This window comes from Melospiza georgiana, chromosome 6, assembly GCF_028018845.1.
Source record: "Melospiza georgiana isolate bMelGeo1 chromosome 6, bMelGeo1.pri, whole genome shotgun sequence".
NCBI classification, from domain to species: domain Eukaryota; kingdom Metazoa; phylum Chordata; class Aves; order Passeriformes; family Passerellidae; genus Melospiza; species Melospiza georgiana.
In genome coordinates, this window is record NC_080435.1 from 42,446,012 (window position 1) to 42,590,190 (window position 144,179).

The 144,179-nt window shown below is 41.2% G+C and overlaps 4 protein-coding genes across 5 annotated transcripts; 1 reads left to right on the forward strand and 3 right to left on the reverse strand.

Moving 5' to 3' along the window:
- Positions 1 to 6,788: 6,788 nt before the first annotated feature.
- Positions 6,789 to 79,041, reverse strand: SPTLC2 (serine palmitoyltransferase long chain base subunit 2). Of its 2 annotated transcripts, none has more exons than XM_058026459.1 (12): positions 78,952 to 79,041; positions 67,766 to 67,960; positions 60,821 to 60,975; positions 59,611 to 59,759; positions 59,154 to 59,278; positions 54,001 to 54,094; positions 51,251 to 51,356; positions 50,205 to 50,424; positions 48,237 to 48,363; positions 14,529 to 14,664; positions 12,561 to 12,690; positions 6,789 to 7,520 (listed from the first exon to the last, which is right to left on the reverse strand). In XM_058026459.1, exons 1-12 carry the CDS (start codon positions 79,039 to 79,041, stop codon positions 7,401 to 7,403), a joined length of 1,647 nt encoding a protein of 548 aa, XP_057882442.1. In that variant the 3' UTR covers positions 6,789 to 7,400. The 2 variants fall into 2 exon arrangements, with proteins under 2 accessions (XP_057882442.1, XP_057882443.1); XM_058026460.1 differs by lacking the exon at positions 78,952 to 79,041 and adding an exon at positions 70,100 to 70,118.
- A 16,677-nt stretch (positions 79,042 to 95,718) lies between these two features.
- On the reverse strand, positions 95,719 to 111,578 carry ALKBH1 (alkB homolog 1, histone H2A dioxygenase). The gene is made up of 6 exons (XM_058027323.1): positions 111,453 to 111,578; positions 108,631 to 108,739; positions 104,354 to 104,516; positions 100,733 to 100,823; positions 99,459 to 99,652; positions 95,719 to 98,941 (listed from the first exon to the last, which is right to left on the reverse strand). The coding sequence occupies exons 1-6, from the start codon at positions 111,576 to 111,578 to the stop codon at positions 98,521 to 98,523; spliced, it is 1,104 nt and encodes a 367-aa protein (XP_057883306.1). The 3' UTR covers positions 95,719 to 98,520.
- Positions 111,579 to 111,644: 66 nt separating this feature from the next.
- Positions 111,645 to 115,646, forward strand: SLIRP (SRA stem-loop interacting RNA binding protein). Its single transcript, XM_058027324.1, has 4 exons — positions 111,645 to 111,738; positions 111,892 to 111,950; positions 113,636 to 113,743; positions 115,522 to 115,646. Exons 1-4 carry the CDS (start codon positions 111,645 to 111,647, stop codon positions 115,579 to 115,581), a joined length of 321 nt encoding a protein of 106 aa, XP_057883307.1. The 3' UTR covers positions 115,582 to 115,646.
- On the reverse strand, positions 115,583 to 138,803 carry SNW1 (SNW domain containing 1). Its single transcript, XM_058027322.1, has 14 exons — positions 138,713 to 138,803; positions 137,543 to 137,696; positions 134,979 to 135,140; positions 124,321 to 124,416; positions 124,125 to 124,231; positions 123,192 to 123,296; positions 123,023 to 123,092; positions 122,172 to 122,237; positions 120,803 to 120,919; positions 120,317 to 120,458; positions 118,551 to 118,647; positions 117,597 to 117,714; positions 116,417 to 116,580; positions 115,583 to 116,340 (listed from the first exon to the last, which is right to left on the reverse strand). The coding sequence occupies exons 1-14, from the start codon at positions 138,793 to 138,795 to the stop codon at positions 116,136 to 116,138; spliced, it is 1,686 nt and encodes a 561-aa protein (XP_057883305.1). The 5' UTR covers positions 138,796 to 138,803; the 3' UTR covers positions 115,583 to 116,135.
- Between the last annotated feature and the right edge of the window lie 5,376 nt (positions 138,804 to 144,179).

Here is a 144,179-nt window from a genome sequence, read left to right on the forward strand (position 1 = left end):
GTGCCCGCGGCGCGCTGCCCCCGCGGCGGGCCCGGCCGGCCCGGGGCTCTTTGTTCCGCGCCTCGGCGGCGCCGGCCTCGCGCGAGCCCCGCGGCACCGGGCGCTTCCCGCGGGGCAGCCCCGCCGCCGCTGCGCCCTCCCGGCGGGGCGGGGCGGCCGCGGGCCCGGCGGCTCCGGCCCGGCCGCACGAGGCGGGGAGGATGGAGCGCCCGGCACCGCGGGGCGGGAGCGGGACGCGGCCGGGCAGGGGGCTCGGAGCCTCCCGCCGCGCCCCCGGGGGAACGGGCTTGCAAAAGCCGCCCCTTTTCCCCCTTCTCCGAGCGCCAGGGCTGGGGCCGCTCTGCGGGAAGGGGGGACGGCCCCCCCCTGCTCCGGAGCCGGCCCCTGACGGGAGAAACCGGCTCTGTGCTCCCCCGTGAAAGCCTCGGCTGTTCCCGAATTGCGGGAGAAAGTTTCTACCACTCCAAAGAAGTCTTTCTTTCATGATCTGCTGTCTTCTGTGCCGGCAGCATCCTATCCTGCCCTCAAAACCTGTTGGAAACATGGAGTGGCTGTTTATTTGGGGTGTAAAAAGTGTCTTTTCCAGCATTTCCACAGGCGTTCATAAGCCTATGAAGGAAATTAGGGAAAGGACTACGAAAAAATTATTAGGGAATCACACTGAAAGGAGGTTTTGCAGCCTACTGAGGAGAAGTGCCAGTGTTGGCACGGTCCCAGAAAGGGAGACCTAGAAGGGAAAACCCAACATTTCTACAGCAGTCTAAGCACAAAGCTGCAAATCACCTGGGCCCATTTGTGTACCCACAGCTAAAATCAGGACCTGCACCTCCTTTTCAAATACTGACATCTGGTTTATGCAGATTCAGGGCTGAGATGAATGGAAGGAAATGTTTAAAACAAGACACAAACTGCAAGACAGATGTGAGGTCAAGAATCCCATGCGAGATGGATCAAGAAGCCCTTTGAAACATCTCATTAGCAGCACAGCAGCTGAGAGCAGCCTGACACTCTTAACAGCACCCAAGGGTAGCAGCCTAGCTTTCAAGCACAGCAGCTTTTTAGGGCCAGCACCGAGCTAGAGCAGGCACTCATCGTGGGAGTGCTGCACATCGGGAACAGCAGCTACGACTGCAGGCGTCTTTCCACAACAGAAGCGGCTTTTCTAGACTGCACATCAAAGCTCCTGCTGTACGATGGACCAGAGACTGCCAAAAACCAGCTAAGCACCCATCTCTCATGCAAGGTTTCCTGGCTCTAGAGTACAAGGCTAGAGGGGAACAACGATCTGAGTCCTTAACAGGCAATGGTGTTACACAGTCATTCCAGTATAAAACTCACGTGTTGAATTTTTTTGAGGTTTTTATTTTGGTGGTGGGTGGGAAAAGGACTGGGAAAGAAGAGAGAGTTCAGTCCCTTTAATAGGGAAAAGCCTCATTAAGGAAAAAAGTGCCAAAATCATGATATAGTGTTTTTAAAAGTCTTTATTATGTAGAACATAGAATATATTTGAATGATTTTTTTCCCCAAGCATTTTTTTCTCCAGTGTTTTTTTTTTTAAACATGCATTGTTACCTTTTTAAAGCCAATGTACCATCCATTTATCTTTTTCCCTGCCCACAAAGCATCCATATTCATGTTAATCACAAGTGTAAAAAAAATTAGACATCTGGCATAAAATATTTTTGGGGGGGGGGCCCATTTAAAAATTTTATCTAAAATGTCTTATCTACAAAAAAATCCAATATATATGTACATTATAGCAACACAGAGGCATAAGAATACAGTGCAATTTAAGATGAAGTGCTGTGACTTGGTAATTCTGCCCAGGGCTTGTGGAAATGTGGGCCACCATTGGCTTTGGGGCTGCTTGCCTAAAGCCTCAGGCTCCAGCATTCCTCAGTTCTCTCTCAAGTGGGTCTGAGGTTAATATTCGGAGGCTAGAGATGCATTAAGCTTAATAAACCATTAGGGGGTAGCAGAAATACTGCCTGAATAGGATGAGCTTTGGCAAAAAAAATAAAAAAGAATGTTTACAAAGGTCAGATGGCTTGGTGCATGTTTCACCTCACTGGGGGTATTTCTGGAATGGCACCAAGCCTTGGAATATTCACTTGAGACCTGTTCACCTACTGCTGAGGAGATGAATTTGCTAGCTGCCACTGGTTCTGAAGTCCCTGACTGTCTCAGTAAGTCTCCCACTTTGAGCAGCCCAGGAACAAGTTCCTGATGGGAGCACACAGAACTATGTAAGCTGCACAGGAACATCAGTGCAGAGAACTGCATTGCTTTGGCTCCCATGTACAGACATCCCCTTAAACAGCTGCTAGCCAGGATCACACACAAACTGAGTTTTGAACCCCTCCCTCCCGAGAAAACAGCAGTACACACTGCTTAACTAAGAGCACCAAGTATTCTTCCGTGGGGTAAAATCCACTGCACTCTTCAAAGTCAGGCTTAATTTTAATTCTTCATACCAAGAATCACAGTTTAAGGCCTTTAACACACACCACAGTCATCATCTGCTTCACCCAGCCCCATTTGGGGATATAAACACAACAGCTCCAATGTCTGCAACAAATGTTTCTTTTTTCGGTGAAAGGTAAAGCACAATACTTCACACAAACACTTGATGTTTGTGCTCTAATATTACGTCTGAATCCTTGAACAGGTGAACAACTGCAAGGCTGGGAATGTTTACAGGAATACAAAGCCATCAGAATGGCATTGGAGATTTTTTTCTTCTTTTAAAACCATGTTCAGGTTATGCAGGTCAAATGACTTGCTTTTCCCAGACAGTGGTCCAGTGCCACCTGGGTGTCAGGTCCAGCACCAAAGCCACCAATGCACCTGCCAGGGGGTCATACTAAGCACTCCTGAACAGCTCTGCACTTCACTAGTGCTAAAATAGAACAGACTGCAGGTGCCTCAAATCTCCATGCAGAAGGTGCCATTCACACAGATCCCAGCATGCTTGACACTTTCATAGGCTGAATATAAAGTGTAAAAATAATATATTTAAACTGCATACATTCTGACTGAGCATTGGATATTGGGATACATTTCCACAAGTTTCCTTCTCTGTGATGCAGCAAGGGGGCTCATGCATAGTGATCCAGAGCTGCAAGGTGTTCTTTTAGATGAAATGAAGAGTCATGTTCATGCTTTCTTCCAACCTCTCCTATGACCTCCCTGAATAGATAACACGGCTTCTGAACAAGCAAACAGCTGTAGGTCAATGCTTTTCAGAGGAAAACGAATCAAAATTTCCACAGAAGGAGAAGAAGTACTTACTTGGTGTGGAAAAGTTTTAGAGAAGTGTCCATTCAGGCACTGAAAACTGCACTCCTGATTTAGGGATACTTGTTCAAGTACACATGAAAGATCCCTGTACAGCTGAAAATAAGCAATGATTGGCTATCCCTTTTCTCCATCTGTGCAGTATCAGTCCTTCATCCACACAGCACAGAATTGCTGATTTTATGGGCACATTTCCCTTGCCTACTCTTTGTGAAGGTGCAGCTCCAATAGTGAGTATCACATCTGCACTCTTAGAGGAAACAGCAAGAGGAGGATGGGTAATGCAATCCCTTCAGATGTTTGGTCAACTCGCTCCTGAGTCTTTGCCTAAAGCAGAAGCATACTGCTACACCCATAACTCAAGAACCAGAACTGTTCATTAAGGATGCTACTTAGAAGGGAAAAGATAGAGCAACTAGAGAGTTAAATAAACCATATATGTACTATACAAAAATTTGTGTCATGTAAAAAACAAAAGTGAAGGCCCTGAATATTCTGAGACACAAAAAAATGGTTTCTTCTCTGCCAAGGAACTAAAGGAAAACTATGAATCAGGTTCCTTAAGACAAAGATCTACTTGGGAAAGCCAGTTTCTAACAAGAAGCAGATCTCCCACTCTTTGCTGATGCTCGGTAATAGGAGCTTCTCAATTTTCTTACGAGTGAAAGAATATGGCCATTAGCCTTAAAAACAGTAATGGTTCTAAACTCTTCACTCTGCTCAAGAGAGGCAAAAACTTGCTTGCTTAGTTCTTCAGAGAGGTACTGGGAAGGTAACTATTGTATATTTATGAGTAAGTTTAGCCAATATACAGTACTGAGCAAAATCCTTTGTTCAAAAGCAGCCTTCATTTTCTTTTCAATTTTGCATCTCTTAAGAAATACCAGGAGTCATTTTCAATTAGAATGTCTCTGAAAAGTTGGCAGGGACTGAAGTTTTATTTCTTAAGCAGCTTTTCTTCCTTTGTGATCTCTCAAGATTGGTTCTTTCATTCATTTCTACTGCCAGGAGAAAAAGGAGACAGATTTCTGGTCAGTACATAAATATCAAAGCAGCAATCCATCCTACACATACTGTGACAGCATACATGCTGTAGGTTTGCCTAACACAAACCCTTATTGGAGCTTTTTCAGTAGATGCAAAAAGGTTTCTTGGCTTTCAAGCTCAGTGAATTACTGAATTAAAAGTGTGAAATCTTGGGCTTAACTCCTACTTTTTCAGAAGCAGTTTCAAGAGGTTTCATAGTTTTTACCAAACTTTGGCAAAACAGCTTCTCTTGAACAAAAGGCCTCAGAGAGGTGTGGGGGGGTTTGCTTTCCAAAAAGGATATGGCAAGGCTGAAATGTAACCAAGTACTTTGCAAATGCTAACTGCCAGAATTATTTCTGAAGTGCCTTTGGAACTCAAAATTCAAAGTTATATGCAGACAGCGTGACACAGCAGACAGATACTAAAAGGCAGAAGCTTGAACATAATTTCCTCAACAAGCGCAACTAGAAACCAAATGGACACTAGTAATTTTTGAACACTATTTCAGAAGTATTACACAGGATTTATCTATATTGTGAAGATTTTTCCAGATACTTTTCTCCCTTCCAAAGAAAAGCTGCTCTAAAACTGATTCAGAGACAAGGTTGAGATTCAACACTTGTAGAATCTATGATAACCCACTTCTAAATTAATACATCCCAGTTTCTAAACTGAGTCGGCTACGCAGCAGACAAACACACTCTGCATTTGTGAATGTTTAAAACCAGCTACCTACTGATCCAAGCCTTTAAATTGATCAGTTTGTCTGCTCTTAAACTATTTCATGATCAAGTTAATAGGATCAGGGCTCATGTCAGGGCTTCCTGTACTAACTAAGCTCCTCTTGTTCCCTAGTACAATCCAGAGAGAAAAAAAAAATCTGTAAAGCTTCTTGAAGTCAGAAAGCAGGTAATCTGCTGGAATGTTAGAGCTAGTCCTGGGCAGAGCATGGGTGAGAAAGTAAGCTCAGCTAACTGCTGTTTATTAACTCTGCCTGAACACATGAGACTATTTCATAGCTATCCAAGCTGCACATACAGACTTCTCAGATTCTGCACTCAGCTCCAGAAGAAGAGCCAACCAACATTAATGGACTAAGAAACAGTTAACTGGACCTATTTTCAAACAGTCAATTTCAGTTCTTCTCATATAAATAAATTTCTGAAATTCAATGGTAAAAAAATGAACCAGTGTTTTGAAGTTCCATTACATTAAAATGTAACAAGATCTATAAATGCATGAAGTTAGATAGTCTATAAAATAGAAACCAATTCTGCTTTAACTCATCACAAGTATTTGCAGAACTGCTTGGTTCTAGTGGCCAAAACACTCTCTCCCTGTTAGTTGCAGAGTGAACATTAAAGAACTTCAAAAGAATTTTTTTTTCAGCACCACACAAAGAGCTTTGAGTTGCTCTCTGCTTCAGTATTACGATGATCAGTCTGTTTCTAAAACCCTAGTAACCTGCAAAAAGTATTTTGCCAACCCAAACTGAAGAGCTGGCCCAACCCAACTGACAGAATGTTAACATTTTACTATATTTGCAGAAATCATGTATGTCTAAATATAAAATACAGAAACAAACTATACTGCAATTGACTAATTTAAAACTTTTGGTACCTTTTTGTTGATCCATTCTGTTCACTGAAAGAATTCAAGATGTAAAGACTAAGTAGCAGACCAGTTCTAAGGTGTGTTAGAGCAAAGGCATCTATTTGAAACAGAGGGACAGTATGAAACTTGCAAATAAAGACTCCAAACAGCAACTGGCTCAGAGAACACTCATTTGAGCAGTGTTGATCAGAAAGTAACAGAAGTATGAAAGAATAAAGATATCAAACTAAATGCAATTGTGAGGACATTCTCTCTCTTCAGGGAAGACCTACAGATATGCAGCAGCTGCCAATGGGGACTTTGCTGGCCAGCCAAAATGTAATGTATGACTGCAAGATTCAAGCTATCCATATGCATAACAGGGCCAGTGAAGAACACCTCACAGATGAAAAGAAACAGAGAGCTAGCACAGCAAAGGCCAGCAGTCTTTCACAATCTGCATGAAATAGATGGTTCTCCTACTCATCACCCCTTGTATAGGCCTGCTTATCGAGGGGGCTTCGTCTTAAGACTAACCATGAGACTTGCTCTAGTTTGTTTAACCCCAAAGGCTCCCTTCTAGAGCTTAGTGACTTGTTCGTGACTTTATGATAATTCCAAAGCAAGAGAAACTAACCTGAAGATGAGAAAGCAACATATAAAACCCATATTTTTTCTTTTTTTTAAACAGAAGTATTAAAAACAAACCAAAACGAACCCCTCTCCATCACTTACCCTCTATCAAAAGGACAATTAGTGTCAAAACCAGGATACAATCTGGTATCCATACTGGGAAGGAAAAGAGGCTACAGTTCCAGAAGTCCTTCTGCCTGTGGCTTACAAAACTAAATAATGTTTGGGAACAATGGTCCTGTCAGCGACATGTCAACAACACATTTATTTTAAAAAGGCTAAATTCAAGTTTTAAACATAAGTAACTGCAAATGAAAAAAAAAACAACTTTGGTTGATTATCCATCTTGTTAAATATGTCAAAGTTAGCAATCAACAGTTTCTCTGGGAAGTCTCCAGAAACAGACAGGTCAGCTCATTCCTAATTGGGAAGATCAGACACCTAGCAGTGACACTGAAAATGCTGCCATGCCAGCGTCACACATGCTCACAACATCTCAGCCAGCATTTGGGAGGCTAATGGTGCATACAAAGTCTGAACTAATCAGCCACAGCCAACTTAGGTTGCTGTGAACTCATTGAGACAAATAAATAAAAAAAAAGCAACAAGAAAAAAATAAAGCCAAGCACCTCTAGGGCCAGACCCTGAAGACACAGAAATCAAAGAATTTTTTTCTCCTCTCCCTATTTACAAAATGCCATTTAGAGCTGATGTGGCCACTTCAGTATTGTGAGGAAACGTCTCTTATACTAAGCAGTCATAAGTGTGTTGTTCACAGATGCTGTGGCCTGTGTGCCACGGAGTGTCCCCTGGTGTGTGTCCCTCCCTCTGAGGCACGTGGAGGGAGCTCAGTCTTCTGTTTCTTCATATGTGGTCTCGTCAAACGGCCGGTCCAGGAGCGGTACCAAACGGCGACGGGAATATTTCAGTTGCAAAAGGTCCCCAACTTCGTTGATTTCTTTTAAAGCCTGACAAAGAGATCACAGTAGATCAGCAGAGGAGACAGATGCAAGTTATCCACACATGTTCCTTTATGCATGCCTGCAGACTACTCTGACAGCCATTTTACTTGAGATGTTACTCTGCTAGAAGCTGGTACCTTCAGAGGTGCATAGGATTTTTTTTTTCATTTTAGAATTCGGAAATTTTGAGACCACATGAACAGCACTGGGTCACTTAACTGAGAGTGCCTGTGTATCCACCTGACTAGTCCAGCTCCAGAACAGGATTATAATATCCAGCAAACCCCATGACTACTCGTAGATAGAAAAACAGAATAATGTTCTTCCCTTCCTGGAGGTAATGAAGCTAAAATAGAAAAAAAATGTACATTTTGTTTGAGGTTTGACTCCTCCTTGTGTATCATTCAATTTGAAACCAAAGCTGATCTGTATTTTTTAAATTGCAAAACAGCAAAGACAAACTATAATAGTGAGCTAACAAGTTCTATAGATGCATTTGTTATATCTACATTTGGTTAATTTGCATTGTCCACACATACTGCAGATGAAAGCCGTGTGTCATAAACAACATGGCACAGCAGATTTTTGCCAGACAATCCAAGGAAATAAAAATAAAAAGTTATTCTGGGCAGGACCCTAAGCATTTTCTCCTTGGAAAGCAAGTCCCACTGAGGTTGCCACAAATCCTGCATTCAAGCAACTGATGGCGCAGAACATTCTACTGAATTAGCACAGCCTTTCACCATTTTGACCTGAACTCAAATATTATGAAGTTTACCAGAGATCAAACATCTGATTGCGTAAGAAATGAGGGAAGTCCCAACTCAGTTAATCGTACTTCCATTATGTTGCAATCTCTGATAAGACATCTGTCCACACACAATAGGGTCTGTTAAAAGCCAAATCCTAAACTTCATTTCTCTACAGAACACTCCTAGAGCAAACTACAAAATAAATCAGTTGCTGCAGACAAATCTGTGATAGCATGTGATGCTAGTTATTTTATATAGGCAAGTGACAAAAATTAATTCGGAAGATCACTTTCAAGTCCAATATGATTTTTTTTTAATTCAAAGGTTGGCATTCTTTGCTGCCTTGAATTGTAAATTTATTGAGATAGGTACATTCAGCATTGCTTCAGAATGTCACTAATTCAACACTGATGCTCCAATCTGCATCAAATGCTTGTTTCTTGAGGACAGTTGGAAGATGGGGGTTAATAGCTCTACATGTTTTTTCTCCTTAGATGGATAGTTCAAGTTTTTGTTTCTTTAAACAATGGCCCTTCATGCTTGTTATATCTGGCAGCAAAAACCTCTGCACTCTAAAATCTGGGGGAACGACAAACCCAGAAGTTGGACCTCAGTAAAAACAAAACAAAACAAAACAAAGTGTGGGCACAGTCTGCCAGAGCCTTAAGTAAAGATCCCATATGGAAGCAATTTAAAGCTGAATTTCTGTTGAAAGAGTATGTTAACTGTTATTCTTGAATGCAGATTTAGGATTTTATTAATTTAAAACAAAAAGGACCATGTGACTAGCAAAGACTACAAAGGAAATGGCATTGGTGTACTCTGACTTTAGGAGAGTGTAATATATTTTTCATCACTGAAAAGAAAGCACAGCCCACAGCGATGCAGGTTATGAGGGACTCCACTCTGATCCTAAGCCAAATATTTTTAGGCAAGGAAGTTTTATTTACATAAAACAGTTAAAATTTTAACTAAGTACTGTTCCTCATTGTGTGGGTGTATTTAATAAGAACAAGGAAGCATTACAAATATTATTATTTGCAAGAGAAGTCTCTCTTCCCTATGCTTCAAACCTGGTTAAGTTTTGTTTAAAAAAATACCACAAGAGCCCTAGTTAGCATCCATGAATACACAGATGGGATACCAAGTTGTCTCCTCTGTTGGTGACTTGAAGAAGCTGTCTGCCAGCTCTCCCCAAGTCCATTCATTTTAGTTCTTCCTCCTCCTGGATATTGCTGCCACAGTTAGCAAGAGGGATTAGACTTGAGGTCTGCCTTAATGATTAGCTGCCTGAAATCAATCCCTTTTCACTGCATCACAAGAAAACACTGCACAAAGTCACTGACACAAAGACTTGCTCCTTATTAACTCTTCTTGCCAATGTTCTGGCTTTTGAGCATGCAGCTATTTTGAACCATAAAGGGGGTTACACTAACTTGGAAAAAAGCCTCCACATACTGAGCTAAATCAGGATTTCTTCATTCACTTCAAAATTCACACCTCATTTTGTTCTGGATTAATTTTCTTAGCAGACAAGCTTTAATATATTGAGCTAGCATTTCCTCAATTTAGTACATTTAACACTTACAGAGGTACTCTAGCAATGAATCTTATGTTAAGTGTACAAAATTTGAAACATTTTTTGGAAAATGCAGAAGGAATTGACAGGAAAAGAGGTTTTTAAAGCAGAGTAATAAAAGTCACAGATAGATTTTGGAAGAGCACAAATGTGGTATTTATACAGACCCTACAAAAGCCGCTTATTATGGCAAAGGCCCCAGCTAGTCACTAAAAGGGAAGACCAAGAACCTAACCAACTGTAAAATTGCACAACTGCTCAGGTAGTGCCTGCACATCAAGTTTGTACAGTTTCAGTTTTGGAAAGAGTATGTCAATTATGCAATATTATTTAGAAAGAGTATGTCAATTTGCAGCAATATTATTTCAGAGACTTCAGTTTCCTTTATTTTCCTTCCTCCCATCTCTTATCCATTCATCCCCACTCCATGCCCACCTGTCCCAGAAGTTACTGCTCCCTCATTTGTGTCAATGAACTCAGGTCTATTACCACACTCTGAGCCAAATCTGATACTATTTATTTTATACAGGGCAAAAGGAAGAAAAGGAGAGGGTCTTCTCGGAAAGTACTGGTTCCAAACCTTTATTTGGAACAGAAACAACTAAATTGAGATATTTAAGGGAAGAATAGCAGGACAAGTAGCTGGGAAGGAATTCCTTAAGCAGTCTGTTGTTGGAGTGTTAGAGAATCTCTCACAAGCAGAAACAGCTCAGGAGCAGCAAGTACAGCACTGCAGATACACGGCAGGGTGATACTACTCAATGACACTACACATACAGTGCAAAACTGCTCACACCACACACTACCTTACTATTTTTTTAACAGAAATTAAATTTAAAAAGCTTGTAATTTTAAGCTGTTCATTTGTATGTAAGTTCTGTAGCAATCAAGTGTGAAAAGGCAGAGTCTTTTTTTTTTTATAAGACATTAGTAAATATCTGTTAGATATTCTATTTGCTGTTCACATATTGAAGTGTTACCACCTGATCATATTTGGACATGGGGCATGATTTCCCCTTCCTAACTCTGTGACTACTCCCAACCACCTTGTCCACAAAATGTTCAAAAATAGTTTCAAGATTTTTTTCTCCACAATCTTCTCAAGATAAAGGCAAGGCTTTTCAACCTGCAGTTCCTTACACTTTTTTGGCCTTCTTCAAGAAGGGGACATTGGCTGTCTTTCAGTTCTCAGGAGCCTCACCCAGCCACCATGAACTCTTTCTCCAAGGATGATAATCAAGAGTGGCTTTGCAGTGACAGCCAACTCCCTCAACACTTGTGGATGTAGCTCATCAGGTCCCATGGACTGGTGCATGTTGATTTTGTTTAAATGTTCCCTTATTGGAGCCTCCTTCACACCAAAGGTAAGTCTTTACTGCTCCATACTTTTCCACTAATCTCATGGTCTCAGGATTCCTAAGTCTCACCAGGAGACTGAGACAACAAAGGCACTGAGTACCCTTGCCTCTTGCACGCATTTCTCACCTGCTTTTCCTGTGCCATTCAGCAGCAGTCCTCCACATTTTCTCTGCTCTTTCTCTTGCTACTAATGCCCCATAAAAGCTCTGCATGCTGCATTTTATGTCCTTTGACAGACTGACTTCCAGGTGAGCTTTGGTTTTCTTGACCCCATCCCTGGTCACCTGTCTGTGCCTGCATCTCTTACACACTTTCATTATATATTTTTGTTGGTTTGTTCATGCAGGCTTCCCACCACATTTCCTCTCCTTTGAATCAGGATAGATCATTCTTCAGGGAAGGAGTGAGGAGGAAAAATCAATTAACTGTCCTGGACACCTCTGCTCTTTGAGACTGTGTTCTATGGGATTCTTTCAAGTAGGTCTCTGAACAGGATAGAGTCTACTCTCATGAAGTCCAAATTCATGACTCAACCTATTTTATATTCTGAGTCACAGACCCTAAAAGTGGGGGGAAAAGTGCAATGCAGAACTTTGGCAGTGCCTAAGACAGCCTATGTACATATTTCCATGAAAAAAAAATTATTCAGAAGACTCAAAATTGAATGTAGCTACCACAGCAAGACATACTTAGAACAGTGAGACATATTCATATAATCCTCGTTCAACTCTGCTAGTCAGAGAGTAACCACCATCCTTACTTTTTGAAGGCAGCATCTCCCAGCTGCGATGCAGGCCTCCTTCGAGGGGACCTCCATTCCCCCTGCAAGTGCCAGTAAGGGTAAGTAAGGCACTGCACGTGGTACAGACTCACTAGAGTCTTTATTTAAGATACAGTGCTCTGAAGCCTTAAACAAGAACAGGAATAAAAATTCTCACTAGTAATCATGTGCTTCCTTTTGAGAGGAATATAAATCTTTTGGAGATTCTCAGGCCTTTTTATTTTTTTTCCTTACCATTAACATCTAGAGTCAGAAGATGCAAAATGTTTCCTTTTAACCAGTTCAATGCAAGGTATAGCCTTTAAAGAGGGTAAAAAGCATTGTCTTATAGGAATGAGACTGTCTCCTTTTAAAATAGGACAAGAAAAGTCCTGAGATTTACTCTAAACAGGCATTCCACACTGCTAAAGCAAGGAAAGAGATGGAGTCATTGCCAGCTGTATTGCAAAGGGCTTTGAAGGTTAGGTTCAACCATGCCGTGTACCAAACATGTAACCAGTGCACAAAACCCAGACAATTGTTGTATCTGTTTATTAGCAGGCACGAGCAGAAGGAAGACAAGATGAGACACTTACTGTATCAAGCATCTCTTTGGTATGAGCTGCAGACAAACAGAACCTGGCTCTGGACTCGATGATGGGGGTGGCAGGGAAGCCCACAACCACAACACCGATGTTCCGCTTCAGCATCTCACGGCCAAACGCGCTGCCGGGGGAAGGAGACAGTCACAGTCATTCCAGGGCTGGCAAAGCAGGAGCTGAAGGGCTCACTATGGGAACCCACACAGGCCTCTGCTGCTGCAAGGCTGTCACACCATGCCTTGGAGCTTCCAGTGCTTTCTTTTTAGAGGCAGAAAGGCCTGCTCACAAAAGCCTTTTTTAAATTCAATCCCAAGGTGGTCCTTCTCAAAAGGTTTCAGTGTATTAAGTTCTAACAAAGATGAAAGATTATATGTGGCAGAGACTGGTCTTTTAGCAGGCTGTTTCTAAATGGATTTGTAACCTAAGCTTGGAAATCTTTCCAAAAGGAAAGAGTGATTTTGGCTCAGAAGTTTGACTATACAAGGAACCCCTCATGCTGCAATGCCCCAAAGTGGATGTTTCTGCAATTTCAAGATATTTTGTTTTCATGAATTTAATTTTAATAAAGTACATTACTGCATCACAGAATGCACCACTTTATCACGGGAACCAGTGAATCACCACAGTAAATTGAGATAATCTAATATGATACCTAATATTTTTAAGGAAGGTGGAAAAATATCATGCAACTGTCACTTACTATCTTCAACAAAACAAATTCTCAAGGAGACTAAAGACAGTAGTGTCTGTGACTCATACAACGAGAGGGACAAAGATCTCAATCGGATCTGTAATGGCAGTACAGTTGGGGGTGTTTCTACAGGCCACAGGAAATGGTTAATCCTTTTTAACAGACCTTGTTGTGAGAAGTAGCAATGAACTTAAGAGGTTTATAAGAACATATAAAATAACATTCTTTTACTAGGTCTTTATATTTTCTGCCACAACTGTTTTCCTTATAAATAGGTGCATCCTGATACACTTCATTCTGTATCCATATATTACTCTCAAACTATTTTAAAAACAGGCTACAAGGGACAAAGAAAAGATCAAGTAAATCCAATGCAGATCCTAAGGGCCAACTCTCATCAGAGTTCTCTGTTCTTGCTCATTTTAAGTAAGATACTGGCCCAACTACTCAGCTAATAAATATTTCCATGAACACCTCCAAGGAAAAGATTTTATTGACTGGTAGAGAAGCTGGGCAGTGGAAACAGCTGCCTCTGTGTGCTGGACATGTAGTCTGCAGCACCAATAAAGGTAACAGGCCTTTTAAAACTCTGTTGCACTGAGAAGGGTGGAGAACAAGGGTATCTAGCTTGATAAAAATTGCCAGACTGAAGCCTGAGCTAGTCAAGTACCAGAGATGTTGAGTGTAGCATATAATGGAATTATGTTTTCCAAATTTGAAAGTGTTGATGGAGCACTGCATTATACAGACCCCAAAATGTAGCGATCAAAGCTAAGCTGTCCTTGAAATCAGGTTCTTGTTTATTTTGAAAAAATTTTCAATATATACTTCATGTATCCTCCTTTGTTTTCCTTTTTCTAATTTTCAATGTTCATCAATAAAAATGTTGGCTCCTTCTGATCCTGAGAAGCTAGCTGAAAGACTTCCCCCAATTACTTTTAATTTTAATTTCCATTCAATTTCAGCTCCTCTTTAGTGTATTTATACACTTTACGTATAAATATAATGGAAACACACAACTCAACCTTTAAAACGTGACACATAGAGGCAAAATTGCTTCCCTGAAGTGCTTTCTTGATGCCTCCCAAGCTACAAGCCTCAATTTTCTCAAGATCACTTAGAGAAGTTTCCATATTTTACAGGACTCAGTAATGATCATAAAAGCAAAAATCAAACAATTCTTTTCTTATATTTAGAAAACTCTTCATACATATTCTTATACCAACCTAGCTTTAAAGAAGATGGGTAAGAAGTTATGCAGTCAAACGTACCCAATTTTTGCTGGCATGTACAGCATCAGAGGCACAACAGGGGAATCTTCATTTCCATAGATGATAAAGCCCATCTCTTTCAGTCGTCTCCTGAAATATCTCGTGTTCTCTGCTAGCTGCTGCACACGTGCTCTCCCTAGAAAAGAATTGAAGGTCAGACTGAACTCAGTTGCCAAAAGTCACATCTATGACTGCAACACAAGACTTCAAACTAAAGTACAAGACATTACTTCCATAAGTACAAGACACTTCCTGCTTGTGCTTATAGAAGTGTTAAAAATAAATGCAAATTGGGATTTGTACTTTCTTCTCTTTCATGTAACCAAGATTAATCATGCATTTTGTGGCAAGTCTGAATGGACCAGGAAAGGCACAACTATCAAGTCCAAGCACTGCCTAGTTTTTTCATATCAGACTTTCTTTCAGTCAAGAGGTACCTGGCAAAAAAAGGGCAGTTACCTGCTTTTAAACACGATTCAAAGTTTTCTCAGAATTCACTAGTAAGTGCATCTTGAAGAGTTTGCTTATACTATGAGTAATTAATGGAAAATCTATTGAATCAGCTGGTGTTGTTCACCATGTTTTATCCTGCTTGCCTGCATTATTGTAAATTACTACTTTCCTCTTTAGATCTCTTTGCTGAACTATCACGTGGCTGCTCCCTAACCTTTTTCAGTTAAAATGAGCTGGGTTTAAATTAAACAGATTACTTCTGATAATCCAGCTCACTTCAGTTAAGTGGCAGCAGCCAATTTATTATGTATTCAGCCATTTCTGTAGGGATTCTTTGATATTTGTCAAAATTAGTAGACATTAGACAGCTAGTACAATTTAAATATTTCAAATGTTCAGATATATGTACAGAACAACCTATTTATCAGTTAATTACATTCCAGCCTAGCACACTGTGCTATGTTCCTCTATTGCCCAGAAAAAGGTTCACATCATCTCACTTAAGCAGATCATAATACATTTCTGATCAACTAATTCTCTAATGTGCTTATGAGATTAAGCACTATTCCTTTGATGAGACTATAATAGTAACACTTCACTTGTCTCTGGTCCACAAAGTATATTTCTGGGTAATTGCTTACCCAAACACTGCCTTGCCCAGGCAGGTGATTGATAAACTGAACCATTAAATGTACAGCATGCAGATCTGTGCCACACAGTGATGGAGGCTGCTAAACATTCATCGTCTTCCTTCCAAGTTGTAGATAACATAAGGTGATTAACTAACAAGAATGCCAGGTCTCAAAGAAACATCCAACACCCACACAGCTCTGCTCCAGGCCAGAACAAATGTAATTTTAAGAACCTATATGTTGCCAAGAGTATCAGACATTCCACCCACAACCATGCAATCAAAAGCAAAACCCCATTAAAGGCATAGCATAAGGAAAAAAAGTGAAACCTGTTAAGTTTGCAAAACTTGGCCTATCATTAGTAGGTAGAAGCTGGTATTTTTAATAGCACTGACTGCCACTTCAGACATCTCTTCTTCTCCATTAACAGTATTATTTCTTAATCTTTTCTCTCCCAGAGTTTCTCCAGAAGCTTAGTTCCTCTTCCACAAAAAGCAGTAAGACTTCAGTAAAACACAAAGGTTTCTTGAACTTATAAAACTACATTTTTAATTTATTCACATCAGATCCTCTGCTGCAGACCCAGCTTTCTCTTACGTTTTCAGACCAATTATTTGGTCATTTTAAATAACCCAGACTGCAAAATGAAGTTTAGAAGAAGAAACAAACTCAATAAAATTAAAAGAACCAAGCTAACTGCAAGATACTAAAAATAGTGGGCCTAAAGCCATTACTTGCATTTCTAATATTGAGGCAATCAGTAAATACACAAGTGTCCACAGCAAACTACATGCAGAAAAAAAGCTATTTTGGCATCTTCTGAGAAAGCTGCATCTGCACATCTCCTACATAGTAATGCAACAATTTCTGATATGTCAGGTCAGTGATGTACAATTGCATCAAAATACAAATCAGATTTCATGAGTAGTAAGGTAACATACACATGTGCTCTGATCAGCCCCTCTCCCGGGACAAGGAATGCAGCTTTTGCCATATATACATCTCCTCTGTGTTCCCATAAAACATGGAGTTTACAGTGTTGAAGCTGAAGGAATTTCATCACTTGTATGGTTTTCCCCTCTACACATTCACACCCTTTTCCATGTTGTTGGAAGCCTTCCAGACTAAAGATTAAAGAGCAATCTTAATTTGTAGTTGGCAACTGCTTCACAGTCTTCCCTAAACTCCTACCAACAAAACCAGGTTATGATTCTAGATTTGTCCTTATAGATTGAAGACTGCTTTACGATGTAAACAAGTCTCAAGAACGAGTCTTTCAGTTCTTTACAGAGATGTAATCACCTCTTAAAAGCAACTGACAGGTCTGGAAGATGTTGCTTTCTTTAGGTTTGTGCATCTCAAAAGTCTATCAGCTTTTACTTCACCCTAGAGCCATGGAGTAATTTAATGAAATTGTTACTAATTTAAAAACTTGTGGCTACAGTAATATTACCAAGAACTTGAAAATATATTCAGTGGCATCTCTACCCAATGGCTCAGTACCCATCACATGTCATTACCATCTGAAGAGAATTGTAGTTGTGGTGAAGCAAAGAACCAGGAATCAAACAAAAATTGAGCACAAGGTTCTTTGTCCTCTGCTTGCCTTTCTCCCTGCATTCTGTGCAAGTACTCTTCTCTGTACTTCAACTTGTTTAGTCTCCTACTCCACTATAAAATCCTACACTTGGAAGAGTGATTCCAGATGCTAATTGAATAGGGTTAGTTGTATTATGCAACAAGCATGTATCCAGTGTTTGGATCTGCCAACATTTGCGGGTTCAGCCCCATTGGTACCCCAGGTGTAGCAGGCTGTTAACTGCTAGTACAGCTCCCCCATGTTTTCTGGTGGAAAGTCAAAGACAAACCAAGCAGTGCTGGAAAGAGCAGTGAGTAGGTATCATTGCTAATCCCACTCACAACCCAAACAGTGCTTGAACACTCAAACAGGACCTCTAAATTCCTTCCCAGCCCAAGCATCTCCTGAAGGTTAGAGCTTTTTCCACAACTGTAGGCCTAGAAAAACTGTCAGGACTGCATAAACTCTCCAGTAACTGGATTTTTTGGCAGTATGTAGCTGCATTTTTAAGACCACGTAAAAAAAGGCCAGATCAGACTCCACCCTGCCAACTGTTCTTGCATAGAAGTTGTGCAATGATTTTGGTAACGTCCTTTCATCTAGGAAACTGGAATGTGATGACCTTCAGCAAAGGAGGGAAAGGGGGAAAAAAGGGATGATTACTGGAACTGAGTTCTTCAAAAGGTTAAAAAAATTAGAACTGTTTATCAGATCAACTTATGTCACGTCCCTCCTGGGTCCTGTAAATGGCTTAAACTAGCTTCTGACAGAACAACATTGAAATTACAGGATAACTAATAACTTTCCTGTACTTCTGTATTCTTTTGCAAATTTACTAGAGTCATATCCAGATTGCTCTTACAATTTAGTAAAACACTTCCTTGCTTGTAGCAGCCTGGTCATCATTTAGTCTCAAGTGCACATGTATCTCCTAAAGAACATGCTGTCATTGTATCAGAAGTAAAGGTCACATACCATCTAAAGGGGAAGAAACACTCTCCTGTCATAAATAAACAATGTAAGAAGTATTCTTGAAAAAATGCAGCTAGCATGCACCTTAAGAAAAAAATAAATTCCAACACCCTAGAGAGAGTACTCCAGAATGAAAGCACATGAGATGCATATTCCTTGCCATCACTGGAAGTAAATGAGTGTCTTTGCCAGAACAGGTTCCCACAGGCTAAAACAATGACCCTGAAATTAGCCCAGATGATTAGAGCATGGCGCCAGTAACTCCATGGTTGGGGGACCATCCAATATCTGTATGGGCCATTCATGTAAGAGTTGGACTTCATAATCCTTGTGGGTCTCTTCCAGCTCAGGATATACAGTGGTTCTGTGAATAATTCATCACTTGTGAAGGTGTCTGCTTTAGAGGTCATAATGCTCAGAAAGGCAGAAGTTATAGTGAAAACAGGAAGCAGAGAAGGCAAAGTTACTGAATGCCTTTTTTCCGTCGGTCTTCACTGACAAGACCGTACCTCAGGAATCTCTGACTCTGGGCTGAAGACCAGGAAGGGTAAAGGAGTATTGTAAAGATGACTCTCCCCTGGTGAAGGGGGATTGGGTTAGAAAAAACCTAAGGAGACCTGACATCCACAAGTCCATAGGCCCTGACAGGATGCATCCACAACTGTGGAGAGAGCAGGTGGACACCACAGCAAGGCAGCTCGTGATTATCTTTGAAAGGTCCTGGTGATCAGGAGAGGTACCTGAAGACTGGAAGAAAGCAAATGTTCCCCTGGTCTTCAAAAAGGCAAGAAGGAGAGCCCAGGAAACTACCAGCTAGTCAGCCTCACCTCCATCCCAGGAAAGGTGAGGGAGCACCTCATTCTGGAGACCATCTTCATCCACATGGATGACCAGAAGGTGATCAGGAATAGTCAGTATGGATTCACTAAAGGTAAATCACTTTTGACGAACTCGATTGACTTCTGTGATGAATCAACAGCCTGGATGCATGTGGGGAGAGAAAGGATATTGTCTACCTAGACTTCAGCAAGACTTTTGACTCACTCACAGGCAAATTCAGGAAGTGTGGAATGCATGAGTGGACAGTGAGGTGGACTGAGAACTGGCTGAACAGCAGACCCCAGAGGGTTGTAATTGGTGGCAGAAGGTCTGGTTGGATACCTGTCACTAGTGGTATCCCCCAAGGACTGTACTGGGCACAGTATTTTTTAACTTGTTCATCGGTGACTTGGATGGAAGACATAAGATACCTCATCAGCAAGTTCACTGATGACATGAAAGAGTGGCCAATACCACAGAGGGCTGTGGAGCCCTTCAGAAGGACCTCAAGATGTTGGAGAGATGGCCAGAGAAGAACTGTCTGAAAGGCAAACATAGAGTCCTGCATCTGAGGAAGAATAACCCCATGAGAAGAAATTCCTTATTGTGCAGATGTCTGAACACTGTAACGGATTGCCCAGAGAGGTTGTGGATTCTCCCTCACCGGTATCACAGAAGGAACTAGGTTGGAAAAGACCTTTGAGATTATCAAGTCCAACTTACGACCTAACACCTCCCCATCAACTAAACCATGGCCCTGAGTGCCATGTCCAGTCTTATTTTGAACACATCCAGTGATGGTGACTCCACCACCTCCCTGGGCAGATGATTCCAGTGCCTAATCACTCTCCCAGTGAAGATTTTTTTCTGATGTCTATCCTGAACTTCCTCTGGCGCAGCTCAGGACTGTGTCCTTTTGCTCTGTCAGTGTTTGCCTGGGAGAAGAGACCAACCCCCCCTGCCTACAATCACCCTTCAGGTGCTTGTAGAGAATGACAAGGTCTTGCCTGAGCCTCCTTTTTTCCAGGCTAAACAAAGCCAGCTCCCTCAGCTGCTCCTCACAGGGCTTATGCTCCAGACCCTTCACCAGCCTTGCTGCCCTCCTCTGGATGCATTCGAGCAGCTCAATATCCTTCCTAAACTGAGGAAGCCAGATATTAAGGAAATGTCTGGATACAATCCTGTGCAAAGTGAAGGGTAACCCTGCTTGAGCAGGATGGTTGGACTGAATGACCCATGGTGGACCCTTCCAACCTTATCCAGTGTGTGATTCTGTTAGCACATAAGAGATATTTAAGCACATTTCTTCTTGAAGTAGAAACTGAGTTGATATTGACTATAATTATCAGCAGGATAAAAAGGGAACTGCACATCCCACCACAGTACATCTAAACTCCTTTGGCAATGGCTTTACCAATGACACATATCAACAGAGAAAATTACCTGCATTTAACCTTATTCTCTCATAAAAGCTCATGCTTAAACTAATAGTCCAGATACTTAAGGATTCTCATACAACCCATATTTGCAAGATTATGTTTATTAATAAATAAACAACAATTGTTCAGCAATTAAAAATTTTTGCAAGGCCAGGATCACATTAGCCTTTGGAAAAAAAAGAAGACAGTTGAGCTAATGTCCATGTAACTTCTCAATTCCATGTTAAAAAATATCATCTCTACAAAGAACCCCAAGAATTTGTGGAAGTTACTCTCTCACAAACATCTAATATTTATAACATTTCTGTCATCTATTAAGGTTGATAAATAAACTATCATAGATGGTATTGGACAGAAAAGAAAATTCAGTTCAACCAGGATGTACTTGTTTCCCTCCCCCCGCCTTGATCTCTATGCAGTAGTTGGAGAGCAATCACAAATCTCTTTTAAACAGTGCAACACTTCATCAGCATGGCTTCTTGAGAAATAAAAAGCATGTTGTATTATACACAGAGAGACTGCCCTCTGACACTGAACTCAGAGGGGCAAACCAACTTCAGACAGGCAAAACCACACACAGGCAGGATTTTATCTGCCTGTCACACTAGGGATCACTGCCTCCTGGACCTAAAACAAAGATACTGCAATATAAAGGAAGCTTTACATTTTTAATTAGTTCTTACAAAGACTTCAAGGCAAAATTCTGGGACACCTTGAAAAATGACTCCTCATCAGTGAAACTGTGAGTTGTATGCAGAAGCTCTTGTTGGTAAACAAATACCAGTTCACATTAGGCAGCTATGATGAAGTTCCTCTATATTCTTTCATTAACCAATCTTGTAGATGCTCAACACTAATATTAGAGTTTTATTACTGCAGCCTTAATTTAACCCATTTACTTTGTTGTCAACATGGAAAGAGAGGCTAAACTAGGCAATTTCATGCCTTTGCCTTACGTACTGATTGAAAACTAACATATTTGTTTTAATGATGAAATGAAAAATGTAGAATAAAAAAAAGACCCTTGATACAAACAGATTGGAATTCAGTACATGCAGAATCATTCCACTTGTGATACATATTTACTGGCCCAGTTACTCAGTCCCTCAATAACAGCTCATGCTGTAATGCAATCAAACACCTTCAAGGTTCAGTTTCCATTATGTGACCAAGGAAATTAAAATATTTATTAGCAGAGATTTCTGAGAATTCTGTAAGAACTGTCAAGATGTAGTCTGACAGTAGCACATGGCCTCTGGTAAAACTCAGTATGTGTCTAAAAAGAAGTAGATTTTGTTAACAAGATTGTCAGGAGCATATTAAAGATGTTTTAAATCACTCAAAGAAAATTAGAGCAAGTTGATATCAGACCCATAAGTCACCTTTAAGATGAAAATACTCTATTAATTCTTTGTGGAAAAGTTGCTTTCAGTCTCTATTGTAACTCACTTCAAATTGTTTTTCAAGCTGGTTCCATCTTAGGAGAATTCTTTCCAGGTGTTGGAGGTTAGAAGCATTATATTAACTACTGATAGATGTGCCATCCTTAATTTGTGGCAGAATCATTTACCTTAGTAGAGCTTATTTAAGTCAAGGAAGGGATGTATCCAGCATTCAGTTTACCCTGCCAAATACCACTTTACTGATGTTAGCATGACCTCTGCTAACATCAGTAGCTGATGCACTTTGCTAGGAGGGCTATGAATTTTATAGGACTGCTCTCCTGCTAGCCATAATCCAGGGAATATAATAAAACTTTTCCCTTCTTTGTACAAATGCTTTCCCAGAACTAAACAAGTTTTGGTCTTTCTTAGAACTAGAAATAAAAATCAAGCTAACTAAAAGAAGGTATGTGGCCAACTAAATGCTTATGAGGATTATGGCAGCTCTGAGTGCATGTATACACACAATGGGTAAGGAAGGGACCAAGGTGGGTCATTCTGTCAAACCTCCCTGCTCAAACAGGGTCAGCCCAGAGCACTTGGCACAGGATTGTATTCAGACATTTCTGTAGTATCTCCAGCAAGGGAGACACCACAACCTCTTGGGCAATCTATTACAGTGCTCAGTCATCTGCACAACAAAGAATTTCTCCTCATATTCAGGTGGAACTTCCTGTGCATCAGTTTCCGCCCATTGCACCTTTCCTTGTTCCCTGGCTCCACGAAGAGAAGCCTGGATCCTTCCTCTTGGCACCCTCCCCTCAGATATCTGTGTACATTGACAAGGTCCCCTCTCAGTTGTCTCTTCTCAAGGCTGAACAGGCCCAGCTCCTTGAGTCTTTCCTCATGAGGGAAGTGCTCCAGTCCCCTAATCATCTTTGTTGCTCTCCACTGGACCTGTGTCAGCAGCTCCAAGTCTCTTGTCCTGAGGAGCCAGAGCTGGACACAGCACTCCAGCTGTGGCCTCACCAGGGCTGAGCAGAGGGGCAGGATCACCTGCCCTGACCTGCTGGCAATGCTCTTCCTGATGCACCCAGGACACCACTGCCTTTTTGGCCACAAGGAAGGGCACACTGCTGGCTCAGGGACAGCTTGTCCACCAGCACCCCCAGGTCCTCTTCCACAAAGCTGCTGCCCAGCAGGTCAGCCCTGATGGAAAGCAGCATGCATATGGTGTGAAAGGAGATCAAAGCAGCAGATCTCAACCTACTTTTTCAGGAAATAATGCTGAAAGGCATTTTATAACCTAAGCATTAATGTTTACTGACTGTTTTGTGGAATAAAAAGAGTTTGTGTAAAGAGTAGGTTCTGTAGCATCCACCATTGTTCCCAAACTAAATGACCAACCTATAACCCGATTTTACAGAAATCCTGGACCATGTAAGCTTACTACAATTTTTAGCAGACGTGTATACAATTAAAAATCCTTCATCACAGAAAACAAAGAAACAAAAGAAAGAGAAGGAAATCCCAATGCACTTCAATGGCACAGAGAACAATGTGATGCCACTGTGTCTTGTTTCCCCAAACAGACCATGGCTACAATACAACCTACACAGCAAGAATATGGACCAGGCTGCAATACTCTGTGGTTGCTTTCCTGAGAGCACCAGCATCAATGACAGAGAAGATAAAGCACAATTTCATTAACATGGATAGTGCTTTTTCTGCATATACCATGCTATCTATGGGCCAAACAAAAGAAAGTAAGATAAAATTTCTTTTTCAAAAAGTCTGTATTTTCAGACATTGGGAAGTGCTTAAATCAAAGTAAACTGGAAAGGAAAACTCAGTTACATATATCATTCTCTAAAAGTTTGTTTCTTCAAGTCAGAGTGATGCTATTATACAATCAAGCTTGTAAATTTTTCCACATTAAAAGCCCCTTGTTTTTGCAAAGGCTTATACTTTCATTCTGTTTATTATTCCTGCATTTCCATCTTTTGGTTGGCTGTTTCAATGAAAGACATAATTCAGCATATTCTGTTTTGGAAACAAGCATTTTTCAAATCTCAACCAGGAATTCAATATTCTTCTGCTGATCTAACAGATTCTCCACTAAGCTTTCAGAAACTAAGTTGCCTCCCAAGGGCTTATGAAGATCTTTTGCAATGTTAACATAATAAGACAAGTTGTTTTCTGGACATTATACTTGTAAATACCTCAACATTAAAAAAAAACCCAACACAACAGCCATCTTTTTTTTTGAGAAGACAAAATAGCACTACTACCCTTTTACTGCCATGAACATGTTTTTCATAGAAGATATAGCAAACTCTCCTTTTGAAGGCTTCTCCTGAAAAGCACAAGTCAAGCATGACTTCTAATAATATATGCATGATGAAAAAAAAAAAAGGCAAAATGGTTTTGGATTTGCCAACTAGCAGAAAGGACAAGCACAACTCATGAATATCTGACTGGAAGCAAGGGTCAGATTAGAAACAAAGTAGTACCTATTAGAGGCTACAGTGAGTAACTTAAAACCAGAGAAAGTAGAGTGAGATTTTAAACCAAGAAAGAACACTAAACAAAATTCCACTTCAACAGTGATTAAATGCCAAAACTTTTACCTTTTAAGGAAAAGCTGCACTAAGAGACAGGAAGAGCACAATGTTGTTAAAAATGCTGTAATGGATGTTTAAGGACCAAGCATGTGCTGATTTTGAGCTGATTTAAGACACTTGTAACATCATCTGTCAGAAAGCAGATTCATGACATGAACTCACACCCCAAGGCAGAAAGAGGGATCAACAGTGATTCACCTGCACAACCCACCCAAAGGCATCACTCATCCACACAGTAAGGGAGAGCAGCCTATTCTGTCAGCCTGAAAAAAGTAATTTACAACAGCTCTTAAACAAGATGGAGATATAAAGCAAAGTTTTGCTGGTTTCTTCTGAGAGATCACTCTATAAAAGATAATAAGTAAAATTTTATTATACATTACCTACACATTTCTTATCTTTCAGAATACTTTTCTTATTTCATTGTTTCCTATCTCAAGTTCCAGCAACAAGGTAACTCCCCATGTTTTAGTCTGCTTCCTCCAAGTTTGCTCATGTGAACACTGCATCACTGCCAATATCTGCAGTAAGAATTTTACATCCTCCCCTTCAAATGCTGTCTGCAGATTTTCATTATAGATCTTCAGAAAAGTATTATATACAATTATACAATGTAACCTGAGATTGCACAGAGAGATATTAAAATGTATGGGCCAGAATCCTGTATTAGCCCAGTTTTATATTAGGAAGAATCAGCTCACATCAGCAAATGCCAAGAGAACCTCCAAGCACAATGGGAAACCTAAAGAAAGGAATTAGAATAATTCCTTAACTCAGTGCTGTTATATTAATGTTTAATAGCTCAAACTGCAGTATTCAGCAAACCAGGCTGAAGACAGAATCAACTCACTGGGTTTTTTCACAGGGCTGATGGGGAATCCAAGTTGAGAGCAAATTTGGGAATGGCAAGGGCCTTTGGCCGTATGTCTCAAGGCTGAGGACACCAGAAGGAGCGGGCACCTTCCACTAGAGGCCAGCGCTGCACCCGGGAGCGCCGGCCACGGTCCCTGCTCACAGCAAAGGGCAGCACTGCAGCAGGGAAGGCCGGGCTTCATTCACACAGGAGACGCTCGCAGGACAGCTGAGTCAAGTTATTTATTCTTCTGACATACTTGCATGCTTCCTGAGTTCACCACTCAGGAGAGAAGATACAAATAACATGGTGGGAGACGACTGGTTTGAGAGTCAGTGCACTTGAAAGCATGGACGAGGAAATCAAAGGACGGCTGTGAGCTCATGTTCATTGGCCATATGGCAGCAGCATAAGCAACAATTTGTTTTAGGAGAAGCAGTGAAGGGCTAGGCTCATGACCATTCTGAGTTAACTCTGGCTTTTAACAACACTGTATGCAGGGGACTTGCCTGGATTATGTGGCTACTCAGTATGGAGCCACTGTAGAGGAGATGGTAAAAATGCTCAGTGCTTTAAAGGAGAGAGGAAAACAGCTAAATGTGATTTTAAAAATTGGCAACGGTAAAGCCAAAGAGAATCAGAAAGGGAAAAAGGAGGAAAGAAAAATTATGGCTGATATTTTTGGCATTAAAATGTCTCAGAGAAACAAAATTTATGCTAATATTAAGTATCCGTCAGTGCATTTGCTATCAAACTAAATAGTTCCAGTGGAGTCTAAAGGCATGCCAAAAAACAGCTGGGTGCATGTACTGTGCATTCACTGAGTTTATATATACTGGTGAGATTGAAGCCTTTGGCATATTCTAGAGCCCAGAGGAATATTTTTATATTTGCACTTTCTGATTTTGTTTGCAACTACCAGCTGCATTTAGAGAACTGCAAGGCAGCCTGGTCTCTCCATGAACTTCATCATAAAAAGATGCAGCTCCCATCAAGAAGAGATCACGTTGCTTGATGTGACTGGTAAGATACAATTTGTTAGAACTGTTTCACAGAACAGCTTGGGTTGAAAGGGATATTAAAGATCATCTAGTTCCAACACCATTGCCATAAGCAGGGACACCTAACACTAGACCAGGTTGCTCAGATCCCCATGCAGCCTGGCCTGGAATGATTCCAGGGATGGGCATCTACCACTTCTCTGGGGCACCTGGTGTACCACCCTTACAAAAAAAATTTCTGTCTTGTATCTAGTCTGAATTTACCTTCTTTTAGTTTAAAACCAGCTCTTGTCCTACTGCAACAGGTCCTACCAAAATGTTTGTCCCCATCTTTTGCAAAAGCTCTCTTTAACTGCAGAAAGACCACAATAGAGGCACTTTGCCAGAGGATCCTACTAATTGTTTAAAATCACATGTTGCACAGTTTGTTATTCTATTAATAGAATATCTCTGTTGGTGACCACAAAAGAATTTGAAGGATATGGCTGCATATGCACTTCAAATATCACAGTAGCAGCATTGCCCAACCTTGCTGTAGCCAATGAAGGAGTATCTGCAAGCCTGATTTCTTCATACTGCCCTGCTCTCTGTATCATTTAAACTTCTCTGGAGCAGTGACAATATGCATACAGCAGTGAGAACAACAGTCTTAGCTCATGTCAAAGGGTTTCTGCAGTATGGGGACACCAAGATGTTACAAAATGACATTGTAATAAAATCAGCTAAAATGGCTGATCCTCTGTGCACAGCCATGACAGTATTATCATTATTTGATTAGTCATAATTTGCCTCAAACAGCAGGCTTCATGAAGTGAGCAGAAAGACTTTGAAATAGGATACATTTGCTAAGGAGACCAGCATGAATAAACATTAAGGAATTAGTAAAGGCAGTATTAAAACCAATTGATTTAAACTGAGCCAATGTTTACCAAACTGCAGGAGTCAGCTTTTCTACAACAAAAATACTTTTTATAAGACCCTGAAAATTCAAGCTTTAAAGAGAAAGAGATTAAACCAGTAGCATTCTACTTATCCTACAGAAAAAAAACCACAAACGTGTAAACAGTTCCTCCTGCCTCCAATCTGGCCAACCTTGGTTCCTAAAACAAACACACATCAACGATTCGGTAATAGCTGTAAATACATAAAATGAGTAAATTCCATTGGAAATACTGATAGCTGAAACTTAGAAATTATTAATCCGTAGTCCTTAAAGTAGAAAGAAAATCGTCTAGGTGCACATACATCATTAGTAATCAAGCCAACAATGGGTCCAAGTCTTTAAAACACATATTAATAGAGGGCTACTTTATCAAATGTAGCATCACTATCACCTACTGTCCCAGTGGCAGGAATTCTGATGAAGCCACGACTGAAATGTAAGATTGATGGACCTGCAGGTGTCTGAAAGACATTTTTAAGTTCTAATGGGCTATGTTAGAATATTTTAGCAGAGCATGCTTCCACCACTAGAGAAGACTTCTGTAACCAATCCTAATAGTTTATGGAGTGACTGCAGTCAGTGATAAACCAATGCCTTTAACAAGACTCGATTGTTCTCTATAATTGGACGTTTCAGTCCTGAAGTACAAAGCTTAAATAAATCAAAAATGCAAGAAAATTTGGATAAAAATCAATTATTAGGAAGAAAAACTAAAAAAAAAAAAAAACCCTTAAAAGCTGTCAGTCATTCTTTTGCAGCAAGATCACCAAAACAGTAATCCTCAGAGAAGAAAGAGAAACTGACTGTGACCCTCATGAGGTAAATTTAGTAGGAATGAAAATTGGCATTTGCCGTAGAGAAGTTTTTTACTGAAGGAAACACCTGTATTGGACTGCTTTGGTACTTAAGAACTACAGGGTGACTAAATAGAGCAAATGGCATCTCAAAGACCTAAGTGGTCAAGGCAGATACAAGAAACCTATCTAAAAAATGGGTATAAGACAGTAATCAAACAGCTACTCCAAAACTGCTGAGCAAGGGACATGTAACAGCTCATACATGGCACAAAACAGCCTACTTGGCATGGTAAGAATGCAGACTCTTGACTGCTTACCAATTAGCACATCCTTTCTAAGTGTGACAGTGTTCTTTCTACACATGGGTATCATTCAACTCCAGAGAGATGTTCCAAATGCTTTGATGATCTCCTGATGTAATTCTGCTCAATCAGATCTGAGAGTACATTATATATCTAGGGTCTGTCCAAGAAATGAGATGCTAGAATTATCCTCACCTGGCCAAGTCTAGTAGGATGGGCTAACTGACATGTTGTATTGGCTTGTCAAAGACCATCAGAAGGAATCTCATCAGAGGACAAGTCAGCTTCTCTGACCATAGGCTGGAAGAGGCCATAAGCAAACAAACATAAATAACCTGTGAAGCATCACGAACTGGTATCATTCCAAGTGTCAATACAATGAGGTCATTTCAGGATGCATCTTGCAAAGACAATGACTCTGGAAACATCTGTTCTGCACCTTTCCTACGGTCCTGAAAAAGGCTTTGGTGGAATGTAAAAGAAGCTCTGCAGATTTATTATTCTCTGTGTAAAAATAGAAAATGTCCCAAGTGGCAAAAAAAGCAGTTACTGACATGGAAGGCACCACTTTCACTTTTCACAAATTCTTTAGGTTGGAATAGATGTCTTGAAATCAGTCAATCCAATCTGTCTGCTAAAGAACAATCACCTAGAGCAGGATGTAGGTGTACAGGTTGTAGGAGGCAGGTTGAGAGAGTAGGTTGCCCAGAACTGTGTCTAGTTGGGGCTTTGACTGTCTTCACAGATGTAGACTCTACAACCTCCATGAACAGCATGTTCCAATGCTTGAGCACCCTCACAGTCTGCATTTGCGGGAACTCTTTCCCGCTTTGGTAAATCCTAAAATTATCAAAGACTCACAATTTACCAGGTGCAGAAAACATTACACACATTAATTAATACAAACTACAATTACATACACTTAGTTCTACCTTGTACTTTAAGCTGTCTTCCACTACAAAGGATAAAATTTCAAGTCTATTGGTTTGAGAGACTAATAATAATGAGCTCTTTGTAACTTTTGCTCATCCACAGACTGTGCATACTAGATATGAGGCATTAGCCTAAATAGCTTGAAGCTGCTGAGGCATTTTGCCCACAAAAGGTGAAGGTCTGAGCTGCCAAACCCCAGAATAATACACATCCGCTTCTTATGTACCCTGGCAGCCAAACAGGGAGTCAAACTTGCCAGGGCACTTTGCTCATTATACATAGAATTCTTGACTGAATTTTAGTAACAACTCAGTGTGGCTTTAGAGTTATTTTAACCTGTGGCCAATCCCCACTTGCATGTCCAAACTGCCTAGCCACAGAAATAACAAGCATAGCAATGTCAGGTTCAAAGTGTTTCCTCCTTACATCTAAATCTAAGGTAAATGTTATTCATGCCACATTGTGCAAATATAACTGCAAGGATCCAACTCCAAAACCAGCAGCAGTAGGAAAGGAAGAACTTGTAATGAGTGGTATTACTGCTACCTCAGCCCAAATAAAAGAGACTGAAATGCTTTGCCGAGTTAGTTGATGACTCTGCAGCAACTAGCCTCACAAAAGATACCAGAAGAATTTGCCAAGAATAAGCTTCATCATAGTGTGCTGTGATTTTGTTTTTAAAACAAATAAAAACAACAAATGGAAGACATTTCTAAACCCTAGACAGTAATGTGTGGCAGGAGAATTTAAAATTGCTTTTGAAATAAAAGTCTGGAAGGAGGTACCAGCCAACATTCTCCACAAATCAGACATTCTAGGAAGTCAAATGCAGTAGGTTTTATCAGACATTTAAACCCGTCTTACAGATCTAATTCAGAAATTATGAGAACAAAAACTGCCTCTATCCTCCAAGATTCCTGCAGACATTTCTGTTTAATAATAACTATTAGCTTAGATGTTTATTTTTGACACAACACAAGAATTGAGCTTGAATGTATCATATTATTAAATGGTATCATAAAATTAAACAAGTTAGAAGAAGATGTAATAGTTTGGCTGGGACAGCAAGAAAAAGAAGTAGCTGCCAGGAGAACAAATTCACTAGCAAACTACCTAACAGCACTCTGAATTTTTACTTATAGATGTGAACTGACTACTTGGCAAGCTTTCAAAAAAGAACCTACCTCCCTGAAGCTACAGTAACAAACAAGTTTAAGTACAACTAGTTCTTGAGAAAAACCCTTTAATAAATCTGCACTGTTCTTACTGCTAGGTGAGAACTACACTAACAGTCCTTGGGTGGTAAAGTAAAATAAATGGTGCCAATTGCATGTGAAATACTCAAGATTTCCATCATCCTTTTTTGAGTTCTCCCTCAAGAGATTAATGGAATTTACCTTGCAGCAAGAATTAGTTCCTAAAAAATCCTATATACCACCTTGCTTTCTGAAATCTTCCTTTAAGAGATGCATCTAAAACACATTAAAAAAAACCAAAAACTTAGTGACTCATTGAAGGTTAAACCATGACACCAAACACAGGGAAGTGTGTCATTTATAGAAACTTTATATAATCTTTATTTCTTATTTTCCACCATCTGGACATAAAGCTTTTACCCCACCCATTGGTACCAAAAAGCTGCAGCCTTGCCAGGGCCATGTAATTTATCACAACCAGATGGTGTGCTGTCAATAAAGGAGGGGCTGCTATCATTCCAGGGCAGAATAATTACCTTCCCTTTGAACCAAGGACAATGTTTTCAATAAAAACCCAAAGCTGTTTAATGCAACTTCCAGTCTGTCAAGACTCCCACTGTGCAGCTCCAGGATTCATTAGACTCACAGAAGTGAAGGAGACCATTTGTTAAAAACACAGCAGAAGTGTCTCAGAGGACACTGATGACACACAATTTAAAAATCTCCCAAACAGTAAAGACATTTTGAATCTTCTTTAAAAGCTTTTTGCATGGACTCTTTTCATCACAAATTTTACAGCAGAAGTAGCTGTATTGCATTAAAATGCCACCTCTGTCCAAGGGCTTTTAGGTAAACTATGGAAGACATTCATTGCTCTGCTATGCACCTCTTCTGCATCACAAAAGTTGGAGTAGCAACATTTATTCTGGGAGGAAAGGTTGTAAAGCACAGAGAATTAAAACTGACTAGCAAGCAATGGTAAAGAATGGCTGTGTCTCACACACCAAAACACTACTAGGTTGACACTCCTCTGACATCTGGAAACACATGGCAATCATAGTGGAGTAAGTCAGAGGATTGGGCCTTGCAGGATAATTAAACAAATTACAAAGCAACCCAACAGTACCTTCACTTTGAGCAATGCAAGTAACTGGAATAATTTCACTGCACACTACATCTCCCCTTGAGTTTCAATCCTCGCCAAATAAAAAGCAGTAATTATTTGAACACTCAAAGCATTTTCTGAGCCTACTTCCACGCCAAAAACTGACTTTGAACTTGTCCTTCTTTCAACAGTACATATTTAATGAAGTGGTTAAGAAACACATCCTTTTTTCATAACACCAGAACATTTTGTTCACCTCGAAAAAGTAGAATAACTGTCTAGCTTGGGAAATTAAACATGAGCTGGAAGCCCAAGTGTGACCATTTCCAGGAATTACATCTAGCAGAACAGAACAGAAATATTCCTGCAGTTTCAGTTCCACAGTGGTAACAAATGTATTAAAAGATGTCTTAGCTCAGTTTACTTTTGATTGACCCTCTCTCTAGCTAAGATCAAATCAGTATATTCTTCTCTTCATGCAGCAGTTACCTAAAGGATGCTATTATAGATTCCAATATATTTTACACATGATTTACAGCCTTAGAAGCAAAATACATTCAAGCAAAACATGATAAGAGACCAAACCACCTCAACAATTAAACAGCATTTAAGACTTTACAAAAATTTCAGCTGACAAATTTCTGCTCATCACCTCCAGAAGCTGCGGTAAGTAGCTGGTGACTTACCATCCAGAAGACCACAACTCATTAAAAAAGAGTAGAAGATAAAGCATGATCCTCCAGTTCTCCCAAGAAGCACAGATACATGCTTTAATAAAAAGCTTCACAGAGAAAGAATAAGTTGTCTGAATGAGCAACGGTGGCTCTAACCTTAGGAAACCAGGGTCCTGTCCCCCCAGAACTTGAAGTACCACTGGAAAATCTCTTTGTTATTCACTCTAAATAAGCACATATAGTGGGGGCATAACACAGTGGAGACAGCAACTGATAAACTTCCACAGACATGCAGATAGAGATCTATTTTTACTAAGCATTTCTTGCACCTATGCAGTAGCCTTAAAGGAGATTTTGCAGGCTTTTCCAAAGCCCAGACACAGGTGTGCAGCAACTCATAGTCAGTGTGCAAAGACACACACAAGAACAAGCTCAATGCTCTTTCCAAGTTGGAGGCTTTTGTTTTCCAATACACAACAACTAGTCTCACCTTGATAACAAAGCATTTTTACTGTTGCTTTGTACAATACCGTTATCTCCAACTCTGCCGTATTACACAGAGAGTATGTACAAAATCATCTTTTTTGAGATTCCCTGACAGCTATACAGCATTAATGTTGCCACTACCATAAAAGCAATGCTAATGAAAAAGTAGAGCAAACAGAAACCAGTCCCAAATCAAGCTAAAGGCAACTGAAGGCATTCATCTTTACATGAAGAAATACATTCAGAACCACCAATATCAACTGATGCACTGTATTTGGAAAAAGCAGAGCCAAAGAACAGAGGCTACACCACAGCACAGAGGATTGGCTGTTAATTATGTCAGTACTTACACTAAGGCAGAAGCAGACTGCAGCAAGTTCAGAATCTTCCTCTTTATCAATCTCCTGCTCCAGTAAGTGACTGAAGTGATATCACCTTCTAATTAATACCATATTAAAATCATGTAATACAACTCCAAGGACCAACATGTCTGAACAGTTTTCATGTAGGTTTTATTATGACTCTTCCTTCTAGTTTGCAATTTAGATTTACTAATTAATCCAGATTTTCTAGAGCCAGGAACTGAATTTTTTATTAACAGAAACATCTTAGGCCCTCTTGACACCCAGAATGAACTGATATCTACACTGAGATGTAATTAAATGAAACAGGAGGACACACCCTAGAAAATCCCACAACTAACAAAAAACACAGGGCACCAATGATTAATTTTGCTGAACTTTGTGTGAGCTGTAAGAAACTAAATTTCAGTGCAGTTCTAGGGAATACAGATTTTTAAAGGCTCCACTGGTATGCAACATCATAGCTTGCATACTGACTAGCATTTTTTAAAATGCCAGATATTTTTGGCATTCTGATAAAAATACAGCCAATAGAATACACCAACTATTTCAACGGATGAACTTTCAAATCCCTCTGTTTAAAATATTGCTCCACAACAGGAACAACACACAACTCTTTGCTACATCCAAAAGACAGGATTATTTGTAATTTAATATGGAAACATTTCAGCTGTCTTAATACCAGCATAATTCCTACACAAGTCTGGCATTTGAAACATGCTACAAATTTGTCACTGAAGTGTGTGAGGTTTTGTGCTGCTATGTGAGGTTCATCAGTTGATGCCTTGGCCATAACAGTACCTTCTCCCACACATTCAGGTTGCTGAAATCAGCTCTCTGAACCTGGAGCTTTTTCATCTGACCTTTTATTTGTTCTATAAGGCACATCCAGCCCTCAGGAATTCACAGCTAAGGGATACCAAGAGCCTCATCTGGCTGTAATTCAACAACATGCATGTGTTTACATTTGTCAACCTTTAAAAGAGATCTTAAGAACTACTGAGCTTGTAGCAGCAACCTTCACAAGGTTTAACACTTGAGTCACAGGGCTTTTTAACCTAATTTTAAAAACTGTCCCTTCCCTCTGTATAGATAAGAAAATGACACCCAACAGGGATATGGAGTCATTACCATCTCAGACTCCCTGTGTGATAATCAGAGGAAATGATCTGCTGACCTCAAGCAGTCTTTGAAGTCTGCACAAACATTACCTAAAGAAGAGGGAAGGACTATTGAGCAGGACATAGATCCCCCTAGGCCTGCCTCTCCAAAAGCTCGGCTGGACTAGTGGTTCTCTCTAAACCTAAAAAAAATCTGGGCTGCCAGAAAACTTATGGTTATAGAGCATGTTCAAAGACTGCTGTGAAACAGACTCTGTATATCAATGTTTTATTTAGGCCTAACTTGCAAAAACTGTCGTGCAGCAAGCATTGATTTCTTTAGGTCTGAATTACTAATAAGTTAGCATCAGGGAAAAAACAAAACAAACCAACCTCAAAAAATCCAATCCCCTCCAAAACCAGGCCCCAAATACAACCACAATGCTGATTTACATTTATGCAGGCTTTTACCTTATGCAAGACAAAGCATGCAAAGGAAAATGAAATTGCTGTCATTGTTCAGCTTCAGCAGTGCCTTGATTTTAAAGATAGAGAAATTATAAAATAGTGGATCCACATTGTATAAATTATCTACTGGAGTTACCCGTGTAAGAGCCAACCACACTCTCAAACCTGTAATGCCAACCTGTAATTAATCGTAATAACTCAGTTTCAAGAGATGGGAAGTCATAATACCATCTCTTAGCACTTCTCTTCAGTCAAAATGCACTTTGAATTACAGAAACCTGCTTTTTTTAACACTTAGGAAAGTCTGAAAAGATTGCTGTTTGCTGGTAACATTGGATTCCTTTATGACTACTAGAATCACGTGTATCTGGTAATTTTCTTTTAAATTTTTTCCCTCAGTACGAACACAATGGTATACCAGACACTGCAGAAACAGCAATTGTCTCTACTTTAAAGTTCACACCACACAGAACAAAAGATGTCATGCTCTCCTGTTGTGTTTAGTGACTCTTCATAGGAAATCCACCTAGATAGAAGCAGATTTGACATCTTTGATGAAGAGTGGATCTTGTCCAAGGCAACAACAACAAACAAACCAAACCAAAACACTGCCTCCTGTCAGAAGGCTGTCAGAAACACACAAGCCCTTTCCACTTAAAGGAGAATTCAAGATAATGCCTGGTTGATTAAGTTGATAAAATTATCCATGACCTCTATTATACCATTAAAAAAAGGACAATAAAGCAATAGCATGTGCCTGTGTATCTAAATATCAGTAAGACTGGCTGAACACAAAATTATTTCATATGCAAAGAATTGCATAGGATCAGCAGTTACATTTCATGGTCATGTTGCACTCATCTCCTCTGATATGTTTCAAGCCCTGTTGCAGGGAGAGACTAGGCTCATGAGACCCAGAAGGGTCCCCTAACTCCAACTTTACATGTACCACTGTATTTTTTCACATAGAACTTCTCTAGAGGCTGAATTTCTACTCAGAGCAGTTTAAGTTCTCTCTAGAGTAATCATAGCTAAATAGGTTAGCCATACAAACAAAATCTACTGTGATACAAAGTGAGAACAAAAGCACCAATTACCAGCCAGCTTCATTCTGACACTAGCTGAAGGATCTGCTGAAGAATAGCAGCACTGCCTGCAAGAATTCCCCCCTGCCCCCCTTAGGCAATCCAGAAAGCAATTTCTGAAATGTAACTCACAATAGCTGTTCCTGTTTGTTTATACCTTGCCCACTGTATCTGGCTGCACTGTTGTCACACGACTAAAATGCCCTGCAGCCTAACAATTATGATTTACAGTCATTGAACTTATAAAGCATTGGTTCAGATCAACAGGTAATTTTAAAGAATGTGATTAGGGCTATCCCTCCAGAACAAAGACTAAGTTTGTGTTGCCTGGGTAAATGTATTATCTAACTGTACATATTAATCACTGGGAGGATTTGTGGGATTGCATTAACACTACCTACACATTAGCTCATACAGATTTTGTAATATCACAACTACAGTCATCATAATAGCATTCATAATCATTAAAAAGATGTACATATCCTGTTTGACAGCTATTCTTGTGTCTTGCTGAGAAGAAAGAAATGTGAGCTTGTCAAGCCATTCTTCTGAACTAGTTATAGCACCCTCACTATAAAGTCAGAACCATGAAAAAAATTATATCGTTTCAATGAAACTTACCTTGCCAAGTTAATTGAATTGTTGAAAAAAAGCAAGCATTTAAAACCAATGTTTTCTTTTTATTATGATACCATGGGCACTGAAATTCAAAAATCACATCTTTACTCTTCAAAATCTCAAGAGAAAGCATCAGTGAAGAAGAGACAGAACAAAAAAAGACTCGAATCTTTGTACAAAAAGGTTGGCAGGCCTTTATGGCAGATTGAAGTCACAGAGAGCAAAAACATCAGGAACACATACAAACACCACATTTCTTTAGAGGCTAAGGAATGTGCAAGCTTTGACAAAGCATATTATATTAAGGTTGTTTATAATCTACTTCCATGGAGACAGTTCAGTAGCGTTACAACATAGCAACAAAGAGTGTGAACTATATTTTCCATCTGTTTTGTGCAGACTGCTTTTTTACAATGGAAGTCACTATCAAAGCGAACTGTTCCTTGGGATTTTAAACAGCAACACAAAGGGGTAAAGAAATCTTTCCCTATGCAGTACAAGAGAAGATACAGGATATGAATGGCTATTAAATATATATACAAAAATATGTGATGAAGATCTTGTTTCAAGCTGGAAGTGATACACATAATGTAGCAGTCACCTAGTTTCAGCTAATATTACTGTATGTACTAATTGTAAAATATCATACAAATATAAAAAACCTTACAGAACCAGACAGATTATCACCTCCAGCGGAACATGTGCAGGAAGAACAACAAAGCAGCCCTTTTCCACATTTTAAGAGAACTATAATCAAAAATTGAAAGATACACTCAGTAGAAAACATGAAATCAGCTTTAGGTCAAGCATGAGGAGAACAAAAAGGACAACGCTAACGCTGTAAGTACTTCTTCCAGAGGAAAACAAAAACACCAACATTGGAATTACTCCTTCCATCTACAAAGTTCATTTACAGTGATAGCACAAAATTTCTTCTGAATGTATCCACATTAAAACAGATAAAACAAATTTTAAAAGCATCTATTGTACTTGTATATTATTAGCACAAGTTCTGCTATTCTGCCGCTGTTAGGCTGGAGTTCACCCTATGTCACATGGCATAGCTGTTCTCTCCATGCACAGACCACAGGAAATAGTGCAGAAAACTGTATTTATTTTCCCAGAACACAAACAAGCTGCAGTGTGCACCAGCTTTTCCAAGAAAAAGCACAATGCTTAAGATTAATAGGTGTGATCTATACAGACAACATTCTAAAAGAAAAGGCATTAAAACACTCCATGGTACATTACTACTATTATGTTAGAAAAACAAATGTATGCTGTATGGAATATACAGCCCTTGTGGCCACATGTTACACTACCCTCAAATCTAAAGGGAAGTCACTGAACAATTATACCCTGCATTTGAAAAAATCCTGTTGTGAAAAATATTCCCAAAGTCCCTCATGTGAGCCTTCAGTCTCACTGAACATATCCCAAACTTAAGGTATTTTTTTGTTCAGTCTCACTGAACAAACTCAAAACTTAAGGTATTTTATGAAGACTACCACATGGATCCAAGACCATGCCTGGGCAGCAGCAGTTCCTCCCATCGCTCCAATAAATGCCATTACAACAGAACTATCAAAACCCCCTACACATCTACTTCCTGGAAACCAATGTAATTCCCCTTGGTTACCAGGTATCTACACAGCTTGCATGAAGACACTGTTATGCAAATCCTTCCCTTCATGATTAATTGTCAAAAGAACTAATCCCTACACAAGACAAACACTTGTAGTGGATTTTTTTTAATCTACACAACACTTTCCAAAGGTTTCCCTTGGTACTAAAATTTCCAAGTTAAATAAGTACCAAAATCTATGGACTCAAGCAGGACATTAGGGTGCCATATCCAGAATCAATAGGCCACAAGCTACTAATGCCTTCTTCCTAATGGAGAAAAAAAAAAAACCCAAAAAAACCCCACAACCAACCAAGAAAAAACAACCAACCAAAAAAAACCCCATAACAAGACAAAAAATGCACCCCAAAGCAAAAAAAAAAAAAGGAAACAAAAAAATTCACAAAAACCACAAAACCAAAACAAACAAAAAACCCCCAAAACAAACCCCCAAAAAGCGCGCAAAAAACCACAAAAAGACACCAACCAAAAACCCCAAAGTGGCTATGTAGCCTTCTTTTACCCCAAACTGTTCTCACTTCTCTCAAAATATAATGAAGACAGAAGGTCCAAGTATGAAGTACTATAAAAATGAAAAGTATTAAAATCCTATAAAAATGACAGCATAAAACACAGGTTATAGCCAAAGCTACAGGGTTAGAAAAGATGAAGAGTCTGACAACCATACCCAATGTCACTGAATGAGCTGTGTTTACAGGAAACTCCTCCCAAAACCAAACTTGGAAAAGAAGAATTAGATCTGTTGTGTTCAGAAAAAAAGCAAAACAATTTTCCCCTAAAATTCTGAAATATAAGAACAGTGTTTAGGGAAATGTAGTGAAGTGTAGTCTGTGCAGTTTTATGGTAAAGTTATTATTTATTAATAGTACTAAATTCTAGTACATTTGTCCTGCCATCAGGCACATCTCCAAGGAGCTCACAATAGAATCCATACACTGGACAAGGTAACCAAGTACTCAGCTTTAGAGCAGTAATTCAGTAGCTCTTCTGACTGAGCTTTAATGCACTACCTTCCCTATTGAACTCTTGCTAGCTGGTCATAAAAATTAAACTTTTTTTCCTGCATTGTTTTTTGAATTTTACATTCAAAAAACCATTAGAAAAACACAAAGTTTTATAATATCCATGGGTCTTAATCTATTCTTCTAAAACACAAAGCCAGTTCAGCGAAATAGAGGGATTTGTATGTCACATAAATCACAGGCAATAAGGTAGACTAAGAAACAGTGCAAATTAACTGCAGATGACTAGCAACAGTCTTCTCCCTCATTCCCTGCAGCTGCATTAGCCACATACTGAAGTGTTGCTCTTAAATTTAAAATCAGATAGGAATGGTCAAAGTGCAAGAAACAGTATTCAGCAAAAGTCAGCTGATGGGTCACACTCCATGTCAACACCTTAAAAGCTTCTAACAGCATTGCTGCTAAAGCAGCTGGACTAGTGCTCAAGTTCTAGCACAGCAAGGCTTGTCATCCACTGGAAAAGAAACACCAGCCACCTATAGAGTGGCCATCTTTGGTTAGAAATAGCCAGCTTTGGTTAGAAATAATCACCTTCATCGAGAAAGCAACAAATAGGGCTAGGGCATCCATTCTCTCACCTGGATAGTGAGGTATCCCTGAGGAGGTACCGCCTGAGGGATGGGATGTGTTTGACTGCTGTACTCTTTGGCAAACTCCTTTGGGAGGGGCAGCCATAAACACTGAAATACCATCTTCTGGCCAAACTGAACACAAGGCAGCTCTATAAAGAAATGATGCCAAGGTGCTATGAAACAGGGTCCACGAGCTCCAGATAATAATGAGATCCTACACAGAAGCATGCTCTGACCAGTAACTGATACTGTAAGGTACTATGAGAAGTATTTATCTCTGTGTTAGTCTGAAAATCCAGAAAAGCAGCCTGGCAGACAGACTACCATCTACTATGTCTTTTTGTAGAAGAATCCTTTAAGGGCTAAAGAAAGTGAACAGAATAGTCCTCAATACCTGCTTTCATCAGTGGTATTAAACAGGACCTTATGGAATGGAGTACATTAATTTCTCAAGTGCTTTCTGTCCTTCAACAGGACCTCCCAATACAATATTCCTACAGATTTCACCTAACACAAGGCACAATGGGAGAGACAGGATGCAGCAAGTGTGTATGTGCTCTCTATTAATGTGTCCTAAAATTGAGAACATTCACCAAATGAGTTGGTTTAGTTTGGTTTTTTTCCCAAAAGGAAGCTTTTGTATGAAATCATTGAGAAGGCAGCACCTGAATCTTTCACAGAACACAACTTCATACATCTTTCTGTGAGGACTTTGATCCATTCAGTAAGAGGTCCTTTACAGCATTTCAAGTTTCTCCTTTGACATCAAAGATGCTTCTAGCCAAGTTCAGCTTATGATAAAAAACTATAGCCTGCAAATTTTGCACCAAGTCAGAGCTGCCCACATCTGTCTTTATACCTGTTCTATAGCCATACTTGTCTTAAAGAGTGTTTTCAGATTTACCCTAAAACTCTGCAATGATTTCAACAGCAAGGGTATTGAGCTTTCCCATGTCAGTAAGTTGTATTTGGCAAGAAGCTTCTGGTATCCTGCCACCTGGAAATGCAGTGAGGTGGAAGAGCAGGCTTTGTGCATGAAAAGGCCCAAACCCTGGGGACCTTGTCTCTCCTCTGACATTTACAGACTTGTTTTTCCTGAACAGCTCTGTTTTCCAAGGATCCTGGAAAGATCAAAGGTGTGCATATAAAACCCACAATTGCTAAAAACCCCTCTATGCTGCCATGTCCTGAACAAAAAGATACTTATCAGGAATATAGCTATAAATATCCTAAAAAAGACAAGCTATATTTCAGATCGTGGTACTGAACACTTTGCTTCCAGCTCCAGGTATAGTTATTCCATAGGAGTGATCCATCTGTTTGTACAGAGTACTCATTTCTAGAGATGGCAGTTGCAGGACAAATGAGTTCTCCACCACCCATTTAGAGCCTGAGTTTGCCAACACACTTATATGATACAACATTAGGCTGACCAGCTGGAAGGCATGCTTGAAAGTCTTAAAAAGCTTCAGAAGTATTGTACTGGCGCCTTTTTTCTTCTTTTTTTTTGCAATCCCAGTGTCCATGGACAAACAGTTAAGAAATCTTAGGAGCTGCTAGCCAACACGAATTTGAGAAGCATGCATACTCTGTAACACATTTTCCCCCATGTAGGCAGTATTGTAACCACAACTTTTCCACTATGCAACAATTAGGCAATAACCTGAGCATTAACAGAAGCTTAGCTTCTTGTGGCAGAAAGAAGCCCTACAGGTTGGTTTATCCTGTCCTTGACAAGTCAATTTGTCTTGAACTAAGCCCCAGTACCAAAATCAAGAATCCGCTCCTTCTTATTTAAAGTAATCTCAAATCTCTCCTCTGGCCATATGCTCTTAAAACGCATTAATTGGCATGCAGGTTTTTCAGACAGCTTCTTCCTTTAAAAATTAAATCTGTACTATCTAAGAAAGTTTATTAATTCTGAAACATTAACAAACATCTGCACTCTAGCAGGACAAAAGTACACACTGTAGATTGTCAAGATTGTCTGTGTTTGGGAATTTGTGGTAGGTCAACTGCATTGATGTGAAATAGCAGGAGCTGAGCTTGTGCCAAACATATTTTCCATCAGAACCCACTAAAGTAGGCATGGACAGTAGGCCAGCTGGCCTGCAAGTCCCACATAGCCTAACACAGCCCACAGAAAGGCTTCATTACTGACTACTGCCTGTTTCCAAAGAAGATAGAAACAATTATACTATACAGTCTTCCTAGAAGTCTCTGCACTGCAGACACCATTGCAGTACTAGTATTATTTTTTCTATGTAGAAAATTGGTGCAGCTGCCAGGACTGATGATAGGAGGCAGTGCTTCTGTGGGTCGTTCAGGTATTTTCTAAAAACTCTGCTCTAGTAAATCATGTAGCACATCAGGAACCATGAACTCCATTTCACACTAATCCAGAGAAAGAGTGCACATCATCTCGAGTGCAGCTATTGCTGCTGAAATGCTTAATCTTAACACTTAATTTAGAAGCATTTTAGTTGTGCTGTTGCTAACAATATATACTATATTTACTAGTAACCTGCTACCAGTATTTTCTCCTTTTCCTGTATAAGCAGCACACCAGCATTCTGTAGAAGCCTGGCATCTCATATGCTATTGAGAGTAAAAAGTGAGACACACATTTTAAATCAATTATAGCATAAGAAATTAAGAAAAATTAAATTACTTCAACAAAACAACATTTCTAGTTGTATTTCTGCTATGAAGAATAGTGTTTAGTCTATGAAGACACAGGATGATAGTTCCTGCCATAACAGAAATAGAAAGAACCAGAATGTTACAAGAACAAAGCAGGTGTACACTTATAAAGGTTTATAAGCTCTATACAAACACTACAATGTTGAATAAAGCCCAAAAGAAGAGGCACTGAAGAAATCTCATATTTCAATGTACAACACAAAGGGTACAAATCTGCTAATGTCTGTAAACACCCTTCAAAGCATCAAAGGCTGAAAGATTTCTCCTGTGCAGTGCAGGTTAAAGCAGTTTTTCTGGAAGCTTGCCATGCTCTGTGGGAGGGAGATAGGGGTGCAGCAACAAGCTGGATTTAAAAGATCCTCAGCTGGAAGTACAAATACAGAGAATGATGTTTAAAACTGTTAGACCCCTGGAGAGAAGCAGGAAACTCTCTTTATGACCCCCAGAGTATTTGTTTTTCCAACAGTTTCCCAGCTCAGCTTGAGATTCTCAAGGGCAGCAACAACAACAAAAAAAAATCACTTTGCTCAAATTAGTTTTGACTGGTCCCCAGGTTCCCAAGGTGATAATTTAACACCTCATTAACAAGTGCATTATTGGAGGAAATTCAAATGAACAGATTTTAATGATAATTGAATGTTTTCAGCCTCAGCCTGCAGAAGAAGTACTTCCCCCTTGGAGTACAACAGCAGTCACTGCTTCCATTTGCGGAATGACTGCTGGCTATGAATGGCAAAGTAATGACTTTATTTACAAATATACCATAATCTACTTAAAATTCAATTCCAGGTGCTGAAACATGGGCTATTCCTTCATTACTGCTAATGTCTGTACTTGCATATAATTCAGGTTTGTCTTTGGAAAGAAAAAGGTAGTGTTACAAAATGTCCAACTTCAAGAAACCTACTGATTAGGCAGATGACTGAACTGCTGAGGTCCTATCTTGACTTGAGGACCTGATTAACCACATGGAAGGTAAAGTACCAATTGCAGTCTTTTCTCCTCCAGAATTTAAGCAGAAGATCTAAGCTTGGTTTGGTTTATTTTTTGGGGTTTTTTTTCCCCAGCATGCTTCTCCCTGGGCATATGGACAGTATAACAATGGTCCTGAATTCTGAACAGCTTAGTTATGCTCAATTCTCTGCCAAGACAGCTGTACATTCTTATTATTCTGGTAATAATTGGTTTAACTGCCTTCTCTGATTTAACTCACTCAATATTGTTGCACATAGCAATGGCAAGAGTAGAAATTTTTTAAAATGTTTTCACTGATGAGATGGAATAAATTCCTGGCTCTTCACAACTGAGATGCTGAGACAAATACCGATCTGACTCTGTGCTGCTAACTGACTGACCAGCCTTCAAAGAGCAGTTATTTGTTTCCAATAGTTCAGCAGCTGGGATGGTCAATGCAACCGCCACCTCCACTGAACTATGCTGGATAATAATCCTTCATTTCTATACAGTGCTCAAGACAAGATTCAGTCAAATTTACAAGTGATCTTGGGCAAGGTCTATCCACAACTTATTTTATACTGTGTATAGCTCTATGATTAGGTGTGGGATATTTGCCTCATAAAATCCACAGGGAAGACAGTCAAACTTGTTACAAATGTCAAGAGTTATAATTACTATTACTGAGTTATGGTCTGTGGAAAGAAATAGCTCATCTCTTTTACAAGCCAGCTTTAGTTGAAACTTAAACTACACCTGGGTTTAAGGCTCATCTTCAGTTTTCAATACATAGGAGAGCAAACTAAGTTTCACTTCTGAGGTGGTTAACCAGTCCCTAGACTGGTTTCACTTAGCATGTTTTGATTTGCCTGTATCTCACTTGGGTTACTTATGATTTTCTTTCACTTGCTCCCAGCAATGTTATCAGGGTAACAAACAGGCTGGGTCCTGAACAGCTACAAGGCTAACAGAACTCCAGTTGTACAGGATGCACCACTGGCTCTTATGTAAATAACGGAAAGGAGCCAGCTGGATTCCCAGTTCTAGTGAAATTGTAGCGGCAAAAATCTAGCTTTCAACTCAAACCAAATCACTGATGCTGAAAAATTCACCAAGACAGGTCAAGTACTTAACATCATAAATCATAACAATGTCTCATTTACCATGACAAGAACCAAGCTGTCTCATTTTCCCTACAGTCAATTTAAATAACAGCAAGCATCAAGTGGCTTTATGCTACAGCTTTCCAAAACTCCATTCCAAGAATCAATTTGTCATCTTTGTGTATGTATACAATGACCTTGAAAAGTCTGCTTATTGTGTCTTTCTATTATCATTGTTTTAAAAGCTCCTTTATCTACAAAACTATCTGACATTCATTCATTTTGTGGCTCAACACAGCAAGAGCAACATTCACCAAACTGCTGACAAGCATCTGCAACACTTTCTCATTAAAGTTTTCCACCATAAAGACTTTGAATTGGAAAACAGTTCAAAAAGTTTGTTTTTGTAGAAAGAAGACTTCTCCATCTCTCCTCATGATCATCTTGCTCCACTATATATATTAAAGCCAAACGTGATGATATACAAGATATTCATGTACATTGTCACCTGAGGTCTCTGAAGAGAGTCTATATACTCGAGGGGCTCAACACTCTTGAGGATAACTGTACCTTTGAAGAAATTCTCAAAGGGATCACAGATCAAGTATGTCTTGTTTAAGACCCAGGATGGTCTTCTAGCCAATTACAGTACAAGACAAGTAATGCAAAGTAAAACAGGACAGAGGATTGATCTGGTAATGTAGAGGAGCTGCAGTACTGGAAGAACCCATAGATGAACCCACCACTACCAAGAACCCATAAGGTGACTGCCACCTTATTGCTTTAGCTATTAGCATTGTTTTTGCAATCTGGATGAGGGAACAAGCAATATATTAATATATAACTATACTGCTGTAACTGTCTTCAGGGTGATTAAGTCAGCTAGTCACTTACATGCATACACCTTACAAAGAATTAACAGATTGAGTAGAAATCAAGACACAAGAAAACTACTGTGCCAACTAAAGCAGCATATCTGCACATAACCACATGTCTTGCATTCTCTGCAGAGAAGCTTTTCATAGCATCTCTGTTTTGCCTGTGCTGCCTCTTCCCAATATCCTATTTAGTCACTGGCAACTTGCAGGAAAAATCTGAAAGGAGAAATTCACTTTTTTTAGTTATGTAAAGTTTTAGTAATTACAACACCTCATATCGTAAGTTTGGAGTCTTCAGACGCTTCTTTAGATTTAGAAATAACCTAGACAATGAACATATTCTTGCAAAATTATTTACAAAAACCCCTTCATCTTCAAAAACTACTTCGTTCCTATTACTTATTCTTCAGCTACAGACTATCTCAATCTGACATGACAATTTCCACAAAGATTTGAAGACATGGAGGACAGCAGGTTTTACAAATAGCATGTCGTAAACAGAAGCAGGCAGACAAGGAAGCCACAAAGGCTCTTTTCAAGAAAGCACTCTTGAAGCCATTAAAAGATTTAGCTGTGGTCCAAAGCAAAGTTGGGAGCTAGCCATCTACTGTTGGGATTCCAGCTCAAACTCCTGTGCTGCTGTAAAACCATTGCCCTATCTCAGTTTCCTTTACAGATTCATTCAGCCTGACTAACTTAAAAGCAATGAAATTTCTGTAGTACACAGTCAATTCAGAGGTGCTTGCCAGTGACCCTGTTTAACACTATTTCTCCACTTGTCTTTCACAGTTAACTATTACCAGTACCCATCTACTCCTTATTTATTCATAGTCAAACCAGCTGCAGGCAGTAGTCCTCCAGAGCCCCACTTGTAATTCCACAGAATCCAAACACAGCCAAAGCCCTTAAACAAAGAAAAAATTTTGTCATCCTATCACTAATCAGCTGCTTAGTTCAGCCAACTGAACTTTCGCCAACTTCATCCACATAAAATGTCTACAAAGTAATATTATCTCTAAAGCCTTAAGGCAATTTTAAAAATGCATGACTGGGAAACAGCACACAGCAGAAAATAAATAGAAAAGCACTTTCATGCAGCAATCATCCTGTGAGGTGCTTACCTTAACTCAAAGTTGACTTAGATGCTTAAAAAGCCAGTTAACACTTTCACAAGACCTGCGGCTGAGAAATCCTTTGAGATTTGACAGGGTTCTGGCTATCCAGGTGTTATACCCATCACTTATGAAAAGTGCAAAAGCTTATAGAGAAAGTGGACATACAGAAATTTCTTGGAAATGAGACATCTATCAAAAACCAAAACCTCTTGTTTTCTTGTAAGAATGCCTAGGAATTGTGGTACTTCTTGGCACCAAATTAGCAGGATGTAGCTCAACATGCATTTTAAGCAACATGAGAACAGAAACAATCTTTTGAGTTTATTTTTTCGCCATATTGGTTCCTAATCTGGTTTGCCTTTCAGCTCTGATGGATCTTGCTGGTATAATGGCAGGAGAACAGTGTGGAATGGAAGTTACTTCCATTCTCCTGGCCTGAACAAATACCACACAGCAACCTCAGAAAAAGACAAAAATGCCTGAGTTTAAATACTGCAAACAGAAATCAGTTACACATTCCTTGCTTCCTGCTTCATTAAGCAAAACAGATACTGGAAGAAACCCAAAACAAGCAACGCCTAAGCAGAGCACAGATTGTTGGCAAATCACCAGCTATAAAAACCTCAAACAATTACTTTTAAGCCTACAGCAAGACAACTTTTTGTGTAGTGTGAAGCTTGCTCAATACCTGTACTGGAGAGCAGGGAGTCAACTCCTGTAGCTTGGTACAGGTCTCTCCCATGGACCACTCGGAAGCACTCAAAGCTAGCACAGACACAGGCTGCTGCCCAGCTGTACTTGCCTCTCTGCTGAGCAACCACCTACACACACTGCTGGCACTTGAGGCTGTTCTCAGATAATATAAGCAAACCAAATGAAAACTGTTATAACAGGAAAATTCTTAAGTCATATTTCCACTGAGCTTTTCCACTGTAAGTTATCAAACAGGTTGGCTGGTCCGGCACATGTTCAAAAGCCAATTCACTTCTTCAGCATACACCACCACCACCTCGTGGCCAGATGCCTCAAGCTCCAAGAATTCAATACATACTGCAGTTAGAATTCTAAGAGCCTCCAAACTAAAAGCCCCCCACAGATCCTCAATAAAGTACATCAGCATCCCATGTGAGCTGCTCACAACTTTTCAGTTACCTGTGAGGAGGGGCAAGTAACCTACATACAAGCTGTACCATTTCAGCTTCAAGGCAGCTTAAAGGGCTACTTGCTCCATGCTGTAACTGAAGGAGGCTGCAACCCATAGGCAAATGAGACACAAGAACCTGTCATTACAACTTTGAATGCCCAGAGAGTAGTACAAATTTTCCCTTTTTTACTTCTATAATGAAACAGGAAAACTAAGACAATAAAGACAAATACGCTGAATTTCTTCTCCTAGTCCATTAAATTCACCGATTTTGAAAAATGCCTCCAGCTCCCCAAGTAAAAAGGGATTTCAGAAACATTTCCACATTCACTTTAATTGAAATGAAAATTGAAAGCACTGTCCCTGCAATAAACCAGCATACAACTATAAAAGATATAACAGCAAAATACTCCGAAAGCAATGTTTAAAGTGGGGCAAATAACAAAGGACAGACAATGGAAAGAAAAAGAAGCTAGCTAGAACAGCTTGACAGAAAACAAAAATCAGTACAAGAAAACAGTGTGTCTTAGGCAAGACTAAGATCACTTACCTGTAGCTGAAAACTCTTTATGCTGTTATTAGGCTGATCTGCCAAGCAGAATTGTAAATGGTTTATTGACCCAGAAATTTCAACTGCAGAATTACTAATGGAAAATTATGAAAGTGTCCACTGAATGTGTTATCTGTCAAAGTGATAGAGGCTCTTTCTGCCTTCCCCTTTCTACATGCTTACTGCTAGAAAGACTCACCAATAGTTGTACCATCTTCACCCATAATGCACTTCACGGAGGTGATGATTTGCTCCACAACAGGAGGGGACATTGATGTTGCATACGCAGCACTGTGAGAGTATGTCCTGAGGTAATCAATCAGTTCCTAGCAAAACACAAGAGACATCAGACATAGCTTTCCTAGCACTCAGAGAAATACCTCTGTCATATCTTCAATCACAATAAAACAGGGCACCCCAAACATCTCTTTCAAAATGCCCCATTAAAGAACAAGTATCTCAAGGATTAATTTTACAGTACAAGAAACAGCAGGGACATGACAACTTGTAATAATGTCACAGTGCAGGAATGTGTGTTGATCGGAGACAAATGCCTATGACAGACTTGTTTAGCTAACACCATCAACAGTGGATTGTAACAAAGGTTTGTATTATGCTTGCATTACTTGAGCTGTGTCCAAGGTGAGTTTCCAAAGTGTTTATTATTACAGAGTGAATATAAAGAAAATGAAATAGTGGGGAGCAAGATCCATAGGTATTTATGGATCATGCTCAATATACTTTTTTCCCCACAAAAAACACCAAACAAGGGAACAGGTCACAAAATCTCTCTCATTCATGAGCACAATATAAATAAAGCAGTAGGTGTCATTTGAGAATACACAAACCTCAGCCTAATCTTTCTGCATTTCCCACTTAAACACATCCTATTTCTCTTAGAGGGCAAAAGCAGCTCATATAGGAACAAAGGACCAACACACCTTACATCTAGGCTGCTTGTTAACTGTACCAAAACCATGCTAAAATATAAACATCAGTAGGAATGCCAGGAGACATTCTGTCTTTTGCTATCACAAAATGAATAATGACCTCTGTAGCTATGACCTCACAAGCTGCAAATGCATTATAAAAACCTCCGGAAGTGTTCTGCTGCCATCTGCCTAGGGTCAGAGTTGAGAAAAGGAAGTCATAAAGGGACTTTGAAATAAACTAGGTAAGAAGATTTAAAGCCTCTTACCTATGAAGCAATCCCTCAATCAGTAGCTAAAACAGTTGTAAAGGCCTCTTAGCTGCTTTACCTTATGCCATGGAGTCAATCCCACTAGCTCACTACCCTTGGAAAAAGATTTATATGATTTTTTTTCTGGAGAAGTTGTTGAAGTAATTTTAATCTAACTGTAGTAAACACCCTGCAAGGAATATCTCCAAGTTCCATCTCCACTTACTGGCAGAAGTAATTATCACAATTAATACATAAAAAATTATTGTCCTGGTAGGAAAATGGTAGAATTTTACCCTCCAATAAAGCTTAGAAGCCTGATCTGTGAGATCAGACATTTTATGATATGAGAAAGGTGACACAGAGAATTGTCTACACAATCCCTCTGAGAATTAGAGGTTGGCAAGTGCAACACTTCCTGGCTGTATTTTCCAATAGAAGGAGACAGTAGCCAAAAAAATATCCCCAAAAACCTCAAACAAATAAAATGCCAAAACAAAGAAACAAAAAACAAAACAATCAACCAGTCAAAAAAGAAAAAGGGAAAAAGGGTAATTTCAGAAAGCAAACTGCTTGTGCCCAGGGGAAATCAATTCTACCAGACTAACCTAAGAGGATTTTCCTCCAAACAGGTTGAAAAACTCAAGCTTTTTGCATTTTTCCTTCAAGTCTCATTAAAAGTAACATCAAGAAATCTCTGCTTCCTGGCTCCTAGCCCTTCCTAGAAAGGTATTGCATCACTACTGTACATTCTGCAAGTTCAAATCATCATTGACCATGTGAGAACTACACAATTATGACGTATTTTACTAGACTACACTCTTCTGCACTGTAGACTTCCACAGTATTAGACAGCATGTAAAATTATGAAACAAAGGGACAATAGGGTACTTGAGGAATAAATTAAATTTGAAATGCTTAACCAAGAATTCCACCACCTGCCTGAAATGGACTTTACCACCAGCCATGATATTCCCAGCTTTTTACCTTCTTGCCCCCAATGTATCCTCCTGCAGCTCCAAAGCTTTTCGTAAATGTTCCCATCATAACATCCACATCTTCAGGATTGAGTCCAAAATAATCCACTACACCCCGGCCACTGGGACCCAGGGCACCTATACTATGAGCTTCATCAAGGTACAGATAGGATTTGTACTTCTTCTTAAGGGCAATCACTTCAGGCAAACGGACTATGGATCCCTCCATACTGTTGAGAAACAAAAATTCAGTATGAGTTGACTTAATTGTTGGGACCACCTCATAGAGACTAAAATCACTGAGCTTTAATTTCTTCACTCTTCCAGTAATTACAAACACTTAAAATTTGCTAGACTCATCACAGTCTGCAGAGATGCACCTCTCCTCCTTGTACCTGGGGCCCAGATCTCTCCTTTCTACCTGTTCAGCATCTCTGGGATGCTGACACACAGACTAAACAGTAGTAGCAACAGGAAGTTAGGGCACAGGAATGTGTTCAGTGATAATTCGTTAATAAAATTATCTCAGTTTTACTTCCACTCTAATGTCAGTGTTCTGACTTAAAATCTACTTACCTGATGTTTCTAAGAACTGACTAGGCTTTCATTAGTAACACTTCAAAACACCACATTTTGTACTGAAAGTCACTAGGATTTAAATGCCTAACACAGCTATGCCTACTGCTCCTACTCACTCTTAGCAAAAAAATTAAATTTGTACAATTCCGTTCACACTAAAATAATCTAGTAAGCACAGAAAGAATGGACAAGCAACTTAAGACCTCAGCTCTGATATAAGCAATCAGTTTTGATTAATTAATTTCTACAATATAATCAGGATGTGGGAAACATTGTGATAACACCAGCTGCAGCTACAGTTCCAGCAACAGAAAGCCCAGGATGTAAGACATACACAGTGTCATGTAATTAGCAGATGAGACTAATGAAATAACTATGAAGTGACAATATTCATTGTTTGATTTGGCAAAGAAACCCAAACACTAAGCATTTAGATCTCATGTGGAGGGTCTTAGGATTATAAAGAATAGTTTGTACCTGTATATTCCTTCCACCAAGATAAGAATTTTTTTCCAGGGCCTCCGTGTACGAGGTTGCCCATGCACAATAGCATCTTTGAGCAGCTTCTCCAGGCTTTGCATATCTGCACCAGAAATTACTGTTAAATGGTACCAAAACAGCTACTAGCTTGAACTTTGACATGACAGCAATATTCCAAAAAGGCACAAATTGCTCCAGCATGGAGGACAGACCATATACAAGTCAATAAGCACAGGCTTCATCTCCCTACAGGACCATGGATGAAACTGAAAGGAATAGGTGACTGTGTGAACTCCAAGGAAGAATTTCATCATTCTAAACTAAAAGCACAAGTTAGAGCATTAGGCACAAACAAAGAAGGGGCGGGGGGGGGGGGGGGGGGGAATAAAAAAAGGAAGGTATCTCATTCTGATGAAAAGAGAAGGCAATTTAGTAGTACAAATGTCCTTGTGGATAGAAATAATTCAGAACAGAACAACAGAACAGAGCTAGAACACAACAAGTTCAAGGATAATGAATTAAAGATAAGAAGAAGATAGACCAAAGTGCAGGAAAATAAGCAGGGCAAGTGTACTTTTTTATTTCTTTGTTTAAAATTGAAGGGATTGGAAGTGAGAACAGGAAGTCTCTAAACCCAAGGAGAAAAGGAAAAAAAAAGAACCACCAGTGCAGGAAAAAGGACAGTGTTCAGCATATCAGAAACTAGACAGATGAAACTGTTAGTAGAAGCATATTCTGAAATCTTACAAGCTTTGATTACAAATACTCGATGTGATCCTTAGAGACCTAACTAATGTGAACAAATACACACATGTGGAATCAGTCCTGAAAAAAAAAACTTCAAGGAAAGGAGTGAAGATGGGATTAATCAAAGCATAAAAGCCAAGTTCTGAGCAAGAGATAGATATAAACACTAGGGTGTGGAAAAGAGAACAAATTAATCATGGAAAGAGAACTGGTAGACTAGTGCAGTTGTAGCAGCAAGAGGAGCTTGTGAGCTAGATCTAGACTAAAACTAACCAGCACAGTAGGTCAGTTAATGTACTGTTAAAACACAGCTAAGGTTCAGAAAGTCAATGATGAAGAAATCAGCAGTGTAGTCCCTGTCCCCAACAGGTCTCTCAATGAAGGAAAGGCAAGGTTAGTGCGATTAGAGAGAACAATGGAAAATAAACTTCTACTCTAACTTTTCAAGAAGGAGGGGAAGATGAGTCTGAGCTTAATGAAAAGAACAAACTACAGAATAAGGCAGGAAAAAAATAAAAGCATTTTACAAGGAATTTCAGGGGAAGCTTTCATTCCCCCCCCTGCAGTTTCTAAAAATCTGATTATGAATGAAGCCATTAACATCTTAAGAAAATCACATTAAAAAGGCAGCATAGAGTATAACAAGAGTAGGACTGAGAACACATACAGAAATATGAACTGAACATCATCTTGATAACCAAGACCATTGTTTGCATTTTGCCCTGATTCTAATATGCCACTACATTCTCTTCCACAACAACCCACCATCTAAAATGTTTCTAGAATATTCCACAATTACACCAGGGGAAAGCACATTCCCACAAATCAGCTATTTTTCATCACAGCAGCTTCTTCCCCATAGCCAGAACTATGTTTGTCACCAATGTTCTTTGAACTTCTGCAACTGATGCAATGTTCAGAAGTATGTCTATACAAATGCAAGAAATTGAATGAAAACTTTTGTGATCTTGCCCAGCAACCAAAATTTATGAAGAATTAAAAAGAAAAAATGAATGTTACCAAATGCTCTATTTTTTTGTAAAACAAATTATTCAAATGATAGAAAACAAGAAAGAGCGAACACAAAAGAAACAGTAAGCACAGCAGAGAGAATCCACACTATCAAGTAAGACAAAGAAAGAAAAATAATTGCAGTCACCCAAGTTTTGCTGTTACCACTACACACTTCAAAGAGAGCAAGAGTCATCATGACCTCAGAGACTGACACTATAAAGAGTATTAGGAGTACCTGAAGAATGAAGGTAGTTCTTACTTATGAAGAACAACCACATGCCTCTTGCATCAAGAGTAAGAGAAGGAAATCCTAGCTAGTTTTAACCTGAAAGTTATTATAAATACCTCCTTTGGAGGAAGATGAAACTAGGAAATTTAAAAATCTGTGTATTTTGGAAACAATTACTTAAATACTTAAAGCAAGTAATTCATTGAACTTAATCTATGCTTCTTGTCCCAAAAATTGTTTTAGCACTATATTGTGCCAATTCATGACTTTCTAGTTTAGCTAGGACATCTGCCATCCTAAGCTTTTGTTACTGTAAGAGCATCTTAGCATCCAGTTCTAAAATTAAACTTTCTTATTCCCCAAATTGTAACCTAGACCACTACAAGACTGCATCATTATGTGACACACTGTTAGAATAATCTAACCATGCTGAGCTACGCAAGCATGGTAGGACAAGAAACAATGTTAAAACATCAGTGTCCCTAGACTTGCCAAAGGGTGGCATGTTCTCCTCCCTATGCAGAAGATGTAGGCCAGAACAGCTTCAGGATAAAAGTGTTATTAGCTGGGACTGAATACATAAAAAAAATCTGATTCAGGATGATTCAACTTCAGTAGCAGCAGTCTTCTGACCTTTTACATAACTAGCAGTTGATTTCCTTGCATGAAATTGGATTTTCAGCTACTAGAAGATAGAAAATATTGCATCTGATCTATAGCATCTGCAGAAAAGCAGAGTTCACCATGTGATACTTACTGTTGTGCTTAAAGATTCGAATAGTTGCTCCTGACAGTCTTGCTCCAAGCACTAGTGATGCATGATTCAGTTCATCACTCAGAATCAGACAGCCCTGAATTAGAAGGGGAAAGAAGAATATATTGAAAAGGTTATGTTTCACAGCCAAGCATGTAAAACCTTTCAGCTCTGCAGTGCTTCAAGATCATTTAAGGAAAAAAAATTCCAACATAAATGCAGGCAACTCCAACTACTTGCAAATTCCAGCTAGACCAGGCAAGACTGGCTAAGATCCAAGTTGCAGCCTTAGTATGGCAAATAAAAATACAGAACAGCTCTTAACTGAAAGAAACACTAAAATTTCACTTTTCCTGGAAGTCCTGCAGCTGAATCTCTGAATATCTCATGCTGTTGATGAATACTCATCCTCCTATGCAGTCAGGTAAAACAGGGAGCAGAGCAGCTTGCCACAGTTCACTCAGCAAGTCGACAGTGCTGCTAAGGAACAGGACACCAAAGACCTAGGTTTAAAGGCCTATTGCACTATTACTTTCATTAGGAGGCAACCACTGACTAAACCCACATGTAGACGGAGGTAATATACAAGAGACAGAAAGTGGAAAACAGAATTGCATGATGAACTGGAGAAATTTTCTGAAGCCACTAAACATGATACTGAATTAATTTGCTTTTTCAAGAAAAGCTCAGAAGATAAATCCTTGGACAAACATTAAAACAGGATATGTATGTTTTGAAAGCAGTGATGATTACAGGTCAATAACTGATATGCTGAACATTCAGTCACAGTATTATTACCACTGGGCTACAGGAATGTATGTATATTGGGGGATTAATATATAAGGAAGCAACAATATTTCTAAATAACCTTGGCTCCCTCCAATTACTATGCAAACATGCTGCAATTTTAGAAGTGACTTTGCTCAGTTAAAAATCTAGAAAGGGTGTCAAGATGCTGAAGATCTAACACTGAAGCATGTTCATTCCATGCTTCTCTTATAACAGCTTAATGAGGGAGGAATCAAGAGGATTTCTCTGCAATGGGAATTACTAGAAGGGACTGTCAAAAGCATTGCCTACAGTTATATCAGGAGTGTCCCAGACAACAGGAGTTTTGTCCTAGAGTTAACCTTATTTCCCTCTAGTGCAGAGTCTCAAAGTCTCTGCACTAGAACTGTGATGCCCCTAGAAACTTTCTACATTCTGAGAAAGCCAGAGACTGGTTTTCCCCAGAAACCGCCACAAATGCCATATGTTCATACTGCTGCTACAAACACTCACATTACATGTTTCATAGACTTTGGCCTATGAAGTATGGAAATTTCCAACTAGTGTTTGCTCTTTAGAGCTACTACATCAGACAGAGTAAGTATATATCAGAGGACATGGCTGTTAAACACTACTGTATCAAGAAAAGTGAATATAATAATCCAGTACTAGTATCCTTCTTGAATGGTAGAAAGCAGGAAAACTGATAGTTTAAAAAAAATGAAGAAGAGATTCATTGCCTAGAAAAAGCTTTTCCATAAAAACAAGGACAAGCTTTTGGTGGAGAAAGTAGATTTAACAAACTGATGAGCAGCAGCCTCTTTTCACCCTCTGCTAAAAGGACATTCAATTAGAAACAAATGAATTTGAAATTGAAGAAGTAGTAACTAGTCTAGTACTGTCTGCCACTAGAAAGAAGGCAATGGATCACATAAGGCAATGGCATAGAATCACTGATGATTATATGTAAAACTGAGTGATGCTACTACAGTGATAAGACTTCAGTTGCATTTATCAGCAAATTTACATTTGAGAAAGCATTCAGGACAAGGCTAACAGGAACTGGAGATAACACAACTTGGACTCTAGAAAAATATGTCAGTGAAGAACAGGCTTACCACCACATCCTGCAAGGCCCACTGAAGTGAATGCCACATTTTACTGCAGACTGCTACGTACATGAATTGTGTAATTCAGTCCTGAGCACTTAATTTTACAACTCACCTATATGTGGAAATTAATGTGCTTTCTTACAACCAAAAAAATATCCTTCAAGCATCACTGTTCTAACTCAACTGTACAGTCTCTCTCCATCCAGAGCTATGAGGAAAAATTCTGTGCTAAAGGCAATACAGAACAGTGTTATTACCTAGTTATACTGACTATATTAATGGTACTTAATCTAAAACAGGCAAGTTTGAGAGTCTAGGTTAGCCTCAAATGGTCTAACAACCTCTGACTAAGTAACCCTCAAATGTCCCATTATCTGTGGTCTAGACTCAGCATATTTGCCAGTGAGTGTATCAGGCACATGACAAACTGGCTGTGAACAGAGGGTCTCTACTGCTGAAAACCACCAGGTGCAGAAACATCTGATTTTAGTGATGCTTTAACAGTGCTGAAATACAGCTTTCAGTCTACACCAACTATACTTATTTTCAGCATGTGCTTAGTAGAGGCTGCTGTTAACAAGGCATAGTGAATTAAGATCAACTAAATAATGATGAAGCTTTTGAATTCCTTTTGCTGACTAATTCTGATCAAATTGGCATAGAGATGGATCTAGTCAGATTGTAAATGTTGTTATTAAAAGAAGATTCAGTAGGAACATAAACTAAGTGCTTCAGGATTTCACAGAGCAGAAAAAGAACAGGTGGTCCAGTATATGTGAGCAACTATACTCAGCAGCTTGTTTTTAGCTAATTAAGTAGTAATACAGAAGCCCAGAATAACTTGGAAGATATCTTGTGTTCCAAGCAGCTTTACAGTTGAAAATGTAAGTAGGACTGTGGAGAGCTTGGTTCAAATATGGCTTAAAGAAAGAGGCCATGAAAATATACAGGTGATGGAAAAGTAAAAGGCAGCTGTAAGCAGCAGTTCCCAAGCCTGTTTCTGTAAATAACTAGGTTCTCAGGCACATTTTTATAAACAGCAGGGTTCTCAGGCAGTCTTCTCATAACAGGTAAACATTCTGTCCTTGGCTGTTTTGGGAACAGACGTGGATGTTTTGAGAACCATTCATATGAGGGTGAGAACACAAATCTTGGTTTCAATAACAAACCACAGGTATTGAAAACAAAAGGAGGGATCAATGTTTAATCTGTAGCCTATGATGAGCTTGGGTTTTGCAATATGTATGAGCTTAATTAACACTGTTATAAAAAGTGCCTGGTGAATCAATAAATCGGAGTTCGATGCTCATCAATCGGACGGTCATCTCCCTTCACTTCGTCATAGGACATGCAAAAAGACTCAAACAGTCCAAGAGTTTAATCAAGCATGAGAATCTCTGAGCTTTACCAAGCATTGCCAAACAGGTAGCGCACACGCAATTAATTGTGTACTGGGTGGTGCCAAAATTCAGGATTTATGTCTCCTTATTTGCAGACAATGAAGAAATCAAATGTGCGGTGAGAAGCAACTTCAGGCAGCCAAACAAAACATTCAGTGAACATTCTGAACAGCAAAATGGTTCATCCGACAAGAACTCTCTTCTTTACCAGAGTGCAATTTCTGTTTGGAGTATTCACTTGAGTATAAGGGCACCTGTATTGTTATGAGGCAAAAGCTTCTTACTACTTTATTTCAAGTGTACAATAAAGTAAGTATCCTCATGACTAACCCAGCAGGGATTGCTGTACCATTTATGACAAGAGTTGGTTTACTAGAGGGAGCTGCATAAAAAAGGTATGTTACACGCCTTGGAATTTACTGTTCAGATTCTCTTAATGGTTGTAAAACCTACTGAAGTTCAAAGGTGAAAACTCAGAATCTGAGTAAGGTGTCTCAAGGGTATTCTTATAAGGTATTTATGATATACAGAGGGCTCCACATAGAAAAAAAGATTGAGTAAGTTTGCAGGAATGAGTCATTTGTAGTGACAACAACAAGCAATCTACTTAAATGTACCTGACAGTGTGTATTGAATCTGAAAGGTCTCACAGAAATTATGAATGATTTTTCTGTTGAACACAAAACTGGAGAGATGCAGAAAGACAAAGAACCAAAACATGCAGGTAAAAGACATTTCAGAAGCAACATATTTTGCTCAGATTCATAGCACTGCTATGAAGTATTTGACTCCAGAAAGATTAGATTTGAAGCACTGAATTTCTCTCTAGCATCAGACTCAAAAAAGTCTTTTTTTTAATATGCAAAGCATTTGATATTTAAAACAGACCACAAGAAAAGGGCCATTATGTAGAAAGTGCTACTTCCTTGTTTAAAAAAAATAGAAAAAAAGCATACAGGAAGACAGTGCAGCTAATGCAAAAGAAAATCAATCACCAGGAAAAGCTGTCAGGAAGAAAAAGGCAGAAAATTTATGATCTGTAGATATCAGACATGGAAGATTTAGGAAGTAATCTCAGGAAGTGAAAAAAAAAAAATTAAATAAAAGGAAAATAATTCAAAATAATTCACCAGACAGGGGCAAAGAATTCCAATAGACTAGCAGTATTAGGCTGACAGTGAATCATTTGCCAAAAAAAAAAAAAAAAAAAAACCTGTTCCAGTACTTGCACTATTTTACTCTAAGGAGGAGCTAAGAGAACATGTATTTTGCATCAAGAAGAAACAAAGAAAAATTTCAATTTTATTTGATTTTCCAATAACTAAAATAGCACTGGTGGAGAATACTGGACACTCAGACTAATTGTCTCCTGTTTTATGGGGCACACAATAAACATCACGAGTCTTTACAGTTAACCTTATTTCCCTCAAACAACCTTTCTGCTTCTTCCAAGGAAGGATTTTTTAGCTGTCACTCAAAGATAATAAATTCTCCATGTACCAATATGCAACTCAGCTTATCTATGTAGTTGACACAGCTGGTTCTTAGTGTTTCAAAAGCACCAAAATACCTTCAGCCAATCAGTCTGTTAATCAGCCACCATCTCACACACCAAGGAGTAGCCTGAGGAAGCAAGCCTTAACATGCCAGGCTTTCTCCCAGAAAGAAAGTTCTACGCTGCTACTGGTCCCATGGATGCTGTTTCTCAAAGAGATTTTTGCAATGGTTAGAGATGCATTCTGTGACCTACAGTCTCCATAGAGAATATCTGCAGGGGCTGCCACTGAGGAAAAACAAAAGCAAACAAGTAGCTTTTAGAAAAATTAACCACTAGAATCTTTGCTAGGTGAGCTTTTGTCCATGACTTAAGCCATACCTTGCCAACTAAAGCAGGAATGTTCATAGAATTGGTTGCAAATCCCATTCCATATGCCATTGCAGATTCCACACCTAGGAACCTGGCAACTAGCTTTTCCAGCTCCTCATGCTTGTCCAAGTTTCCTGCACATAAAACAAATGGGAAATTCAGAGTAAGGAGAAGCTTTCACTACTGCTAAATTCTACAAAGAGATTTTCCACCAACCAAGCTGTGCTTTATTTAAAGGCCCATAAGGGAACACTGAAAAAAAACCCATATATGAAAACGCAAGTAAAACAACTGCTGTGCAACATAAACTAAATCCAGGAAGTCAATTTGTCTTCACTGAAGTAAAAGCTGCTTTATCAGTTAGACTAAAGTTCAATGCTGAAGCAACTAATGTTTTAAAGACCTGCAATCAGATACAGACTTTGAAATAAACATTCAGGGAACACACTATCATCCTCCAACTTACCCATCTCCTGCCGGGTGCTGCACACCCCAGCTCCATACTGGGACAGAACTTTAGAAGCTGCTTCTTGGCAAGCCCCAGTCTTCTGTGCAAACCCAAGGTAGTTGTAGGAACCCATATTTATGATGTCTTTTATCACTCTCCCTGTGTATCTGTGTTTTAAAAACAGCACAAGTTAGGATACCCAAAATTTTAAAAATTATCTACACCAGAAGATTATTACTTCACTTTCCTAGACTATACACTGAAATGTTAAAACTCAATAGAACCAAACATTAAATTATTTCAGTACTGCCTCTCATCATCAAACTGCAACAATCAGTTAAAAAGATTCTCTCCCTATCTTACAATCTCAAATTAACTCCAGAAGAGTTTACATTTACAGGTGAATTTGCTATCACACATGAAATTGCTTGAGGCTTCTCAAACCATCTGTTGCTCTGACATGTTCCTCCCTCCATCCCAGAAACATACAAGTTTTCTTTCAATTACAAAATAACATCTCCAGATCAATTAACTTGGCAGCCTCTCAAGCGGGATATCCTCTAACCGCAGAAAGGAAACACATCTGGCACTTCTGTGCTAACAATACGTGACAAGGAGAATAAGGAAGAAGTTCAGCAGAAAAAAATCAATTTTAATTCTTTTGCCCTTGAAAGCCAAGAAGAGACATAAGTAGTTTCACCAAGTCCTGTGCTGCAAACCTCTTCACATCAAACCTGTGATACGTCATTTCCAATTTGTAAAAACCCTTTATTGTATTTCTCATTTTGTTTCTACAGACTACTTCAGTTCTGACTCAAAACAATCATGTCAAATACAGTTGATGACAGCAGCATTTACTTAAAGTGGCAGAACTTCTTCTCAATCAACACAAAGTCACAAGCAGCAGTGCAATCCAATATATCCACACCAGGTATTAACATTATATGCACAAAGATATTAATTTTATTACAGGTGTATGTCCAGGAAATCTTAATACAGTAAGTCAGCCAAAAGATTGTATCACCTTGGTGGCTAAATCTATTTCACCTTGGTGGCTAAATCTATTTCAAAAGAGCAAAATTCATTGATTCAAGCTGCTAGAAAGCTCAAACTTTCATAATAAAGCTCATAATTCACTGCTCCTTTGACCTCACACCCTACAACTTGCTCTTAGAGACCCTGTATTTTAAGGCAGCTCTTGCAAGTGTTTTCTTCAGTTTTGACTCACGTGAATGTCCAGTTGTAGTCATGGGAAACTCTCTCCATCATGTCCACTTTGGCCCCTGGCACACTGCAGATTGGACGGTTCCAGCTGTCCCGAATGCGCATGTAGAGGTTTCTGTTGTAGAAATTTTCAAAGTCCTGGTACAATGGGACAAAGTCCTGAAACACATCAAAAGCAGTAAAAGGAAAATATATACGACAGTAAAATATGAGTAGCAGGAATAATTCTTATCTGTCATTCTGGCATAATGGAAAAACTCAGGAAAACACAAAATATAAAATAACCCCCTTCATTAAATCATGGGCATATAATCTTTGCAGGAGAGTTACAGTCAGTCCCTGAGTTAAGCAGAGCAAGGGAACATGCAAGGGCTTTTTGGCACCAAACATTGCTGTACTGAATACACAAGACTTTGGAAAACTAAGGTGCTCTACCATATTTTATTCTGTGCACAAGGAATGCATTTAATATAGCACCACTAGCATTATTCTACACATTACCATAAGAACCTTCCACAATTTTTTGTTTTCAATAGAAGCTAATAAGCTGCATTATGGTACCTCTCTTCTGCACAGCTTATCAACACTGAAGTCCCACATGATTTTTATGAATGAGCCTTTCCTGAATTTTAGCTTCCCTTCCAATGTTTTCCAGGAAAAGTAAGTGACTGCCTTGAATGGATAACACAAGAATGTCAAACTAACTGCAGCAGCAAGGACATCTGAGCACTCAAGAACAATTTTTTCTTGCCCTAAAGTCACAAGATTTCCTTTTTACTATTTAATTAAAGAAAGTTTGACATTTAGTAGAGATAAGAATGCATAATTCATTTGCTTCTGATGGGGGGGGGGGAAATCACCACCTTTTTAATCATCTACAGAAGGAAAAAGTAGAATTTATTACAGAGGTATGAGCCAGTTGAGCATTTCTTCCTGTTTTTCACAAGAAAAATGCAAACATTGTGATGGGAATTTTATTTTTGGTGGCAGTATGAGAAAGGCAGAGTATCTCACCAAGTACTGTAGTGTCAGATATTTGAACCACTAAAGCAAAACTGGGAGCATTTATGGCAGATTTTTAATAAAAACACAAACAGGCACTTACAAGCTCTTACAATGCTTGCCTGTAGGAGTACTTTTTTCATTACCTTCCTATTTTAATGATTTAACAACCTTGCCCTTGTAGTTTGGAGTAAAAGAACATTTAGGCCCACACCTTTGCATCCTCCTACTTCTAAGCAGATACAGCTGCTAAACCCATTTCTGATCTACCTATGTCAAAAAGGCACAAATATATTAATTTCCATCATTTCAACTGTGGAAACAGAACCCAAATTTAGCTGGCAATCACTCTTTCAGAGAATCACAACTATGTCCTTTCTCAAAGGGACAGCGGGAATAAAATTTCTAGGTCCTAAGATGCACAGAAGGGCAATTGTTTCTTCCACGTTCCTGTCCCAATTCATGACACAAAATCAAAATAATTACCTGCAATTGTTTCAAACCCTCTGCTATGTTACTTGAAGAGGGGTGGGGAAAGTGAAACCAAAAAGAAACACTGGCACGTTAGAAGATCAATACTTGAGAGATTTGTTAAATCTAATTAAAATCTACTGAGATGCTTCTCAGTATTTTCACCTCCTCCTAACCATCTACACACAAGATTTCAGCTTTGCACAGTTATCCAAGCACACCAACTGTGTGAGCTGAGAAACAACTGGTATTTTAGCCAAGGTTCTTGGCTGGAAGGGGGAGGCTGGTAATGAGTCATCCTACCAACTCAAGCAGGTATGCCTGGGTCCATACAGCCCAGTCTCACTTCAGATTACTCATCAGATGAGTTTTCTTTGGAAACCCAAGCTGACAAAGCCAGAACAGTAACAAGCTCAACTGGTGATTTAAGGACAATCATCCTCTACAGGCTGGCACCTCCAGTATAGGTAACACAAGTATTTTCTTTTAAGAAAAAGCCAGCACTAGAACTAAGTTTAAAGTTACTGTGAGGAAGAGAAGTTCTCTGAACCTACTGGATCATGATAAAGAAAAAATATGTTTTAAAAGTCAACAAGAATTCCAGGAATAAATTATGGGTAAGAGAATTAAGGTTTAATATGGGACACTAGCTTTAGTTTTTTGGAGTACCAAGTTGTAGGATTGTAGTAAAGGGGCTGGCACCTTTAAGTAGGTGCCAGCACACTGCCAACTCCTTTGTTATCTATACATGTACTGCTCCCTCCAACAAACCATCCTCAGATAGGTCTCATAAGAAAGTTCCCTGGAATAGAGCAAGCAGGAAATGTTATTTTGGCATAATGCAAAAATGGATTGTCTATTTCCTCAGTGATCCTAACCCCACTGAGTAGGGTTCTCACGACCCACAGATCTGAGAATGTAAAAAACAAAGGGTAAGGATATTGTACCTTTATAAACTGATACTGACTTCTGGAGTTTCAGAGCCCTCTTTTGGAGCTGGCATACAGGAGCAGATGGTCTGCTGGTTGGTTTGGGGGCTGGTTTGTTTGTTTACCTCCTCCATCCTGCTACAGTGTGGCATTCCAGATGAAGAGTAGATAGTACAACAAAAAGACCACTTGAATTCCTCATGCTAATTTAATGTTTTCAATCTTTGAACCAAAAAAAATAAACACCTGGGGAGGAAGGGAGGGATGAACTCTATCAATCCATACTTTTCACCCAGAGGGCACTGGAAGAGACTCCCAAGGGAAAGTGGTTACAGCACCAAGCCTGACACAGATGGAGAAGTTTGGAAACCCTCTGAGGCACATGGTGTAACTCTTTGGGATGTCCTGTGCAGGCCTCAGTGTCATTGTGGGTGCCTTCCAACTTAGCATATTCCATTATTTAAAATTTTTTACACATGCAACCACAGTGCTCTGCTGCAACTGCATCCTAGAGCTGGAAGCAACCACTATCACCTTTAAATATTGTTATTGTTATCTTCTTGTTATTTTTCTATCAAGTTCTCTCATCTAATTTCAGATCCAACACTCTTCCTAGCTGTAAGGATCCCTAAGAATATCAGTCTGAGATTAAACATTTTCAATCAGAGGAAAAATATTCTAGGAATTGCTTCTTTGAGCAATCTTCTGAGTAAACAGTCAACTGCAACACTGGATCCCAAAGAGGGAGGAAAAGCAGTAAGTTCTTTCATTTATGGAGCTAAAAAAAATCCTAAACAGCTCTATGCCTGTCACTTTCAGCCTAGAACACACCCCCTATTGAGGGGATGCCTGAAGAAGAAACTGAAGTACCAGTGGTCTCCCTGAAACCTGAAAAGCACAGCAATTTCAGTGAAAAGCACAGCCAGTCAAGGGAAGAACAAAATTCTCCCTTGGGGTGCAACACCTTAGCATAGGTGATTTGGGAATCCATTATTTCATCATACTCTAAATGAATATTGCAACAAGTGAAGGTCATAATGAGAGCTTTGTAGCCTCTAGCTCAGGGCACAGGGACATGCAAATGCAGTGATTATGCCACTTTCAGAGCCAAGTTTTCACAGCATTGCACCTAAGCTAACAAATGGTGCCATGAGCACCAGCAGGCTTATCTGCAATTCACATAACGTGTTCTCTGATAACACACACAGAAGTGACTCTGAACAGAAATCCAGCAGACAATTGCAACAAATTCCAGGCCTCTAAAAGGAAGCAGAAAGACTCGTTTCGCCTTGCTGTTGTGTGAGTCAAGGAAAGTGGAGCAATAACTGTGGGTAGCCTTTGTATCATCAGGAGGCCCCTGATGAGCTACACAGATGCTAAGACAACACTGAACAAACAATTCCAGTTTACTGCCCCTGAAATATTCCTGCAGCTGGACTCCTGTGAACACATGTTTGAATACCCCAAATGCTACCAACATGGGCAAGCTACAGAGCATGGAGCAGTATATTAGAGTTACCAGGCCCATTCAGAGTCACTCCCAAACACAAAACATGGAAGGTAATCAACAGGCAAATCAGGCTGGAGGAAAGGTTAGTGATTTTCATCCTGCCTGTAAAATCCTGGAAGCATTTTGCAGATTTAACTATATTTTATGACTAGACAGCACATTAAATTGGTATGCATAAATTGATTCCAGGGTAATTGAGAATTGTTAATCTTGCCATTTACCCATGCCTTAAATAGACCAGTAATGCTTCAGGGAGGATGTGCCACACAACACTGGTTTCCAGGAAAAGCTCAGCTAGATATATTTTAAACAAAGCCAAAACCCATGAAACTGTTTCCTGGAAATCAGTACTAGCAAAGTCTGCACCTTTTCACCCTTTTGTGTTTCAACACCGAGTGAATATTAGGCTTTCTTAGAATCATTCATATCAATGCATGGCTCTAATAAATTAAAAGGATTTTACCTGCCATCAGAAACAGCTGTAATTCAAACCTGTTCAAAATTCTGCTCTGTTCTTTAAATTTGCAGTTTTCTAGTTATGATGCAGAGTAAGATTATACTACTAAGTGACAATTTAAGGAAGAACTTGCTCTACTAAAATAAACTGTCCTCCATAACATAGAAAAACTGAGTCTTTTCCTTTTGTTTTTAATACTATTTTGGACCTAAGTTTATATTATGCTTTTAAATGTAAACACCTTCAGAAACACATCACAGAAAATCCACATACTTCAATTCCGTGATTTTCAGAACAAGTTCATTCAGCCCTTTAAAAAATACTTCCTCACACTACATAATTTTGTAATTTTTTACCTATGCAATTATTAATTATTTCAAAAAGGTAAGGCTAATTCTTTGGCTTGATACTTAAGAAAATCATAACAACTTAGTTGGCTCTCAAGAATTTCAGTAATAAAAAATGTTAATTTCCATACAGGGGAAAGATTCCCACAAATCTACCAGAAAGCACTCCAGTGTAATCACAGGGGTTCTCTGATTTGCACATATTAATAACAATAAAAAGGTAAGTTTTGAACTTTTTTTACACACTAATGCCTGCATTCCCTTACCAAAAGGTGACTGGGCTGTCATCCAGCAGAGAGACTCAAATATTGGAGAAAAGAACTTCAAAACAAGTAATTGAGCACACATCTCTCCCTCCACCTCCTGCATCAAAATAACCCCTGGTTCCTACACCAGACATGCTACAACGTGCTCTCATCAATTCTTTTGCAAGCAAACAAAGCTTAAAGCAGCAAAGGGTGAGGATAAGCACTGTATGTTCCAGCCCTCACGTGACTGCTTTTCTATTTGTCTGATAGCAGAAGCAGCTATTACAATCTAAGTGCTAGACACTTGATTTGGGGAAGTACACTAGGCTGAGATTTCTCCAACACCAAAACTTCTTTAAACAGGATTTCCTATTTTTCATTCTTACGCAGTATTCACTGGCACTTCTTATTAGCTCCATCCACAGACATCCTATGTACAAAACAAAACCAGAATACGTGCATCTCCTCATGGGAGCTGTAACCAACACAGAAACTGAAAGAGTTTCAATTCTTTCAGGGTAAGATGCAATGTTGAGTTAATTTATAAAAAAATTCAAGGCCACATTTCTTTTAGGACTAGGATAACCTTTTGCTAACAACCTCTGTGCTTCAAGGTCCTCTGTGGCAATCTCCACTGAGAGCCTAATATCAATAATGTGTTACTGAATTAGACTTACTGACTCCTTTTTTCACTCACTCAGAAGTCAGTTTTAGCAAAGCGTAAATTTTAACTCCTGTACTTTTAACCAATATGAAACACGTTTTACTCATTAAACTCCTGTAAAAATGCTTCTGTTTTGGAATTTCGTGCCCTACTATGAATCTGCTTAATTCTACCTCACAGTGTTCACAGAAAGAAGCTACTGTGAGGTCATTTTAGGCACTGGTCCTTAGCTACTGTAAAAAGACATGCACTTTATTCCAGTGCTGTCTCCAAAAAAAGGCTCCAAAGAAGCCTTCCCTTTTTTAGTTCCTTCCTGCCACCCTTGATTATTTGTTTGCCTTACTGAGATATCCTTTCTGCCCCCTGCTATTTTCTGATAGCCAACTGCTTGTGTGGCTGCACAGAGAACCAGAAACCAGCAACTGGAAAAGGAACTCCCTTAACATTTTATAAGCCACATTGGCTCTGCAAAGCAGTTGAGAAAAATAGTTTGAGAGAACCCAAATCAGCAAGAATAAGATCTTTGGAGACAGCTCACTGGTAGTCACACTCTTCTAAGAGGGCTCACATAAGGAGTTAGCAAAAAAAAAAACAACCTTGTGAACTTCATGTTTCAGCAGTAGCTTCCTAAAAACAAGTAACTCCAGTGGGGAATAAAGATCCCTAAAAATAATTTACAAGTAGTGAAAAACAGAATTATCCATTCCAGGCTAACTGCTGAAGCAGGCAAGACCTTTCACCTAGTAACAGAAGCTTTTGTGAGTGGGTCGTAACATGAATTAATTCTTTCTAATCACTATCAGTGAGGCACGAGTCAGTACCTCAAATTACTCATCACCTAACCTACTTGTGTTCTGGACTCCAAAAGAATTTTAAATTTTATAGCTTGTGCTCTGGATCTGACCCACAAGCTTCTCTTTGCAACTGCTTCAGATAAAGAGAATTAAAAACATTTCTAAATCAAAACTCAGTCACCAGATCAGCATCAGAAAGCCTCCCACTGGTGTGAAACTAAAACCAGAGCCTTTTTTTAAGTACTGATGCTGGAATATACAGTCTCTCTTTCCCAAACTCTTGTTTCTGCAGCTGTATGTTCATCTAACTGTTGATGCAGCTTTGCACTGCGACAGATGAGGAAACTATTCTGAGGAAAAACAACTCAAAAGAAACATTATTTTTTTTATAACACAGCACTACTTGTATAGCAATTGGGGCATCCAGAAGACAAGGAAAACAGCAGGAAACTTTGAACACCACTTCTCCCCAAAGAAACACTCAAGCCTCAGCCCATTTCCCATGAACATTATTTCCCAGTGGTTACCTTCTGTTCTTCCCTTTCTGTTGCATTTTGACACTTCTCAATCTTCCACTGCCGCATGAAATCTCGCAGGTATCCAAAGAGAGTGAGAACGCCATAGCCTACATAGGTCAGCACAGCAACCAGCATTGGGGTTTCTTCAAAAGCTTCATTGAAAGGCCTTTTGTATAATCCTCCATTGTGCACAATATGATTTATCTATAGTAAAAATTTAAAGAGAAGCAGTTGAGGTATTAATTGAAAAAAAGGCAGACATTTCAGGGCAGTCCCCAGCTCTGCATCCCCACCACTCAGCAAAAAACTGCTTCCAGCTAAGTTCGGCCATTACTGATAAACACTGCCAGCCTCTATATATGAAGTTGCCAAATTGCTGATATAACCCAAGTCACAGTTACCAATCTAGGGTAGTTTAATCTAACATCTCATTAAAACTATTCAGTTTGCAAAGCTACATACAGAGCATTGCTTACATCTAGGCAAACCAAAATGAAAAAAGTGCCTCCACCAAGAGAGCACAAGTAACAGAACAGCGACACGTCCCAGGGTTACTACAGAGAAAAACAAAATAGAAAGTAATAGTTTTATTGATCTAAACAATATATTCTCAGACTTGGAAGCCTGTATTAGTGTAACAAAACAATCATAATCCATGTATCTCTGTAGCTGTTAGCCTAAAGATGCTGACATAAACACTGTACTCATCCATGAGGCGGACATGACACCACAGACAAAAAAGTCATTGTATACAGAGTCTCAACACAGTATATATGTCAGCACATAGAACAAAGAATGCCTTTCTGCATAAAATCCACAGTAAAAGTCATCTTGCTACTTACATGTCATTTGAAGGTAGGAGATTTACCAGCTGCCTAGTGTATACAGCAGGTCTGTCTCAGGTACAATTACTAAAATATGCAGTATTTGTGACCGTTACAGAAAAACTTCACAGCTACAGGGCAAATGCTCACCCAATATTAACACTGGGGGGAAAATCATGGTTTTAACTAGACTACTTTTTTAAATTGTTAAGTTAAAGATCAGATCTCACAAATTAATGAATGAAAACATAGAAATCTAGCTATTAGGTGCAAATGGATATCTTGGCTAAGTGTTAGAATGGCTGCACGATAATAGAATAGCTACATATGAAAGAATATTCTATAAGACATAAATCCCCTTTGTGTGGCATCCAATATATATAAAAGTAAGAAATGTATTTCTTAAAATGTACTAATCAAAAAAACCTCAACACCTAGGAAAGAGATTGAACCTAAATTCATCAAAAAAAGACAATGTCAAATAATTCCTGAGGGGTGTGGGCCAGCAGACAGAATAAAACCAGTTATTCACCTATGTCACTCATACTATCATATGGGAAAGTAAGGTAGAATCATACTAACCTCTACAACAGTTGATGAATCAATAAGGCACACATACTTGCTGGCATCACCAGACACTGAATAACCTGGAAAGTGATACCTGCTCATCTCAGGTGCTGGAGCAAGTCTGTATTTTATGTCTGTCACTAATATCATGAAAGCAATTTTTCAGAAGCAAGGGGCTGTTCTTACCAATACAATTATGCTACAGCAGCACAGTCACCAAGTACAAACCACAACAGCACTTCCCTCCTGACAGTCATTTCTACCTCTTCCCTTCCTCTGACATGGTTTTAAGCAAAGCAAATCCTTGATTTGGACACAGTAGTCGTGGGGCCTTACTAATAGGTGGATGTATGGAAACAAAATAGCAAAGACAGAGTAAGAACTTCTCTTTTAGTAGCAGCACTTAGATGCAGGTAACTAGATTGCAGTGCTTTGAGGCCAGGTTTAATACTGAAGTATTATTTTAAAAACACACTGCACACAGCAGTGGCTTAAGGCAGAAAATTACCATGGCTTTGGCACAAGTGTAGGAACACTTGCTTACCACGCTGCAGCTCAAGCGCTGGCACTTTAAGGCTTTAGTGCAAGCCAAAGGTTCACACACCAATCTCTTCATGAACACACCTGCCAAAGAACCTATCCCTGCCCCACTCACTCCTACTCTGAGCCACCTGCACCAGCCTCCAGCTAGTACAACTAAAGCAACTAAATCTGATTATCAGCATAGCATCCCTTCAACACCGAACTGATCCATGTTGGAAATATAATTGTCTGCACAAGGTTATTCATTAGACCTTAACAGTCTTTACAGCACTGCTCCACAAAGTCATTCGATAAAGCTCAGCAAACAAGAGGCAGCAGCTTTTGGAGAGAGAGCAGGGGCAGCAGCACCATGACAATCACAGAATCAGTGAGCCAACAATGCAAAGGAAAAACTGTGAGAGCCACCTACCTCCTCTCTATTACTCTCAGAATTGCTTAACTGTATCACTATGGCTCCTGTACACAAAACTATCGAATTTTGTTGCATCCAGGTAGAAGGAAGACCACACACTGCAGCTCCAACCAGCACAGTTTCACAGCTTGGGGAATTACAAGTAGAAGTTTGCATGCTCACATTGTCAGCTCAGGCTGTGAAGAGCAGCTGTTCAGGAGCAGGCACGTTACACACCTGGCACCTGTGCCTGCCCACCAGCAGCTGATTTCTGGATAAGCAGACAGAAAACTGGCAGTGACTGCTTTGCAAATGACCTAGTATTGAATAATTAGAGATCACATCAAAGCTTCTAATGTTTTTCCCAAGTAACTGGAAGTTCATCTGGAAGAGATGAGAAAAGACTACATTCTAAGATAATGGATCTGAGGTTACCAAGCACCAAAAAGTAGTTACTGAAAAAATACCCAACAACTAAGAGACCCAAATCTATATGCAAACTTAATCAAAATAAAAACATACCAATTTTTTCCAGGTCTCTGGAGGTGCCTGTGCTTGTAACAAATGCTAAAACTAAAACAAACTATTCAATATGGTCAATCCCAACATTTCACTAAGAAAGGCTTTTTAGGAATACCAGTATTGATCCAACCCATACTCCAATCAATTTCACCTCTCATTTTTCTTCCACTAGTATTAATACATCCTTAAATTTGCGTGTCAGCTATGATATCAGCTGACCAGCTTGTGTTATCCTAGCTGAATCAAAAAAATTAAAGACTGAATGCAATTCCACACACTCTTCATGAAGCATATGACCGTAAAAAATCTCTAGAATTTGACTACAGAAGAGACATTTGTAGTCACATTAAATACAAGCCTATTTGTTTTGCAAGCATGTAAACCTCCAAATGAAGGCTTACATGCTGCAAGCTCCAAAGCTGCTGCAAAAGAACAGCAATTTCAGTTCCAGAGACCAAGAAAGAAGGTGGCTACAGTTCAGTGCCTAATTTCCTTTCATCGGGAAGAGAAAAAAGGTGTGGAAGATTAAGACTTTTATGATTTCAACATGCTTTATGATCATAAAGTGAGCCATGACCTTTGAAGTAGAATACACAGCATATCCAAGCACGAAGAACAGTCAGAGTTCACTTAAACACATGAATCAAAAAAATGATGTGTATGCTCACCTACAACTCACTTTCCTGTACTGTGCAGAGTACCTGTATGCAGAAGAGCACCATCACATTAAGGAACTCAGCTGCACGAGAATCAGAGAGCACAACTCAGCCTACAGAAGGCAGCAAAGAACCAGCCACAGGTAATGCCCGTGTTGGGCCAAACTCTTGGCAAAACAAAGCACATGAAACAGTATCGTAGCAGTTATTGAGCTGCAGCAGCATCACACAGCTACTGCTAGAAAGGACTACACTGGTCTAAGCAGAACACATGAGAGTCTGATGATAATCACAGAATTGACTGAGTTGGACCCACAAGGACCATCAAGTCCAACTCCTGGCCCTGCACAGCACAACTCCAAGAGCCACACCACCTATTTGAGGGAGCTCCCCAAGAGCTTCTTGAACTCTGCCAGGCTTGGTGCTGTGACCACTTCCCTGGATCACTGTTCCCAGGTAAAGAACATTTTCCTAATATCCCACCTAAACCTGCCCCAGAACACCTTCATGCCCTTCCTCTGGGTCCTGTCACTGATGACTAGAATGAAGAGATCAGTGCCCGCCCCTCCTCTTCTCCTGTTGAGCATGTCGTAACTGCAATGAGGTGTGCCCTCAGCCTCCACTTCTCCAGGCTGAACAGACCAAGTGATCTCAGTGACTCTTCACAAAGTTTTCCTTCTAGATCCTTTCACCATCTCGGCAGCCCTCCTTTGGACACTCTGTATCCTTTGTGGGGGAGAAGACAAAAGACGTGCACAAACACAGGAACATTTGCAGATGCTACTGTAGACAACACACAGGATTCACCAAGGACTCTGGGTACACAGCTTGCATGGCAGGCTTGTACTTTAGGGAGAGAAGGTGCTACAAGTGCAATACATGCTGCACAAGTACGAGAGCAGTACAGGGTAATTGCTTACTGCTGCTACCCCAGAAAAGGACCAGCACCCTGTATTAGAGAGGCCACTTCATTTCACGCTGACAGGAAGAACAAATTCACATGAACCTGGCAGACTTAATGCAAACACATTAAAAAGATTATTTATGCTGGAACACAACTTTGCTAAATTCTTATTAAAATTTAGTAGCTTCTCACTGCCACGTACCACACATACTGCAGAAATTTTACTAACAGGTTTGCTGCTTCTATTTTTAGAAACACACTGTGAAAGACCACATCCATGAGAGTGCCTCTGTATGCAAAAGTGGCCACATTCATCACAAAGGATTGAGGAAATCAGCACTACAGAAATCACAGCAGTGAGAATTCCATGAAAGGAGCTGCTCTAAAATGTTAGATACCCTGTGGTAATTTTATGTTACCTCTAGCCCTTTTCCTTACACTGCTTTGCTTAGACTTTCAATCTCAGATTGTTGCAGAGGTAAAAAGACAAAGTGTTTACTGCCAAAGTTAGAATTAACTGGTTTGAATCACACTTTAAGCTTTAAAAAAAAACCCACAGGAGATAAACTTGTTTTATAAAACAGACTTTAAGAGTATATTTTTAATTAAAGATTTGTTCTTCTTGACAGCTATTATCAAATATTTTTATTTACAGTTAGTTAGTCACTACAAATTTGATAGTCCTTGTTTAAGATGAACTTACCACATCCACAAAAACAGTGTAAATCTTCGTAACATTTAAAAGTTGTTTGGGCTTGGTTTCTCCCCTGCCCTCCATTAGCAAGTAAAGGATGCAATAAAACTTGGTGCTTTTTGCTAACTACATATTGGTGACAATTTGAATTCTACTGAGAATATACTATTTTTCTTTTCTTTTTTTTTAACCTAAGAAAATATTTAATTTTTAAAAATTTTCAAATTAGAAGAATTTTTAAATTCTTTACCTTAAATTACCTTGAACCTCACATGTAATTTTATCTATTATGTTTAGTAGATTTCAAGCACACAGAATACTAAATATGATTTACAATAAAGATTTCCAAAGACAGACCAGGTCTGCAGTGCTTCCCCAACAAGTCAATCTCCAGGCTCTCAGATACCTCTGAAAGCATTTCCTGACATATTCTAGAATCTGCTCTCATTTTTATGGACATTAAACCCCATTACTTCCTAAACTTTTCAACCCTAAGTATTCTTCAAAACTATACTTTTGAATTAAAAACAGTTCTTTTTCTAGGATTCATTTCTTAATGATGGCAAAACAAAAAACTGGAAACCTCACTGAAGATGGGCCAATGGTTTACATTCCACCTAGTGAAACTGAAGTCAATAGATAAATAAAGCTTTTGTCCCCCCAACAAAGTGAACACATGAAATTTAGAAAAAAAAATGGTTTTGTTGAACAATTAAGACAGAAAAAGACAACATATCACTAAAGTAAGTATAGTAAAAATAAATTAACTTTTATACATCTATAACAATTTCTGAAGGGCATTTAAGGCTTAACACCAGCTGAATTTGAACTGGCAGTCCAAATACAATCAACAGATTTTAACACTTCAACCAAACTAATTTTTCAGTGGCACATATTGAAATCTAAGAGAAGCCCATAATATCAGCAGCTATCACAGGCATTTGTTTTCATACCAGCACAGACACACAGATTCTCAACAAGCACAACACTGGCACTACACCTACTAATTTAATATGATGACCTCAAATATTCATTTAGCCAGGGAAAATGCTGAGTAGCTGTTCCTTCCACAAAGGCTTACAGTCTTTTATAACTGAATTTGGTAGCAGAAGAAGATCGTTGTGCACAGGTATACACTTTTTCAAAAATAGAGTTTTGTCAATGAAAATATGTGAACAAGGTTGCAGTCTTTTCTAGATCACACAACTTTCTTCTCACTTCACTTTTACGTTACTGACACAATAAATACAGTCAATGATCAAACCAAGCAAGAGTTGGAAAGCAGTAATTCCTTTCCTCAGGTCTGATGTAGGCCTCAGAGTACCTGCTATAAGCCCTAAGGCACACCTCTTCACAGGGGTTCGGGGATCAATGCTGATGTCCAAACCTGGACAAACTCCCCTGCAGTCCATGAGCTCCCCTCTGTAAGGCTGGAAGGGACCTCCACTGTGTCCAAGCCCCAGCTCAAAGCAGGGCTAATTACAGCAGGCTGCCAAGGACCACGTCCAACCATCTGGAACTTCTTGAACTCCTTCATGGATGGAGATTCCACAACCTCTCTGGGCAACTTCTTTCAGTACTTTACCACCCTTGTGTGAAAAATTATTTTCCTTATGTGCAATCAAAATTTCCTATTCCTCCAAATGACATGTGTTGCTTCTCCTACTATTGCCACATGCTTCCAAGAGTCTGGCCCCATTTCCTCTATATCCTGCAGCCAGCTAGTTAAGCCTTCTCTCTTCCTAAGGTAGAGCAAACCCAGCTCTCACAGCCTCTCCATTTCTTGGGGACCCTCCACTGGATTCACAGATTGATGTGGTTATGTCAGGATCTTTCTGACAAGCTCAAAACTGGATACCATTTGCAAGATGCCATCTCCCAAATGCTGAGTAAGGGCAACAACCACTTCTTCAAGAAGTTGTTAATGAGATTTAGATTCTCAGGATCTTTTTTTTTCCGTCAGAAATACCTAAATTTTAAATTTGTACACAGATGTGAAAAACCTCACAATTCTGGACTCCAATTCCTTTTTACACCAGTGGATAGGGTAGTTGTTTATCTTATCCTAACTTTCATCTGAAATATGATTCACGTCACTAAACCACTTGTAGCAAGAAGAACTTGCAGTATCTGCTGCAGTCATCTTAAGTGTGCTCTCCAAAAGAAACTACACTAACCTGAATTCCAGCAAAAGCATCTTAGAAATCAGGATGAAGCCATTGTTCCCCTGCATCCTGCAACAGTCCCACAAGATGAACCCTTAGCAGTTTGTGCAATTTAAGAAGAGCAAGCACAAATCACAAGACTACACAAACTGTTTCCTGTATATCCACACCAAAACTTCCAGGAAAGAAATATCTATGCTGGCCATTTTAATAGCTGCTAGAATTCAGGACTTGTCTTAAAGGAATGCAAATCCCACAGTCCTCCCACTTTTATCAACCAAACTATTCCTTGTCTTCCTGAGGAAGCAGTACAAGACATTGTTTACAAAGGCATGTATGTTTTCTGGAGGTTGCTATAGAATGGTGTTTGAAAACCTTCTAGAAACACCAGGGAAATTAAAATTTGTTTATATAACTCCAGCTCCTATCTAACACACTCAGAGATACTGCACACAACAGAAATTAAGAACTTGATATCTAAAACCTATATTCCAATTTTTTTTTTTAGGTTGAGAATACTTCTTCTTCAACTTCTAGAAGCATAACAGAACCATTATAATGTGAGAAGCTCAATTAAGGAGTAAAAAAAAAATCACATTACTAAGAATTTGGTAACAATAATAGGTGGATTCAAATAAATTATCTTGGAAAATAAGGGCATCTACTCCCATTAAAGATGTCCCAATCTCCCTACTCTAAGCAAGAAAAATCTTTTCAGATGCAGCATTGGAAAACCATTAGTCATTTGCAAAACATTCCAATTGAGAAGTACGTACCAGTTTAAAATTGCACTGCAGAAAGAAAAAGCAATTTTCCCCCATTTATTATTCCCACAAGTGTCTTGATAGCTCCTAAACACCATTTTTATATTGAACTCAACACTCTCCCCAAAACAGCAGAAGGGCATAGAAAGCAGCATCATGCACAACTTGAAGAGGTAACTTCACATCTCTCTTACTACAATCTCTTTCTCCTATCTATGTTCAACTCCTCACATCATGACAATACCCTTTGAGATGTCAAGCTTTTATCTTACATACTGCAGTATTACACCAGAGTTCTCAATCAATTTTAAGTCCATCCATAAATTACTATACTTTCTAACCATTAACTCCCTTAACTGTATAGTCAGAAAAAAAGTCACTTTTCTCCAACATTACACAATTTTAAATTTCTATATGGTTCTTCAACTATTAAGGTGTTTTTTAAGTAATTAAGGTCTTCATAATGAGATTGAAATTCAGTGAATGCAACAATCTTGAAACAGATCACCTTCAAGCAGGAGCCGAGTAATTTGAACACAAGATATCTCAGGAAAGCCAAGAGCTGTTATTTATCTTAGTACTTCAGCAGAATATTTTTACTATGCTCGAACCCTAACTTCAAATGGTCACTTTCCCAGTCACTGATGATATTTCATTAATCTCCAAGGTAGCCAGAGTCTGTTACTGCACAGTTTTAGTTGGCAGCAAGTTTCGCCTCTCCTCTTGCCAAAGAGGTTTAGCAGTTCAGAAGGAGACAAACACAACCTCCTTGAAAATTAAGTAAACAATTTCACCCTCTTCTGTGCATGCTGGAGTAAAGAACCTACTCTGTGTCAAATACCACCCTTAGAGAAGGAAGTATCATAGGGAAACATCTGAATTTAAGCTTTATTTTTTTTAGGATAAAAACCCCCAAACAACATAAACAAACAAATCAATAATTAAAAAACCTTCCAACTTACATAGATAACCTGAGCAGAAACATCCGAGGTAGAAGAGGACTCCTTTTTTTCACACAGTTCAAAGTGGGTAAAGCTTTGCTGCACTATCAAGCCCTACTGGGGGACACGGTAATGCACTACCCTCAGGCTCTAAACTCTCCCCTCAGAAGCTCCATGGTTTTCCAGATAAATTGTCAATGACTGCAACATTTCTTTAAACTGATGGTTTTCCTTTCCCCACTTCTTCCCATCATTTCATCTAGATCTCATTTTACCTATTATTTCTTGCACAAAACCCTTGAAAGGCCTTCTTGAAAAGTTATTTTCCTCATCCTTACTTTTCTGGTTTTTTTTTTTTCCTACTAAGTAACAATCACATTCTTTTGTGTAAGCTGCCTCGTTTTTGGTACTTGCTTACAGTTGCAGATTTTCAAGTACTCTGTGTGGTAAGTATGTAATATATACATACACAGCAAATATATCCAATACAAAGTGAGCATTCACATGTTTCCCTTCTTCTGTAGAAATGCCCAAAAAACAAAACTGAAAAGGCAAAAGACCAACCAAGTAGCCAGTGATATCAGAATCTCTGATATATCAGCAAACACATCTTTTGGCAGCTTACCACCACGGATGCTATCTAAGAAAGATGGACATAATTAGCTCCCCTAAGCAATTGCTTCTTCCAGTCCAGTTCTAACATGCAGACTCTCACTTTGAAAGTTAGCATAAAGCTAGCTCACATAAAATTATGGAGAAAAAATGTAATACTCCTAATTATAAATCTGTTTGACCAGCAAGCAGCCGCCAGAAAGATATCAAACTTTCCTACACTCTTATAACTCACACTGCTGCTACACTCTGGATTTTTGGTAAGATTTCTCATGACCACTTCTCCAGTGAACCCTGACCCACTTTAGAAATAGTTATCTCAAATGTCTCAGGTCTCTAAAACATATCTGAGCATATTATCATGTGCAAGCTACTAAGTGAACAGAACATCTCATAAACCAGCAAGGCTTTTAAAGCTTCCTCAGTTTGAAGTCTAAGTTTTTTTCCCATTCACATGCTGCATCACCCATGTTTTCCAGATGCACAGGTAAACAAAGCCCTTGAAGAAAATGCCTCCCTACCTCACTTTATGTTCCTCTGAAGTAAAAGAATATAACTGTATTCAGACGTTCTTCTTTAGAAAGCACAGGGTGGGGAAAAACTCTCACAGAACAACACTTTCCAGCACCACACTTTGTCTTATTACAAAGATTTACATGTAAGATTTTATAGCCAGCAGGGCTGGGTGTTTGCAAGGCAAGACTAGCAAAGCCACAGCTCCCCAAACCAGCACAAGCTGACACTGCTGCCAGTTGAAGGTCCTGCACCTCCCTCCATTTGTTCACTTCCACTATTGGGCTGTATCTCTCAAGGGCCAGGGCATGACTGTGAGCATCCATCCACCCAAAGAAACACAGCAAGTATCCTCAGTTAAAGATAGCTCAGGGGAAAAAAAGTCTCGTTTTACCCTGCATCAGTTCTCAATCCAGCTCACACAGTGAGTGCACAAGCCTACACTGAGAAAACAGAAGGGACAGCAGAGGACTGAAAAACAGAAGCAGCAGGAGAGATGATGACAGAGGAAGGCTTTTCTCCAGCAGCTTGAGGTGTTCAAGGAAACACAACCTTCTGCTGGGGCTGAATTCATGACAACCTTTTAAGCTCTTCACACTGTAACACAAAACTTGAGTGTTTCGCACAGAAACAACTCAAGTCTGCAAGCACAAACACACACTTGCATGGCAGGCTGTGGTACAGCCGGATGGAAGCGCCGCACCAGCCCCCAGCCCTGCTCTAGGGGAAGTGCCTGCTCAGGGCTACCTGTGCCCACAGCCCCCACGTCGCACCTGGAACAGCGAAACAGGGCGAAGGACTGCTGAAACTTTCTCTTCTAAACCACACACCTACTGCGCTACAGCGAGGTTTAAGTTCAAAGCTCTGGCACCGGTAAAAGTGAAGTTACAGCCGTGACCCGAGGGACAGTCACTTCCCACGCCGCCACCAGTGCGGTGAGCGAGCATCCCCCGGGCGCTGCGCTCCCTCCCCAGGCGAGGGCTGACGACACAAACCGCTGGGCTCTGCCGACACCCCTCACAGCCACACCGCGGTGCCTCCCGGGGCCCCGCCGCCGCGCCCCCCGCCCGCCCCAGCGCCTCCCCTGCCCCGCGCTCACCTGGGTGCCGGGCGGGCCGCGCACGAAGCCGTTGCGGAGCGCGCCGTGGGCGCCGCAGCCGTTGGCGCGGGGCCGCTCGGGCCGCTCCATCGCGCCGGCCCCGCCGCGCCCGCTCCGCCGCCCCCGCCCGGCCGGGCCGCGCCGCACCGGAAGCGCGGCCCGCGCTGCCCCAATCGGCGGCGCGCGCGTCACGCGAGGGGACGGGCCCCGCCTGGCAGCGCCGACGCGCGTGCGAGGCGGGCGGCCGGGGCCCAATGGGAGGCCCCGCGGCACCCAGGTGGGAGGGGAGCACGGAGAAGGGAGGGGCTCCCCCAATGGTGAAGCGGAACACCGGTGGGGAGGCGGAGACAGGGGGTGAGCATTGCCCAATCACTTGTCAGGGATAGGACGGGGCGCCAAGGGGAGGGGAATAGCTAGCCAATCACAGCGCGAGCCCGAGGGAGGGACGCGAGAGAGAAGCAGGGTCCGTCCAATGGCGGAGGGAGGAGTGGGGCGGGGCTGAGGCGGCAGCCAATGGGCGCGCGCGGGTGCGGACAGGGAAGGGGCGCGGGGCACATGCCGCTGGTGGGGCCGCGGGGAGCTGCCCTCTTCGTTCCGCTCCGCAGCGCCCATGAGCGCGGTCCCGTGGGGCGGGGGCTAGGGCGGTGCGGGTTGGTTCTGCTGTCACCGTCACCATCCCCGCCGGGAAACCGGCAGCGCTGGCTCGGGCACGCTGGTGGCTGGAGCGGGGAGAGGCCGCGGGCAGCCCCTCGCTGGTTTGTGCTGAGGGAGCTGATGAACGAAGCGGTTCCTCCGGCACCTGGAGGGCTGCCCAGGATGCCTTGGGCTGCGTCCTCATGGAACCACCCGACAGACAGCCCCGGGTGAGAGCTCCAGAGAGCGTTTGGGGCATCAGACGTAGTTACTGGAACGCCTTTGCCGCGGCTCGGGAGAGATGTGCCTTGGCTGGACACCGAGGGCCCTTGCGGGGCACCCCGCGGAGCAGCCGCGGGCAGAGCTTCGTTCCGGCAGGATTTACACCTGGGCTGAACAATGGCGAGAGCCTGCCCGCCCTGCCGAGCTGTATCGCCCCCGGCAGCGGGAGCTGTTCGCTCTGCCCGCAGCTCGGTTTATACATTTACTGGGTTTATATACAAACGTGTTTTCTGACAGGGTTTGAAAAGGGGTACTTCGTTCAAAGACCAGGTAAACTAAATGCTAAACTAAATAAATATACTTAGTTAGAGAGTGCGTGTTACCAACTCCACTGCCGTTTGAGTGAGCAAGCATCAGGCAGAGGAGGCCAGAAGGAAACCAGAGAGTGTCTGCATTTGTGCACTATTAAACAAATACCTGTGTGCATCCTGGTGAGGGACTAGAGGGCGGTTCCCGAGCTGCAGGAGTGTTAATTGGCAGAAAGTAAACAGCCTGACATGTTGAATCATACTGAAAAGATGGAAGAGTGTGACCTTTGATTTCTCCAGTGTAATTTAGAGGGAAGGGCTGTGGTTTTTCTATTCACTTAGCAGCAGGGGAGAAACAAAATGAAGAGTTATCAGGTTCTAGCATATGAATTCGAGAGAATAGTCTCATCCTTTTCTCTCTATTTTGGTACTATTGATAGTTATTTTTATGTATTATAGTCACATCTTGGAAACTTTTTCATGGATCTTATTGCAAATTTGGTATGAACATGCAGTGCCTAACAAGTGAATTAGCTTCTGTGAAAGACAGTAATTTTTCTTCCCTCAGGAAGACAGGAAAGCTTCACAGCCTGGTTTCAGCCTATTTGTAGGCAGCAGTGCCTGTCCAGTCTGCTTCAAGTTGCCATGTCCCCTTTGGACAAGAGGGCTTTTTATAATGAGGGTGCAAACACAGCCTCAGCGGTAACGAGTGCAGGGTGGGAGTTTGACCTTGTTCCTTTTCTTCTGTCTCTGGCCACTCTCATATCTGGACTATATAGGTGGCCATTGAATCTTAGTATGTATTGTATAGGTGGCCTTTGAGCCATAGTAAAACATATGTATTGTGTAAGTGGCCTATGAGCCTTGGTAAAATCTATGTATTGTATAAGTGGCCTTGCCCCGATCCTAGTTGTTCTAAATGGGCTGCAGCTGTGATGTCCTTAATTGGGCAGCAGCTGTGGCTAGTGAAGATAACTGGGATAAAAGGGGGTGGGTTGGCTGGTCAGGGAGAGCCTTGGAGGAGTCCTGATGAAGAAGCAGGAGCAACACTGCTGTGAAGGGCTGCTTGTGAGAAAACCAGCCAGAAGGTACGGGACTCTAGAAACATGATAACAACAGGACTACCCCTGGAGCAGGTATGCCCTTGCCTCAGCAGTAAGCTTTCTTCACCTGGTTTTGACATGTAGTTGGAGAGAGCCACCAGCTCAGATGGGCTGGGCTGTGTTCCATCTCTTGTCTTGCAGGCTGGGACCACGGGGAGACTGGTGTTACTGGGAAGGACCTCGGGATGAAAGCAGCAAACACCCCTGCTTAGCACTGGATACTTGTGCAAGTGGACTGGCTTTGGTGTAGGTGCAGTGAGGGCACTGGTGGGGAAGAGGCACAGGTGATTTATTTCTGGATGAGCAGGGGAGGGCTTTCGCAGACTTGAAGTAATCTATGAGGAAACTAATAAATACAACTTAAGAATAAGAAAGAGAAGTGTATTAGGGGACCCCATACCGTAGACTTCCTGCAGTATTTTTCCCCTGTTGCCATAGTTGGCTATAAGCATTGTCCTCCTGCCTCCTCTCCCTTTGAGCAGAACAGATTGAATTGTACTGACCAGTTTTGCCATGGGGTGCAGATGGTCCATCAGCCTGCACTCACAGGGCATGTGTAGGGCAGCACCCCCACTCCCTCCCTGCCCACCTGCACAGGGAGGAGTTTCACCTGCTAATGCCTTACTTCTAGAGAGGATAAACTGCTTCACCTGCCAGGCACAGAATGTCACTGCTGTGTTATCTGTTAAAGCACAAACCCTTCTCACATGTAGGTACCTACAGACTGGTTGCTTCATCTGTCCTTGAACTCAACTAACATGAACCCTTAGGATGTGATGGTTTCTGTTTTGGTTTGGAGATGTAAATAGCATTAAAGGACCTACTGGTCAGTTCATGCAGGACTGTACAGTCCTACACAGCAGCTGCAGTGCTCCCCTGCACAGAGGGACCTCACCCTGCCCTGAGCATGGGGCCAGCACAGCCTGGTGTTTTAGGGGCATCTGGTCCCTTCCAGCACAGTGCAGGGGACATGCTCACACTGGGGCTGCAGTGACAGAAGAGTCCAGGATATCCATGGAGACAAGTCACAGCATAGGGCTGCCATCCCAGGGCACAGCTACTGCCACAGGCAGGACCAAACAAATCCCACAGAGCTCCTGGAATCACACCTGCGGGCAACTCTGATATGGCTCTGTCACTGCACAAGACACCTGTGTACACAGGTGGCTGCAGCTTGTGCCTCTGGACTAGGAAGTTGCAAAATAGGGAAACCAAAAGAAATCTGAAGAGCAAATTCCAGTTTTAAATTACATTTTAAGTCTCAAGGATACTATTCCAGTGAGCTGGCAGAGCAAACTGCCTTACTCTGCCAACTGAACAACATCAATATCACCCAAAATGAGTGTCAAAAAAGGCAGAGATCCTGATCATTGTTTACAACCATGGGGCTGTTCTTTGCTGTAGAGGTGGGGGACAAATGAGTCATCACTTGGCTCATAGAAGCCTCATCGTTATTTGAGGTCAAATTCCTGGCATGTTCATGTTTGAGTTTGGCATGGAGGCATTAGGAATGAATGCACCAGGGAGCCCTGAACACCAGGCATTGGATCAGAGCGGGGAGTTCTGAACTTTGGAGACAGCAGAAGGGCATGTTCCGGAAGGAGCAATTGGGCAGCAGACTTGAACATTTGTGAGCTCTGAGAGGGATCCCACTCAGAGTAAGATTGCTGCTCACAGCCCACTGCAGCCCTGGAGAGCTCCAAGGGTCTCACTTAGGACTGCACTTTGTAGGGTCAGAGGACAGTTGGCTTTAGCCATTCTAATTTTCCATCCTGGCTGCAACTCCAGTTGCTTCTGCTATCAAGCTTTCAAAGAAAAAATTCACCTGGGTTGCTATTCAGACAAGAAAAATAAGTTTCCAAAGCTGTTTGTTGAAAAGCAGGAGCTGATTAGATAGTTCCTAGGAGCAGACAGAGTTTCTGATAAGCTCAAGAGGAGCTGAGCCCAGGTGCTGTTCGTCAAGGCTGAAGCCTGACAAGCATTTCTTGCACTGAAGTGCATCCAGAGGTGGGGAAGAAGGGAGTATGCACCCCCAGACCTTCCTTCAGACCATTCCAAAGAGCTGATTTTTCTCTAGGTTGTACTCAGGGCTGACTACCAAGATTGTCCTAGCTTTGTTTGGAGCCTCCTATGCTTTACCTGCTTTTACTTATGTTCCCTGTCCCCAAGACTTCTGTACAAAGCAGCACTTACTTAGAAACTGTCATATCTGTTCCCATCCCACCCTTGTGGGTTCAATTTTCTGGATATTTGGCCCTCCTTTGGGCAGTGACTTGTGCAGTGTTTTGGATTGGAGATGGCTGTTTCTCTGCAGTGGAACCAGGCTGTATCTTATAGCCAGCTTAAGACCAGTAACATCCATCCACTTTCACTGCATTTCACCAAGCTGTGCAAAGATGGCTGGGAGTAGTATCAGAGGGAATGGAGAGGTTATATTCACAGCCTAATAGAGGTTGTAACAGTACAGAAATTTTATAGAGTAAACCACAGTTGCTACTCCCTGGGTGGAATGTGGTTGGTGTGCTCAAAACCTATTCCACGATGATTCCCCACACCCACAGTCAGCAACCACAGCACCTGCTAAGGGGGATGAAGCAGAGGGTGGAGTGGAGATACCTCATCTGGGCTCTGTTGAAATCCTTGCAGGGAGGGGAACTCGATTGCACTTTGCAGCTGAGAAACTGCATAAAACCTGTCAGCCAAGGGAGACAGGAGATGTCCTGCTGCTGAGCCAGCCCCTGTGGTGAAATCCTGCTCCTTGGATGAACTTGGTTCATTTTAGCCTAATTGTAACATTAACACACACCTCCATCCCAAAGTGCAACCACCTCTCATTGGGCATGTGCTCTGTATTTTTGACTGTATGTTTAAAAACAAAGTGAGAGAATTTTACACCAATCAGTAACGAAGATCACAGTAACAAAGCAGTCACCCAAGCTCCACCTAAGTGTAGAGTAGTAGTATAGAAGTAAGTTGAGAATGAGGGAAAAGTTGGGAAAGACTCCAACATAACTATCAGTTGATAGGCTGAACCTGTCTTCTCCCCTGTGCAGACACCTGTTGGGCAAGAATCGAACTCTATGCATGCTGAATATTTTACTGGGGATTAGAGCTCATCTGTGCATTGCTTTGAATATGTTTTTGCAGTCAGATACTATCACCAGCACTCATCAAACTTTTGCCTGTCACAGTTTTATATTAATAAAGCATTATTCCATAAACTGTGGGAGTCCTTTGTGGGCACTGAAAGTTGCCAGCAGCAGATATTGTACTCAAAAATAAAGAGAAATTCCCACTGGGTGGTCTCCCTTATGCTGTTGGTGGGTGTCCCTGACTAAGTCAGTGGAACCACCCTATGATCCAGCAGGACTGCTCAATGGAGGGTCCCCATAACAGGGCTCTGGCAGATTGTTCAGGCACAAGGATCTTGGCTCCCTGGGGTGTTGACAGACAAATAAACACTGAGGGTCGAGTAAATCTCTCTACACTAAGGGTTGAGGAAATCTCCCCTTTTCACATGACACTAACTCATTACACCACCTGCTTTTCCTGGAGCCTGAAATTTTGATCTTTGTTTGTGCAATCACCCCATAATTCTGTGGTTTTTTATGTTTTTAGGTTGCTTACTGGCACTATTGGTTCAACAAAGGCTGTAGCTCCAGGAACCTTCTACTTGCAACAGAGAGAAGCTGATACAAGTTAACCTTGCCAGAAAAAAAATCATTAGTTTGGTCCTACAATGCAATTCACCTTGTGTCAATGTCAGGTACATAGTTAAGTACAGCAGCATTTGGAAATGGACAGGCATGTTTGGGAATGAATGGCTGAAACGTGATCCGTTATTTCATCATTCTTGGCTTATGTTGCCTTTTGTAAATGGAAATATGGCCTGACAGGGTCTGATGTCAAGGTACAGGAGTGCTGGCAGAACAGAGGAGCAGTCAGTGCATGTTTACTTGGGGCACCAGCTGGAAGCAAGGTAACCTCTGTAGCTTCTGATCTCATATTTGGTTCCTCTGATGTCTGATTAATCACCCGTGCTGCTTCAGTTTTCGTGTCCATCCTCCATGGACATTCTTTGTTACTCATGCCTGTTTCCACTCAGGTTGGTGAGTGGAGGAGCAGTGTACTAGAAACTTTAGGTCTTAGGTTGGTTTATGATGATGCATCTAAACAGGCCTCCATGCCCAGGGATCAGGGCTCCCTGGTGCATTCATCCTTAATGCCTCGCACTCAAACACAAACACATCGGGAATTTGACCTCACCAATGGTGAGGCTTCTGTAGCCAAGTGATGACTCGCTTGTCTCCCCTCTCTGCAGTAAAGCAGTCCCATGGTTGTAAACTATGATCAGGACCTCTGCCTTTTTTGATACCCATGTTGGGTGATATTGAACTAGTGAGTTCATTTTGTTTGTGCCTTGCTTTCTTAGTGCATGAAATGAGAGTAGTGAGGCCATTACTGTCCCTGCCCCCCACTCCCCATCCAGGATAAGTGAAAGGCTGCATCTGTGCGGTACAAACAAAGCCCTAATTTACATGTAAATGCCTGTGATATCGCTGTAGCAGCAGAGTTGTAGCAGTGAAGCCCTCCTTGTGTGCAGGCAGCTTATGTCAGCAGAATGAGGCTCTTTTTTGAGCAGAACTTTACTGAGCACCATCAGCTATATCAGCAAAAACACTGAATACCAATATAACTACATCCTCATTAGGACCTCAAGGCCCATAGTATTTTAATTTCTAACTACTCTCTAGGTGCTTAAGTACTTTCTTGGGTCTATGGAAGTTACCCTCTTTCCATCAGAACCCTGGCAAACAGGTTCAGAGCAGATGTGGTCTCACTTTATCAGTGGCTGCGGAGTGCTCTGAGAAACTCTGGTAAAGAGCCCAGAGCCCAGCAGAGCATGATCAAACTGCTGTGACTGACTTCAAGGGCAACATGACTGCTGCTGCTTCTGACAGTGCTGTTAGTACTGCAGGAGACTGGACAGGTTCTTCCTTATTCACCTCTTCCTAGGAGAACAACAGAACTAAAAGTGGTGTTCCCTTGAAAATGTCTTTGTTGATAGTTTTCATTTCATCTTGTACTGATGCTATTACAAAGGTGGCACATGAGAAGACAGCATACTGTAGAGAAGGGAGACAGTGAGGACAAGGCTCTAGTACCTGAGCAGTGAGAAAACCTTAGCTTGGGGAGGAAGGAATGAGCACTTTGCCACCTAGTAACAAGCAGAGTTTTGCAGGTTTTTATTTCCTACCTCTCTTTAGGAAAAAAATAAGTGAAGGAAGGAAGAAGATGGATGAGCCTTTTTTTTTTTTTTTTAGTGCTCAACTTTCTACTTGCAGAGAGAGTCAGTTCAACTCATCCAACAGAAAATTATCCCATGGAAAATTTTCTTCAGGCTTGTGAACTGAACTGACTTGGTAGCTGGAGGAAGGTGGCCATAGATTAGACATAAGGGGGAACTACTGCATCTGTGCAGCAAACTGCTTTTGATTTACAAAAGCTAATATTAGGGGTGATGGGAGCACAAAAAGAAGCTGAAGTTCGGTTCAGAGAAAAAGTTCAATACAGGAAAACAGAAGGCTGCTGTCTCTCCTTTTGGCAAACACATTATTACAGATAGGAGACAGAGACTTTGCCATACAGTGAAATGGGACAAGGGAGAAATTTAACAAAGTCCTTAACTACTCATAACTGGGTAGTTAAAAACTTTCCCTTCAAAGTCAAAGGAAGTAAAAGCCATACTTAACCTGAGGAGATGAAAAATGTTAGAGGCTGTGCACTACCAAGAGGGAAAACCTGCCCCAGGACCAGGGACTGATACTTGGCCTTCGATCAGAGACAGTGTGATGCTGCGGGCAGGACTGAGCACTCACTGCTCACAGTCTGTGTTGCTCAGCAGCAGCAGCCAGGGCTACAAAGCTCCCTCTGTGCTTGAGCCTCGACTGCAGGGGAGACATGTCTGTGTCCAACAAGTGTGAGAGGAAACCATGGGGAATGTTTCATAGGTATAAATTCATAGGAAATTCATAAATATTCATAGGAAAGTCACATCTCCAGTGAAGGCGCTGGCTGCGTGGTTGCTGTGTCGGGCGCGGCCATAAGAGGGAAGTGTGTGCTCAGGCATTGGGTGCTTCTCTGGGCTGGAGCAGCCCCAGCTGTGTTGGCTGTGGGCTCTGCAAGCACCACGGATCTGCCCGGGTCACACCTCCTCTGCAGGGCTGAAAACAGCGCCAGTGCCTTCGGAGGCATGTGAGCTCAGCCACAGCCAAGTGCGCAGGCAGCGATGATGGGATTGGAGTGAGAGGGGAGCAAGGGTGGGAAAGTGAATTGTCACTTCCTGCAGATAGGGGAGGATGAGATGTGCAACCCTGAGCAGTCCTGAGATAACTGGAGATGTCTTGTCCAGAGATGATGGGCAGTCAGGTGAGGAAATCTCGTTTTATATTTCTCCTCACACATATACAGATGTCTGGTTGTGTTAGCTGGATCATACTCAGGGCATTCAGGCTTGAGGGTGGTGACATTGAGGTGCTTTTAGGAAGGGTAGGGGACCTCAGAGAGCTGAAGTCAGCAAGCTTGAAAGATTTACAAAGGAGAATAGAGGTCCAAAAGGATATGGCAGGCAGCCCTGCTAGCTCTCTAAGGGAAAAGTTTTGCCTGAAGCAGTTCTCATAGCATTTTGTTGGCCACATGAATAGAGCACACAAGCCGTGTAGCAGTAACAAAAGGGTCTTGGTTTGTTAGCAGCCCTGTCAGACTCAGGTGACTGCTACCCTCAGTCATGGGCCACCCCTGACTGCCTGCCTTTGCTATGCTGGTGAAAACTCACCACTGCACAAGGCAGAAAAGGACACCTGCACCATGTAATATGGGAACTGGAGGGAGGCTTCACCAAGTCTGTGCCTGCTGACTCCCACAGACCGTGTTAGCTGGAGCTGCCATGTGTGTAGGGCTGAGGAGTTTCTGCTTGCCTCCTGGAGATCCTGCAGGGACCCACAGGGTGCTTTGAGGAGAAACAATACTAAGATTGATGTCCTGTGGTTACTTGCCAAGAAATGGGAGCAGCAGGGTCCAGTCAGGAACACCAAATGACCGGATCACCAGCTTCCCATAAGCTGGCTCGGCAGAGAGGCATTCAGGCTTCTCCTTACAGATCTGCTTCTCTTGAGACAGAAACAGAGGAAAATGAATGGGACAGAGCTGAAGTATTTATTCCTTGTTCATGCCACAGCATGAAAACAAAATGCATCTAAGAATTAACTGTATAAGAGCTGTGTGGTGACAAGGCTGGGGGAGACAGGGTGGGTTCATCTTTTGGTGCCTGGCTGACCATGTGCTGATCTTGTGCTCCCAGAGAGCTCCTGCACATCTTATGTCTGTGCAGTAGGGGGACCTATAGCTGTGGGAGCAGGGACGGGGTGGTTATCGAGAGGCATAGGTGACATGAGGGGGAGAGAGCTGAAGCAGTGTGAATTGCTGAGCACATACACATTGTGTATTATCCATGGGCAGCCGTGCTGCCCAGCTGGGGTGTGCTGTGTAGCTGTGGGAATGGCTACAAGTAACCACACGGGGTCACTTGGAGGTAAGTGAGGCGTAGAATTGCCATGGTGACTGCGCTCCTCTCCCTGACAGAAGTCAGGCTTCCAGGCAATAATATTTGTGCGTGGCTCCAAAGCCCCCAAACTCTCTGTCCCTCTTTTCAGAGAGGGTGAGGACCATGCTGCCCTGTCCCCAGACTGGGAGAATGGTAAACACCAGGATATAGAGTGGTTTCTGCACATTTCTGTAGAAGAGGTAGTAGAAGAAGTCTGGGTACCTCCTGCACTGGTCACTACTGCAGTGCATAGGCAGAAGGGCTGTGGTTCCAATTACTGTGACACGGTGTGGTTCTTGCCCTGTGTGTCCACAGGAGCAGCGAGGTGTGAGCCAGCTGCCAGCCCTTAGGCACAAACTGCATGTGAGCAGAGAGCTGTGTGTTGAGGACATCACACCTGTGCTGCAAGAGGTGCTCCAGGGAGCATCACAATGAACAGCTCCACTCCTGGTGCCACCAGGAGCTTGGAGCTCACCAGCAGCAGGTACTGCAAGGCTCCAAGGACAGACAAAAGACACGTGTGCACCAGAACATAAGGCCTTTTTGCACCTAGTGTATTCACACTTGCTTTAACTGCCCACATGGAACATGTTTTCTGTTCTTACTTGGACCAAATCATGTCCTATGCTGTCTTCCTGGCAAGGAAAGTACAGCTGCATCTTTCAGGTACCACAGGTGCTAAGGTGTGTTCCTCAAAGACTTCTATATTTTATCTTCAGAGATCTTACTCCTTTCATCTTCAGAAGCCTTATTTCTTTCATCAGTTCTCTAGTTCTAAGTGGTCTGTGAGGTTATTATAAATCACATTTCTCCTATCTTCTCAGAGGTTTGGGGAGATGGTTACTTTGTGGCCCCTGAGGAAAACTTGAAGGAGGAAAGGCTTTGTGAACTAAAAATGTTTGGAGATGCTTGGTTTGGGGAGCAACACTGATGCATCCTGCACAGCTCCATGTAAAACATCTGGAAAGAAGAAACCAAGCAGATGGTCATGCTGGTGCTGTCAGCTGAAGTACCACAGGAAACCAGGGAAGTGCTGCAGACCAGCAAGTAAGTCGTGTCACTTCTGCTACACTGGTGTATTGCAAAGATCCAAAACACAGCTCAAGGCAAAGGTCCAGAGCTTCTCCTCACTGAGGTGCCCATTGCAGCATCCCCCCTTGAGTACTCATCTTTTCCCTGTAAAGGTTTTTGTTTAAATCACAGAAAAGCATTCTAGACTCTGACAAACAGGTGTTGTCATCTTGCAGAGGGTTGGCAAAAGAACAAATAGCTGCACTTCAATGAAGGTTCAGCAATCTTTCCACACAGAACAGACTTGATAATTTGCATGGTCATGAGGTCTCATTGGAAAGATATTTTTAAATGAAAAAGCAAGGAAATGATGCAAAATAGATTTGAGCATATTCCAGGAGATAGCTAAATTTTTCATAGTGAAACCCAATAATAGATCAGTCTGTGTGCTATGAACCTCTCATCACAAAAATATATCACAGGAGGCTTCTGCTATCTATTCTGGGCCAAGCACTGACCTTGGCTATTAGATCTCAATTAAGCATGTATGTGACTAATGCTTCTTTCTCTTACATTTTTCTGCTGCAGAAAATAATATTCATGGAATCAAAACACAAAGTACTTGCACAGTCACTGTCCAGATGGGACCCCTGGTTTCTCAGTAGGTTTCATGCACATGAAAAAAAAAGCATTTCTAGTGTGAAATTCAGAGAAAGGAAGCATTAAACATCTGTGGAGCCAAAGATTGCAGGCTTCAGCACTGAGCCCCTCTGCTTTTCCAGAATGGTGTGCAGTGATGCTTGCAGCTGCAGGCAGAGTTGAGGGGGCCACAGGGACAGAAAGAACATTCCATATCCTCACTTCTTTATGCTGGCATCCTTCTTTCCTTTAATTTCTTCATTATCATTTTGATCTAGGACAAGGGAAGAAGTGCTAGTGAATTTGACTGTGGTAGTAATAAAACTATACAAGACTTGCTTGGGTGCTTAAGACTCCTGTGCAAGCCAGGACCTGTCTGCAGACTTGTTCCATTTTCAGCTCAGGTAAATGCTGAACCATCAAAACAGCAAGCCAAACACAGATCTGTCCTGGAGTATAATTACACTGCTGGGCTAGGAAGGGCTTGGAGGCAACCATATCCCTACACTCACATTTGACAGGTCAGGTCTGGGGACTACAGAACTGGTGAGTTCACCTTTATGCCTGGGAAGATCATGGAGCAGATCCTCCTAGAAGATATGCTAAGGTCCATGCTATGCCAAAAGCAAAAGGGATGCCAATTTTTCACCAGCCTTGTGATGAGGATTTGATGGAGCAATGTCATTGTGAAGAATAGAAGTTCTCCTACAGGGTGGAACAAAAGCCTTGCTTTAAAGGGGCCTGAGGTGTGTTTTCAGCTACGTGGACTGAAAAGAGGCTTATTTGTGTGCAGCATTCAGCAGGGTTTAGAATGGCTGCAGATTATTTGCAGTGGTGTGGCTAAAATCTTCCTGACCTGTCACAGACACCTGACAACCAGCAATTCTCCCAAGTCAGGTTTCGTCATAGCAATGAGAACAAGCTGACAAACTCAAACCAGTCATCACAAGATTGGTGCAATCTCTCACAGCCTTTCCAGGTGCTGGTTATATTTAAGGAAAGGTCAGGCTAACATCTGACTCTAATCTTAGAGGAATGTTGTCTGAAAAGGGGGAAAAGGCCAGTGAAAATGAAAATGTGCTGACTGGAGTGGCAGAAAGCTGTATCTCAGCTTGGTCTCAGCCACTGGGACCAGATAACATGAAGCCAAATCAATTCTCTATGTTCTAGAAAAGATGGGGCATGCTACTCAACACCTGGTAGAGAGGGTGTGTTAGATTTTAGTGCTTGTCTCATATTCAGTGTCTGTTTTTTTTCCATGTCTCTCCCTGCCCAGGCTGTGGTGAGAAGTGACACTGCCCTTGGAAGAAACTATTTCCAAACTTTTTTTTGTTACCACTACTGCTAAAAATGTCTTGATGCTCCACTCAGGTTTACTTCTTTTCAGCTCCATTTCATGATTCCTAGCTCTCATAATATCAGAATTTGTCTAAGAAGTTATCCCATTATGAACCAGTGAGTCTTTCCAAAATTTAAATTCTGTCTGGAAACAAATCTAACTCCAAAGCTTTAGCATCAACCAACACCTCTGCCTGGACTGATTGTTTTCAGCAAGAAAGTGCTTTGAAAGATGAGTCTCCTTTCCAGGCTCTGTGCTCTTTTTTGGCTACTCAATCATTTCCAAATCAATAGGTGTCTCTGATTGCCTCCCCTCCCCTCTAGATCCTGCTCTTTGCTACCTCATTTTGGTTTTAATTTGCCACAGCAAAATTGCAGTCATTCTTTCCCCACCCTAATTAAGAAACCTATCCGTTAAGGAGAAAGAAAACAAAACCAAAATCTTATCTAAGCCCTTAGCACAGAACAGAGGAGGAATGATTGGTGAGATGATCACCTCTAGAAAGCCAAGGCCTTTATTGATTCTTCTGGCCTTCCTCAGTAAATACAGAGTGAATTTTTTAAATTCACCTACAAGGAAGCTAAAAGTTAATGTAAAATACTGACTTCTCAACATCAGAGGAGAAAGAGACTGTATGTCTTCTAGGCTGACTCACTTTTTCTTCTCTATACATAGTTCAACAAGAATATTTGGAGAGTCTTTCATTGTGCTTCATAGATTCATAAAATCATTTCAGTTGGAAAATACCTCTAAGATCATCAAGTCCAAGCATAAACCTAACATCTAAACCTAAATCTTGGCTGTAGTGGACAGCCAAATCCACCACTAAACCATGTCCCTAAGTAGCATTTCTACACCTAAGTGTGAATGCCACCTCACATTACCTCTATTTCAGTTTCCCCACATTTTGTTATAAACTGGCCTTGCTTCTGAACCTCCAGGGTCTAATGATCCTGACCTATGCTTTGGAAGAGCTTTGAGATCATGGAGCAGATGAGAAAAGCTGTACTGTGGGCAGGTGGCAGCAGCACTGAGCTCTTGAATTAAGGAAATAAGCATTGAGTGATGGTGAAGGAGGGCACAACCAGTGCTGAGGTGCACGATTACATGGACAAAAAGGGTCAGGCTACACAGAGAAGCTCAGGGGACAGTCCTCTACACATGAGGATTTTATGGAAGAGGACATTCAACAGCCCCACAGGAAAAGGTCAGAGACAGAATAATCTCTATGGACTTGGTAAAAAACAAGATGGGAAGTGTCTCCACAGGGTTGAAGCTTTCGCTTCCTCGTCCAGAGGAATAAACACCTCTATTCTGAAAAGAAGGAAAGCTGCTACAGGCTTTTCCAGACTTTATCCCCTCTCTCCTTCACCCCTGATGCAGTGGAAGTGGTACTTTCCATGATGCCTATCTGAATACAAGCCCTAGCTTCAAATAAAAATCAGGTCTGACTCCCTGCTGTACTCCAGAGACGTATTTACCACCTTGGAGAGATAAGCATTTAGCTGATTATCTTCAGTCTCTGTGCATTGTCAGCTCCTTCTAAGGGGGGGTGATATAATTGCAGGAACCAGGTGGGGATTGTGCCTGCTGGACTAAAATGACTCTGATATTCCAGATTGTTTCTCCCCTCTCTGGGACACCAAGAACAGAATCCTTCAGAGCAGGACCTGCTACACAAGTCCAGATCAGCTTGCATTAAGAGCATGAAAGTATCCTTGAGACTGGTTTCCTAAAGGAAGAAAGCATATGTTCTTATGGGTTGTGCATGTGCTAAACTTGGTGTGTCCTCCATTCCTTTCCAGTAACTTTGAAACCTGTTGGTCTATTTTAATTAGATTTGATAAATTTCATAGCAAACAAAGTTCCTGCAGGTAGTAGGTAGCCAGTTAGAGGAGAGGGACCCTATAAATATCCTCATTCAGGGAAATGGTGCACTGTGCATGTATTAAACTGTAGGGGCATCACATAGGAAAATATCACATATAAGTACTCATCTGGATGAAAAGCTTCAGTGAGAACTTCATTTTTCAGGAACAAAAATCCATAGGGGACTGTGGTTCATTCATTCTGCACCTCACAAAACTACTACTTTTATTTTGTTATGGTGTAGATGGGAGGAAAAAGTATTTATTTAGGAAACACTGTAAAAAAGTGGATCTAGTGCATCTAGCAGACTTAGGAACTAGGATTCAGGAGTCAATTTGTTGTTGGCTTCCTGATTGTAACAAAAACCAGCCCTAGCAGAGAGAGTGGTGCAGCATCTGAAATCAGACAAGGTTCTGAACAGGGCTAAAGTGAAGAAAGGTGGGGGTTTAGGGCACATATCTGGGGAAATGTTGTGGCTCCTGGGGTCCTTCCATGCAGCTCAGAGTAGACTGAGGGCAGTTGGTCTAACTGACTTCAATTATTTGTAGGAAAGTCACAAAGAGAGTGGAAGCAAACTCCTGGTAGTAATAGATGGTAAGAAAAAGGCAGAGCTAATGGATAGAGGTTGTATCCTTGGAAACTCAGGAGAAATTTTTTCATAAGGTATGACAGCACTGGGCACCAGCTAGTGAAAGAAATGATAGAGTCTCTATCACAGAAGATTTCTAAGCGTCATGTAGACAACAGCATTAATTTCTAGTGGAGGTTGGACTAGACACATCCAGAGATCCCTTCAACCACCATTTCTGTGGTCCTTCACCTTCTGTCCAGATGAGGATGCAAGAAAACAGCTCATATCAGCAAAGCTGGTACTTAGAGTGGCAACTTTTATCTCACCTCAACTTTACCAGAGGACATATGAACATATTCTTAGTCATTGTTCAATTCCTTGTATAGAAAATTGGTTTATTAAGGTATTTGTGATTATTATTTGCTGTCTATAAATAATTAAAATTTTTTTGTACTGTGCTAAACTTGTGTCAGACACATCTTGTGCCTCATTGTACCATCTGTAGCATTGTGCTATAGACTGTTTTCAACCAGCTTTGGTTGTTAGGATTTATGGAGGCATCAGCAGACTGTGGATGACTGTCACTGGTTTTCTCTAAGTCTCTTCTTCCATAAAGATTATTAACTAAAAAAAAAAAAAAAAAAAAAATCCTTTATATATGGGTATTTGAGGCCCCTATTTTTCTGGATCATTAATGTCTGCAGGCCATGTACTTCTGTAAACTTTTTGAGGTAACGTGTTCGGACTCAGGCAAGTTTTACAATTTCATCAGAACTAAAGTATGCTTAGAGCACACTGAATTATTGCTCAATTAATTTTGCATCCTAATTAAGTGGAAGACAATCTTATCCCTGACAAGTCTCTTTTCTGTGTTAAATCTATCCTGTTTCAGGTGTGATGCAGAGAATAACTTATCTGAATAGAACCAGACAGATCTGAGCTGCTGTCTGCACTACATAAAGTTCTGGGCAGCTCCACCCCAGCCATGGCAGTGTGATGTTGCTGCTGTCTTGGCAGTCCCTCCCCAGCCTCCTTCCCCAGCCTCTTGCTTCTCTCTACCTACTAGCTCAGCAGAGCACACAGCAAAACAGAGGAGTGGAGGTGCATCTTACTACAGTCTGTAGAAATACCTGCTGTGAAACAGTGAGGAAAAAATGTCAACAAGCTCTCAAAGAAAGGAAAAATACCTAAGATCAGAATCATTCCAGCAGCAGGCACAGCTTTAGGGACTACCTTGCCCATAAGTTAGTGCCTGGCAGCACAGAGCACGCAGTAAATCTGTCTTGGGCACTAGCCAGCAGTCCAGTTGTAACACTGAACTGTTTTAGCACAGTTCTCTCAAGAGGACTGAAAATTTTTAGTTTGTGCAGGCAGCTTCCTCTTCTGCTTCTAGTATTCATCCCACTGCACTTTCTCATTTAACTGGAGATTTATTTTCCCTTTATTCTTGATTAAAAAAAGCTGCAATTGTTGGACAGCTAGCTTTATCTACAGATCACATAATGAACAGCATACATGTGGTAGAAAATGTGTTTCATTTCCAGGTGGCTTTGAAAGAAACACATGCTTGTCTTCCTGTAATCAACTCATTACATAAATTTTCTTGCAGAATTGGTCCAGATGTCCTGTTTTTTCCCTTCTCTCCCTCTGAGGAATTACAAACTACAGAAATTAGCTCAACATGCACCTATATGAACACAAGCAATTATTTGCAGCACCTATAGATACAAAAACTTGATCAGTGCTATGAAAAGATTCTTTTATGTCATTACAAACCCAAGCAAATGTGGTGCCAATGTCAGACTCTGAAAGCTGTGTGCAATAGGTCAAGGGGTCCTGAGTACATTACTGGATGCAGCCCAGTACTCCCTGCCTTCTTCCCAGGACTTACTGACTCTTTGAAATTATATTCTGGAAGCACAGTTTGCAGAGCCTGCAGAAGTCCTGTGGTTTGCTCACTTGTATCCCCTCTGCTCTGGTCACAGAACTAATGATCCTGCTAGGCTGGCAGTTCAGAAAATTCTCTCTTCTTATTGTTGTTTCTCATGGTACACGGATGCTTCTTTTTTCCTGGGTCATTTCCCATATGTGCATTTCTGGGCCATGGACTTTTCGTTTTCTGGGTGTCTGATACAGAATTATGACTTACAATGGCATTAAGTAAAAAGCTTGACTGCAAGTAACTCAGCAAATTCTCAACTCAGTCACATCTAAGCATAAGGCTTCAATGGACTGGACACTTCTCATGGCCAGTTGCTATCAGTAGTTTACAGCATTTATTACAATTTTTAACTGCAGAGGGTTAACAGTATGCTTTCTTGTCCTTGAATCACAGGAACAACTGAATCCTGGAGTAAATTATTGCTTTTCATGTATTATATATTTATAGGGAACAAAAGACCATGAAAACCATGGACTTACAATTCAGCCTATGACATGAAGAAACCAGCTCCTTCTAGTTTCATGACTCTGTCTTGTCTCATCATCAGAGATGAGTGAGTTAGACAATCTTTGCTTCCTTCTCCAGAGTGAAGAACAGTCCTCCTCAGTTAGGAAAACTGATATTCCTCTCCATCCTTCTCCATCCTCAAGTGCCACTAAGGGAACTTTGCTGTTTTTTGAGCTTGACTCGGTCAACCTTTTCTGATCATGTTGTAACCTCTCTGCATAATATATTTACTCTTCTAGGGCTCAGCTGCAAATATACCAGGCCCAGGCTACAGAAAGGACGCACATCTAGCATAGAATAAGATATTAAAACTCATATCTGATTATTTTAGACCTTAAGTCACTGGAACACCTTGCAGTATTGTATAAGGAATTAACTGCATGCAAACACACATTCACCTCCTATGAAATAAGCAGACCAGACACTTTACCCATGAGGAAAAGCTGTCACATATGCATTAAATTGGACTTTTATACTGCAGGCAACACCCCTCTGCAACTGCCCAACAAACCCTGAGCTGCCCATAAGCAAAGCAGCCCTACAGACACATGCAGGGCTCCTCCACAGGAGCTGGCAGATTGCAGAGGGAGTAGATCCAAAAGAAGCCTGGAGGGAACTGCACAAGAGATACAGCAGCATTAACAATACACTGGAACAACTAACAGGGAGAAAAAGAAAAGAAGAAAATAGCCAGCCCCAAACTGATAGAGATCTTTAATTTAAAACCAAGTAAGTTTATTCATTGTGAAAGTGCAACAAAATACCCTAGGGATAGCACATTCCACTCCAACAATTAAAATTGCATTAAAAAGTAGATAGGATAGTCTGAATCTTAAAAAGAACTAGCACAAAAGCTAGTGCTTTTCTTTGTTTCAATATATTTATCTTTGGGTGACAGAGATAGTCACTGATTAATTTTTTAGGTACTTAATTTACAGCTTCAATGCTTTTATTTGCAAGTCATCCTGCTCCTTATAAATGCTAGCTTGGGACTGGAGAACTGTAACACACAGGCACTTAGGAGAGGGCAGTTTTGAAAGAATGGCGATGTTGGGCTCAGTCACAAATGGAGGAGACCCAGTTGGGAGCTACTAGATATTCTAAATAGATATTGCTCCCAACTGTTTCTCTCTAAAATCTGAGATAAGATGTTCAGTACCATTCAGAAAAGCAGATTCTGCTGCAGCTGAGGGGATGCAAGCAGGCAAAAGGAGAGCACAGGACTACAAAAGCTTACAGCAGGTGTTGCTTGAGGGAGCTGCCAGTTTCTGACCACTGAACCCATTTTTGCTGTAGAAGTAATTACCTTGAAAATGCTGCAGGTAGGTCTTACACCCATAGCAGCCTATTCTCATACATACTTGTTACTTTGCTTCAGCTGAGCTTTACATCCCCAACAGGATGCTCTATCACATTGCAATTATGCATCTTCTGCTAACACTCTCTGCCCACTGATTTCAAAATACTTTATAAGCATCACTCCTAAAGCTTAAACCAAGCTTCACCGAAAGCTTAAACCATTTAAGCTTAACCAAGCCTAAAGTTCTCTGACATACAGGTATTTTAAAGGAAAGAGAGTACAGTAAACATTTGCAACAAAATGCCAATAGAGTCAATCTCCTGAGTCCCAGTCCTGAACTTATCCTTCTTTTCCTCTGACATTCTTTTTCTCCTCCTACCTATTTCTTACAGCAAGAAGGACTACATTTATTCTGCACAAGTTTATTAACCACAATACAGACAAGTACTTCCAGTAGTAAGCCAGTTCCTATTTCCATATGGAGATTGCCTGTCTGGTCCATGTCAGTATGATGGCCTGGTCTCAGCTGACTCTGTTTGGTTTGTGTCTTTTGGCTTTGCTGTTCTCATGATAACTGTCTTCAGAGGGTGCTTGGCCCTGTCCATTTGTCCCAGATTCCTCTGGAAATTTCTGGCCCTCAGCCAACACCTGTCGAATAGTCATGTTGATGCGGGAGGACTGCAGGTACTTGGCACACACCTGCCAGTCCTCCTCAGAGCTGTGCTCAATGACTGAGCCAGCAGGAAGGTCTGAAGGAAGAGCTTGGTGGAGGCAGGAAGGCAGAGCTGTCCCCTCGGGGTTGGGCAGGACCCGGGGCACAGCGTGGTACAGCAGGCGGCTGAAGCCGGACATCACCATGATATCCCCGCTGTGCATGAACATCGCTGTCGGCGCCTCCTCCCGCTTCAGGCCCCCCAGCAAAAATATCGAGGATTGCCCAAAGCTAGAGATGGTGTAAAGATGGGGAGAGAACAAATTCAGGTAGAAAACAATTTTCTGTACAGTAAGAAAATATCAGTAGTTAAATTCCTTCATAAAACCACCCCAAGCAATCACAAAAAAACAGAGGGATGCCTAAGAACAACTTTTAGGTGGGAACATGGCAAACAGACTAAGATCTGGTTCAAGATAGGCAGAGTGTGAGCAATTGCCCTGCCAGGTTTGAAGCTCTGCTGAGTTACTTCTTTAGTACTCAATTGGCACTCTGCTGCTTTAGAATAGACCTGTGCTCTCTGCAAAAGAGCTCTTCACTCCAGGCACTATATCCAGGCTATTCAAGCAGTCCTTAAAGAAAAACTATGTCCCTGACCTACAGCATTCTGTTATTCAAATCTTCTGAGAGTGAAGATTATATACCCAATTAGCAAACCACATCATACTGCCTTCCCATAACCATGTGCAGCCCTAGAAAAAAGCCATCTATCTTTGCATAACACTCAAGTCTGCATTCCTTGACTCACCTGAATGATAACAGGGGCCGAGAATGGTCAAGTTCAGACTCATCCACATGAATTCCCAGGGAAGAGTCAAAATGATAGTAGTTCAAGATCCCTGCTTGGGCCTGGAAACCCCGAAACCCACAGGCTGCAGCCACTTGCTCTGACAGGAATGCAAGGTCTGAGGGGAAAGGAGTGTGGTGATTTGCTGAGTACTTCTGGAAGGAGAGGGAGGAGAAAAACAAAAAAGAAAGCCACACCCAACACATCAGAGCAGCAAATACACTTGGAAACAAACATTAAAAAAGAACTCAAAATCCTGGCTGATAGTCATGGAGAAGGACATCACATTTCCCTAGAAAATGACTACAACACAGGCAGAACCACAACAAATTTACCTCCTACCATTAAATTCGTGGCCTAGGCTGAGACTGACAGAGATTCAATTAATTGTGGAGTTAATCATTATATCTAGATGGTAAACTTGAAATCAGTAAGATTAGTACCAACATCCTGAGGATCATCTCAGCCACAACCTGAAGCTGCCAATGGAAACACAGTTTCATAGCTCATCAACAGAGCTCCAAAACAAGCATCCTTATTCCTTCATTAATAAGAAGCAGAAATCAATTGCTAACCTACTTTTTCTCTCTCCCATAAGTCATTCTGAGAGGACTGGAAGATAATAACCAACCTTTTATTAAGGCCATCCAATAACAAGTTCATCTGGCAAATAAAAGGCTTCAAACAGATTTGGTTATCTGCAACATATAAATAAGATGCATATTCACTCTGCCAGTGTTTATCAGCCTCCATCTATCTGTTTATTTTGATCAGGATCCTCAAAACAGCTGTTAGTTGGTAAGAATGCACTATAGTGTTCAGACTCATTAAAGTTCCAAAATCACATGAGCAGCAGTTTTTTCTTGTTCTTGCTCACTCCACTGAAGAGTAGTTTCCCAGAAGTCACACTCAGCTTAAGAGTTAGCAATGCTTTTGTAATCATCCCATTTGGTAGGTAAAAATGCTACTTACCCTAAAATAATTGCAGGTTTAAAGCTGAGTGTATGTAAACATGATAACTTTCAAAGGAAAGAATGCAGCAATGGACTTCTGCTGTTAAACCCTTCACAGTAAACCAATACAAATTAAAATGTTCTTAAAAGCACAGTTTGTTAGTGCCTTTCCTCAAGACTGTCTTGTAGGATCATAAACATTTTATTCCATTATGTCCTTTTCTGTTTGCCATTCTTAGTGCTTGTGGCTAAGAAAAATAGAGAAGAATTTCACCTCAATACCTTAGTATCCCAGTTATAATGGTAACCAAGGGTCACCCAGCGCAGCTTCTCCAAGAGGCTCCTGGGCTCCCATTTGCTGGAACCTTTCCTCCTACAAAGACAAAATATAAAGAAATAGGAGATGTGTTAATTTCTGAGGGGTCTTCTGGTACTGCAGCATACAGTAATGAGATTCACTCATTCATTTCACAGCCTATTAAAAGCAATCAATGCTAAACTTTTATTTTCAATGCCAATACTTTTTTCCTCCAAAGACCCTGAAAATTTAGTTCATGGACATGTGGAAGCTGTGGGGCCTACTGCCAACTGGTGTCAGTTTGAAAGCTTGTATTTTCAAATGGTACCTAAGAGATTATCCAATGGAAACACAATGAGTAGCACAGATTAAGAAATCAGAATTAAACATGCCCTACTTGAGCACCCAAAAATGAAAGACCAGAATCTGAAGATCTGAAATCTGCAAATTCAAGGAAAAAATATTCTAGGCACTTAATGGAAAATTACAAGAGAGGAAAATGAGTGCCTGTCAGTGGAGCACAGCATGCTGTCTAATATTGCAAAGGATGGTTAGTTCTACTACGTGGTACTTTGATGAAATGTCCTTAGGACGGGCTGACTTGCAGTAGGCAGCAAGACTTCTCTAGCTATGACCACAGTGTCAAGGAGTCTGGACTGCAGGTGTCCCCTTATCCAGACTGCCTTCAGGACAAAGAACTGTTCTTCTCACGTGACAACCCTGAAGTAAAGGGACTGAGTAATCTGAGGCCCCACACCAATTTACCATTCTTATTTGGAAGTGATAAAAGCTAGAAGAGGCTTCAAGGAGAGGCTTCTAGGACAGACTATGGAAAAGCCTTTGAAAAGTTACAGAGTACAAATAACTAAATGAGATGGAAATATGTTAATGACAAATACAAAAAGGAAGGTACACATCTATCTTCTAGTCTACTCATTCCAGCAATTTCAGCGTACTTTTATCAAGCCAAGTCACGTGTTATGGTAAAAAAAAGAAAAATATAGTAAAGGTAAAGTAAAAAAATAAATATAATATAAAATATTATATTTATATTAAAAAATATAAATATATTCAGAAGATAAACAGTAGTACCAGATGGCTGGCTCTCATTTATAGCCTCATTAGTTCAGCATGACATGCTCTCTTTTACAAAAAAAGATTGATATTTGTGCTGTCGTGGTCAAGTCTCAGCCAAACATCTGCATTTAATGTGCATTTCTACCTGGATACACAGCTTGTTCCTGCCCTTCAACTATGCCATCTGATAGCTCATAAGATAAAGCAGGAACAGGAGTAAAATGCAAGTTTCTTTACCTTTAGCAATTTTTCTTAGCTCACTGATTACTGAAAACAGTCTTTCCAATTTCCATCTGTCATAGGGTAACAGCAACTGCAATTACCATAAACACCAACACAGTAACTGTCAAATACATGCTGCTTGGAACAATTTGTGTAGCCCACAAGCAGGCAACACAGCATTTAGAAAAGGGAGAGCCCACAGCTTGTTCTTGTACATCTTTCAACTGACAAACAATGTTCATAATGAAACAATTTTAGCATGTGCCTTTTGAAAGTGCCCTTTTTGTGCTACAGTGCTAGAGTGTTTGCACAATAGCAAGAACCCAAATGCATGTGGGAAGTCCCTATTCCCAGAACTTGGTATTTTACATGTGATTTCATATATGATTGCTAAGAAGGGGAAAGTATGAGTGTTGTGTATCTGGAAACAATGAGGTCCCACAAGAAAGCACAGAAAAGGTCTGGTACAACTATGTTAGAAAAAGACTGAACAGCATGAGAGCTTTGGTTTGAAGATCCCTTGTTTCTTTATATGCTGGTAATGATTGCATCTGTAAAACCCCTCCAGCCTTTTCCTTATACACAAGAAAAGACATACCTATATATCTCTATGTCTATATCTCCCTTGTGGGAATGCTCTATTCCCTTTTATGCTTTTAATTGTCCCCAGTACCAGAGAAAATACTCAGGCTCCACTTTGTGAGGAGAGCATAGCATATCTGTCTAGGAATTGTATAGATTCACCCTACCTTGTGATTCCTGCATCCTGAAAAGAGCAGATAAGCCATGACCCAAGCACATGCATGCATTATCCTAATGGCTTTAAACAGCATTAAAGGTGTGACCCATGTTGGAAGCAGACCTCTTTTCAGTTAGGCACTGTTTCTTGCCTCCCTGAAACACTTTCACTCCAGATACTAGAGAGGCTGGCTAGTTCCATCTGCTGCCTCTAGGTATAAGCACAAATACAGCAGTTTGCTCACTTGAAGGTAAGGACTTCATAAAATTACCAGGGTTGCTGCCAGCCATCATTTTTCTAAACACTGTTTTCAACTGAACTGGATTCAGCTCCAAATTAACCTCTGCTCTGATCATTCTCTGCACACAGGAGGTCCTGCTGGAGAGGCCTGTCAAACTGGAACAGTACCCCACTTTTTTCAGCCATTGGGCACAATTCACAATCCTTTCACAGAACAATTTTTCATTCTTGATGGAATACAAAAATGGTGTCTACATTTCTGTAACTAATTCTGACTGAGCCTGGAAAACAGAGGTCAGAGTATAACTTCTCTCCTAGGTGCAAACAGCTAGAAGTCCCAATCTTGCTTTTGCCATTCTATGTCTTGTAGATGTTAAGAGGTTCTTGAAGAAACATCTCAGTATGTCAACCTCACTAAGAGACTGAGGTGGAAGATGAGAATTGTAGAGAACTCTGGTTGCACCATCACACAAAACAATCATTATGAAAAATGAGCAGTGAAATTAATAAGGTAACAAAATTATCCAAACAGCTAAAAGATTGTGTACTGTAAACAGTCTGTCTTGTATGTATTTTTACAGGACTTCATTAAAGTTCAAGCATTAAAAGACTTTTCCTTTTTTTAAACTTTCTACTTGACTTCAAAACTGAGAAAATTCTCCATTAAATTCCAGATCAGGTAGAGGAAAGGCAGCTACATCAGCCACAGAATTCTGAACCTGATGGAATCTTTCAGATTAAACAGGATTGCTATTAAAATGGTACATTTAATACATTTAATTCAACGTCAAGCTGAATTAAGAAGAAACAATACCAAACCAAAAGAAATACTTGAGAAAATGAGAACACAGAAACTGTTAGATTTGAGAAGTTCAAGGAAGTACAGCTAACAGCATTTCTATTACATTGTTCTGGGTCTAAGAGCTGACTGGGAAGGAGTGCTACCATTAGTGGGGAGTTTTGCAAAGGATCTGTTTTGCCTCAGGAAAACTGAGGCCCAGAGAGACTTCACAGTTCCTCTCATAGCTGAGCTCAGCAAGGTTCAAGCACCACAGCAGCCAGGGTCACTATGTAACAGGTCACCAATGGCTTTAGAACAATATGCTACTGGAAAATCCCACTGAGAATGAAAGCAGAGAATTAGCAAGGATGCACATGAAGCCATGAAATATCCATCTTTAACTTGGCATGTCTGACACCATCTGTATTCTGCCAGCATGTACACAATCTTCTTCAGCTTCCCTTCCCTGCTCCATTTTCTTCGACCTTCTCAAAGGTGAGATCTGGCTCCATCAGTTTTGACCATGAAAGGTGACAGTGGACTCACCTCAGCTGCTCCTTGCTCTGTCCCCACAGGTCAGTGGTCTTCTCAGGAGCCATGTGCAGGTGCAGGTTGCAGACATTGGGTTTCTCAGGGTATAGCTTGAGACACTGCTTCACCCAGTGACGCTGGCAGCCAGCAAGGAAAGGGTTTGCTATGAAAATAAACCCTGACCACAAAGAAAAAAGGAGAGGATGGAGAAAAAGTAGGATTAGGCGTTTCCCTGGGGTTTTTTTCTGAATTTAGAGAAAAGGATAGGAGCCAGAGTTAGAGGAAAAAACCTCCTTAGAATACAACTATTGACTGTGCATATAAGCTGATGAAATCTATTCTAGTTAAGTTAAAACTTATTGGCCTTTTTTCAGAAAAAACAAATGGTGGCACAAGGTAGAAGGCAGAGAGGGCAGCCAACACTAGTCCAAAGAAAAATTACAATAAAGGACCTATCTATGTAAGGCATACTTATTACAGGAGTTAAAGGAGTAAGAACATGGAAATCCAGTTGTTTTGGAGTAAATTTTATTTCTTAAATTATTCAGCATGACTTTTCTCTTAAACCCAGCAAAGTTAGAGCAATTCTGGCCTAGCTTTTCTATGCTTCAAACTAACTTTATCCCTGGCTCTGAACTCATACTGTCTTCCTACTGCTACTTCAGAAAGAAGTCCCTGAGCTGAGCAAGTGTCCAGTAATGTAAAGTGTCCTCCACTTTTCTTCATGCTTATTTCCAGTTAAGTCTGGTTGTATCCATATTTGCATTTTGATACGGTAACACTCAGAAATGGCCATGAAAGTCAAATGATATCCCAAACCACTTGTTATTGACTGTGAATACGTTGCAGGCATTGTTAATTAACAAAACAAAATAAACATGCAGCTACTCTGCACATTCATTCAACCAGGCACCTCAGGCAGGGTTCAAGCAGCAGCCCATATGAGAGATGTTATTAATCTGTACTGTACCTACTCTGAGAATCAAGGCATTCTCTCAAAGACTGTCAGTTCAATAAGACTCATCAACACAAAATCCACATGTAAAGAGAGATAAGGGTGTAAGAGGAACAAAGAAAAAGGAGGTTTCAGGAAGAGCTACCTGCCAGCGTACCTCAAAGACTCAAGATTAAAGTAACTGGTTAGTAAAAAAGCCTTCAGTGTATTAATAACACATGGTCATTCACTTCACTCTGTTCCCTGCACTTTCAGAATATGGCAGCCTTCTGATAGGTTTGACTACAAGATGTTTCTTTGCCAGAAGCATTATATTTACTTTCTGCTGGCATCTACATAGAACAATAATGGAGAATAATAATACTGCCCTTCCTGTCTACCGCTTTTGATGTGGGGTTCTTGAAGCACTTTACTACATTCATGAAATTTCACTCTACTATGTATGTGTTATCCCCAGGTATTAATGAAGGCATTGAAGCCTGGAGAGTTAGTTACAAGCAGAGATGAGAACAAGAATCCAGATTTTATGGCTTTTATCTCACAGACTTAGAACATGCTCATGTCTTTCCAAACCTTTCCTCGACCTAGGTTTCTCTTAAGAAACTAGACTGGTCTAGATTTACAAAAGCAGTAACAGCTAAAAAGTGGGTTACTACTATGCTCATTGCGCCAAAAAAGGCAGAAACTGAATTTCTAACAGTTGCGAGGTTTTACTATAAAATTCTGTGCAAACATAGAACAAAGACCAATAGTGCTAGAAATCTGTGATTTGCACTCACTGAGTGAGAAAAGTGAGAAATAAGAAATATTTCTGTAGCAATCTTTCTGAACTGACTGAAGAACATCTCAGACAAACTTTGAAGATATAATTGAACCTCTTGCCCTTGAAAGATGTGAGGGGAAAGGGTAAAAGAATTATTCTTTGTGAATCTGTGTACTAAAGGAAACTGCCCTGAGGAAGTAGGTGCAATTCTCTTACTGCAGCACTATCTTGCTATGTACTACAAATTAATTTGCATCTAATGAAAGTGGTCTCCAACCACAGTCAAAGGAAGGATGAGATATGTAAGACATGTAGATGTCTACTAACAAGAAAAACCTCTCACAAAAAAAAGTGTCAGTTACAAAGACCCAAAGACAGCATCACATGCTTCTCAGGATACAACAGAAATTCATCCAGATTCCTTCATCTTCTCTTTCATTGCTTACTGTGGGGACAAAACCAAAGTACTTCCTTTCCCTTTGCTCACAGAAAAACTAAAGAAATTCTTACTTCACTTAGAAGGCTATTGGGACAGCTGGTTCCACATCTCCTACTGTTTAAGAATGTCCAGATAAAGGAAACTGAAAAATGATAAAATACTATTCTCCTCAAGTCCACACATGACTTGATGCTAAACAGGACAGATAATTTGTCAATGTATTTGCATTTCATTTTAGTAAAAGGTTTCCTTTGCCAAAGCAGAAGAGAAATGCAGTTAAGTGGAACACCTGTGATTCCCCACACCCCCTATGTAATTACCAGGGAAGACATTTAGACAGACAGTAAATGACAAGCAGACCAAGCACGGGCAGCTATAATATGACAGACAAGTGGAACAAAACATTTACAGAGGCAAGAAAAGGCAGAAGCCTTTCTCCTGAAGTTATTCAATTCCCTGTGTATTAAATATGCCAGATGGGTAGCATGGCTGCCTCAGTTTCAGAAATGGTAGGCTGGATTCAAAGCAACCCACACAGAAACTGAGTCCCCAATGAATGGAAAGAAACATGAGAAAAAAACATAATTAATCAAACAAAAATTCCTGAAATAAGGAGGATCTGGGGAACTACAAACTCATCAGCCTTACCAAAATCCCTGATAAAATGATGAAGCATTGTCAAACTTTGACAGTAGCAACTTCTAGACACATGGTAGTTGGGAACAGAGAGCATGGAAGACAGATTTTGTCTAACCAGCCCTACTGCCTGCTACAGTGAGATGTTCAGACAAGGGGAAAACAGGGGATTATGTTTACCTTGGCTTTAGAAAAGTTTTCCATATGGTCTTCTACAGCACCACTGGAGCCAAACTGGGAGCCATAATATTTTTGGGCAAATTGAAAAAGTAAGCAAAAGGTGGATGGATCACCAGGCTTAAAGAATATTGATTTGATGATTCAAAGTCTAACCAGCAGCTCTTATGAGCTGCATTTGTTGATCCTGGGGCAAAGATAACTACAACTACATCAACAACGTGGATGATGGGACGTTCATCCTCATTTCACTTACAGATTACACTAAACTGGGGCAGCAGTGGATCTTCTGCAGGCTAGTGCTGCCCCTGAAAAGGACTCTGACAAATAAGAATGGGCCTCAGAAGTTCAAGAGTGGTAATTCTGCATCTGGGGCAGAATAACACCATGCAACAGTATGGCCCAAGGGTCAAGAGCAGCTCCAAACCAAGGCCAGGCTGCCTAGAGGACAAACTGTGAGCAGCAGTGAGGGCTGTGACACAAGTGACAGACACATCCTGGTATTGGTGAGCATGACCCACAGGCATGAGGGAGGAGGGGAGCCTGAATCTTCTCAGATGTGCACAGCAAGATTGTGAGAGACAACAGTCATAAGAAACAGCAAGACAAATTTTTATTAGATATGGGGTTTAAGAAAAAAAAATAGCCAAACACTGGTACAGGTGCCCAGATAGGGCAAGTAATCTCCCTCCTTGGAGATTTCCAGAACTTACCCATACAAAGCTCTCAGCATCCTGATCTAACTTGCAACTTCATCCTGCTTTAAGCAGGGTGTTGGCCTAGACCTCTGGAGGTGCCTTCCAACCTAATACCTCTCTGTGACTATACCAGGTAAACTGCAAACCTAAACCACATTTCCACTTCTGAAATAACCTGCCTAATGTAATTACTCCATATTGAATAGGCCCACAGGTTCTTATTCACTTACTGTACTCCATGTCCTACACTGACAAATAGATGCCACACTTCAACTGTGAAACTACTGAATTTCAGCCATGTACCCAATGAGCATGATGTATATTGAGGAAAAACAGATTCTACAGAAATAAAGTCTCTGCCAAAGGCAACAGGAGTCCATTCTCATGAGCTATAGTCTGGCTGATCTCACTGTGAAAAAACTGGCTCTTCTCACCTTTATAAATATTACTGGATCCCACCCTTTAGCTGATTTGTTTGTCCTCCTGCACTTATGACAACATTAAATTACACTTAGGCAAACCAAAATAGCTTTTTCAGGCAGAACAAGAAAAATAAGATTGACACTGCATGAATTCAAAGCAATGAGGTTGTGTTTAACTTTTCTTGAAATCAGAGGTACCTACCTGGATACCCACTGAGGCCATAGGCTTTCCACTGGCTAACTGGCTGTAATCCTGCTCTGTAGGCATCTTGATCACTGACTGAAGAAATACTGAGCTGTGATCTGAACACCTGGAAAAATAAAACAGATCTGGTTAAAAAAAGAGTGAGAAACACAAAACTCATCCAAAAATAGCATCTGAAAGGAAGAGTACTATCATGCTTGAAGGCAACTCTTGTGAAAATGCCAAATGTACCACAAAGCTACTGCCTCAACAGCTGTGACCAGGACAGGGCAAACAGAGCCAGTACACACTGAACATAAGAATCAAAAGGTACTTACAGGTTTTATCTAGGGATGAGATGTCTCCCACTCGTTAAAAAACCCAAACAACATGTACCAATGAGAAAAAATTCATCATGATTTGTCCATTTCCATAGTAGGGCCTCATCATCATAAAACATTCTGGTAACTATCATCCTCCATTAGAGAGCAACATACTCATAACACTCCTTACTTTCACAGAACATTCCAATTACAGGTTGCCCATGATCCTAGAGGGTAGATGACTAATCTCATCTCTAATTTCAGAAGGATAAGCAGTACAGCAATGAAGTTGCCAAAGCTGTGATATATGAAGGACTACAGAAACTCTGTCAATTCTGAATGCCACAATGCCAATTCTGTTCCAAACAGCAGGATCAACAGCTCAAGGCTTGGCAAGATGTGTTTCCTTGACATACTCCCTTATGTTACAACAACACATGTATTGAAGCTAACATTTGCTGGTAAAAAGCCTCCAAACTCATTCTACTGTGTTTCCACTCCCTTCTTCCCTTAGGACAGGGAACTGTCTTGAGGAGGGCAAGGCAGAAGCAAGTTGGTTTTGTTCTGGCTTAGTTCCCCAGTCCAGCTCCCCATGCAGCAGTGGAACAGTACAGGTTCATATAAGGAAAGAGATGGCCAGGCACAGAAGGAATAAACAGGCAGAGACTGCAAGACTTGGTCTATGACACTTATAATGTGTCAAATTAGGGCCTTTGCACACAGCCTCTGTAGTGGGGCATGTGTAAATCAGTCTCTCTGCAGCTGACAGCTCTGGTTAACATTGTCTGAACAACAGGATTAAATTGCATACATAGAAGTTCTAAGAAATTCTGAAGTATTGCTGGACAGCTTTTGGCAATATGATCAACTTTACCAATTTTTCAGCTCTTTGTCAAAAGCAGCTTTGTGAGTGCCAGCCTTGAGCTTACTTCACAGTCCTGTCCACAGAGCATCCCCAGGAAGTCTCATCCTCTGACCAAAGCTCTGCCACCTCACTGCCTGCTCAAAGTGCTTGCACACCAGCTATTGTCTGGGCTTTTGGAGAACAGGAGGTGTTTCTGTGCTGAAGAATTACATGTGCTGAATCAGTTAAACAAGCCTGGTAACAGGGCAGATGGGGTATGTCACACTTCACTGAAGAGCTCAACTGCATGAAGCAGTTTTCTGAGAAAAAAGAAGCAATATTATCCAGGCCAATCTTCCTGGCCAGTGTGTCTTAAAGAGAAACAGCAGATTTTTTAACCTGGTGGAAAGAGGAATAAAAGATGTTTTCACCAGTAGTTGCTACATGATCTTAGAAGGTAACAGGCACAAAGAGTCATTTTGAAAGAAGACAGATCCTTGTGATGTTCTCAAATTGAAATCAAAATGAATTTCCCAGAAGAGCCATAATGCTCTAATCCTTTACCAAATACAGGATTCCAGCAAGCTCAATAAAGGCTGAGATGTTAACAACTTCCTTAGTTAATTCTAATGCTTCTAACAATTTCATATGGGTCAGGTTTTGTGTTTCATTAGCAACAGCAAAATTATAGTCCAAAAAGATAGAAAAATAAATAGCTTAATAGAACACTAACAAGAAAAGACTAAGCATTGAAACAATGAAAAATTAGAAAAATTAGGCAAAGTTTCATTTTAACTATACTCCTCATTCCTTTTTTTGACATAAGCTCATAAGTAGAAAATCCCTAGATAACAACACTTCAGCAGATTTGTGTCATTCTTTTGTGAGGTGACAAGACAGAAGACAAGTTTTAAGGATAATTTCTTCATCACTGAAGCCATGGTAAATGACTACGATGGCTCCTACTTTCAGCAGTGCTGATGACTGTATTCCCCAGCCCACTGTAGCAGCCGAACTCATCCTGATGACTAAGCCAAGCATTTATTATACAGGCGCGAGAAAGGAGAAGAAACTTGACTGGGGGGAAGGCAATACCGCATGGGGAAGCTGATTCCAGCCCAGGTTTTTCAGGGCTAAGACAAGGGCTAGCAGGGAAACGGTGTCAGTTCCGAGAGTGAAACTCGCCGTGTTTTATGTCCATACATTCTGCTGCTTCAGTATCACGTGGTTCTATAAGAGACTTCGAAGTTCCCTAACTGCAGTATAGGGAGCTAATTAAATATTATGAAAGTAAATATAAGGAAAAGTAGTAAATCTGTGACTAGGCATGGCGCTGGGCAGCGTGCTCCGGCTCAGGGACACCCCGGGCGAGCGCGGCTCTGGGGCCGCGGGCAGAGGGGCCCCGGGCCCTGCCCAGCTGCCCCGCTCAGCTCACGCTCTCACTTTTAAACCAGCACACGGACGCGTAAGAGGCTCAGCGCTCGACTGCAGCGTCCTCTAGACAGAAAGGAGGCGGCACCAGGGATTCGGCGTGGGGCACGAAAGGAAAAGGCAGGTGGAGAGAGCAGGCTACAGCGACACCGACACAGCCCCGCACTGAGACACCGCACCGAGGGCGGGACGCGCTCCGGGCCGCTCGCCGCGGGGCGCGGGCAGAAGCAGCCCAGCATTACCTGGCCCCCCGGCGCAGAGAAGTCCACCACGCCCCGCAGGTCGGACGCGTCGCGCTGCCGATAGAAGCGAAAGAGCCGGCGGAAAGCATCCTCCCCGCCCTCACGGGTCAGGGCCGCCGCCGCCATTTCGGGCCGGCCGGGGCGGGGCCGCCCCTCCCTCTCTCCGTCCCTCCCTCTCACCGCAGTCCCGACATGGCGGCGGCCAGTGCGGTGCGGACGGTCGGGCGCCGCTCCCGGCGGCTCTTCGACATCTTCGTGGCTGAGATTCCCTGGACGGTGTCGAGCAGTGAGTGTGCGCCCCCCTCCCATCCCTCGCCGCTGCTGGGGCCGGCGGGGTTGGGCGGCCTCGCCGCGTGTGCCGCCACAGGCCGGCGTGGGCCAGGGCGGCGCGGCTGCGCGGAGGCGCCGTGCCCGGGTAACCTGGTGCGTTTTCCCACAGAGGAGCTGAAGGAGTACTTCTCCCAGTTCGGGTCGGTGCAGAGGTGCCAGCTGCCTTTCGTGAGTACCCGCGGGTCCTCCGCGCCGCACTTCGTGTCTTCTCGGCGAGGCGGGGAAGAGCCGCCGGCTGCTCCTGCGGCTGAGGCCTTGCCCCGAAGCAGCTCCCCCGCTTCCTTGGAGCTGCAGTGTGGACCCCTCATCTTGAAGTCTAGTGAGGTTTTCAGGGCTCTCTACCCTTAGCTCCTTCTTCCAGGAGTGCCACTACTTGTCTGCCTGCGCTCGGCCTCATTGAAGCTTAGTGGTTTCCGTTGGCTTTCAAAGAGCTTTACAAAGTACATCCTTCAGCATCCTATTGATGCTGCCATTTCTGAATAATTAATCTAAGTGCTTTGAGCTTCTCTATAATCGTGTTGACATTTTTCAGACAGAGAATAAAGTTTTTGAGTGCCTGGTCTCACTGGCCAGAAAACTAAAGATGTGGGTATGAACCTACCGTCTTTTCCTGCTGTGGATTAAGACCCCGTCCAGAGTGCAGGGCTAACACAAAACCCATAACCTCTGCGGGGTGCTGCCAGTGCCTCTGTCGTTTAGGCTGTTTATCTTCTGAGTGTATAGGGGGATTGTAGTATCTAGTGCATTTTTTTAAAGATGAACGGTCAAAAAAAGTGTTCCTTTGCAGGTAAATTGCAGGCATTGCTTGAAGTGTAAAGGTTCTGTCTGCTTGTTTCTCCACTTGAAGTAATCCTGTTAAATTAAGCTCAGTGGGTAGTGAACGTCAGTTAGTGAGCTGATGGGTTCACTCTGTGTTGAGGATTAGTTTGGCAATGGAGAAAGTTTGAAACAGGCTGGTTTTGAACACTTGAAGCTTAAGTGCCTGCCTATCATATTTTCCCTCAAGCCCAGGTCAGACTGCATCGTTTCGTTGCGAAGTCTGGTAGCTTACCACAAACTTACCTCCATCACAGGTTCAAGTGATGCATGTGTGTACATTCACATTCAGTGAATACTTGAGGAGTTTCATTACTGCTTAAAACCCGGAGGTACAAAAATCACCAGTGCAGGACAGCCTAATTTAGACATCACTGTGGTACTGAAACCAGGCAGTACCTTGTAGGTGGTTTGGAAGTGCTGCCACTTATGCCTGATGATGAGAGTGGCTGAGCTGTTGTGAACTCGGAGTGGGATCCAAGTAGGGACAGAAGGCACTTGGATACACCTGGCTTTTTCTCATTATCACCCGTTTATTGACAACTGTCTTTTCTGACTGGCACATTATTTCTAAAAATAACGTTTTTCTTTTCAGTGCAGTTAGTGCTTGTCATTCTGAATGGCACTCTGCTTTTGTAGTGTCTTAAGCAGCTGCTTTATCTTGCTGAATGTTGTTCAAGTACTGTGGCCATTTAAATGTCAGTTCTGTTGTGGCTGGCTTATTAGTAGATAAATACTGCAGTTAGAAACTACTGTCTATACATTATTCTAGGCTTCAACTGTATCTTAAGATTGTGATTTTTTGTTATTATTGCTAGATTCAAATTGAGAGGCATGTAGAACAGCCTGTGCTAGACCCCTCACACTATCACTGACACCAAATGTCTTAGTGTGAAAAAGGCTCCTGAAACAGCAAGTGTGCCAATTCCTCTGACAATTTCTGAATCTTTAAATGCAATATCTGTAGAAAGTTTTTAACAGCCTATGTGAATATTTCCTGTAGTAATTGCATTTTGTTTTTTTTACCTGGTAATTAGAACAAAGATACAGGCTTTCACAGACGTTTTTGCTGGATTAAATTCTCAACTCCAGAAGAAGTTCAGAATGTGTTACAGAAGGACCCCCACATTCTTGAAGGTTCCAAGGTAACGTGCTAATTCCTTTATTACCTATTATATTCTTTCGAAGTGTGGTTAAGAATCTTAGTCACTCAGTGTGCTTTTAATGTTTTGTAAATCATTACCACTTCTGTTTATTCTCTCCTCTCAACCTGAGTTGTTAGGGGTCAAGATCATAGAGATACCAGAGACATCACACTCAAGAGACCAAAAACTCCTGCTATGCTAAAGTAATGTGAATGCAGTAAAACTGGTTGGGATGTGCTGTGCAACTAGTTTGCAGTTTGTAATGCAGGTTTCTGCAGGTGGGTTCCAACATCTGATCCAGATGTTGAGTGGCAGGGGGAACATGATAAAGAAAGTGATGCTAAGCTTTGAATTTCAGTGAAATTTATGTTTTCTCCAGCTGTCATTTCATACAGGAGAAATCAGCTGCTTGCTTTCATGTGTTCAAGACAACTCTAAAATTGCTTTAGTGTAGGGTCTTGTTCTCTCCATCTTTAAGATTTTAAATGTTAGTAACACAAAAAATGAAACAGTTTGGCAATCTCAGTGCATTAATGTATGGCATCGAGCCAGTGTACACATCTACTACACATACAAAAGTGTCTGTCCTTGACTGGTCAGCTGGAGCCAGACAACTGTATCCTCCAGCTCCACTCCAGCACAGAAACACAGCAAAGCCATCTCACCACTTTCTCAACATTTAGTGTGCAGTGGTACTGACAGATAAGGAATAAATAACAGTGAGTCAATGGCTGCCCAAAGCCATTTTATTAACAGCTCTCATATCAAAACAATTAGAACCTGGCATCTGGTATGTTCCCTAAATGGGGGATTTTCTTACAGACTTACATGTGCTTCAGCTGATAAAACTACTCAGATGGTGTAGTAGAGAGTGAAACCATGAGCAACAGGCAGGCTGGTGTATCACACATAATCAGTTCAAGCCTTTGATTAATTAATAAGAATTCTTCAATATCCTTTTGACAACTAATTTCTTATTTTGAGACTTCAAATGCTAGGAGATAGTAAAAGGAATTGATGATAGACTTCAGTGATGCAGTATTTTGATTGTGGTAAAGTATTTCACTTGCCATGGTTCATATTACTGTCCAAGTCATCACTGTTTGTGGTTACTTCAGTACCTATTCCCAAGAAGAACCAACCTGCAAGTTCCACCTGGTACAAAAATGGGAGCAGAAATTAAGACTCCTTAAACTGTGATTAGATTGGCAGTAGGTTGGTCCTTCATAAATTGTGTTGAAATTGGATATCTGTTTGCAATTACCAAATTAGGTACTAGAAATAACATAGTATTTAGTGGCAATTTCCTGGAAAATTTTGCTGCTTTTTGTTCTTGAATCTGTAAGCTTAGCCACATGCATTTAACTGCCTAGGCTTCAAAGACTATACTCTCACAAGAGGTGCATGCTAAGAGGCTTCTTTATAGTGAAATAAAAAGCAGAAAGTAAGCTGTAGTTATTTTCATTTCTTAGAAAATGCAGGCTGCTCTAGATTACATGAGCACTTTTCCCAATTTTTCTAGGCTAGCTTTAGACAGTTACTTTTTATTAATTCCAGTTGAAAGCACAAGCTTTTAAGATGCATTTTGCTGGTACAACTAGCAATTGCTGTGGATATATATTCAACTTTTGTGTCAGGAAAACCCTGGCTGGGGGTTATGAAACTGAATTGGTTATAAATGTATCTTCTGCTTCCTGTATCAATGTTCTGGGTTATCAGAAATGAAAAATAACAAACTTTCTTGCCTAGCTAATTTAATTAATTTCCATTGTTTTCAGCTCGCTCTCAAACAGCAGGTCCGTAGAAGACGCAGTCAAAGGAGGAGTCAGAGTGAGTGAGTGGTGGAAGGAGGCTTTATTTCACTAAATGTAAAGAAACTAAAATAAAGATTACTGAGAAACTATGAATGAGTACTTGTTTTAAAACAGAATCCAGCTGTTTCCCCTCCCTTGTTCAAAAAACTGTATAGCCACACTAAAATACTGAATTATTAACACCCCAGCATCTGTTACAGCATAAGATGATCATTATATACAGCAGGAAAGCTCTTAACAGATGAAGTCAAAGCTTCAGCTACCTACAAAAACTAAAGCTGAAGGAAGGAGGCTACATTCTTACCCTGAGGTGCTGGGCAGTGGGGAATCAGCAAAGTCAGAACTTGCTAAAGAATAATTAATTTCCTTATGAAATGTTTCAAAGTGGTCTCCATGTCTTCTCTCTCTTCAGGTAGCTGTCCCATGTAGAAGAGTTAGTGTGTGTATGTATCCACACGGCCAGAGTTGTGAACTGCTGTGATACAATGCCATCCTCCTGTACACTCAATATTAAAACCCCTTTTGCATGAAGTCCAAGCTTGCAGTCCATTTCCCTACCTCTCAAGGAGCAGAGGCATTCAGTCCTTCCTCCTCTTCTTGCTCTCGTGCTCATGTTCCTTAGGGCGGCTGCTGTCTGATGGCCGTTTAGAGCCACCGTGTTGCTTGGCTTCCTCCAGAAACTTGTCCAAACCAAATGGATCCTCCTCAAATTGAACTGGTCCATCTCTGCCCCTGCCTCTGGTGTTACGATCCGAGTTAGAAAACTCTTTGTCAGGAACAAACCTGTAGGAGAAGATGATACTCAGTTGACTATCTTCAAAGTACTAATTAAGAATATTTCTTAAATTTATTTCCTTACCTGTTGGTCTTTATTCGAGCCTCTAGATCATCACCATACATATCCTTATCCAGATTTTTACTTGGCCTGTAGATGTTTTGGGCCATATCCTTGCCACTTCTCCAAGGCTGGTCATAAACATTATAAATTTCATCCTCTCCTCCAGCAAAGCCACTATCCATACCCTGTGAGGAACAGCAGAACAGCACAAGTTCTGTTAAATCGACAAAATGTCAGCTAACTTACTTTATCAACAAAATACATTGATGATGTTACACAGTTACACAAAGATGACATGGCGTGATTTACAATTGATTTCAAATGAGTCCAAGCACTTGATGAGGATGTGACTGGGTTTGGGTCTGGGATTAAGTCCAGAGAACATCACATTACAGGCCTCAGTCCTACTCTTCCAAATAGCAACAGGAAGGATCACAAGCCATCCGCATTTCAGAATAATGGATCATTTCAGTCTGCCCTGCAAGTGCAGCTGTCTGTAATAGCTGAGTACAGCCATACAGAAATGGGTATTATTCAGAATTTCTGGAAAACATGATTTAAGCTGACTGATCCAAATCGCACAGAGGCTTATATGAACTCTGAAAGTGTAAGTATCTGCTTGTTCATTTTTGGTTCATCAGCTTTCCCTCCTTGCCTGCAAGTCTTTCACTGGAGACATGAAGGAGAGTGATTGACAACTGCAGGTCTATTGAGGGATTTGCTGAAGCCCAATCTATTTTGTCATCTCTGAATAGTATAAAATTCAGGGAAAATAAATGTTGCTGTTAACTCTGTATCTTCAGAAGTATCAACACAAGCAGAAATGGGAATAAAAAGTATTTACTTGGTCCTCTCTGAAAGCAGATTTCCTATTCAGTCAGTACATTTGTACAAGAGAAGAAAATGAGGTCACTGCAGCTTGAAGGCAAAATAGTTTTTTTCCCCACTCCCCAGTGGGGAGAAAAATCACAACAAAAACACTTTAATCCAGCTATAAATTTAATTTTTTTTTTTGCATAGGCTCTTGATAAAGGAAATCAATAATTTTCTAAGCAGTTACGTAAAGATTTTTTTCTGAATGTATCCACAACAACCATGAGAACAGCCTCTCTTTATTATTCTATCTGTACCCACAAAGAAATGATGAGCATGTTCTCATAGAAAGCTACACAGCTTTCTATGAAAATAAAAGGTATTTTACCTTGCTCTGGTTGAACAGCCTCTGGTCATATTGGATTTCATTGGATGGCCTGGGGTTTGGTACCCCCAGGGCAATAACTTCACTGATATCTCTGTTCTCATTTCTTTGCAGCTTTGACCTGAATTAAAAAATTGAAAGTTTTATGAGGCCAGTAAACCATACTTGTTGACACACTCAATTGCAACCTGATCCTGTATTCCCCGCTAACAATTTGCCTCAGAAGCCAGATTTTGACTGTTGTTCTTCCTTACTAGGTAACATTTAAAATTTGTCTCCTGGCAAAGGAAACATTTGGAAAAATTATGTTCAGCTGGGCATGACATTTAAATTTGCTTTCCACTATCTGCAATTCACATCAAGCTCTGACTTGGTCTAAAATGTCATATTTATTTTTTGCAAGAATTAGTGTAGTTATATTCTGGAAAGGCCGAGCAATCCAATTTCAACATACTAGAGATGTTAACCATCCAGAAACCATTTGCACTCAAAAATCTCAGTGACTTCAGCTAATAAGATACTCCAGCCTACCTCCATAAATCTAAGCTTACTTAAAATGAACAGCTTCAAGAAACAAAGCCACTATTGATAACTCTAGTCTCACCAAAATTAGAAGATTCAGGTTTCAATCTTTGCTCTCAACATGTTAATTAATCCTGAACATAAAACATTAAACCTGAAGTCCCACTGAAGAAAAACCTGCCCAAAACCAACACAGCACACCCCTCTTTCCCATTCATGTGGAAAATTCTACATTTTCAAGAAAGTACTACAGTATTTTAACACAGTAATGCCTTTTCCTATAATGAACAAACTGTGCTTCATACCAGTCACTATCTCCACGAGATACATAGAACTCAGGCACTTCTATCAAAAAAAGGGAAGGCCAGTAATAGGTTCCCTAGTGGGGAAGCCAGTGCCAGTACAGGAATAAAGCAGCTTTTTTTTGTGACTCACCTTTTATCAGGGGCTGCCCGGGAAAGATTTCTGTCATGCTGCCTCTCTTTGCGCCTGTCATGTCTGATTTCATCTCTTTCTCTAGCTTCTCCATCCTCTGAACAAGTAAAGATTGCTCATTATAGACAAATATTTGAGGTTTGAATTAATTATGCCACAGACATTGGCACAGTATTATTTTACAGAAGAGTAGAGACCCTTAGCACTATTTAAAATGTTCCACTTGAAATAAACTGAACATATGAACACTACGGCTTTCTTATGCCCCAAGCAAGTGACTGTTCTTGGTAAGTCAAAGCAGACATCCTAACAACTATGTTCTTCTATCTTTCAAGAGCTTAGAATAATTGTCTGTCTAGGAATTAATGTCCTAAAACATTTACAGATCATTGTATCATAACTCTAAGCATAAAAGTATCATTGAAACGTGCAGGGATTTAAGTGTTTTGAAGAACATTATGTGATGCAACCTGACACACTCAGGTTGGAAGAGAGTCTAATTCAAAACCTGCTATCAATGCTGAATTCAAACCAGGTTGGTCAGAGTTTTTTCCCACTCAGGTGAGGAAAACCTGCAAGGATAGAGACTGACAGATTTCCTAGGCGACCTGTTCCATTGCTGTTTGTCCTCATGATGAAAATCTTTCTCCTGACACACAGCTGAAACCTCCTGCTTCAACTCTTGACCACTGTCTCATTCTTCCACTGTGCAACTTGGTGAAGCCCTCTGATAATCATTTAGGGATCACTGTGATATGATCTGCTGGGTAACCTTCCCATTATCTGGCCCCAATGGCACATCATCTCCTAGCAGAACAAGCCTTATTCTCTCAGCATCTCCTGAACAGGCAGTTACTCGAGCTCCATGACCATTCTGATGCCCTTTCACTGAACTGACTCCCATTTGTCAATGTCTTTCTTGTACCCGGAGGCCCATAACTGTACAAGGTACTCCAGATGATGTCTAACAGGTCACCACTAAAAGGAAATTATTACTTCCTTTGACTTACTGGTTACACTACTGCATTACTGTTAAGGAAATACAAAGCTGCATCTGCACACTACTGGCTTATATTCAGCATATTGTCCACTACAACTCCTGGGTCCTTTCCAACAGAGTGGCTCCCCAGCTGGCCAGCTCCCAGCCTTTTGGTAAGAGGTCAGTACATCCCAGCAGCAGGATTTGGCATTATATGACCATATCCCTCCATCTTCTGAAGAGATTGTAACTGCTCTCTGAAGTTCCTAATCTTGATCTTTGAAGTGTAATTTCCATCAGAATGGAAGACAGCACAATGGAGACAATTTAGTTATGTTGGCTGTGGGGTTTTTTGGGGCCTACTAGCCAACAAAATTGCAGCTCTGCAAGATCAGTTACAACAGTGCAAGAGTGAGAACATTGCACTGCAATATTACCTTTGATAACTTAAAGATGGTTTCATTCTTCTAGAAAAATCTGCCCTTCATTTGCAATAAGCTTAAAAATATTAGTTTAGAACTGTCTATGAAAGCCATCACTTGCACTGATGCATTATTAACTTCAAAATTCTCAGTGTCCTAAACCTATATACACCAACATACTGATGTGAGGTTCAAACCTGCATCCCATCAAACCAGGCAGTGAATTAACCAATAAAGACATGAACTGATGTCATACTTAGACGTTCCACCTAAATTTAGATATTTCAAGTTCTCAGATTATTACTCCAAACCCACACTTATGAATACTAAAAAAGCCATAGTGTCTTAATGATAAAGAACAGTACCTTTTTCAACATGGGTTTTGATCCCTGCTCTTCTCTCCCTAGCTTTCTGAGCCATTTCTCTGAGCTTTTCCTCATGTTTCTCCTTTTCTTTTTGAGCCATCTTCCTCTCCACCTGGGCACGCATCTCTACTGCCTCCCGAGCCTGCACAAAAGAGACACGGTTAAAAATACAGAAAGCGTAGCACATGGGGTACACGCAGATCTGTCGCAGTTAGCCAGTAAACAGGACAGAAATGAAGCCAAAATCAGGAAGCTTAAAGCCCATCAGCCACAGCAGTTAGAGCTGAGACACAAGACCCATGACTTCCAATAACTGAACCCACGCTGAGCCCATGATTCAGAGATAGTGGGGATAAGTCTTACGTTAGCAAAGAAGCAGGACAAATCGAAAAGCTAAAGCCTATTCACAGCTGATTTTCTGAAGGAAATTAACATACAAAGATGGTAAAACTGTATGGAACAAAACAGTGTGAAGAACTACCTGACCTTTCTGTCAGCAATATAGAGGGCCTCAGCAAGTTTGGCAAAGTTTTCATTAATATGAACGGTCTGCAATCCTCTGCCATCTGCAGCCAGACGCTTATCTAATGGAATGGTGTAACCCTACAGTGGGAACAGAGAGGCACAGTTAATCACAGAAACAATATTTGTAACAACAAGCATTATTGTATTCATTGGGTAAGAAAACAAAAACACATAGAAAATTCACAGCCCATCATTATTATGCCTCAATGGATCTCCTTTTCATATGTACTTCAAATTCTTGCCAGGAAATAAATACAAAGCTTCACTCCAATTCCACCCGCCCACCAAATCCCAATTACAGCTTCCCTTCAAGGTTCATCTTAGGACAAAGGACAGTTTTCAAGTGATAAGGTCCACTTTTTGCTTAGTGTTAAAAATTACAGATAATAGCTTCTCCACTCTCTAAGCTGTTTTACAATTTTTTGCCTAAAAATTGTTTTACCTAAACTGTTTTCATACCTGTTAAGGGATTAGCTGATTCAAAATGAGAAAGTAAGGGACAAGGCAGCCAGCAAAAGTAAGACACACTAAACACCAATTTCGTTTTCCCAAGCTAAAACTCAAAATTATTTATAGATTATATTTAAAGATTTTTTAGTGAGCTCTACAAAATTTTTGCTTTGGTTTTAGCATCTGTAACCTAAAATTTGATCTCCTAATTAGCATCAGTCCCAGTTAGACAGCTGTGTTGGGGTAGAAAAAAAATGACATCCAAACATATAGCTTTTCCTTCCTCCATTTGAAGAGGCTGTCTCAGGACAACAGTTTAGTACATTTCAGACTGATCAGACTAGTTACTGCAGCAAATAAATTCTCCCCTCTCTAGGAACATAAACTTAATAACTGATAAAAATCAAAGGGACAGGACATACCTACTCAAACAAGGAACAAAAATAGCTAGCTGACTAGCCATAAGAGTTAATTAATGAAAGAATGCAACAAGGAAAACTTCCCAGAAATATGGACTGCAATATTAAAAAGAAACATCCTTGGGTCTCTCAGATGGCTTTACTTTGTGACCTTGAGAGATTTTGACTTTGGACTGCACTATTATGGGGATTTTAACTAATAAAAATTTTTCCTCTCAAAATGTATAATCTCTGGCATGAAGTAATATATTCACCCTCAGTTCTATACTCTCAATTGGACAACCTTTATATGGCAAACTGAAGAAAAATGAACTGTATCATCATGTGTTTTCCATGCTGGAAGCAGCTGGTTTGCCTAACTCTAGATGTTTAACAGCAGTATTATTCAAGCTTAAATCATTCACTTAAGTTTCCCATCAGGATGCGGAATTAGGAAAACAAATTTATGACAACTTAATTACCTTTGCATTTTTCCAGTTTGAAATGCATGGAGGAATCTTCCACTCTTGCTGCTCCTTCACAGTCATCTGATATAAGAGAATAAGTAAAGTCATCTTCAGATTTATAGTAAAAGAAAATATTGTTTTCTTTCTCAAAGCCAGCTATGAAACTATTGAAATGAGTTAGAGTAGAAAGTTCAGAACTCCACAACAAAACCCCAGCTCCTCTTAGCAGCAGTAAGATTACAGAATCAAGGAATGGTTTGATTGGAATGGACCTTAGAGATCAGCTAGTTCCAAACCCTCTGCCATGGGATTGATTTTTACCCTCTATCTTTGCCAGCACTGAATAAAGTCGTGACAGCTCTTCAGCATCCTCTTAAGCTTCCATCACACAGGCTGTAACTCACAGCCAGCTTGTTAACATCCACATATTTAGCAGCTATTCAAGTTGTACCAAACTGATGAACCATCACTACACTCATCTCTCAGAAGGAGCTAATCCTTAATGACACAAGTCAATGTTATTAAGGATTAGCTTAACAGTATTGTCTAAAGGCAACATAAGAGTACCAGGCTAAGCCTTGGTCAACTCATTCATGCCATGAACAAATTCAGCAATGCATCCCTGCATAAAATATATGAGACATCTACTCAACCTTTGACAAGATAAATGAAAAGACAACTACTTTAAGAACTGTCCAAATGAAAAAAAGAAAACAACAAACAAAAAGACTGCACTGGGCACCAAGTTTATCACTTCACATCAGAAGGTCAGTAATGAGAAGGTACACAGAAATGAACTAGATTGAAGAAGAATTTGTGGACCCACCTAAGCATTCAAAAGTGAGAACAGCTATGGCATTTCATACCTTTCTACTTGGAGAGTGCATTACAGGTGCTGGAGGAGATGGTGGTCCTCGTGGAATCTTCTTGTTAATTCTGAGCAATTAAGAAAACAATTACAATTACAGGCAGCACGCTGCACAGAAATACACTTCAGAATCTTCTATTTGCCCTGAACAAGCCATGAATACTTACTTGAATCTTGGAGGCTCCATAGGGTCCTTCTGCATTTCCACCATCCGAATAACTCTCTGTTTTGCTCCAGAGTTGAATGCAACTCCTTGCTGAGATGGTGTGTACCTGAACAAAACAAAGTGCTCAGCTCTCTGCACACAGCTAGATATTCCTTTCCCACCTCCATTTTCACTCTGTTCACAGCTCTAGCTGTGGTTTCATTTTACCCACAACAGTTTAAGACTACCCCACTATCCATGTCAGCAGCAGGTAACTGCACAGATGACACTGCACTGAGTGCAGACTCAGTTACACCAGACAGAATGCAACTTTTCTTCAGGGCTATATTCTCCTGTTTCAACCTAGACTCTGAAATAGAAGAAAAACAAGTACAGTACACATAGCTTGTCACAATACTCCCTACCTATGTCTGTGAAGCCCTGGTGTTTTCTTACTGTTCATTAAGAACCTCTTCATACCTTTTTTCAGAATTAACTTCAAGCCAAGTGTAACCCTGTCATGAAATTTTTCTGTGTTTGAAACAGAAAATCATCATAAGTATCAGCCTCCCCATAATTCCATTGCTTTCAACTACTCATTTTCTGTGAAGGAAGAACTTTGTTACATGTCTTCTTGTGGGCTTGAAACTTGCAGTAAATACTTTGCTTTCAGGGCAGCATCATTAATAGTGACCCCTTGCAAATCTGTGGTTTTCTGCTAAAACAATAACACCTCCAGAGTGCCATAACTCATGACATGTTAAAGACATATTTCTACACACTTCAAACTAGGTGATCATTAGTGGGTTAATTCAAAATACAGAAGCCAGTTTCATATTCCTTACAGAAGAACAGAATTCAAGAGGAATTTCTGCTCTCAGAAATTCAACAAATGTGCCAATTTTAATCCATTTTGTGTATCACACCATCCTACAGCAACACCAGCACTACATACCGAATGTACTGTGCAGGAGCCAGCTTGTCAGCAGCTCGAACTGGCATGGCTGCTGCAACTTTTTGGGAGACTGATTTCTCCAAGGCTGCTCTTGTCTTCTCTGTTATCTGAAGAAAAAAACCACAGTGTTCATCTCATCCCATTACAAGACATAAAGCATAGTCGTGCTAACTAGGCACATCAGTGCATACAATACCTCTCTAATTGCCTCCTCATCTGGTCTCTGCAGTTCAGGATCATCCACATTCATGACCTCTTTTGGCACAAGATCTGTGTACTTGCTGTAAATGACCTGGAAGACATCAGATTCTACTAGTGCTGGTGAACAGGAATAAATGTACATATATCAAAGGAAATGTTTCAGGCTCAGGCTATACTCTGGGTAATTAAAATGAATATACAGCTATAAATGCATTAGGATTACATATTGCTCAATTAGAAGACCTGTTTACATGTATACTCTGGACCCCATTTTACAAATGGAGTAATTGAAGAAACAAAGCAATCTGATAAATATAATTGTGTAAGTTGCTCTCAGAACTGGCATAAGACAGCAGTTTCCTGCTTCCCATTCCTAGTATTTTCCTTTTTTAAGGATCCCAAACCGATAAAATCCTGCATGTTTTTACTTCTGTTTTCAAGGATAACTCAAGAATTTGATACAAGTATTTTCCACAATCTGTGTTTTTTCATTTCATTATGTTTATTGTTTTCTTGAAAAAATAAATACTTGAGAAATCTGGTCTTGACACTTTCCCTTATACAGGTACTTGAGTTTTCACACAACCTGCAGCTAGCTCCTGGCAGCTCCAGAGTCCCAATTTTAAACACAGGGAAAAAACACTATTAGATGGCCTCAGGGAAAAATGTATTGTATTACATTAATACTTCAGATGTATCCAATAAATAGGAAGTTTTAGTTCAAAGGGTTAAAAGTCAGGAACTATTATCTCAAGTTCATTATACAGTACATGTCCAACTACAAAATTAACCTTTAGCATCAGCATTAATTAACCACATGACAGCCATGTTCTACTTCTCAGCCTTCACTCCTAAAATTTAATCATTTGAATTAATATCAATAATATTCTAGCTTCTCAGATCCTGAATGAAGGACATTTGAAGAGAAATGTTCCTCAAAGGTAATTAACTTGTAAGTCCAAGTGTCTTGCTGAAGAAGAATATGAAAAACAAAGTATGCTGAAGGATCTGTAGAGCATCCCAAAAGACAAAAAAAAAGAAAATTAAAAAAGGTACTCCCTGTGGTGGTCCAAGAGTGATCTAAAAACTACTTGACACTGAGGTACAAATGATCTATGTTAACTATTTAAACTCTGAAGTATTGTATGGAAATAGCAAGAAGCTTTATTATGGAAGAAATATATAATATAGCTTAAACTATCCTGAAAATACCAATATTTCTGTCGCCACCAAAAACTTTATACACTTGCACGTTTTAATTGCAGTCTTTTTCTGAAGTGATAAAAACAGGTAGATAATGAATTTGCATTTATTTTTGTTGTTCTTCTAGACATTTATCTTGTTTTATGAATTATGTTGAGATATTTCATTCATCTAAGCTAAAGAAGAGACTGGGATTGTTTGATATTGTGTTGTGCCCATCCACTACCATTTTTCAATTTACAAAATTTGAAAGGAAGCATGAGCCTGAGCAATCACTCTGATTGCTACTGAAAAGCAAAATCTCCTTCTAGGCAGAAAGAAAAACCTCAAGTTTTGCTACAATTACATGATTCCCTGGCTGGGGCAGCCTTAACAGGCAGCAATTAGAAATCTGCATGCCACTACAGTCAGAAAGAGAATAATATTACCTAACAGCTAAGATAGTGTACCACATGGCAGGGTTTAGGCATCAATCACATTCAGAGTCTCACGAGGCACTTGATAGATGCAAATGTCTTGATTTGCTACACAGAAATCCTCAACATATTTTGTTCTATATATCTCAACCAGCCCTGCACAGTGCTCATCAATCCTATATGTACATCAAGAACTTACTATCAAGCAATGCAGCATGAATGCCCTCCTTGTCAAAGAATGGTTTCTCCATATGAAGTACATAAAATTTAAGAAGTCTTGAAGATTACCTGGTTGCAAGCCTGGTACACACACCAGAAAACAAACTGGTAACAAACTCTCAAACCAAGCTCTGCCACAAAGGCAAATAAGTTGCAAGTAAGTAACACTTTTGATTTTTTGAGTTAGATTCATCTTCTCTTGACCTGTGCCATACCTCTGACAGGACTTCCTTCAACAATGGAACTACTCTCTTGTAAATGTTTTGATTGAGTTTACAACCTTGGGAATAAAACCTGTAAATAAGCTTCATGATTGTTTTTTTTTCTCCTTTAATAAATAAGCCACAGCCTTAGGCCATGAAGAAGAAATCAAACTAGAGCATATAAAGTTATTCTTGCTGGAAAAAAGTAAGGGACTGTCGTGGGTTGACAGCCTTTATCCCAATATCGTGTGTTGTGTCTGGCAGCTGTGCCCTTTCTCTCTTCCCCCCCCCGGCCGTCTTGCTGTGGCGGGGCGGGGAAGAGAGGGGGGGGAGTGCTTGACCAGGTTTTTTGGCTCTTGGCTTTTTGCTGCTTGGCTTGGCTAGCCGCTTTGCTTGCTTGCTTTCTGCTTTTTGCGCTGTTTTTTTTCTTTTCTTTTGTTCCCTCTTTCTTACCCTCCCCTGAAGATACTGGACCGGTTCCGGACCTGACCTGAGACGTCCAGGACACCTGGAGCTTGCAAGAGAAGCTTGACGCCCTCACCATACACAAAGTCTGTTTCTTTCCTTTTCTTGTGTTGGGGAGTGTTCTTTTGTTACTTGTAAATAAATAGGTTTTGTTTTCCACTTTGCTCCTCCGAGAAATTCCTTCCCGAACCCGGTGTTGGGGGAGGGGTGGTTGGAGGTTTGTTTTGTTTTGGGGGGCTCCCTTTTGGAGATTTCCCCTAATTTGTCCTAAACCAGGACAATATACTTTTTGGTGCGTTGGCCGGGAAGCGGAGGCCAAAAAAAAAAAAAAAAACAGTGGAAAAAAAACCTATAATAATAATATTTTGGTTTTGGCTATTTTGGTGGGCATATTGGTGATTCATAATGTCATTTGGAGTGGAAGCTTGCCGGTATTTCTGGTCCCTAGGGGTTTTTGAAGTTTTAATACTTTTGTGGTCCCTGGGGTTATTTCCTTACCCAAAAATAGCTCTGATGTTGTCCCTAATAAGTAGCTTTTGTAAGCGGGGGGCACTAACCAGAATAGTCATTGTGCTGGTCTTATGTGTGATGATGTGTCGGATAAAAATGCTGGACTTCATTTCAGGAATGTATGGGTTGCTGTTATGGTTGTTTACTCAGTTTGTTTGGGGAGAAGAAGGGGAAGGGGCTTTTCAGCCTTTGTCCTCCTTCTTGTCCTCCAAATTGTTGACATCTCTATTAGAAAATACTGAATTTCCCCTGAGTTTGAAAGAAACCATCTTTCTGGCATTTAATTTATTAAGCCTTTTCTATACTGTCTGGAGTGTGTATAAAATGAAGACTGAGATTTCTAGAGGGGTTAGAGACACTCCTGACTTAGGAGTAAAACAAAGCAGGAAAAATCTTGACTGGAGTGGGAAATGGGAGGACATGGGCCAGACTTTAAAGGAATTTTCCGATCCTATAGATTGGGACTTTCCATCTGATCAAATTCAGGATCCAGTCGAGGTGGCAAAGTATTTGAGGGAGAAGTGCCATGGTAATACTAAGGAGGAAAGGGTTACTGCAGTGAGCTGGGCCTTGGCGTTTGTTTACCGTACTCTGCTAGATACTGTGGAGCAGCAGATAGCAGAAAGGGAACAGGGAGATAAGTTAGTTACTATCCCAGTGACCCAGGCTGCAGCTAACATCCCAGGCTCCAGGCTAGCAGCTGAATCAGACAATAGGCCCCAACCCATGGCTGTTGCAGCTAATACAAGAGGTGGAAAGTGTAAAGGCAAGACTGATCGAAAGGTGGAGGATGATGATGATGATGCAGGAGAAGGACCCTCACCAAAATCAGAGGCCACATCAAGGGGCACAGAATCTGGAGCTAATATTGACTCCTTTTCTCTGAAGGACCTCAGAGGCCTAAGAAAGGATTACAGACGACAACCTGACGAATCTATAATTAGTTGGTTAGTCCGCCTTTGGGATGCTGCAGGGGAGGTTACAATTTTGGATGGTACTGAAGCGAGGCATTTGGGATCCCTGTCACATGATCCTGTCATTGATCAAGGTATGATGAGGGGGGCTAACCCTCACAGCCTCTGGGAACGGGTCCTAAGAAGCGTAGCAGAACGATACCTGTGTACGGATGATCTCTATATGCAGCAGACACGGTGGAAGACCATAGAACAGGGGATCCAACGCCTGAGAGAGATGGCGGTGGCAGAGCTCATTTTCTCAGATGATACAACAACTAGGAATCCGGACCTGGTACCATGCACACCTATAATGTGGAGGAAACTTGTGCGACTTGGGCCACCTGAATACGCTTCTGCCCTAGCAATAATGAAGCGGGATGATACATATGAGACTGTGCTCGATATGGCAAAGAAGCTTCGAGCGTATGCAGATGCTGTGCATGGCCCAACTCATGCCAGAATTGCAGCAGTGGAAACCCGACTGCAGAAACTAGAGGACAAAATAGAGGAGAATCATAAGAAACTCCGGGAAGAGATTAAGGAGGACCTTATTCAAATCTCAGCTGTACAAATTAGAGGCCCTGGTGTCCAACGCTGGCGCTCCTTTGATGGGGAGAGAAGGTACATCCCACGGGCTGAGTTATGGGCTTTTCTGCGTGAGTCTGGAGAAGACATGAGGAGATGGGACAGAAAACCCACCGCTGCTTTGGCACAACGGGTGCATGATTTGAAGAAAAGAGAAAGTATCACCAAAAGGATAGCAGCTCCGGTCGCTCGTAGCCGAGATGTTAAGTATGCTGATGACGATGACATGTCCGATCCCCTTGAAGGAACTTCTAAGGCATATGCCCAGGGAAAGAAGGACAATCTGGCTTAGAGGGGCCCTGCCTCCAGCCAGGAAGAGGCACGGGAGAACCGGGTATTCTGGAAGGTGTGGATCAGATGGCCTGGCACATCAGAGCCACAAGACTATGAAGCATTGGTTGACACCGGATCACAGTGTACCTTAATGCCATCGGAACACGTGGGGACAGAACCTGTTTCCATTGCTGGAGTGACAGGGGGATCACAACAGTTGACTTTGTTGGAAGCTGAGGTGAGCTTGACTGGGAAGGAGTGGCAGGAACATCCGATTGTGACTGGTCCAGAGGCTCCGTGTATTTTGGGCATAGACTTCCTCCGGAATGGCTATTACAAAGATCCTAAGGGATTCAGGTGGGCTTTTGGAATAGCTGCAGTGGAGATAGAGGGTATTAAACAATTGAATACCTTGTCTGGACTATCAGAGAACCCATCTGCAGTAGGACTCTTGAAGGTAGAGGAACAACGAGTGCCAATTGCCACCTCAACAGTGCACCGCAGGCAGTACCGGACGAATCGAGATGCCGTGATCCCCATCCACAAAATGATCCGAGAGCTGGAGAGCCAAGGGGTGGTCAGTAAAACCCACTCACCCTTCAACAGCCCTATCTGGCCCGTGCGAAAATCTGACGGAGAATGGAGATTGACTGTGGACTATCGTGCCTTGAATGAAGTGACTCCACCACTGAGTGCGGCTGTACCGGACATACTGGAACTGCAGTACGAGCTGGAGTCCAAGGCAGCAAAGTGGTACGCGACCATTGATATAGCTAACGCATTTTTCTCCATACCTCTGGCAGCAGAATGCAGGCCCCAGTTTGCTTTTACATGGAGGGGAGTGCAGTATACCTGGAACCGACTGCCCCAGGGGTGGAAACACAGTCCTACCATCTGTCATGGACTGATCCAGGCTGCACTAGAAGAGGGTGAGGCTCCAGAACATTTACAATATATTGATGATATCATTGTTTGGGGGAACACGGCAATAGAAGTGTTCGAGAAAGGAGAGAAGATAATTCATATTCTCTTGGAAGCCGGATTTGCCATTAAGAAGAGCAAAGTCAAGGGACCTGCCCGAGAAATTCAGTTTTTGGGAGTGAAGTGGCAAGATGGACGGCGTCAGATTCCTGCAGATGTTATTAACAAAATCACTGCTATGTCCCCACCAACTGATAAGAAGGAAACACAAGCTTTCTTAGGTGCTATAGGTTTCTGGAGGATGCACATCCCTGAGTATAGTCAGATTGTGAGACCCCTTTATCTGGTTACCCGCAAGAAGAACAACTTCCATTGGGGCCCTGAGCAGCAGCAAGCTTTCATCCAAATCAAGCAGGAGATCGCTCATGCTGTAGCCCTTGGTCCAGTCAGGACAGGACCAGATGTGAAGAACGTGCTCTACTCTGCAGCCGGGAGCCATGGTCTGTCCTGGAGCCTTTGGCAGAAGGTGCCTGGCGAGACCCGAGGCCGACCATTGGGATTTTGGAGTCGGAGCTACAGGGGGTCTGAAGATAACTATACTCCAACAGAAAAGGAAATCTTGGCCGCCTATGAAGGAGTCCAAGCCGCCTCGGAGGTGATTGGTACAGAGGCACAACTCCTTCTGGCACCCCGACTACCGGTGCTGGGATGGATGTTCAGAGGAAAGGTTCCCTCTACCCACCATGCCACCAATGCTACTTGGAGTAAGTGGATTGCCCTCATTACGCAGCGCGCTCGAATTGGGAAGTTAAATCGCCCTGGGATCCTGGAAGTAATTACAAATTGGCCCGAAGGTGAAAGCTTTAGTGTCGCGGATGAGGAACAAGAGCCAGTGACCCGGGTTGAGGAAGCTCCGCCATACAATCAGTTACCAGCAGAAGAAACGCGTTATGCTCTATTCACCGATGGTTCTTGTCGCGTCATAGGGATGAAACGGAGGTGGAAAGCAGCTGTATGGAGTCCCACTCGACGGGTTGCAGAGGCTACTGAAGGAGAAGGCGAATCCAGTCAATTCGCTGAAATCAAAGCTATTCAACTGGCCCTAGGTATTGCAGAGAGAGAGAAGTGGCCAAGGCTCTATTTGTATACCGATTCTTGGATGGCAGCCAACGCTCTATGGGGATGGCTGAAGAGATGGAAAGAGGCGAACTGGCAGCGAAGAGGAAAACCAATTTGGGCTGCGGAAGAGTGGAGAGATATCGCTACTCGGTTAGAGAAGTTACCTGTGAAGGTTCGCCATGTAGATGCCCATGTCCCCAGAAGTAGAGCTAATGAAGAGCAGCAAAACAACCAGCAAGTACATCAGGCTGCAAAGATAGGGGAGTTGAAGATAGATCTCGACTGGGAGCATAAGGGAGAGTTATTCTTAGCACGATGGGCCCATGATGCCTCAGGCCACCAGGGTAGAGATGCCACCTATAAGTGGGCACGAGACCGAGGGGTGGATCTAACCATGGACAGTATCTCTCAGGTTATTCGTGACTGTGAGACGTGTGCTGCCATTAAGCAGGCCAAGCGGGTGAAGCCCCTCTGGTATGGGGGGCGGTGGTCTAAGTACAAATACGGGGAGGCCTGGCAGATTGATTACATCACACTGCCTCAGACCCGCCAGGGCAAGCGCTATGTACTAACCATGGTAGAAGCCACCACGGGATGGTTGGAAACCTACCCTGTGTCTCATGCCACAGCCCGTAACACTATCTTGGGCCTTGAAAAGCAGGTTCTTTGGAGGCACGGTACTCCCGAGAGAATTGAGTCGGATAATGGGACTCATTTTAAAAACAATCTTATTAATACTTGGGCTAGGGAACATGGCATCGAGTGGATATACCATATCCCCTATCATGCACCAGCTGCAGGGAAGGTGGAAAGGTATAATGGATTGTTAAAAACCACCTTAAAAGCATTGGGTGGGGGGTCTTTAAAAAACTGGGAGCAGCATTTAGCAAAGGCTACCTGGTTAGTTAACACTCGAGGTTCCACCAACCGAGCAGGTCCTGCTCAGTCTGAGCTCCTTAATATAGTAGATGGGGATAAAGCCCCAGTGGCCCATGTCAGAGGTTTGTTGGGAAAGACAGTATGGATCAACCCTGCCTCGAGTACAGACAAACCCATCCGTGGGATTGTCTTTGCTCAAGGACCAGGTTATACATGGTGGATAATGCAGAAAGATGGAACAACACGGTGTGTACCTCAGGGAGACCTGATTGTGGGATGAGACTCATATATGAATGTCATTGTTTGTTGAATGTGAGACAGAAGGAAACTGTAAGTGTCACAGGTCTGAGCAAGTAAGATGAGAGGAATGCGTAAGTGTCAAAGGTGTGAGTAAGTGAAATGAAAGTTTTTATTGTATATTCACGATATGGGATAAGGGGTGGAGTGTCGTGGGTTGACAGCCTTTATCCCAATATCGTGTGTTGTGTCTGGCAGCTGTGCCCTTTCTCTCTTCCCCCCCCCGGCCGTCTTGCTGTGGCGGGGCGGGGAAGAGAGGGGGGGGAGTGCTTGACCAGGTTTTTTGGCTCTTGGCTTTTTGCTGCTTGGCTTGGCTAGCCGCTTTGCTTGCTTGCTTTCTGCTTTTTGCGCTGTTTTTTTTCTTTTCTTTTGTTCCCTCTTTCTTACCCTCCCCTGAAGATACTGGACCGGTTCCGGACCTGACCTGAGACGTCCAGGACACCTGGAGCTTGCAAGAGAAGCTTGACGCCCTCACCATACACAAAGTCTGTTTCTTTCCTTTTCTTGTGTTGGGGAGTGTTCTTTTGTTACTTGTAAATAAATAGGTTTTGTTTTCCACTTTGCTCCTCCGAGAAATTCCTTCCCGAACCCGGTGTTGGGGGAGGGGTGGTTGGAGGTTTGTTTTGTTTTGGGGGGCTCCCTTTTGGAGATTTCCCCTAATTTGTCCTAAACCAGGACAGGGACCTAACAGTTCCATTCCTTGATTTCCATACTCTTTCTTCTATCTTCATAAAAACACAGGATGCAATTATATGTTCTTATTTTCCTAATAAAGGAACAGCTCCAGTCTCATCACAATATATCACTATTAATGCATTATTTTAGCCTGGCTTTTAGTAATGTAAGTATAGAAAGTATTGAAAGAATTGACAGCAGCACAAGAACCAACCACACAGCTAGGCTAGAAATCCTTAACTCAGACAAGCAGATGGAACTCCATCCGCAGATCCATGAGGTCATGCATCCAGGCCTGTCAATGCTATCCAGCATTTCATGTCTAGCAGACTTTCTGCCAACCCCAAACAGGAAGATTGTCAGACTATCCCATTGATGTCAGTATTTTTCAAGGAAAACACTCTGAAGCCACTATTTTTAAAATACCTAAGGGAACAGATGCAAGGGAGATGAAGGACTGCAATAGCAGAAACTGCTGACAAGTCATCTCGAGATAGGGGCTGCGTGATGGAACTGCTGCCTCTACCAGAAGGCAGAATACTGAATTCAACTTCAAAAAATCCACAAGCTGCAGCAAGAACAAAATTTGCTTTCTAACTCAGATCAAACAAGTAGCTCCTAGAATAGGTTCATAAACTTCATCTCATTTCTGACAGGCTGCTAAGTATCTGTTTCTTTTAGCCCTAAGTATTAAAATTGAAGAAATATTGAATTATGGCTGCAGCTCTCTGGAAAATGAAACTTCTGCATCTAATCCTACTGACACTGTACTATCAGAAGCTCTTAAGAGAAAATATTCCATATCATTCAACTCAACACAGATCACTGAAGAACCACTCCCTATAACATATCTGGCAATACTTTCTCTTGCAAAGCAAATCAAAACAAGCAATAGTAGTTCTGCTGCTTCCAGTGAAATTGTTCCAAACAGCTGTTGTAGCACAGAAAGTCAATTTTACCCTGAGCTACATCAAAAGCAGCACGGCCAGCAGACTGAGGGAGCTGATTCTGCCCCTCTACTTTGCTCTGGTGAGACCTGAGCTGGTGTGATGCATCCAGTTCTGAGGCCCAAACACAACGACAACCTTGACCTGTTGGAATGAGTCCAGATGAGGCCACTAAGCTGACCACAGTCTAAACACTGTTTAGACTTTCTTTACAGAAGATGCTTGCTGGAAGAGGCAGCTGGTCACACACTTCATCAGGCCTCAGCAGTTTTCCAGCCCCCAACATCTGCTTTAGAGAATTAAAGTCCACAGAGCCCACTTGGTTACACTTGGAAAGGCAGGTGTAAATACTTCTTAAAGCAAACTTTGAGACCCAAGTACTTGATCTCCTCAAAACTATTTAGGACCCCAAGTGTCACCTCTTGGTTTTAGAAAGGTACTGGATACAGGAAGTTGAAGTTTCCCCTAAAAAACTCCCTAAGAATCTTGCTATCTCTGAATTCAGCACAAAAGTTTTGTAGTATAACCACTGGCAATACTTTCTGCTGCAACTAAATAACAATAGCAAAAACAGAGCACCAAAACCACTGAAAACAACCAGAAGTGTCAAATGCTGGATCAGTAAAACACAAGGTGCAGTATTCTGAAGGCTGACCTCTGTTTTCTGTCCATCTTTTGCCCCCTCTCTCTACATGCTAAAATAAGGCAGCAGAATTGTTTTCAGTTTCTTGCCTTCCCTGGAAAATGAAAACTGCTAAGCCATCAAGTAAATTCTGTGTAGAGATTTTCCCCATTTTTACCTTATCTTTTAATTACCTTACAGAGAAGATGACAATTTCTGTCTGACATTATTTTAATTCTGAAATAAGAAAAGAGGACACAATCCATGTGGCTAATGCCAGACCAATGAGTTCAAGGATATGCAATGTGTACATCCAACTTTTCCAAATACATATACCAGCTGACATACTGGAAGAAATGTTACCTTGTCCTTTGACTGTCCTTGTCGAGCGATAGCATCGTATTTTATCTTTCCTTCTGCATCCACCTGAACAGCCAAAGCATTGGACATCTTCTTCTTTCGGCCCATATCCAATGGATACTGGGCCACGTGAATTTCTGGGAAAGCACCCCCATCTCCAAAATCCTACAGAAAAAAAAAAAGAGAGTGAATTTCCAAAAGACAAAAAAATGCAAAATAGAATGGAAACACAGATTGATTTCAACAACAAGTAACTTGGTAAGAATGCTCCAGTAACATTATTCTTTCACTGGTGAGAAAGCAATTAATGAGAGAACTCACAGTTATTAAAAGACACTGAAATGGAGAGATATCTTGCAGTATTATTTTCAAAGTAGGAACAGATATTACTGACTAGAATTTGCAGGCAATACTATGCTACAGACAATACAAAATTAAGTATTTAATTCTCCTGTCAGTTATTAATTAGATCTTCAAAAATTGACCTTCTGAAATTAAGCAACTGTGGATACTAAAATTACAAGAGCAGCATTTTTATGAAGACTTCTACTGGTTATTTGTTGCTTTTCACACCATAATGAAGAAGATAAAAAATTCCATTCTTTTCAAAGCCTCACAGCTTTGAGGCTCACAGCTTTACAGTGCTACATGTGTAAAACATTCCCTTACTTTCATGTGTAAACACACTGAGAATTGGACCAGCACCCAACAGCCCAATATTCTTATGGTTTATTCCTCTCTCCTACAATGTATTGGTGTAAAAACATTTAAAAAACAAAATAAAAAGCATTTAATAAACAAAAGGCTTTTTAAAGCAGATCATCCTGGCTCAGTAGCACAGAGGATGCAGTGGTACCATTCACAAACAACTTCAGATTAGTTTCAAATGCAACACCTTGGAGGAAGCATTTGCTTAAAGCAGCATGAGCATCTGTTCCTTTCTGTGTGGCAATGGCATGGCTTATGTGGAGTCTGGTAACAAAACAGATCAAAAAATAAGAATGGGTGTCTTGAGCAGATCAATCTCCCTCCATGCTCACCATGTGACCAAGCAGTTACCACCACTGTGACAGAGTGGACTGAGACTGGAAATGACCAAGCAGAACACTTTCAAACAAGGACAGTGTGCTTATCCCATCTGCAAATGCTCCCTGAAACACAGTTCCCTTATCTGAAGTTTCCACTGCTTGTCCCACATTCAACAATTAGTTGCTAAGGTATTAGCCAGAACCAAATTCAGTCATTCTTCAATTTTTTTTTTTTTTTTTGGTAACTCTTTAATGTCATAAGAACAGGTTTTGTATTTTCCAGCAATGGTAATCCAGGGTCACTGGACAAAGGTGATGCTTTGAAAGCATTTACTGCAATTTGCACTTGCTTATGAAGCAGAAAGGAGCCCTTAACTGGCTTTTTGGGATGTGTATTAATTTGTGGTCGAGGGGCGCTGGAAAGTCTTTGCAAACCTTCAGCACCTGGCTTCTTAAAATTTTCTTTATTAACATTAAGAAAGAATGAGCACTAAAACATTAACTTTAATACTCAATGGTGTAGGAAGGTAAACCTACACTGGGTATAATTAAAGTATAATTTTTGATATCATACATATGCAGCATATGACTAAATGCTGAACCCACATAAGAATGTTTCCTTTCAATGAACCACTAGAACTTCTACTTGAAGTACCTGGATCACCACAGAACAGTGCTGGACTTACAAAAATGGCACTGAACATAAATGAGGGCAATGCTGTTCCAAGCTGATGAAATTATGGTACTTGGAAACAATGTAGGATCATACATGAATTACTGCAGTAAAGCCTCAACAGCATGGTTGTTCCAAGAGCAGTGGCTTGTGACTCATCAGAACAGGTCTCAGAAGTCACTGTCAAGGATCACTTCAAACTGCAAGGTTTTTCTGGCTTACAGTGAGACACTGTACTAACACAGTTTTGTAATCAGATCACATCTGTATTTCCTTTCTACCTTTAGCAGTTCCAGTTTAGATTACATTAAACTGGCAAGGGTTAGAACACATAACATTGTCCAAAACCCTCTAGTCAGTAACATACTTAAACAACAAATATTTGACTAATTTTTAAGTTTCCTTCCAACTGTAATAATTTTGTCCCCCAATAGCAGCTATCTTTTTGAACAGAACACATGAATGTTCTCTTCTCTGACACACACACACATTCACTTAGCTCAGCTATAATCCAGACTGTGCATTTAAAACACTAAAAGAGGAAAAATGTGGATGTCTTTCCCAGGGGAGCCTTGTGTTCACAGGCTGTAAACCCTAAGGACCACAGATATATTTCCACCTTGCAACACAACAATCTCTGAACAGAAGCAGACATAGAACATCCTGTTTACCATCAAATGTTTTAAGGAATCTGGTGGATTAGAACTTCTCCCAACATAAGAATATATCAAGCAGTCTGGATCATGTACACTGTAAGGCTTTGCACAATTCTCAGCAATATTCAAGGTGATCAGAGTTTATTTCTACTCCAGAATTTTTTTCCCCTTTAGCAGACACATTACTACTGTATCAATTCAAATATTTACCTCCAGCACTCGTGGTATCCATCCTTTCCGGTAACCATACGGGGGAGGTTCCCTTCTGGATGAGACCAGAGCAGCCTGCCTGGATCTCTGAGCTCTTGCTCTTTCTTCTAGTTCTAGCTGATCTTGCGATAGCTGAGTTGGAGCTGGCAAAAAACTGGACATCCATGGACAGCAACCAAAAGAGAATGAAATAAAAAGTTCATTCCAGTAACTTGACTCACGGACACTCAACTATGCTCGAGTCAACTCCTTGCTAAGTTAATACTTTCTCAACAATCACTCTCTATAGATAAGAAACAATTTATGAAACTTAAGCATCGCACTCATAAATGTGAGAGCATCTTCTGAGATTTGGTGACTTCTGAGATTAGTTGCAATGTGTGCTTTCTCAGCATTCTACAAGATTCCTACAAAAACAAAAGCTAAATTCACACACATTCACATCTCTCTTGAACAGAAGAGTGGCAATGCCTGTTTTCCAACAGAAATGTCACATATCACTGGTATTCCTTACACCACCATGAATAAGAAAGAAATATTATGTTCCTATGTCTCTAGTCCCAACGATTCGCTCTTTCTTCCTCTCAAGGCAAACACCCACAGACAGATCTGACAATGACCTCCCCTCTCAACGCCTGGCACCCCCTGCCAAGGGCAAGTCGAACCCCAATTTCTTCACTTCCCCTTTTTCAACTCTTCTTGTCTACACAGCCCTTTTGTGAATTTACTGAGAAAGCATCCAGAGAAACTCGGGATTCCGGGGCAGGCACCGGAACTGCACTCCCATGCCCCGCTAGAGACACTACAACACGGAACAAAGACCGCTCGCCCTCCCTGACGGTGAGGAAACCTCGACCAAACCCCACGGACCCACGCGAGGCGGAGGAGCTCCTTCCACCCGCAGTGAACACAAGAACGAAGCAGAGCCATGACCAGGGGCCAAACACCCGCTCCCGCCAGGGCTCCCCAGGCCCCACCGGGCCTCGCCGCACTCTCTGCGGCCGCGGCCCGGCCGCCGGGCCCACTGCCCAGGAGAGGCCGCGGCCCCTCAGCGCATTCCCTAACCGCGGCCGCTCCCGCCGGCAGAGTCCCGCAGCGCGGCGGGGAATCGCCGGGCTGGCCGGGAGCGTCGCACCACCCTCACGGCCCGGGTGGGCCCGCCCGACCCACCTGGTGAGCGCCATCTTGACCGCGTAGGCCGTCGGCTCCGCAGCGGGCCGCCGAGGAGGGGGAAGGCGGCGACACCTGCACATGCGCAGCAGCCGCAATGTGCCCTGGGAGTTGTAGTCTCCATAGGGCCCTCGCCGCCCCGCGGCGCACTCGGTAGGCCGCAAGGCGTCATGGGAGGTGTAGTTTTACAATATCCCGGGTTATTTCTTCAGCCATCCTATTCCGCTCCCCTGCACTATTCACACAGTGTCCAACAAGTTCAGTAACTTCACAGTTCATCCAGCTGAATATGTCCAAGTAAAAAGCAGAAAATATAGAACAAATGGATCGAAATAAAATTTATTTTGATACCTGCTGCTTAGAAATCATTGAACAGGGACATGGGAGTGAAGGGAAAAAAAGAGACCTAAAGTGGTGCAAAAATATTGCTTTAAAATAGAAAAACATCTGCACTAAAAAGGAGTTGTGCTGTCTATGTTGAATTTGCATTTGTATGTTACATAGGAGTTCTTTAAATCAAATCAGGAGATGCACTCTTTAGAGTACAATTTAAATTTGGAATGTGGAAAAATACTTCTCAGGGAGTTGTAATACATGGGAACTAGGTGGAGCTTTACATAGGAAAATTACTATTTGAGTTAAAGTGGCAATATATAGCAGTATATATAACCAGAGACGGTTATTAATGAACAGTTGCTTTTGTTACATCACATCTAGGGAATCAAAGGCAGAAGAGTCTCACTGAACCAGGCACAGTTCATTAGAGAGAAATAGAGAAGACAGAGAAGAAAAGGGTAGAATGACTAAAGAAACAAACATGGCCTATCAGAGATTAAAAAAATCATCCCATAAGAGGCAGGAATACAATACAGCAGAGTAACGGTCTTGCAGTCCTCTAGTCATTTTGTCTGCCTTACCATCTCCTAATCTGAAGGGTGAACTACTCCTTCAGGCTAAATTAATCTGCTACAACTTCTAGGACTGGGGAGATTTGGAGGAAGGTAAGGGCAATCCTGTGCAGTGTCTCTATTCCTGAACTCATCATCTCCAGTGGGAATCAGCTTTTGGTCTAACATTGTGATGACAGCAGCTCTATCACCACCTCCATGAATGACTTCCCCTTCTCTCTGAGATAGCGGGTGTCTTATGAGCAATTCATACAAAGATAAAGATACAAGACTTTGTCCCATCATTTATCAATTATTTTCCTAAGCAAAACTCATCTGTCATCCCTTCTACCCAATTCTGTCACTCATTTAGTAACAGCATTGTTGTTGTCATATCTGGCAATATTGCCACTTGATTCAGGAGGCTTCTTTCCCCCTTAAAAGTTGCCAGGGCTTCTGTGCTCAGCTGTTGATGAAAATTTGCTTTATCCCTCCTACTTTGACATTTCTCCTTCTTTCTTTGCTGTGGGGTATTGTTTAATGTTGTATGGGGGGAATGCATCACCACACCATTACCTCTGTCTTCTGCTTATGATGATGTTTTGATTAAAGAATTAGCACTGTGCAACACTTGAAGAGGTGTGCCACTGGGGTTGGGAAGTGGCTGACATTTCCAAGTACAAAAGAATCATCAACAGTGGATCAATGCTGCTTAAAGTATTTCAGAGGAAGTTACAGAGGAAGGCACGCACTGTGATTTATGCTAGTCACCATTTTCATCAGCTTGCTATCAATATGAAATTGCTATTCATAAAGTCTGTATGTTTCAAAAGGAGTGGCAAAAGGATCAGGGATACTGGGAGGAGAGGCCTACAGTGTGAGCTAGATGACTTGGTAATAGAAGCCCTTTAAATGAGCTGTGTTCCAGCATCACATTGTGCAAACGATCTGTAAGTAAGAAATGGGGGGTTAAGTACAGGCTGTGCTGGGAACCAGTGACTTTGAAAAAGACCCATGAGGGTTATGAGACAAGCAGCTTAGAACAAATTTCTTGTGCTATGAAGTAACACAAAGTCTCATGCAGGCCATAGATGTAGAAGCAGGGATATGGTGAACTCTAGAGGAACTCTGTTTCAGGTCTTCAAGTTTCTAAAACAGTTCTGGAAGGTAGAAGAGGTTTAAAAGACTACAAAGGTATTATAAGGCTACCATTATTTGGAAGTACAGGGGAAATACAATAAGTAAATTTGTTTTGTGGTGAAATTTAAGAGGTAAATGTTACTGTTGCCAGATTAGAATGAGATTAACTCCATTTATCTGCTCTTTGACAATTAGATTGCAAGGAAAAATTACCTGAGTGAGCAAATGAAAGTGTTTAGTATATTTTGTTCATTACAAAAAATTGAGAGGAGATTTGACCATCTTGTATATGTACCTGTACAAATTAGAAATGCAAGATATTAAGCCACTCCTTAATCTCATAGAGGAAGGCAAAACCATAACCAGTGACTGGAAGTGGAAATTAGGGAAATTCTAATGAGAAATTAGGTTGAAATATTTAACAATGAGAGTGTTTAACCTTTGAAAAACTGTGGGAGGTGCTCACTTTTCTATCCCTTATTATCTTCTAATCAAAGCTGAAATCCTCTGGGAAGAGACAGTTTCATTATTACCAGATCTGCTTTGGGCAAGCCTGAGCAACCAGGGCCCACACAGGAACAGTCAGAAGTGGTCACAGCACCAAACCTGACCGAGTTCAAGAAGCATCAGGACAATGCTCTCAGGCACATGGTGTGACTGTTGGGGTGTCCTGTGCAGGGCCAGGTGTTTGACTCAAGGATCCCAGTGTGTCCCATCCAACTTAGCTTATTCTGTGCTTCTCACAAAAGAAACGGTAGGCAAGGAATGGTTTTGAGAATCGGAGACATATTTTCCTCAAATAGAAATCTTTCTCTAAGACAAAAAGGATTAATTCCTTTCTGTTTTTATCAGTATATTTTGGACAATATCTTTCTGGACAATAATGATATCAGGTTTCCACATGCACTTCTATTCACAAAATGATTGTGCCAAAATGATCCTTGGTATGGTGAGTAAGGAGTTCAGGCTCTGTGGAGGTTTTGGCATGGCTGGGAGCAGGGACATTTTCAGTTTGATGAGAATATCACAGCTGGTTTTAAGAACGTATTTCTGATGCAATCTAAGAAGTTTTTTGGGGTAGGTTTAGGCTGTTAAATCCTTTGTACCTTTTTTACCTACTTCAGCACTTTTCACATTTGCAAATCCAGAATTAAATTGTTCATGAAATATCTTGTAACAAATAAAGATGATGATACAAAGTAATGGAATAAGCAATTGTTAATATCGGATACCTATATGCCTACCAGTTGCTGCACATAGTTGGATAAAAATTATCAAAATAAACAACTCTTCTTAACTCAAGGAATAAATTATGGACAGGTAAGGCACTAAACAGTGAAAGAGAAGAGATTTAACTTGATGGAAAGGTTCAACCCCATCAGCAATCCCTGTACTTCACATTCCCTTACGCGTTACAGGCAGCACACAGAAGGAATAATTATAGCTGGGGGAAGCAGATCACAAGGTTTATTACTGCTTTTGTAAAAAAATCTTTACATTCTTCAAGCCATGTCTCTGTTCTCTGGAACAACTGAAATGAAGGCTGGTTTAATTTCTGTTATTTGTTGCATATTGTAGAAAAATAAAATTTCTCAGGCAAAAATGTTCTCATGTACTTCTGTAAAAACCACAGACTCTGGGGGTGTTTTGCAAAGGTCTAGGAAGCATTCCACTTCCAGGTGATAAGACAATTTCACACAGGACATGTTGGTCCACTGACATTTCCCAACAACATAAAGAAGAAGAAGTGGAGTGCCCTTTAGGCACCAACAACTTTAGCAAATAGAGTAAGGGGAATTTTTTTGCCAACAGAAATCATGAGAGAGGTATGGGGGTGGCATGCAATTGCCTAAACTGATACCATACAACAAGGCTGAGCAAAGGCCTTGGAGGAACAAAATACTGGTAGAAGTGGATTTTGCTGCTCGTGTAAAGCCCTGCTCTCCAAGGAGCACATCAGTTTCCATTGTCACATTCAGACTTTGGTGACTACTGAGTCACAGGGACTGAATGACCCTGGGCAATGTTTTTGTGGAGACATGTTTTCTCCAGATATTGGCTCTGTACAGTATGATTGGTAAGAAGATGCTATTTTAAAATTGTATGGCTTCCAGAGTCAGCTCTGAAGTTTCTATTGCTGATATAAAGGCAAAACCAGTCAATATGCATTTAAGTTGGACCAAGAATGGGAAAAAAAATAATCATAAGATCACCTGCCTTCGGGGACTGTTTGTTCTCTTTTCCTATGCCTTCTCTCCATACAGGAGGAATATCTAGTATAAGTGAGCCTTTGCAGATATCTTGTCATGTTCTTCATCAAAGTGAAGCTGAAAAAGACATCGATTCTCAATTGGGAGGGCTGATTCTGACCTTCTGTCCTCTCTTGATGCAGTGGGGCTGCTCTTGCTGCTCAGGTGCTTGGGACAGAGAGGCTGAGCCTTTAGGTTTGCATCTTCATTGCATGAGATTCACACCTGGGATGCAAATGTCTTCAACAGGAAAGAAAAGGAAACGCTTTTCATAGTTTGTCTTTCACAGCAATTTGGGGTAATCTGAGATTTAATTTATTCACCAGTTGAAAAGGGAAGGGAAATCAAGCCAGCATCTTTCTTTCAAGCCAAGGTTTTTCTTGCATAGCCCCGTGCAGGCGCACACAAAAGAGCTCTGATCACTCTAACTAGGTGCTTGTTCTAATTATAGAAAAATTTAGCGTTGGTTACATAATTGCCCACTGCACATCAGCACAAGGCATTGTTATGCTACAAAAGCCTCTTTTTTATTCCTCTCTCTGCAGCAGACCCAGCTCAGCCTGTTTAACAGAAAGCTGCAAGGAGCAAAATAATTCTGAAGAAACCTCCCATAGCTTTCAAGGAGAGGCCAGCAAAAACCAGCTGCTGACCTGCTCCCTGTGCTGGGAGCACTGCCAGCATGTGGGATCTAGCCATCAAAGCAGAGGATTGATAGCCAGGGCAGCAGTCTTTTAAGCATCCTGGGTAGAAGCAGTGGGCTGTGGCCAGGAATCAGTGCTTGTGCTGAGGTTAGAGTTGCTATTTTGGATTTTTATATGCAATAGCACAGTAGCTTTAAATGGATACCCCACTATTATGCTCACTATCAGCCTGAGCCATGTGAATTTGCAAACACAAAAATCTATTGCAAAACTTACATATGCTTGAGCAGACAAAAGAACAGTAGAGCTTTTCCCTGTATTTTTAAGCTTTTTAAATTATGTGATTCGGAGTTGTTACTTCATGTTCAATCTGTATTTATTTCTCTCCTTTTCTCAGCAGTCCATCAGGTACACATCTCCCTGACTTTTTAATTTCTTCCTCTTTTCCCTCCAAACTGTGAAGCCTCCTTCCAAAAAATAGTCTTTCCTACATAATTTGTAATCATCCAAGACTAAGCTGTGATGCTTCACTGCCCCCCATCAGTTCAAA

What these genes read in the sequence shown, in the direction of transcription:
- SPTLC2 (XM_058026459.1), bottom strand. Translation starts at nt 79,041, where the DNA reads ATGGAGCGGCCCGAGCGGCCCCGCGCCAACGGCTGCGGCGCCCACGGC. An exon ending in GCGGCCCGCCCGGCACCCAG is followed by an intron (nt 67,961 to 78,951) that starts GTGAGCGCGGGG and finishes TTTTTACTATAG; the next exon opens with ATAAATCATATTGTGCACAA. An exon ending in GACTACAACTGGACATTCAC is followed by an intron (nt 59,760 to 60,820) that starts GTGAGTCAAAAC and finishes TTTAAAACACAG; the next exon opens with ATACACAGGGAGAGTGATAA.
- ALKBH1 (XM_058027323.1), bottom strand. Translation starts at nt 111,578, where the DNA reads ATGGCGGCGGCGGCCCTGACCCGTGAGGGCGGGGAGGATGCTTTCCGC. An exon ending in TGGCCTCAGTGGGTATCCAG is followed by an intron (nt 104,517 to 108,630) that starts GTAGGTACCTCT and finishes CTTTGTGGTCAG; the next exon opens with GGTTTATTTTCATAGCAAAC. An exon ending in CAGAGCAAGGAGCAGCTGAG is followed by an intron (nt 100,824 to 104,353) that starts GTGAGTCCACTG and finishes TTGTCTTTGTAG; the next exon opens with GAGGAAAGGTTCCAGCAAAT.
- SLIRP (XM_058027324.1), top strand. Translation starts at nt 111,645, where the DNA reads ATGGCGGCGGCCAGTGCGGTGCGGACGGTCGGGCGCCGCTCCCGGCGG. An exon ending in AGAGGTGCCAGCTGCCTTTC is followed by an intron (nt 111,951 to 113,635) that starts GTGAGTACCCGC and finishes CCTGGTAATTAG; the next exon opens with AACAAAGATACAGGCTTTCA. An exon ending in ACATTCTTGAAGGTTCCAAG is followed by an intron (nt 113,744 to 115,521) that starts GTAACGTGCTAA and finishes CATTGTTTTCAG; the next exon opens with CTCGCTCTCAAACAGCAGGT.
- SNW1 (XM_058027322.1), bottom strand. Translation starts at nt 138,795, where the DNA reads ATGTGCAGGTGTCGCCGCCTTCCCCCTCCTCGGCGGCCCGCTGCGGAG. An exon ending in GCTCCTGCACAGTACATTCG is followed by an intron (nt 123,297 to 124,124) that starts GTATGTAGTGCT and finishes TGTTTTGTTCAG; the next exon opens with GTACACACCATCTCAGCAAG. An exon ending in ATGGAGCCTCCAAGATTCAA is followed by an intron (nt 123,093 to 123,191) that starts GTAAGTATTCAT and finishes TTAATTGCTCAG; the next exon opens with AATTAACAAGAAGATTCCAC.